Below are 144,179 nucleotides of genomic sequence, written 5' to 3'. Positions count from 1 at the left end.
AGTTGTATTTCTTATATTATATTAGTTGTATTTCTTATATTATTAGGTGTGGTGGTGTACCTTTACCCTCAACTACTTGGGAAGCTGAGGCAGAAGAATCATTTCAACCTGGGAGGTGGAGAGATTGTGCCATTAGAAGCCAGTCTGGGCAACAGAGCAAGACCCTGTCAACAACAACAACAACAACAAAAAAAAAAAAAAAAGAAAGAAAGAGAGAAAGGAACAAAGAAAAGAAGAAGGAAAGAAAGGAAGTAGGAAAGAAAGAAAGTAGGAAAGAAGGAAAGAAAGAAAGGAAGAAAGAAAGGAAGAAAGGAAGGAAAGAGGGAGGGAGGGAGGGAAGGAAGGGAGGGAAAGTGAAAGCAAGCAAGCAAGCAAGCAAGCAAGCAAGCATTCTTCGTATCAAAACTTCTGCGTACAAGTGTTCTCCTGAAATTCTATTTCCCAGGGAACCCTAAGATCAGGGTAGTGTAAATAACTCCATGGTAAATAAGTCTATGATTTTAAATAACTGTATGATTTTAAAATATGTTTTCTTTTTATATAATTTTTTTTTTTTTTTTTTTTTTAGGCGGAGTCTCACTCTGTTGCCCAGGCTGGAGTGCAGTGGCATGATCTCGGCTCACTGCAAGCTTCCCCTCCCGGGTTCATGCCATTCTCCTGCCTCAGCCTCCGGAGTAGCTGGGACTACAGGCACCTGCCATCGGGCCCGGCTAATTTTTTTTGTATTTTTAGTAGAGACGGGGTTTCACCGTGTTAGCCAGGATGGTCTCGATCTCCTGACCTCGTCATCCGCCCGCCTCAGCCTCCCAAAGTGCTGGGATTACAGGCTTGAGCCACCGCGCCCGACCTCTTTTTTTTTTTTTTTTTTTTTTTTGAAACGAAGTCTAGCTCTGTTGGCTCTGTTGCCCAGGCTGGAGTGCAGTGGTGCGATCTCGGCTCACTGCGAGCTCCGCCTCCTGGGTTCATGCCATTCTCCTGCCTCAGCCTCTCAAGTAGCTAGGACTATAGGGGCCTGCCACCACTCCCAGCTTATTTTTTGTATTTTTAATACAGATGGGGTTTCACCTTAGCCAGGATGATCTCGATATCCTAACCTCAGGTGATCCGCCCTCCTGGGCCTCCCAAAGTGCTGGGATTACAGACGTGAGCCACAGGGCCCAGCCATATTTTTATATAATTATTTATCTCAGCTTCGGCTGCCATTACAAAGTTTCACAGACCGGGCTGCTTGAACAAAATACATTTATTTTCCTTGAACCCTAATACCAGCCTAGTGTAAATAACTTTATGATTTTAAAATGCGTTTTCTTTTCATATAATTATTTATGCTCACAGTATTATTAGTCAGCTTGGGCTGCCATAACAAAGTCCCACAGACCGCACTCCTTGAACAACAGACATTTATTTTCTCACAGTCCTGGAGGCTGGAAGCCAAGACCAAGGTGTGGGCAAGGCTGGTTCCTTCTCAGGCCTCTCTCTTTGGCATGTAGAGACCATCTTCTTCCTGTGACTTTGTATGATCATCCATCTGTGTACGGTGTCTGTGTCCTAATCTTGTCTTTTTTTTTAATTTGTATTTTTTGATACAAGATCTCACTCTGTCCCCCAACCTGTAATGCAGTGACACGATCATGGCTGACTGTAGCCTTTGCCTCGTGAGCTCAGGTGATCCTCCGACATTAGCCACCCAAGTAGCTGGGACTATAGGTTTGCACCACCATGCCCAGCTAATTTTTTTTTGTTTGTTTTTTGTAGAGTCAGTTTTTACCATGTTGCCCAGGCTGGTTTCAAACTCCCGGACTCAAGCAATCCAGCCTCCTCAGCCTCACCAAAAGTTGAAATTACAGGCATGAGGTACCAGGCCTGACCAATCTTCTTTTCTTTTTTATTTATTTTATTTTATTTTATTTTATTTTTTTTGAGACGGAGTCTCGCTCTGTTGCCCAGGCTGGAGTGCAGTGGCGCGATCTTGGCTCACTGCGAGCTCGGCCTCCTGGGTTCACACCATTCTCCTGCCTCAGCCTCCCGAGTAGCTGGGACTACAGGCGCCCGCCACCAAGCCCGGCTAATTTTTTGTATTTTTAGTAGAGACGGGGTTTCACCGTGTTAGCCAGGATGGTCTTGATCTCCTGACCTCGTGATCTGCCTGCCTCGGCCTCCCAAAGTGCTGGGATTACAGGCATGAGCCACTGCGCCCGGCCGTCAATCTTCTTTTCTTATAAGGACAGCAGTTCTATTGGTTCAAGGCCCACCCTAGTGACCTTATTTTACCTTAATCCCCTTTCAAAGACCCTATTTACAAATATAGCCAACATAAGGAGGTCTTAGGGGTTAGGATTTCAAAATACACGTTATTCCTGGGAACACAATTCATTCCACAGCACCTAAGAATGACTAAAATGTCTTTTTGAATTTCCAGTTTTCCTACCATATTTTAAGACACTGCATCCTTTGTCTGAAAAAAAAAAAAAAGATTAAGAAGAGCATTGAAATGAGATTTCAAAGTAGGACTGTAAAGAAATAATGCAACTTATAATTTTACTATCAATTATTTTCTATATAATATATGTTTATATAATATTTTCACATATATATGTACACAGATTAGTGTACATGGACTACCTAATCATCCATTATCTACCATCTATCTATGTACCTATTGGTCTATTAATTATCTATCTATAATCTGTCTACACTATGTATGTATGTATGTATCTATCTATCCATCTATCACCTGTCTACCTATGTATCCCTCTACCTTATGTATCTACCTATCTTATCTATTTACATCTTTCAGCCTACCTATCTACCTCTCTAATCTATGTATCCATCTAATCTATGTACCCATCTACCCATTTATCTATCTGCTACCTATGCTGTTTATCTATCATCTATCTACCTGTCTAATCTATCTGTGTATGTATGTATGTATGTATGTATGTATGTATGTATGTACGTATGTATCTATCTCCTGTCTATCTATCTATATATCCCTCTACCTTATCTATCTATCTACCTATTTTATCTATTTACATTTGTCAGCCTACCTATCTACCTCTCTAATCTATATATCTATCTGGTCTATGTACCTACCTGCCCATTTATCTATCTGCTACCTATGCTGCTTATCTATCATCTATCTACCTGTCTAATCTAGCTGTGTATCTATGTATCTATGTATCTATCTATCGTCTATTAATCTATCATCTATCTAATCTATCTTTTTATCCACTAATCCATTTACTATCTATCATCTATCTTTCATCTATCAAACTATGTACTCATCCATCTATTTATATCTATCTATGTATCTATCAATCTACACTGGCATATTATTCAGCATTATAAAAAAGGCAATCTTCCCATTTGCCACAGCATGAATGGACCTGGAGGACCATATACTAAGGGAAATAAACAAGATGCAGAAAGAAAATATTGCATGATCTCACCCCTATGTGTAAGCTAAAACAAACAACCAATCAAACAAAAAATAGTCAAAGATACAGAAATAGGGTATAAAACTGTGAATATCAGAGGCAAGGCTCTAGAGGAAATTGTGGAGATGTAGCTCAAAGGATACAAGGAATCAGATATGTCGAATTAATAGAAAGGTAATGTATATCACGAAGTCTACTGTGAATAAAATTGCATTTTATTAGAGATTTTGTCAAACAAGTAGATTTTAGCTGATCCCGTCACTAAACTATAACTGTGTAAGATGATAGGTATGTTAGTTTGCTTCACTATGGTAACCAACTTATTATCTGTTGGTATCCCATAACCTCATTATGTTATCCTTAAATATACAAAATTAAATATATTTAAAATAAAATACTATTTTTAAAAAAACCACAAGGGCACTGGACATATAAGGATCCAAGAGGGTTAAAATGATACAGACAGAGACAAGAGGAGCAATAATGTTCTGTAGGTAGCTGTCGAACATGTGCGTTTCCTCTTTCCAGGATTGTATTTCACACATGCTTGGGGGATCTTTCTCTGTATGTACACTGCTACGATTTTCAAATATTTCCCCCTTAACAGTGCCCACACCTATTTTCTTTAGTGTAATGGATTGAAACAATATTTCCTGGACAGGCACACTGTGGTTCACACCTGTAATCCCAGCAGGAGGCTAAGAAGGGAGCATCACTTGAGGCCAGGAGTCCACTACTAACCTGGCCAACATAGCAAGATCCCATATCTGCAAAAAATAAAAAAGAAACAATGTTTCCTGTATTTTTCAACTGGGTAGACAGGAAAGACAACTAAGAGAATGGATATTGATGTTTAACCACATGCTGTGACATGAAGGGCATTAAGGTGGCATGAAATCCATCTTGCCTTCCAGAATTAATTTTTTTTGTAAATGTAGAGCACGTCCAGTATTACATAATTAGCCAAAAGAGGAACCAATGCTAAGTACCACATTTTCGGTATGCTATTAAGAAGAAAGTCAAATATATGTAACACGAATTATCCAATTTATCCTGATCCGGGTTAGAATTGATGAACTACAGACCACTTATATTATACTAGCTATATAAGGAAAAAAATAGATTTTTATTGAAGACTACTAAATATGCATAGTTCCTCTGATGAAGTTTAATTCCTATACCTGAAATTACTTTAATCAAAGAAAAATCATCTTGATATAGCAAATACAAGTGACTTATCTCCTAATTTCACACATCATCATCTCCCTGCTTGCTACTGATGCAGTTAATCAAACTGAGAAATCTGAAGAATTGATGTCCCTATAGATATTAACCATTAATTCTTCTTCAGAAATACATTTCATAAATATATCTTCATGTAGAAATATGTAAAGATATTTTCTTTTTGTTATGAATATCATCCATTTTTTATCTAGTGTACTTTATATATCTTGTATACCCAACAAATAGATAATTATTCATGAAAAAATATGGAGAACAATGTTTGGAGGATTAAAAAAGAACATAAACTTAACATGTAACCACATTTTGGATCCAAATTTCTAAATGTGCTTCAGTCTTAAATCTGCAAGCTTTACTGTACACCGTAAAAAGACATCTATATTTTTGTCTTATGAGTCAAATGTAGAATCAAAATAGCTGAACTGGGGAAATTTATCATTTTTACATTTAAAAAGTGTAATAACATCTTCTAATGAATTTTATGATGTATATCAGATGGATCAATGACATCTCTTTGAATCAGGCTAGGCACAGTGGCTCATACCTGTAATCCCAGCACTTTGGGAGGCCAAAGCAGGAAGATCATTTGAGACGAGGAGAGTGAGATCAGCCCGGGCAACATAGTGAGGCCCTATCTCTACAGAAAAAAAAAAAAAAGCAAAATTAGCTCTGTATGGTGGCCCATGCCTGTATTCTCAGCTACTTGAGAAGCCTTGGTTGGAGGATCACTTGACTGCAAGAGTGGGAGGCTGCAGTGAATGATGATTGTACCACTGCACTCTAGTCTGACAACAGTGAGGCTTTGCTCTCCCCCACTGCCAACCCCCTGCTGAAATAACTTATCACCTTGAATCAATTTTGTTTTCACCAATTTTCCCAATAATAATGAGGCATACTGAATTTTCTACTTCTTGGTCACTGAGAAACAATCTTAGAATGTTACTGAATATTTAATTTTGGTTTGTTGAAATAACTGGTTCCGAAGAACTTCTTAAGCCACAGAAAAAAAAATAAGTGCTCACAGATATTAGCCACATGTTCTTTTCAAGAAAGTACCTCCCAAGATTATTAAATGATATGCCATTAAAATACTTCCTAAAATTATTCAAATCATATCTAATGTGTGCATATCAATATCCAAGCAGAAAATTGCCACTTAGCAAATGGTAGAGTTCATTATCCAAGGGCAGTTAAGAGTTCTTCAAGGAAAATAGGAAGCCTGGCTTATGATGGTGTATTTTAAAAATATTTTAGTATTTTCTTGATCTATTTCAGATTTTTGGAAAATATTACTTTATAATCTTATATGTTTCTCAGCTTATCCATCAATTCAGGATCTACTTAAGACCTAAATTTGTTAATATGTCATTTATCCTCTCAGTCATTAATAGTCTTGACAAACTCTCAAATTTCAGTGTTTCTGTTTTCTAATCTGTTAGAACTCTCAACATGATGACAATGGCCATTCAGATGTTCTTAAATAGAAACTTTAAAACATTGCTCTCTTATTTAAAATCACCAATATGAAATCCCGTCTCTACTAAAAATACAAAAATTAGCTGGACACGGTGGCACGTGCCTTTTACTCATAGCTACTTGGGAGGCTGAGGCAGGAAAATTGCTTGAACTCGGGAGGCAGAGGTTGCAGTGAGCCAAGATCATGACACTGCACTCCAGCCTGGCAAAAGAGAGTGAGACCCCATCTAAAAAAAAAAAATAATAATCACCAATACATGAAACACTTATCATCAATTATCTTTGAGTGTGTCTAAATTGTGTGTCTGTGTTCATGAGTAAAAATGCCATTGTTAAATCTATATCTATAAATATCTGTGGAAGTCTTAATTTAGATGTCTTTTACTAACTCTGTAAATATTAATATCTGCGTCTATGAAATCCATAACGATCCAATCTATATATGCAGTGAGAAGAAAAACAAACTTATTATATGAAATGAGAGCTTTAGAATACAGAAATATTTTATTTTTTACTTTATGCTTGCCTGAGTTTCATCTTTTGTCAAAAACTACACATTACTTTATAATCATAAGAAAAGAAAGGAAAAATCAACTTAAAATGTCACATTAGTGCTATAAGAGAAATGATGCATAAATTGTGTAAAAATAATTTCTGCTACAATAGTCTGTAAATAAGACAGGGTCTATAGCTGTTTTGTAAATAGGATCCCTTAATTTTAAGTCAAGCATTGCAGTGAGAAATGACAACTTATAAATGGTGCTATTAGTGGGCGTTTATAACACAATGTTATGGTTTCATTTCCAGGAAATAAGCTAAATATATTTGCATTCAAAGACATGTCTTTTTTTTCTTGAACTAGTAAATACATGGAACAGTGTTTGTTTATATAATTACTTGATGGATAAATCAAGATTTTTAAACCCTACCATATGCAACTTCATTCTATTAGTGGATATGTATATGTTCCTTAATCACTATAATTTCTTTTTTATTTTTAAAATGATAGCGATACGGTCTTACTATGTGCCCAGGCTTTTCTGAAACTCCTGGGCTTGATCTGCCTGTCTCAGCCTCCCAAAGTGCTGAAATTGTGGGCCTAAGCCACTGCACCAGGCCAGATATTTTAAGGTACTTAAAATGATAAGAATGCATGTAAGAACAACCATATATTTAGAGATAAAGCATATGATTATGCAACATTTTTAAAAAATATCATTTGATCAGTATATGTTTTTCGAATGATTGTACATAACAGTAGCAAATTTTTAAAGATCATAATGAATATTTAGGTGATGGTAAAAAGAAAAAATACCTTAAATGATAATTTTTGTTTTCATAGTTTTAGTACATAAAACTATGAAAACTGATATATACAGTATAATTCTTCATTGTTTAGCAATAGAAAATCTTCACCCTTTGGAAAGAAATATATCTTATAAAATATTTCATATATAATATAATTAATTGCGTATATAATATATTTATACATACACACAGACATACAAATCCACAGCCATATATACTTCATTCTTTTAAATTTTTCAGTGTACTCATGACATGCAGAAATGTTGGAGGAAGTTATTCTAACGTTTTCTCAGTATTTTACTCAAATAAAGTAAGAAAAAAATAGAGACTATTTAAATAGAAGAGTAAGTATTCACTTGAGATACTTATATATATTTTAAGGTACTTAAAATGATAAGAATGCATGTAAGAACAACCATATATTTAGAGATAAAGCATATGATTATGCAACATTTTAAAAAAATATCATTTAATAAGGAAATATTCCAACATCATCTAAAAGCTACTTTCCCAGCACACTTCCTTTTTTACTCCAGGATGGTAGGTTTATTCACATCCTGATGTTTTAATGGAAATTATAACCTTTGAAAATGTGTAGCTCTTAGCTCAAAAACTGGCATGAATACTTATTAGATACCTGAAGTTGGCAGTTGACTAGCAATCTATGAATTTTATTTTTCTCACCTGTAAACTGAAGATCTCTATTGCCCAGATTTATTACAGAATAAAAGGAAATTTAATACTTAATTGGGAAGATAGTTTTTATTTTTAAGAAAGTCAAAATTGATATGAGACACCATTCTTTGGAGAGAGAGAGAGAGAGATCTATAAAAGCAGTGTATTAGTTTGGTTCAAAATAAGTTGAGGGTTTGCCATTGAAAGTAATAAGAGAAACTGAAAGTAATAGACATTTTCAACATATAAAGAAATTCCTTTTTATATCGAATCTTGAAAAACAATTATATTTTTGAATGACTCCAAAACCAAGGAGTCATTGAAAATTAGACTCTAGAATAAAAAGAAAAAAGCAAAATACTAACATTTTAAATATCAGGTATCTAGTTTTCTCTTTTTATTTGTGTTGAGTTTTTCTTTAATTGGACCTTAAAAGAGATAGTTCACTCTTGAGTTAGTAAATTACATAAAAAAAGAAAAGAAAAAAGAAGCCTTTTAGATTCTTTGATTCTAGACATCAAAGATCTCTGTCTTCTGTGTTGTTGCTAAAATGATTATAGAGTTGTGAGGTTTTTATTAATTTATCAGTTGCATTGGAGGTTGAATTGCATTCTCTAGAGGCCAAATACATAAATAACATGTAGCAGAAAGAGTTATTTATGTGGGACATGAACTTTGACAGAGTCTCGCTTGCTCTTTAATTGTAAAAGCAGTTAATGGATGGGAAAAACAAAAAGTATAGCTGAAAGGAAACGTGCTAATAGACAGTAGAACACTTTTAAATGCATTGTTTTGTAATTAAATGTCTGGTTTGTTGGAGTAGAGAGCTCATGTTTCTGGGAACTTGATCACATCATAGATCAGTTAGTCTTACCCCAGAAAATATTATTTGAAAGGTTAGGAAGACAAAAAATAAGAAATTCGTGAGATATGCAGAGATTACAGTTTAGAAAATTAGTGTCCAATACACAAACTGTTCACAGTTCATAAACTTGTGAACATAGTGTTGGGGATGCATTTACAGATAATTAATTACAGTGTTTTCTATTTCTACTGGTTTTTCGAAGGAGTGTCTGAACCACAAAGACATTGCTTTTGCTTAGTGTTTGACCCACATCCAAGGTCATTTCCTTTACAAAGTTTTTTCCCAAGACCTTGAGAAGCACAAATCATCTATAAACGTCTACAAAAGTACCTGTAAATTGTTTATTCTGTAGAATATCTTACCAGTAACCTGGAAAAATAAAATTTGTAAGTGCTGTAGTAGCCTGTCTAGAAAAACAAGGGGAAATGGAGAGATATTCATGAAAATAGGCAAAGTTTCAGTAATGCAGAATAATGAAGTGCTGAAGATCCAATCTATAGCATAGTGACTGTAGATAATAACATATACTTGAAATTTCCTAACCGAGAATATATTGTGTTCTCACAACCATTTTCTCACATACACAGACACACACACACACACACACACGTAATTATATGAGGTGGTAGCTACATTTTCCTTGATCATGGTAAGCATTTCACATTTCACAATGTATAGGTATATCAAAACATCACCTTGTCCACATTATATACCTACAATTTTTATGTGTGCATTATACTTCAATAGAAATGAAGGGGAAAAAGAAAAAAAATAAAGAAACACTATAATTTCTTTCAAAGACAATTTGGCGAGTTCTAATAAATAACTTAAATAAATGCCTGGGGTTTGCTGACTGCACAAAATAAATATTTAGTTGGAAAAATAAAGTTTTCATGACTTAAATGATAACTAGTCTGAGGTTTTTACCCAAATTAATATAACTATCTGAAGATGCAATTGTGATTTAAAAAACATAGATCTTTTCATTTCTAATATAAAATTATTGCCAAAATCATTTTTACATATTTTAGAATATTTTGGAAAAATGTTTATTTGAAAACAAGTTCTTTAAAATGTCTTAAAAAACGAAGTACTTAAAATAAATATTTTTTCAAAGATGGCTGAAAGAAAAGTTCCAATGGGCAACTCCCAGCACAATTAATGCAGAAGGCAGGTGATTTCTGCATTTCCAACTGAGGTATACAGCTCATCTCATTGGGACTGGTTAGATAGTGGATACAGCCCACAAAGGGTGAGGCAAAGCAGGGTCAGGCAATGCCTCACCCAGGAAGCACAATGGGTCAGGGAACTGCCTTTCTAGCCAAGGGAAGGCGTGAGGGACTGTGCCATGAGGAACAGTGCATTCTGGCCCAGATACTATGGTATTCCCACAGTCTTCACACCCCATGTACCAAGAGGTTCCCTCAGGTGCCTACACCAACAGGGACCTGGGTTTCAAGCACAAAACTGGGTGGCCATTTGGGCAGACACTGAGTTAGCTGCAGAAGCTTTTTTTTCCGTGCCTCAGTGGTACCTGGAACACTAATGAGATAGAACTGTTAACCCCCTGAAAAGTGGGCTGAAGCCAGGAAGCCAAGTGGTCTAGCTCAGTGTATCCCACTCCCATGAAGCCCAACAAGCTAAAATCCACTGGCTTTAAATTCTCGCTGCCAGCACAGCAGACTGAAGTCAACCTGGGACACTCAAGCATGGTGGGGGGAGGGGCGTCCACCATTACTGAGGCATAGGTAGGTGGTTTTCTGCTCACAGTGTAAACAAAGCTGCCTGGAATTTAGAACTAGGTGGAGTCCACTGCAGCTCAGAGAAGTTGCTTTAACAAGACTGCCTCTCTAGATTTCTTCTCTCTGGGCAGGGCATCTCTGGAAAAAATGCAGCAGCCTCAGTCAGGGGCTTATAGATAAAACTTCCATTTCCCTGAAACAGTGCAGCTGAGGGAAGGGGCAGCTATTGGCACAGCTTCAGCAGACTTAAATATTAATGTCTACTGGCTCTGAAGAGAGCAGCGGATCCCCCAGCACAGTGCTCGAGCTTCGCTAAGGGACAGACTGCCTCCTCAAGTGGGTCCCTGAACCCTGTACCTCTTAAAGGGAGACACTTCCCAGCAAGGGTAAACAGACATCTCATACAGGAAAGCTTTGGCTGGCATCGGACGGGTGTGCCTCTGGGACAAAGCTCCAAGATGAAGGAACAAGCAGCAATCTTTGTTGTTCTGCAGCCTCCACTGGTGATACCTGGGCAAGGAAGGTCTAGAGTGGACCTACAGCAAACTCCAGCAGACCTGCAGCACAGGAGCCTGAGAGTTAGCAGGAAAACTAACAAATAGAAAGGAATAGCATCGACATCAATAAAAAGGACCTCCACACAAAAACCCCATCTGAAGGTCACTAACATCAAAGGCCAAATGTAGATAAATTCAGGCAGATGAGGAAAAAACAGTGCAAAAAGGCTGAAAATTACAAAAACCAGAATGCCTCTTCTCCTCCAAAGGATCACAGCTCCTTGCTTAGCAAAGGAACAAAACTGGATGGAGAATGAGTTTGACAAATTGACAGAAGTGGTCTTCAGAAGGTGGGTAATAACAAAGTCCAAGCTAAAGGAGCATGTTCTAACGCAATGCAAGGAAGATAAGAACCTTGAAAAAAAGTTAGAGGAATTCCTAACTAGAATAATAAATTTAGAGAAGAATTTAAATGACCTGATGGAGCTGAAAAACACAAAAATGAGAACTTTGTGAAGCATTAGCAAGTATCAATAGCAAAGAAATCAAGTAGAAGAAAGGATATTAGGGATTGAAGATCAACTTAATGAAATAAAGCATGAAGACAAGATTAGAGAAAAAAAAATGGATGAAAAGGAATGAACAAAGCCTCTGAGAAATATGGGGCTATGTGAAAAGACCAAACATACATTTGCTTGGTGTACTGAAAGTGACAGGGAGAATGGAACCAAGTTGGAAAACACTCTTCACGATATTATCCTGGGGAACTTCCCCAGCCTAGCAAGACAGGCCAACATTCAAATTCAGAAAATACAGAGAATACCACAAAGATACTTCTTAAGAGGTGAAACCCCAAGACACATAATCATCAGATTCACCAAGGTTGAAATGAAGGAAATAATGTTAAGGGCTGCCAGAGAGAAAGGTCATATTACCCACAAAGGGAAGTCCATCAGACTAAGAGCAGATCTCTCTGCAGAAATCCTACAAGCTAGAAGAGAGTGGGGGCCAATATTCAACATTCTTAAAGAAGAATTTTCAACCCAGAATCTCATATCCAGCCAAACTAAGCTGCATAAGTGAAGCAAAAATAAAGTCTTTTATAGACAAGCAAATACTGAGGGATTTTGTCACCACCAGACCTGCCTTATAAGAGCTCCTGAAGGAAGTACTAAATATGGAAATGAAAAACTGTACCAGCCCCTGCAAAAATATACCAAATTGTAAAGACCATTGACACTTTGAAGAAACTGCATCAGCTAATGGGCAAAATACCCAGCTCGCATCATAATGACAGGATCAAATTCACACATAACAATATTAACCTTAAATGTAAATGAGCTTAATGCCCAAATGAAAGACACAGACTGTCAAATTAAATAGTCAAGACCTATCAGTGTGCTGTATTCAGGAGACCCATCTCATGTGCAAAGACACACATAGGCTCAACTCATTACTTTAGGAATGTATTTACTGTAAAAATGTAATGGTTGCATTACTTTTGAATTAAACTATTATGTATGTGTGTGTTCACACCTACATATATAGAAGTGATAAACAGTGAACTTTTAATAATTATGATAATCCAGGGAAAAAATTAACACTTGCTGATGTTAGAAGCTATGATTCTTACAATGAAAAAATATATCCAAATAAAAGAACCTATACATTAAGTCCTTATAGGAATAGCTTGGAAAGGAAAGTATGAGTGTGAGTTGATCATTTCTAAAATACACATCTGTAAGTGTATTTTCCAGTACATGTGCATATGTATACCTGTAGGTGTATGTATGTAAACCCACACATTTCCATATCAGTGCATAAATACATATAATTCCTAGATCACTTCACTGAAATATCCAAGAAGAAAAGACACCCATTAGCAGTGAGCACGCACTAGCATCCAGATCATTTGTCTCTTACTTGACTTCATTATAGATACAACCAACTCCAGTTTTGTAGCTGTGTAGTTATGAAAAAAGCCTGAAATATCTTCAAATATGTCAAAATGTGAGAAAGTGCTCAACAATATTATAAGGGCATGTCAGAGGGACATAGGAGCTAGGGTGAAGAACATCCCCTTTCTGTGATAATTTAAGTACCAAATAAAATAAGTACAATAATAAATTATAAACCTTTCAAAAAACAGAAATGCATCTTTCCAAATTGAATACAAATAGATATGTATTTGTATGTATCTATATATACATTCAAATATATATGCATATGTATATAAACTCATATACAATGTGTATATGCATACATTAATATACACAACATGTATATATGTATGTATGTCTGTGTGTGTATGAAAAAATAACTGTTTATAATAAAATGCCCAGTCCTAACAGCTAAATATGGCACAAATGCTGTTGTTCAGGGATTCCCCTGGCACCAGGACTCACACTGGCACGTCAGGAGGTGAGCAGTGGGTGAGCAAGCCAGCAAAGCTTCATCTGTATTTACAGCCAGTTCCCATCACTTGCATTACTGCCTGAGCTCAGCCTCCTGTCAGATAAGCAGCCGTATTTGATTCCCATAGGACCTTGAGCCTTATTGTGAACTGCGCACGGGAGGCATCTATGTTGCACACTTCTTATGAGAATCTAATGTTTGATGATCTGCCACTGTCTTCCATCACCCCCAGATGGGATTGTCTAGTTGCAGGAAAACAAGCTGAGGGCTCCCACTGATTCTGCATGATGGTGAGTTGTATAATCATTTCATTATATATTGCAATGTATCAATAATATAAATAAAGTGCAAAATAAATGTGATGTGCTTGAGTCATCCTGACATCCACCAGTCAAACCCCAGCTCATTTGTGGAAAAATTGTCTTCCATGAAACCGGTGCCTCCTATAAAAATGTTGGTGGACTGCTGATATAACTGGAAAAAATATGTACATAATTATATAACCACCATGGTATAGTTCGGCTATCAAATGTTCTTTTTTTTTTCAACTTTTATTTTAGGTTCAGTGGTATATGTGCAGGTTTGCTACATGGGTAAATTATGTCACAGAAGTTTGGTATACAGGTTATTTCCTCATCCATGTAATTAGCATAGTACCTGATAGGTAGTTTTTCAATCCTCTCACTCCACCTAGTCTCCACGCTTGAGTAGGCGCTAGTGTTTATTATTCTCTTCTTTGTGTCCATGTGTAACCAATATTTGGCTCCCACTTGTAAGTAAGAACATGCAAGGTTTGGTTTTCTGTTGTTGTGTTAGTTCACTTGGGATAACAGCTTTCAGTTCCATCCTTGTTGCTGCAAAGGACATGATCTCATTCTTTTTTAGGACTGTGTAGTATTCCATGGTATATATGTACTATATTATTTTTTATCTGGACTATCAAGTCTTACTAAATAGAGAGGGAAATTTTTTTCTTCAACTTTAAATTTCAGGGGTACATGTACAGGATGTTCAGTCTTGTTACATAGTAAATGTGTTCCATGGTGGTTTGCTGCACAGATCATCCCATCACCTAGGTATTAAGCCCAGCATCCATTAGCTATTCTTCCTTATGCTCTCCCTGTCCCCATCCTAACTCCAATCTGCCCCAGTGTGTGTTCCCCTGCATATGTCCATGTGTTCTTATCATTCAGCTCCCATTTACAAGTGAGAACATGCGGTACTTGGTTTTCTGTTTCTGCATTACTTTGATGAGGATAATGGCTTCCAAATCCATTCATGTCCCTGAAAAGACATGACCTTTTCCCTTTTTATTGCTGTATAGTATTCCATGGTGTATATGTACCACATTTTCTTTATCCAGTCTAGCACTAGTAGGCATTTAGGTTGATTTGATGTCTTTGCTATTGCGAATAGTGCTGCAGTGAACATACACATATATGTATCTTTAAAATAGAATGATTTATATTCCTTTGGGTATATATCCAATAATGGAATTGCTGGGTCAAATGGTATTTCTGTCTTTAGGTCTTTGAGAAATGACTACACTGTCTTCCACCACAGTTGCACTGATTTACATTCTCATCAATTGTGTAAAAGTTTTCCTTTTTCTCCACAACCTCAGAAGTATATGTTGTCATTTGACTCTTTGATAATAGTCATTCTGACTGGCATGACATGGTATCTCATTGTGGTTTTGATTTGCATTCTCTAATGATCAGTGAAAGGAGGTATTGGCATGGTGGTAAAGTACCTCCCTACTGAGATACTTTTGTTTCTGAGGAGGAAAATAATATTTATTCAAAGGAGACCTCCAGCAATGATCCAATGGAGTGATCCAAATTACCAGCAGGAAGAAGTGGCCAATGGCTACTTTGAGTAGGAGTCCATAGCACCGGTTCCATAAGCCACCTGAGAATGCATAGCCAGGATCTCATTACAGGGAAGCAAAAGAAACAAGCCAACAATAAACAAACAAGGGAGGAAAAAAGCACTATATTACTTACATTTGTACCAAAATAAATGATCTATTTGGAGATGTGTTTACACATGTAAGATCTACATCAGGGTACTTGTCCATGTCCTGTTAGAAACTGGGCAGCACAACAAGAAGTGAATGGTTGGTGAGTGGGCAAAGCTTCATCTGTATTTACAGCAGCTCTCCAATGCTCACGTTACTACCTGAGCTCCACCTCCTGTCAGATCAGCAGAGGCATTACATTCTCATAGGAGCATAAACCTTCTTGTGAACTGCACATGCAGTGGATCTCAATTGTGCACTCCTTATGAGAATGTAATGACTAATGATCAGTCCTGTCTCCTATCACCCCCAGATGGGGCCATCTAGTTGCAAGAAAACAAACTCCATGTTCCCACTGATTCTACATTATGATGAGTTGTATAACAATTTCATTGTATATTCCAATGTAATAATAATAATAATAGAAATCAAGTACACACTATATGTAATGCTCTTGAATCACCTCAAAACCATCCCTCTAACTCTAATCCATGGAAAAATTGTCTTCCACGAAACCAGTCACTGGGATCAAAAAGGTTGGGGACCACTGAGCTATGTTAAAAACTAGCAAACAAATAAACAACAAAACATTGATGAGAGTAATTAATAAATATATAAACTTTGCATTGTGCTGTATCACTAGCAAAGGAAAATAATCAGAAATAACTTACTTTCTGCCAAAAAATAACAACGTCAATAACAACAAAGTCAGGCAGTGATGTTCTTATCTTTCTTTACCCTTTCTCTATTTTTATTTTAGTCACCTGTAATTTCTTGTAATGCCTAAAGTTTTAGAATCAATAGGGCAGTTTTCTGTTCATTTTCATGCCTGGGTGTTTTCCTAGTTGCTAAGCCTTGTGGTAGGCTCAACTTTCCCAAGCACAGCTTCCATTGAAGTGCTAGGCAGATATCCAGCATCCAGTACTCATTATCTGTTCTCAAGGCTTTGATTTGTAGCAAGAGTCCTGGTAGGCAATACTTGTGCTCTCATGAGTTGCATTCTTTTGGGCATTGGGTGTAAAATATGCAAGAAAATAAGCAAATACATAAACAGGTGACTTCAGGAAGTGAAAAATTTGCAAAGCAAATAGAAGAGTAGATGTCAGAGGGATGAAATGATGTCTAATTATGATAGGGTAGCCTGGTGGGGAGTGATTTATGTTGAGTCTTGAATGATGAAAATAACATAACCCTTTGAAGATAGAAGAAGGAATGTTTGAAAAGTGTGCAACCAGCACATGCGCTCTGAGGAATGGTGGAGCTAAGCAGGTTCTAGCACAAGAAGGACAATGAGTGTGGCTGTAGCTGTGAGCTGCAGAGACAATGGAAATTGATGAATTAGGAGGTAAACAAGGAAGTAGATTGTGTAGGAAATTAAGGGCCATGGCTCAGCTTTCCACTTATCATAAAATAAATGAGAAGCAATTGCTTTATTTTCAGGGGAGACAGCAAGAATCTAATTTGCGTTTTTACCAACACATCAGAATTTTAGAAGCCATGTTTATTTTTCACTTGAGGTTAGTAGTGTTTGTTATACTAATACAGCAGTTCTCCCGTATCCACAGGGGATATTTAAAAAGAACAAACGCTCACCTCTCGCCACCAGTGGATGTCTGAAATCTCAGATAGTAATAAAATATTTTTATATGTACAGTTTTTTCCTATCCATATGTACTTATGGTAAAGTCTAATTTATAAATTAACAACAAATAATATTAAAATAGAACAATTATAAATATGCTCTAATAAAAGTTATGTGAATATGCATTCACTGGTGCATATCTTATGCACTTTACCATGAGTAACTGAAACTGCAGAAAGTGAAATCATAAATAAAGGGGAACTACTGTATAGTATAACACAACAATTCCATTTTTTTTTTTTATTGTTGTTGTTTGGAGACAGGGTCCTGTGCTGTTCCCCAGGCTGAAGTTCAGTGATGTTATCATGGCTACCTGAAGCCTCGGTCTCCCAGGCTCAAGATATCCTCCCACTTCAGCTTCTCAAAAATACTACACACACACACACACACACACACACACACACACCCATATATATGTGTGTGTGGATATGTGTGTGTGCGTGCGTGCATGTGTGTGTGTGTATGTGTGTGTGTGTGTGTATATATATATATATATATATATATTAGAGAAAGGGTCTCCCAGTATTGTCCAGTCTGGTCTTAAACTCCTGGGATGAAGTGATCCTCCTACCTCAGTAACCCAAAGTACTGGGATTGCAGGTGTGAACCACCACACCTGGCTGAGAATTTTATAATTTCATTACTATTATTAACATCTGTGAATTAGACTCCTCACATGTCATACAAGGTTTGGAATTTTTAAGGTATGACTTGAAGTAAATTTTTAATTTAAAACATGTTATGACAGTTCTTCAAAGAGATTCAAAGTTGATTAACGAAGTTAGTACGCAAATAAATATTATTGAAACCAGAATTCATCAATGATCATTTTAATAAATAACCCATATTTGAAATATTTAATTTAGAATTTATGTTTTATCATGCTCTCTACACTAATAATGATTGTTTTAATGTTTGGATATTTATGAGAAGATAATTGGTTTCAAATATTTGGATGATTTAAACTACTTTTGTACCATTTTCTTCTTAATCAAAAATAAATAAGAAATCAGCTTTGTTAACTTAGCTAGGCATGTTTATCTTAAAAGATGAGTAAAACATTACCCTATTTTATCTTATCTTGCAGATTTAAGATTATAAATACATGTTTATCAGCTCTTTCTTTTCATTTTCTTCCTGGAAATCCACATTTCCACTATGTTATTCATAAGGAAATCACTATAGATCAAGCAATTATTATATAGATGACACAAAAAGATGTGAATGAACAAACAGATTTGTCAGAAAAATGTATAATAATTAAATATTTGAATGCAAATGACTACAGAGAAATGTTTCGGAGGCATTCTTTGTGGAGTTCATAGGCAGTTTATTCCATGGATGTGAAGAAATCAAACTTGTATCAATTTTAATTTCTAAAGCAAATCAAGTACAATTTGGAAAAATAAGGAAAAATTATTATTGTGAAAAATATGTCTGATGGAAATCTTAGAATTTTCGTACCTTACTTAGAAACAGTAACATGTTATTTCAGCTTTTTATTTTTCTACTTTCTTTTTCATGAGATATAACCAAAACTATTTCTAAAAAACAAACATGTAAACACAACGACAACCACACAGACTTTCATCATCACCAAGTAACGTGACTTGCAAGAAAGACACTTGAAGTCCTCATAATTAAAATAGATAATAAGCCAACTGGAAGTTCTTATTACTTTCCACCAATTCATGTTCCTTGTGAAGTTAAGAAATATATTGGAAATGTGAAATCCAATCTATGTTCTTTTGAAAGACAAGTTATAACATTTGAAAGTCACATTTGTAAAAGTTAATGTGAAGTTTCACATGTAATAATAGGACAGAATCTGATCTGTAAATATAAGTGTGTTTACTCAGGGTAACTGCAGTATTAGTCTCCTGTAATTCCTGACTGTTTCACTGTCCATTCCTCTTTAAAATATATCTGAATTCCAGGGATAATTAAGATATCTTTACAATTTAAACTTTTTTTTTCCAACGGGCAAAATTTATTGACAAGCGGATATCTAACATATACATGCAAGTCCACAAGTTTGTTTCCATTTCTTCAATAAATGTTAAATATAGATGCACTATTGAACAGAGAATATACTAATTCCTTGTTATTTGATGATATGCCTATCTAACTAAGAGCCAGACAACCTGGTTAGCAGTGCTTAGCTAAAGTAAATTTGATCATTTATTTTATGCCTTACATATACATAAAATAATTTAAAGTCTTCAACTATCTGAGAATAGCATAAAATAAAAGAGTTTAGTTTCTTGGGGAATGTCATTTGTTCTACCCACAGGCATGCCCAAGAAGTTTATACAGAGCTTTGCAATTATTTTGTATGTAAGTCTTATGAATTTATGCTGCAGGGTGGGTTAAAAATAAACTAAAAATGAATGGAGAGGTAAAGAAAGTCCAATTGATGAAGAGAGTTCCAGAAAATGTAAGATTTGGAAATGAGAGGAAGTTCTTGGATAATTGAAAAGAGACAGAATTTGCACATATCGGGAGCACAGGAAGTAAAAGTTCTGTGTTGATGATAAATCTTGACAGAATGACGGAGGATAAGACTGCGCATCTTTTCAGGGTATGTGGAGAAAATTTAACTTTACATTTGATGGCATTGGCATACTAAAAATTTTACAAAGGAGAACACATGCCATAATAATTACAGCAATTATTGCTGCATTATAAAGAACAAGTAGGAGACTGGTAGCCCAGAAAGATACAGAAATACTATAGAACTAGTCCAGTGTCAAAACATGAGAGCTGATAGGAGCTTAGGCTTGAGACAGTTGCCTGGGAGATAAGAGGAGAGATTCAAAATGGACTGATCAAGAAAATTCAGAAGCATTTGAAGAGTGAATAGCTGTGGAATGTGAGGAAGACCATGAAGACATGATTCTACCATTTCAAAGTGTTCATTTGAGTATATGCAGGAATCATCTCCCCAAATGTACTTTGGTAAGATTAGGAGAAAGTTGAAAGGGAGTTAGTTTTTTTAGTCTTACTTATATTAAATTTAAGATTAATTTTGAGAACATCCAATGCAATTTGTTGTATTAGTCCACCTGCATGCTGCTAATAAAGACATACCTGACACTGGGAGGAAAAAAGAGGTTTACTGGAGTCAGTTCCATGTGGCTGGGGAAGCCTCACAATCATGGCAGAAGGCAAGGAGAAGCAAGTCACGTCTTATGTGGATGGTGGCAGGCAAAAAGAGAGCTTGCTTAGGGAAGCTCTCCCTTATAAAACTGTTAGAATCATCAAAGGCTGAAGAAAATGATAATGGAAATAAGTTATGTGGAGAATTGATAACTACTGAATGAGGTCTGTGGATTACAAATGTGGATTTCATGAGGCACATCAAGCAGAGCTGTTTCAGAGGCACAGTGTGTGAAAGGAAAATATATTGGGCACCCAAAATCACTAAACTAAAGGGAAAAGTCAAGCTGGGAACTCCTTAGGGCAAATCTGTCTCCCATTCTATTCAAAGTCACCCCTCTGCTCACTGAGATAAATGCATATCTGATTGCTTCCTGTGTTAGTCCATCTTCACCCTGCTGATAAAGACATACCCAAGACAGAAGAAAGAAATTTAATTGGACTTACAGTACCACGTGGCTAAGGAAGCCTCAGACACATAGCAGGAGGCAAAATACACTTCTTACATGGTAGCAACAAGAGAAAATGAGTAGGAAGCAAAAGCAGAAAGCCCTGATAAAACCATCAGATCTTGTGAGATTTCTTCACAACCAGGAGAATAGTATGGAGGCAACTGCCCCAATAATTCAGATTATCTCCTACTGGGTCCCTACCACAACAAGTGGGAATTCTAGGACATGAAATTCTAGTTGAGATTTGGGTGGGGACACAGTCAAACCATATCACCTCCTTTGGAGAGGCTAATCAGAAACTCAAAAGAACACAACTGTTTGTCTCTTATCTACCTATGAACTGGAAGCCACCTCCCCACTTTGAATTGTCCTGCCTTTCCAGATAGAATCAATGTTCTTCTTACATATGTTGATTGATGTCTCATATCTCCTTAAAATTTATAAAATCAAACTATGCTCTGGCCAACTTGGGAACATGTCATCAAGGGACCTCCTGTGGCTATATCATGGGCACGTGTCCTCAATCTTGGCAAAATAAACTTTTAAATTAATTGAGACATATCTCAGATTTTTGGGGTTCACAGGTGACAACTGACAGACTTCTCAGCATTTCCTGATACTGTAGCATCCATCATACTTGTTAATTTGCTGTCTTCTTCATCACACCAAAACTTACAAGGAGCAGAAGCACGGTTTTTATTCATCCAAAACAAAATTTAGGTCTTGTCAGAGTTTCTTCCTACCATGTCTGTTAAAAAGTGTTTAGGGAGTGTTGCACTATGAGGGGGAGTTTATGCATGTCTACCTACTTATTCCCTTAAATTCTTCTCTCACAATGAGGTCTTTCATTAGTGAGTGTATCCAGGGTTTTATTGATGGAGAGCATATGCTCAGTTTGAGTTCCCAATTTGGAAGTAGGGAGTTGGCTGAAAAGGATTCACAAGTGAACCACAGAGACTCCCAAAATTCCACGTCTGCATTTGCTGGCAAGTTGGTGTAACAGGTACCACAAGGAGACAAACTCTAAGATGAAAGAAACACGATGAAAAAAAATCAAACCCACATTATTTTGTCATAATTTTGGAGATAGTTTGCATTTATTTTTTCTTTTTTGAATTTGGATGTATCCATAAATGCTCATAATGGGGGTGCTAATTAATTTGTATCAATTGTTTGATAAATGGGAGACACTGATGTCTCAGTTGTTATGGTTTTTGGTGATGTTTTTGTACCCTGGGATTAAAATATAGCCTTGCTGTGAATTGTTGTGTTGTGTTACAAATGGCCTTTAAATCATTTAGCCTTTTCTTCTATTAAGTCTTGCTGTGAGTTGGTTTATTGTGTTACAAATGGCTCCAAAGACAAGATCTCTCGCTCTCTCTTTCTCTCTTCTTTTTCTCTCCTCTCTTTCTCTCTCTCTCTCTCTCTCTCTGTTTCTTTCCTTTCTCTGACTCATATCCTTGGCCTTTTCTTAAGTCTGTTGAGTCTTGCTGTGGACTGGTTCATTGTGTTACAAATGGTTCCAAAGACAAGCTTTCTCTCTCTCTCTCTCTTTCTCTCTCTCTTCCTCCACCCTTTCTTTGTCTTGATCTCTCTCCCTCTTCTTTCTCTCTCTGAATCATATCACTGGACTTTTCCATGTTTATTGCTTTAAAGTTCCACTTTCCATACCTCAGGACATTCATCTTAACAATTTGTCTTTAAATAATTGTGGGAGATACCAACCAAATATCCAAAGCATGCTGGCATGTGTTTGCTCATCTTCTTCACTTGGTCCTCCATCTCTATGTGCTCCGAGTTCTTTTCCTGATATCTTTTTATCCTTTGCTATCACTTCAGATTAGTCTTCAGCTTTGCAATCTGATTTTTTTTTAATCAAATAGAGTCAGCATGATTCTGGAGAGAGAATATCACCATGAAAATATATTGAGAAAATACAAATGCTATCACTTACCTAGTTTATAGTAAGTGCACTTATAGTTTGAATAATGCAGAAAAAACTTTACACAGATTCAAAAACAATGTATATGTATAGCCCAGTAGTTTTTCATGTTGATATATAAAAATACTATCTTTCATGTGATTCAGAATTTTAAACTGTCAAAATATTGGTCAAATTAGAATTTCATTAAAATATTTGAGTCTACAACAAAATAGGTATTGTGGATCAAACTACTCATTAAAAGATGACTCATGTTAAGTGTATTCTAGCTTTTAAAAATAAAATAAAAACAAATAAATACCTATTAGAAATTCAAATTTACTGATGCTGTTTAGTAGTAAATTATACCAAAATGATAAAAAAGCATGCCAAAATTAAATAATCATTGTAGTTTCATTGTTGTAGATAGAAGATCACTAAAACAATCAATTTATGTTAAAACATTACCTTGGGTTTAATACTTTGTTCTGTTTTGTGGGATGTGTCAAATGTGAATTTACAAGGAAGATAAATTAGATAAATAATAGCCACCTAGTTACCTAATGTCTATATAATTTTGTTAGCTAGCTATCTAGATAGATGGAAGATAGATAGATGGATAGGTGAGTTGATGAATGAATAAGTAGTGATCGATAGATGGATAGATAGTTAAGATAGGTGAGTGGATGAATGGAGACAGATAGATAGATAGATAGATAGATAGATAGGAAACGTGGATGGATGAATGGATAAGCAGAGAGTACGTGGATGGATGGATGAATGGATGGATGGATGGATAGATAGATAAGTAGATAGATAAATGGATAGGTAGATACATAGACACATAGGCTAGATGGATGGATGAATGAATAAGTAGATAGTAGGTAGATGGATGGTTGAAAGGATAGGTAGGTAGATAGATGGATAGATAGATAAATAGATGGATAGGTGGGTAGACAGACAGATACCTACATGCATACATCTGTACGTAGATGGGATAAATTAAATAAATGATATATACATGTGTATATATATATATATATACATGTGTATATATATATATACACACACAAAGACATGAAGATAGACACATAGATGATAATCATTATTTTAAAGTTCAAGGTAAGATAAAATAACACATTGATGTACCCATAGACAAGAGTTTAATTTGGTTTTTATTGTGTTTTTTTTTATGTTCCACACAATTTTTGCAAAGTTAGGTGCAAACTTGCTATAAAAGCTGCTCATACATTTTGTGATATTTATAAAAGTACAGATGTAGCATATAAATAGGTAAGAGAAACTCCCTAAAAACGTCAGCCATTCATCCATTTCTTTTCTAATTTGTATTGCTTCTCTTTATGCCCCTACAATGTCTTTTCATCTGCATTTAATTTTGTCTGTGGAGAATCACATGTGTTTCAGAGTGTGTTTCAGAGATATTTGGGAGATTCTAAAGCCTTTCTGCTCTTCTGCTATAACTAACTGTAACTACACTTGGAATAATAGTTTATTTATCGTCCATGTCACCCTCTTTAAGACAATCAAATAGTAATTGATACCAGTGATTATGTTCTCTATGCAGCAACCAACTTCTTTACAGTGAATTAGGGTCAAGGTATACAAACTTTCCGTTGTAAAATGTACAATTTCTGGGCATCTGAAGTACAGTATTGTAGTGATGGATTGGCATAATAATTTGATTGTAATAGCCATTAAAAAAATATATGTTCATTATAGTCATTACAACATTATATATATTATATTCCTTACACTACATACATAGAATAGTGATTATACTGTATATATAGTAGTCATTACACTACATATAATGGTCTTTACAATATATACAATAATCGTTACACTATTACATATGTAACAGTAATTACATTATATATATTTTATAGTCCTTTACAATATGTATATTATACTCATTACACTATATACTTATTATAGTTGTTACACTTTTATATATAGTATACATAGACATCCACTATTATATGCTATTAAATTACCTGCCTTTTCAATTTAAGTCAATACATTATTATATGTAATAGTGTAATGATAATACACTATATTATCAATATATAAAAAGCATTACACTATTTCGTGTATATGAAGTAGTCATTACACTATTCTCTCTATATAAAATAGTCTTTACACTATTATATATTATAGTCATTACACTATATTATACTTATTACACTATATATTATTGTCATTACACTATTTTATGTATTGTAGTTTTACACCATATGTGACAGTCTTTACACTATATATAAATATTTTATAGTTATTACACTATATATAATAGTGATTACACCATATTTTAATAATCTTACACTATAGGTAGTGTAATAGTCATATATAATAGTCAATAACTGTATAATAGTCATTACACTATATATAATAGCCATTAAACTACATATACATAATAGTCATTACACTATATATAAAGCAGTCAATACATTATATAATAGTAATTCTGCTATTATGCATATATTATAATCATTATACTATATATAATAGCCATTACGCTATGTATATATAATAGTCATTATACATATGTCATTACAGTCTATATATTATAGTTGTTTTACAATATAGGTAATAGTGATTACACTATATATTTGTAGTTATTACACTATACGAGTTCAGCTGACCCATTGCTTGTTTTTTTAAATAAAATTTTATTGGAACACAGCCTCTCCCATTTGCTGACATATTGTCCATGACTGCTTCCACATGTTATCTTAAGTTTAGCATAAAGCTGCTCCCTTACATGTTTTAAGTTCAACCTAAAGATTTTTCTGTAAGTGAACTGTAACAGAACTCATTGTGCAGACTCTAACCTACTTTTTTTTTTTTTTCTTTTAGTATGGAGGAGACAAGGTCTCACTCCATCTCCCAGGCTGGAGTGCAGTGGTGCAATCATGGCTCACCACAGGTACATGCCAGCATGCCCACTTAATGCTTTTTTGAAATACCTGTAGACATAGGTTCCAACTATGTTGCCCAGGCTGGTCTTGAACTCCTGGGCTCAAGCAATCCTCCCACTTTTGCCTCCAAAAGCGCTGAGATTATAGTTGTGGGCCACCATGCCCAGCCACCTACTTTTGTGCCAATCACAGAGTTTCAGCCAATCAAAGGCAGCCACATATTCGATTCATGATTAAATAAGGCAAAGCCGGAGTTGTAGCCAATCCAGCTCTTTGTAACTCACTTCTGTCATCTGTGAATTGCTTTCAATTTTCTGTCCATATATATTATGTGACCATAAGGCAGCCACAGAGTCACTCTGAATCTATTCTGGTCTGGGGGTCCGTTCATGAATCATTCTCTGCTCAGTGAAACTGTTAAATTCACGTTGTCTAAATTTTTTCTTTTAACCCACATTGCAATGGGAAAGTTGATCATCGTGATAGAGATGTGTAGCCCACAAAGTTAAAAATATTTACTATTTGGCTTTTTACAGAAAAAAAAAAAAGGAGGTAGAAAAGCCGGAAGAGAGATGAGGCGTTCCTAACCTTAATGTTTATGTTTTCAGTGTCCTTCCTTCCCTCTCCCCTTCTCTGTCATTCCTTCTAACTCCTGGGATAGAAATTGGTTGTAGAGTAGTTCATTTTTTAGCACTCTGATAACACAGTTCTTTCTATGTCCTTTCCAATGTCCCTGGCATTTTGTTATTAAAAGTTAGGAATTTGTCTGCAAATTCTGCTAACTTCTGATATAAAAGCAAACGTGTTCCATCGCTTTAAGTGGTAACCACTCTTTTCCTTTTATAGCACTTCTTCTTTTTTTTTTTTTAATGTATGTGGACATTCCTTGGTATTCAGGAAATGGACGGCAGGAAGGACCCCATGACAGCTGCTTCTCATGTTTGTCACACTGAAAATAAAAATAGCTTCTTAAATTGATATTAGTTCATCAATTCTACTCATGATATTCTTTAAGATTCCTATGCAGGTAAATATAACATAAAACATATGGCATGTGCACTTTTCTGAAGGGACAAGGACTGCAAGCATAGCTTGTAAGAAGAAAGCATTGTGTGAGATTTTCAGGAAGTAACACATCTCCAATCTGATGTGGCATTGCACAACACCTAAATAAATGGTCCTCTTGTATAATACATATTTTTGTACATTTTGAGTCACTGTTTTTCTATACTTATGTGAACTCCTAAAAATCCTATATAATTTTAAATGTCACTATAAAGCTCATGTTTTTAAAGGACACAAATGTTCATTACCATGCATAGAAAGTGTATTTTTTTCAAAAAAACTCATAAACTTTAAATACAGAATTTGCACTATGCAATTAAGTTTCCTGCCTGATGAACAAATTGCAATATTATAATGCTGACTTTTATTATTAGTTTTACCTGAAATTTGAGTTTCAATTAAAACACATATAACTTAAGTAGGTACAGTGCTAACTATTCTCAAAGTAGGTGCAGTGCTACATTTTTAATAAAACAGAACAAAGACATTAAAATTTTACTGGAAAATTAGTTTTTTTTGTCAGTGGCAATGTTATATTAATCTAATTTCTTTGCTAGTTTTTGTTTCCTGGCAGATAGAAATGGTAACATTTCTTTGGATGTTACTGATAGTCCCTACTATGAAGCCAGTTGCAGCCTCTTCCCCAAAGAAGGGTCATTAAAGGCATAATCTCACTGAAACTATCCTCAACCGTCCCTGTAGAAAGCATATTCCTATTTTTTGCTCAACAGCAGACATTAGCTCTTCAAACTACCTTTTGAAAAGGCCAGCAATAACCTGATTTTACCTCTTCTACATTTACCTATTGCCCTTCCTATAAAGTCTCTGCTGCTTTGTGTCTCTTTTCTCTTCATTTTTTTTTTGTTCATTCATTCAACATTTGAGCATTTGAGGAAATATTTTATATCACATCTTATATAGGCTATCTGCAATTCAGAGAGAAAAACACAAATTAATTCCCTTTCGGTACTCTCAAAGTTTGGTTCTCCTTACTAAAATAAATTCATGTTGTTTAATAATTAGATAAAAAGAAAAAAATCCCATATGCTAACCACCAGACACAAAAATTGCTACTCTCCTGGAAGAAATATTTCATTCCAGGATTTTTGCATATTTTGCAAAGTGAATATGGTAGATTAGTTGCACTAATAGCCCAAATTTGTGGCCTAGGACATTTGCATATGACTTTTCTTCACCACCTTCTCCCACCTCCATCAATAAGTGGAATCTATTTATCTATATTCTTTGAACATTCTTTGTAACATGCTTTAAGCCAGGGGTCCCCAACCCTCCAGTCTGTGGCCTCGTAGGAACTGGCCACACAACAGAAGGTGAGCAGCAGGACAGCCAGTGAAGCTTCATCTGTATTTACAGCCACTCCCCATTGCTACCATTATTACCTAAGCTCCGCCTCTTATCACATCAGTGGCAGCATTAGATTCCCATAAGTGGTGTGAACCCTGTTGCAAACTGCACTTATGAGAGAGGGATATAGATTGTATGCTCCTTATGAAAATGTAATGCCAGGTGATCTATCACTGTCTCCCACGACCCCCAGATAGGACTGTCTAGTTGCAGGAAAGAAAGCTCAGGGATCCCACTGATTCTAATTATGGTAAGTTGTACAATTATTTCTTTATATATTACAATATAACAATAGTAGAAATAAAGTGCACAATAAATGTAATGCCCTTGGATCATCCTGAAACCATTGCCTCTGCCCTGGTCCATGGAATAATAGTCTTCCATGACACTGGTCCCTTGTGCCAAAAAGGTTGAGGACTTCTGCTTTAAGCAATAGGACATCAGCAGGCAGATGATGTAAGCAGACCTATTAAAAAGCGCTTTTCTGTTTCCACATCTTCTCCGGGATGCTCCTACTACCAGTGCTAACCTACCGCAGGATGAGAGACCACAGGAAGGAGAGTTCACTTGTTGTAGTAGAGGCCGTATTTCACCAACTTGCCTATGGGCAACTCAATGCCTGACCACAAATAGATGGGATCAGATCTTGACCTGAAAAATATCAAAGATAGACAACAAGTAGGAAAAAAAATATTAAAATGCTGTAATTGGGACAAACCAAAGTATTTGTGAAATTATTGGCTCATATTATAATTTTCTAGAAAAGTATTATGATGATTCATTGTATGCATCTACTTGACTGGGCTAAGGGATATCCTGATTGCTAGTAAAACATCACTTCTGGGTGTGTCTGTGAGAGTGATTCCAGGAGAGAGGAACACTTGAGTTGGTAGACTGAGTAAAGCAGATCTTCCCTCACCCATGTGGATTGCTATCATCCAAACTCCTGAGGGCCACCATAGAATAAGAAGCATGAGAGCATCTTTGCAAAATAATGGCTGAGACAGTGAAAGACACCTAACCTAACTGACTCCATCTTTCTTCTAAACTTTAAGCACTCCTTGTTTCTTTTTGGCATAGATTGAACTAACTTTGGGAGGGACTTTGTTTATAGTTTCTAGTTTAAAACAAAGACGATAACATCCCTTTTCCAAAACAAACCCCCTTCTTACCTGGGAATTAGACTGCTTTTGTAAGACTAATGAACTAGCCACAAGATTCAAAATTATGGTTTAGATATTATGCAGCTGGAGGCTAGAAGATTCTGACATTTGCTAAACTGCTCCTATGAAGAGTGCCTGAGATATTTTGCACAGCCTGCACTTGATGGATCAGCTGCCACCACCTACATCAATAAACTGACTCATCCTATCTTGTGCCCCCCACCCAGGGACTGACTCAGCACAACAGGACAGCTTCAACTTTCCATGATTTGATCTCTGACCTAACAAATTAGCACTCTTGACGCACTGGCCTTCCCCCATCCAGCAGGTTTTCCTTAAAAACTCTGCTTCCCAAATGATTAATAATAAAACTCCAGTCTCCTGCACAACTGGATCTGCATGAATTACTCTTTCTCTATTGCAATTCCCCTGTCTTTATAAATTGGCTCTGTCTAGGCAGTGGGCAAGGCAGTGTCTAGGCAGTAGGCCATTGGGCAGTTAGAGGCAGAGGAAGCTACGTTTGATTTGTGACTTCTGCCTTCTTCTACCCTGAGATATCAGAGCCCCTGCTTCTCAGGCATTGCAGACTCCAGGGATTACAGCAGTGTCTTTCTAGGTACCTCGGGCTTTTGGACTCAGACTGAATGAGACTACTGGCTATCCTGGATGTCCACCTTGCGAGGGAGGATTACAGAAATTTGCCGATTCCATAATCTTAGGCTTAAGCAATCCTCCCACCTCAGCCTCCCAAAAGGCTGGGATTACAGGTATGAGACACCAAGCCGGGTCAGCCACACGGTTTTCATCTCAACCAGTCAACTGCTGTTGCAGTGAGAATGCCGCCAAAGAAATGACATTAAAAATGAGTGTGGCCATGTACAAATAAAAGTTTATATCACAAACAATTGGAAGGCTCATGCCCATAGTTTGACAGCTTTGGTTTTAGACATCCACAGCTATTATTATAGCATGTGTGTGACACTTCTTTGTAAGGAGAAACCTGAATATTGGTGCTTGGAACTTAATTGTCAGGATTCTATCTACCAGACATTACTATTTGCTCCAGGCAATGTTTACAAACAATTAAAGCTTGTTAACCAATGGGTAACTTCATAGCTAAATTCAGGCACTTTCTGCAAAATCTGTGTATTGTAGCATCAGATGATTTATTTGGAAAACCAGCCCACTTCTGAAGACAACTGATAACTTAGAGCAGCAAATTCTCATGTTTGTTAATTATTTATTCTTCAGGAGTCATTTCATAGTCTTCTGTTGCAAGCCAAGCCCAAGTTACCATACCCAACTTTGCCCACATTTAATCCAATATCCACAGCAAAAAACCAGTCTGAAAGCATGTGAACCTAGAACAGTGTTCAGCCAAAGACTTAAGGAAATCTCTTAGCAAAAATTGCATTTTGCTATTTCTTTTCCTTGCTGTTCTGCCTTGCAAAAGCTAGCTGCCCTGACCTCCTCAAGCTCCATGTTTTGTCTCTTGAACTCAAGGAGACTTCTGTGCTCTGGTTGTATCCTCATTTACTGAAGAACCCTGACCTAAATCTTTCTCTCCTAGGGCTCAGCTGTTTGTTTCTAATCTCTCAGAGACTGCCTTCCTGTGCCTAATGTCTTACCTGTTGGGGAAAAATGTTATTTAGTATACTTTTAATTTTTCTAATTTTTTAAGGTGCTCTTGTTCTGGTAAACCTTTCATATCCATAATAACTAAACTCTGACTTTTTTATGTTGCCAAATTCCTGTCTGAGGGGTTTCAGGAGTCACGTCCTAAGTCTATATATTATCATATCATCACTTACTTTCCAATCTGACTCTGGCATAGCATTATGAGACAAGGAAAAATTAGAATATTTTACCCCAAACATGTTTCTTTGACATATCTTGAAATGGCTATGCAAAGCTGTCCTTTGTGTGAGAAAATTTGCATCTGGAAAGAATCTCTGTTAACATAGCCAGATCTTTTTCTTCCAAACACCTGTAATGATTAAATAAGAGTCTAGTACCTTTTTAAAGATCTGAATAGGAAACATTTGTAATCTATTGTCTTTAAGGGCAGCCACTATAAGACTTCAAAAGAACATTGATCTTCACAATATGTTATCTTAACCTGAACATTTCCTTTCTATTAATCCCAGGTCTTTAGACAAACTGAACCAATCCTCAAGCAGAAGATGTTTAAATTTACCTATAGCCTGGAAGCATCCCCTCTCCCCTACCAGAGAGAGCTTTGAGATGTCTCTCCTTTCTGGAGCAAACCAATATATTTCTTAAATGAATTTGACTGATGTCTCATACCTTCCTAAAATGTATAAAACCAAGCTGCACCAAGACCACCTTGGGCACATGTTCTCAGGGCATCCTGAGGGCTGTGTCAAGAGCCGTGGTCACTCACACTAGGCTCAGAATAAATGTCTTCAAATATTCTACAAAGTTTGATTCTTCATTGACATGCAGAAAGATAATTTTGGATATTTAATTGAGAGTGTTAGGTTGAAATTTCATTCAACTTCAAGATTAAGGGTCAGATGTGAGTGGGGTTGGGATTTGTATTTGCTTAAATGTTCTGATTCCCATTTTTCATGTTCTTTCCACATGAGGCTTTACATGATGACTATTTTGGTCTAGGCACTATGTACACAGGGTGGATGACAAAGAATTTAACCAAACCATTTTCTGCCACTGTAGAAAAGTGAAATTTCTTCAGTTAGTGGTGTCATATGTTTGTGTAGGTGGGGGGAAAATGTATTTGGGGGTAACATTATGTATTCTTGATTTTTTTCTTCTGTGAAATGTTCTGAGTGTCTCTTCCTTTCCATTTGTTTTCACCACATTATCTCCAAAGATAGAATTTCATTTTTTTTGAACTGACTCCCCAAAACTTGTCAAGTTGTTACCAGAAAGCGCTGCTGATTCAGACTCCACAAGGGGGTTCTTGGATCTCACACACAAAAAAACTGGGGGTGAGTCCATAAATAAAGTGAAAGCAAGTTTGTTAAGAAAGTGAAGGAATAAAAGGATGGTTACTTCATAGGCAAAGCAGTTCTGAGGGCTCCTGTTTTCTCATTTTTATGTTTATTTGTTGATTCTATGCTAAACAAGGGGTGGAATATTCATGCCTCCCCTTTTTTAGACCATATAGGGTAACTTCTTGAGTCTGTCATGGAACTTGTTAACTTCCATAGTGGGAGTGTAGCAGTAAGGATGACCAGAGGTCACTCTGGTCACCATCTTGGTTTTGGTGGGTTTTGGCTTCTTTACTGCAACCTGTTTTATCAGCAAGGTCTTTATGAAATGTTTCTTGTATCAACTTGTTTTCTCATCTTGTGAGTTAGAATGCCTAACCTCCTAGTAATGCAGCCCAGTAGGTTTCAGCTTTATTTTACCCAGCCGCCATTCAAGATGGATTTGCTCTTGTTCGAACACCTCTGACAAAGTGACAAGCACCTTGAAACCTTCCAGTTTCATCTTAATAGTCAGTGATCTGATATTCAAGACACCTTTATGACTCTTTTTGAAGTTCATGTAGCTTTTCTATTTTTAGAAGTGTACTGGTTGAATCCTTAAACTGTTTTCCCAATTCTTGCCTTACTTTTTCTTTTGTTTTTGAGACAGGGTCTCTGCATGCTGGCCAGGCTGGAGTGCAGTAGTGGAATCATAGCTCACTGCAGCTCTAATTCCTGGGTTCAAGCAATCCTCCTGCCTCAGCCTTCTGAGTGGCTGGAAGTATAGGCATGCACCAGCACATTAGGCTGTTTTTTTTGTTTTGTTTTGTTTTTGGTTGGTTGGTGGAGAGATGTGGTTTCACTATGTTGCCCAGGCTGGTCTCAACATCCCGGGCTTAAATCCTCCCACGTTGGCTTCCCAAAGCACTGGGATTATACGTTTGAACCACCACATCTAGCTTTTACCCTTTTTGAATATTGCATAGAACCCCCTAGTTTCTGACAAAGATGTTTGCAGATACTGTGTGCAAGCTTAGGAGATGGCTCCTCTAGAATTGTTTAAAAAATTTTTTTCTTCTTACAAATTATTTGAAGTTTACAGATTTTTTAAATACACTATACTGAAAGCATAGGATTTGCTTTGTTTCATTTTATATATTAATTTTATCTGTTGGCGGGCACGGTGGCTCAAGCCTGTAATCCTAGTACTTTGGGAGGCCGAGGTGGGCGGATCACGAGTTCAGGAGTTTGAGACCATTCTGGCTAACACGGTGAAACCCCGTCTCTACTAAAAATACGAAAAATTAGCTGGGCATGGTGGCGGGCGCCTGTAGTCCCAGCTACTCCGGAGGCTGAGGCAGGAGAATGGCGTGAACCCGGGAGGCGGAGCTTGAGGTGAGCCGAGATGGCGCCACTGCACTCCAGCCTGGGTGACAGAACAAGACTCTGTCTCAAAAAAAAAAAAAAAAAAAAAAAAAAAAAAAAAATTATCTATTGACCTGTAACATTTTATTTTGGGAGGTTGTGTTAAAAGATACTGGTTAAAAGATTTGTGTTAAAAGATACTGCGGGGCCAGAGCCCAAAGTGTTCACCCAAGCTGCTGCACCTGCCTGTGTATGTAGAGCTTTGAGCTTACAGCAGTAGAACAGAGAGCCACACCCCTGTTGCACACACTGCAAGGGGAGCCCGTGAATTCTCTCATCTCATTACTATTGACATTTGGGGCCAGATGATTATTTGTTGTGGGGTACTTTCCTGTGCAATGTAGGATGTTGAGCAGCATCCCTGGTCTCCACCCACTAGATCTGAAGAGCAACTACACGCCACAAGTTAGGACAACCCCAAAAGTCACCAGATAATCGTCAAATGTCTGGGGGACAGGCAGAAATTGCCCCCATTTGAGAATGACTTCACAGAGAGACAGACAAATACAAACACACACACACACTCACTAACTTATCTTTTGTTATACAAAACTAACACAAAAATAGAGGAAAATTTATAATGAACTAATTTTACCCTTCAGTTATCAAAGCATGCTTTTCTACGTGTGTATCCACTAACCCGCATGCATATTATTCATTCATTCATTCATTCATTCATTCATTCATTTTAACAGGGCTGGGGACACAGGGTCTCTCACTCTTGCCCAGGCTGGAGTGCAGTGGTGCAATCATGGCTCACTGCAGCCTCAACCTCTCAGGTTCAAACCATCCTCCTGCCTCAGCCTCCTGAGACCCTAGGAACACAGGTGCATACCACAACACCTGGCAAATATTTAAGTTTTTGTAGAGATGGGGGTCTCATTTTGTTGCCCAGGCTGGTCTAATACTCCTGGTTTTAAATGATCCTCCCTCTTTGTCCTCCTAAATCACTGTGATTACAGGCGTGAGCCACTGCACTGGACACTACCCTATTTACTGATGCAATTTCTGCCTACCACAAAATATCATCTGTAAATATTTTGATATTAATCTCAAAAAGATGAGAACCCTTTTTACATAGAACCACAACACTATCATACTATTTTAAATGTTAACAAAAAATATGTACATATTAAATATTAAAAACAATTATTTAATATTTTCATAATCTAATAAGCATTTCAATTGCTATGATAGTATCAAATATATGTATACTACTAATTTGTTTCAGTTGCAAACCAATTAAACTCCATGTATTGCATGATTTGATATAGCTTTTAAGGTCTCTTTAAGTATTTAGAATCTCTTTATTTACTTTTTTGCAATGTAGTTGTTATTTATTTATTTATTTATTTATTGTTTGAGATGAAGTCTCACTCTGTCACCCAGGCTGGAGTGCAATGGTGTGATCTTGGTCACTGCAACCTTTGCCTTCCAGGTTCAAACAATTCCCCTGCCTCAGCCTCCTGAGTAGCTGGGATTACAGGCATATTCCACCACACCCAGATAATTTTTGTATTTTTAGTAGAGATGGGGTTTCACCATGTTGGTCAGGCTGGTCGCGAACTCTTGACCTTGAGATGTACCTGCTTCGGCCTCCCAAAATGCTGTGATTACAGGTATGAGCCACCATCTCCGGCCTGTATTTGTTTTTTACAAGACCATTTGTCCTATAGTTTTTATCCAGTATGAAATTTGTTTATTGCATATACAGAGAAACCTTGCCTTTTTTTTTCATTCTAAGTTACTAGTAGAGGCTTGAAGATTTAAAGTTTTATTTTTTTATTTTTTATAGAAAATAGTTTATAGGTATATACCATCACCAAAATTGCCTCTCTTTTGGTCAACAACCATGAATGATCACTACCTAGAAATGCCATTATCATATTATTTATTTTCACATTATGCTGTTTCACTATTTTGTAATTGGTTTCAAAATGGTGAATTGGTTTCAAAATGGTGAAATTTCAGTTTTTTTTGTCTTTCTTTTTCTATTAGCTGGATTATTTATATTAATTACCTCCCACCAGGTCTCTCCCATGACACATGGAGATTATGAGAGCTATAATTCAAGGTAAGGTATGGGTGGGGACACAGCCAAACTGTATCAGAGGACTTCACTGTATGCATTTTAGGAGAGACCCAAACATTGAGCCCATAGCAATGCTGTTGTTCAATAAGCCACCTCAACATCCAACGACTTCTAAAAAAGATACTGATTCCCACTCATGTCTTGTGTTTCTGCTAGAAATTGTTATGGAATTAGCTGTCCTGGACTTGGGGTTGATTCCAAGCTACAGATTACTTCCACAGTAAACCCACATATCTCTTACCTACTTGAAACAGTGGACTATGTCTTCTTCTTATAGCAATGGCAGAATTATAGGAGGGCATATTTTATTATGCAAGCTCCCTTTGAGCAAGCTTATTTGTGCCACATCCAGTTATACCTTGTCTACGTTAAATAACACGATTTAGAAAATATGATTAAGAATAGTCTATTAGAGCACAAATCTGGGATTTGCCACCCAGGAAACACTGACTCCAGAGAAACAGGGCCAGTGCTCTGAAGTTAAAATTAAGTTCTTGTTTCTATAGGTTTAAAAACAAAAGAAGGCTGGGTGCGGTGGCTCACGCCTGTAATCCCGGCACTTTGGGAGGCTGAGGCGGGTGGATCACGAGGTCAGGAGATCGAGACCATCCTGGCTAACATGGTGAAACCTAGTCTCTACTAAAAATACAAAAAATTAGCCAGGCGTGGTGGTGGGTGCCTCTAGTCCCAGCTACTCAGGAGGCTGAGGCAGGAGAATAGTGTGAACCCAGGAGGTGGAGCTTGCAGTGAGCCAAGATAGCGCCACTGCACTCCGGCCTGGGCAAAAGAGCAAGACTCCATCTCAAAAAAAAAAAAAAAAAAAGAAAAAAGAAAAAAAGAAGTTTAGTAGAATTACACAACATTCGAGACAAAGCTTGTTTATGAGTTACAACAATTTAACTAGCAATAGTTTTGTTTTTTCTGTAGAGCTTATTTTCTTTTCTCTACAACTTATTTTCATTTCCTTTCCAAATTAAAATAATATATTTAAATTTTCATCTCAATGTGATAGCCATGAAGCCTTTGTGTGAGGAAGGTAAGAGGAAAGTTAACCTAAAATAAAGATCTACAGTGAATAGGGAAGGAGGGTTCCCTGTAGCCCTTTAAATGTACAATAGCTTACAAAACAATACAGTTAAAGAGATAGCTTAATCTATAATCAAAGAAGAAAACACTACACTTGCCTAAGTTACACTGCCTATCACATGATTCAGTTCCTCTACTCACATGCCTTTAAGTCTCAAAATAAAATTTCAGGCTAGACACAATGCCTGTAATCTCAGCACTTTGGGAGACAAAGGCAGGCGGATCACATGAGGCCAGGAGTTCCATATCAGCCTGGCCACCATAGCAAAACCCTGTCTCTACTAAAAATGCAAAAAATTATCCAGGTGTGGTGGCAAGTGCCTGTAATCCCAGCTATTCAGGAGGCTGAGGCAGGAGAATTGCTGGAACCCACAAGGCCAAGGTTGTAGTGAGCAAAGATCATGTCACTGCACTCCAACCTGGGCGACCGAGCAAGACTCTGTCTCAAAACTAAAATAAAATAAAATAAAATTCCAATAGTTTAGATGTTTGAATTACATATTTGTCAATCCCATTGGATAAAGCAAGTTTATGGCTACACTAACATAAGTGCAGAGAAGAAGTTAGTATCTGCTACATAACATTTCTAAACTCTAATAATTCGTAGAACCCAACAAAAGGGAAGTATAAAGACTTTTTTGATCTTTTATTCCTTGAGGAGGGTAGGATAGGTGTACCATTATTAATCCTTTAAATCTGTTTTGATCCACTGCAGTCATTATTCTTCTTTCAAATTGTATTGCTCTTGGTCATCATCCCTAATGCTGAGAGTGGCCTTGAAACTTGTATTTCCAGTAGGATGTTAATGGACATGATGACAATAATCTTGCTTGAAGGCCAAAATTCAAACACTGCATGTTCTCACTCACAGGTGGGAACTGAACAATGAGAACAGATGGACACAGGAAGGGGAATATCACACATGGGGGCCTATTTTGGGTGGGGGGAGGGGGGAAGGATAACATTAGGAAATATACCTAATGCTAAATGACGAGTTAATGGGTGCAGAACACCAACACGGCACATGTACACATATGTAACAAACCTGCACGTTGTGCACATGTACCCTAAAACTTAAAGTATAATAAAAAAAAGAAAATAATCTTGCTTGAAGTATGGGCTCCTTCCTGTTGTCTGAGAAGTCCTTTACACAGACTCCAGTCATGTTTAAGAGCTTTGTTTCTTTTTGCTGTGATCCAGTGTACAGGTTCTTCCTGCAGATTTCTACATGCTATAACAATGGTCCACTGGAGTTTCTGCTTTCCTCAGCCAAGAAGAAAAAGAAAAAGCAGTAGGCTGGGTGCAGTGGCTCACTCCTGTAATCCCAGAACTCTGGGAGACTGAGGCGGGCAGATCACTAGGTCAGGAGATCGAGATCATTCTGGCTAACAGGGTGAAACTGCGCCTGTACTAAAAATACAAAAAAAAAAAAAAAAAAAAAAAGCCAGGCGTGGTGGCAGGCGGCTGTAGTCGCAGCTACTCGGAAGACTGAGGCAGGAGAATGATGTGAACCCGGGAGGTGGGGCTTGCAGTGAGCAGTGAGCCGAGATCGCGCCATGGCCCTCCAGCCTGGGTGACACAGCGAGACTCTGTCTCAGAAAAAAAAGAAAAAGAAAAAGAAAAAGTAATGGGCACAGGCAGGCAGATCACCTGAGGTTAGGAGTTTGAGACCGGCCTAGCCAACATGGCAAAACCCATCTCTACCAAAATAAAAATAAAAATTTAGCTGGGCATGATGGCACACATGTACCCGTAATCACAACTACTTGGGGGACTGAGGCGGGAGAATTGTTTAATTCCAGTAGGCAGAGTTTACAGTGAGCTGAGATTCTGTTACTGCACTCCAGCCTGGGCAACAGAACAAGACTCCATCTCAAAGAAATGAATAGATACATACATACATACATAAAAATTTAAAAAATTAAGAAGGAGAATAAGATAAGAAAATTAGAATAACACAGTAGGATTATAGAAGACTATGGTGAAATCATGGCATTTTGGGGGACTTTCTGTGTGTTTTGTGTTTGTTTTAAAAACTAGCTCTACTTGCAATTCTCAAGGAAACAACCCCTGCAAAAAAATTAAATAACAACCACCAAATATTTTCAAGTGCCTTGAGTATGAATCCCCTTAGCAAATAATGCTTAAAAAGGAATTTAACAATTTCAGCAAAAAGAAAACTGACTTAAACAATAAACGTAGTAGATTCATTTTAATATGGTCATATATTATTTTGCTTAAAAAATGCTTGCTTCAAAAAATAGAAAAGATTCCTAGCATTTATATTACTTTCTGCTGTAGTTTGGTTGTGTTAATGTCTGCCATCATCATATCAAAATTTGATTGCAATGTTGAAAGTGGAGCACAATGGGAGGTATTTGGGTCATGGGGGTGTGTCCCTCATGAACAGATTAATGTCTTTCCTGGGTGGGAGAGGAGTGAGTTCTTCTCTGTTCATTGCCACTAAAGTTGGTTGTTATAAAGAGCCTGACATTTTCCCCTCTTTCACTCATTTTTTCTCTTCCTGTGATCACATGCCAGCTCCCATTCCCTTTCCACCATGAGTGGAAGCTACCTAAGGCATCCTCAAAGCAGATGCTGATGAAATGGCAAAAGTTCCATTATTCCCCTAACAGGGCATCTGATGAGGGTGTGGCTAGGTTCTTTGGTGCCCTGCCGCTCAAACCCCATAAAGGCAGCATGCAGACAGGCAGGTTGTGGGGAGTCTGGGATCTAATCCCATGGCAGCATGTAGGGTTGAGAGTTTACAGCTCCTGAAGCCCCAGTGGGCACATGTTACAGTGTGCTCTTTCAGCTTTGCCATATGCAGGCAGTTTACGTAAATCAGCCCAATTAGACCCTCTGCATTATCATAAGGATAGAGGGCTTTCTGTATCCTGGGATTCTTACCCTAGTGTACTGGAAAAAAATCAGTTTACACATGGGCTTGGAGAATAAGTGCAAGGTTTTATTGAGTGGTGGAAGTAGCTCTCAGCAGATGTATGGGGACTTAGAAGGCGGATGGAATGGGAAGGTGGTCTTTCCCTGGAGTTTGGCTGTTCAGGAGCCAGCCTCTCCTCCAACCACCCTTGGCCAAATTTCCCTCACTGTCTCTGTTGTTCCACCATCAATGGTCTGCCAGCATCTGTTGATGTGTTCTTCTGCAGGTGTGTTCCTCTCAATGTCCAGCCACTTGTGTCTGTGCCCACTAGGGTCTCAGGGTTTTCATAGGCACAGGACTGGAGACATGGTGGGCCAGAGTGGTCTTGGGAAATGCAACATTTGGGCATAAAAACAGGAGTGCCTGTCGTTAGCTAGGTCTGTGGGCACAGGCCAGAGAGTGAAGCCCTCTCCAGGGACCCTGCCTCTTCTCTGTCCAACACTTCCCTGCTCCCCCTACTTGTATCATTGGCACCATGCTTCTTGTGCAGCCTGCACAATCATAATCCAAGTAAGTCTCTTTTCTTTATAAGTTACCCAGCTTCTGGCTGGGTGCAGTAGCTTACACCTATAATCCCAGCACTTTGGGAGGCCAAGATTGAAGGATCACATGAGGCCAAGGGGTCAAGAGCAGCCTGGCCAGCATGGTGACACTGCACCTCTACTAAAAATACAAAAATTATTACAGTTGGTGCACACCTGTAATCCCAGCTATGCAAGAGGTTGAGGCAGAGGAATCACTTGAACTCAGTAGGCAAGGAGGAGCTTGTAGTGAGCTGCAATTGTGCCACTGCACTCCAGCCTAACTCTAAAAAATTAAATAAAAATGCTCAGCCTCAAGTTTTCCTTCATAGCAATGAAAAATGCATGAAGACATCCTCATATGAGACAGGAGTGGGAAATGATTAAAAGCTTTAACTTCAGATTCTCACTAAAAGGCTTCAAAGAAGAACACACAAGACTATATATCCCCAGGCACTGGAAACTGGAAAGTGGAGTTAGTTGCCTATTTTACAAAAATTATACTAGGTACAGAAAAAAAAAAAAGTTTAAATATGAGGAAAACTAGGGCAATTCTCACAAAGTTTTTTTTTTTTTCAAAAACAAGGAAAAAAGGGACAAAAAAAGCAGATAAAGGTAATCTTGGGTTCCTCTTATTCCTAAGGTGCTAAAAAGCAAAAAGATGGGTAGGTCACTGTGTCAGAAAAAGATATTCCTGATGATATTAACACTGTTACACCTACGTAGACCAAGATATTTATTTTCTCTATTGACATTGGCCTCCAACTTCAGGTGACGGAGAAAAACTTACAAAATAGAATAAGTCTCCATTGCATGCTTGACTTAAAAGACAAGCATCAAAGCTCTCTTGCAGTCTACACTGACTGGTGGTACAGTGCCTTGTGAACTATAGAAACAAAGCTCTGATGTGGAAAGTATACAAGTAGCTACATCCACTGAACTCATCCTTTTTTATGGCTTCATAGTATTTTGTGGTGTATATTTACCCCATTTTCTTTATCCAGTCTGTCATTGATGGCCATTTGGGTTGGTTACAAGTCTTTGCTGTTGTTAACAGTGCCACAATAAACATATGTGTGTATGTGTCTTTATAGAAGAATGATTTATACTACTTTTGATATACACCCAGTAATGGGATTGCTGGGTCAAATGGTATTTCCGGTTCTAGATCCCTGAGGAATCACCACACTGTCTTCCACAATGGTTGAACTAATTTACACTCCCACCAACTGTGTAAAAGTGTTACTATTTCTCGACATCTTCTCCAGCATGTGTTATGTCCTGACTTTTTAATGATCTCCATTATACCTGGCATGAGATGGTATCTCATTGTGGTTATGATTTGCATTTCTCTAATGACCAGTGATGATGAGCTTTTTTTCACGTTTGTTGGCTGCATAAATGTCTTCTTTTGAGAAGTGTCTGTTCATATCCTTCACCCACTTTTTGATGTTTTTTTTCTTGTAAATTTGTTTAAGTACGTTGTAGATTCTGGATATTAGCCCTTTATCAGATGGATAGATTGCAAAAATTTTATCCCATCATGTAGGTTGCCTGTTCACTCTCATAACTGTTTCTATTGATGTGCAGAAGTTCTTTAGTTTAATTAAATCCCATTTGTCAATGGTGGATTTTGTTGCCATTGCTTTTGGTGTTTTAGACATGAAGTCTTTGCCCATGCCTATGTCCTGAATGATGTCTCCTAGGTTTTCTTCTAGGATTTTTATGGTTCTAGGTCTTACCTTTAAGTCTTTAATCCGTCTTGAGTTAATTTTTGTATAAGGTTTAAGGAAGGTGTCCAGTTTTAGTTTTCTGCCTAAGGCTAGACAGTTTTCCCAACACCATTTATTAAATAGGAAATCCCTTCCCCATTGCTTGTTTTTGTCAGATTTGTCAAAGATCAGATGGTTGTATATGTGTGGTGTGATTTCTGAGATCCCTGTTCTGTTCCATTGGTCTATATATCTGTTTTGGTACCAGTACCATGCTGTTTTGTTTACTGTAGCTTTGTAGTATAGTTCGAAGTCAGGTAGCATGATGCCTCTACCTTTGTTCTTTTAGCTTAGGTCTTTGCTAAGCAGGCTGTTTTTTGGTTCCATGTGAAATTTAAAGTCATTTTTTCTACTTCTGTGAAGAAAGTCAATGGTAACTTGATGGTGATAGCATTAAGTCTATAAATTAATTTGGGCAGCATGGCCATATTCATGATATTGATTCTTCCTATCCATGAGCATGGAATATTTTTCCATTTGCTTGTGCCCTCTCTTATTTCCTTGAGCAGTGGTTTGTAGGCACTTAAAGTATAATAAAAACAAAAATTAAAAAAAAAAAAGGTACTAGAACTTTGAAAGTCTGAGGAGTTGACTTGGAAAAATACAAAACTCTGCAATAAGAGGTAGAGATCTGAACATATAAATGCATAATTAAGAAATTATGTACATAATCCTGATTAAAATTCAGGAAAAATATAACTACATTAAAAGCAATATCTAATAGTATTTTGACTAGAAATATCAAAAGTTATATTATTTAGTTTGAAGAAAATAGGATTTAAGGATTCCCATGAAAATTGTGAAAAATGTCATGCATATATTTAAAATATATATATAAAAAAAAGAGAAGCAGAGTTAAAGTGCAACAAAGAGAAAAGTTTGAATAAAGTACAAACAAACAAATATACCCTACCATGTACTTTGCAGAAACAAGAAAAATATCTAAAATTTAAGGATATAAAAGGTTTATATAAAACAGATAGGTGAGCAATAAGTAACCAAATAAAAAGTAATATAACTACATTAATACGAGATGAATAACTTTTGGAGAAAAAGCTTCCTGTGTAATGATATAAAATGGTGTTGTTTGTGGGATCCCAAATTTACATGCAATTTTAATTTATTCTTAACCTAAGCCTTCGATTGAAACCTAGACATCTCCCTGTCTCCAGTTTATATGCATATAGCTGCAAAATACAGAGACAAAATGAAAATATTTATGGTGTCTCATTTATGGAAAGAGAAATTTGAAAATACTTTTTAAAGTGAACAGCAAAATTAACAAGCTTGATCTAATTGATAAACGTAAAACTACCGTCAGAATCCTTTACAAGCAGAGAGACAGAATTTTTAAAATTCAAGTAAATTAGGACACAAATCAAGTCTCAACAAACACCTGGATACAGGTATATTACAGATTATATTCTGAAACATAAAACATTGCATTAGATATAAATATAAATTTTAATGAATGAAAGATAATAACTAAATAAATATCTGTCTGGAATTTTAAACTATATGTTCAAAATAAAATGGGTTGCATAAGAAATAAAAATGAAAGTTTAACAATTAAAACTTGTTTCATGTACCTGGAGAAAATAAGTATGGTACTTATAAAACAGGTAATAAGTTCTAAAAAATAAATTATGCAACATACAACTTAAGAAGTGTATCTCTTAAAAAAAAAGAAGTTAAGGAAAGTTAAAGAGAAGAAACAAAAGAAAGAAAAATTAGTAACAAACCTAAGAGCCTGATTTAATTAAAGTGAAATAGAAATACATGGAAAATGTCAGCCATACCACACATTGATTCTGTGGTAAGAGGTATGCATCAAAAATGCCGTTTGTTCAGAAGAATTAGATATAAAGGAAGAAAAATGGACTGATGAAGCAAAAATGTACACATTAGAGGAGAAAAACAAGACATATTGTGAACTTTTAGAAAATTATATTGTAATAACTAATTTTATACTGATAAATATAAAAATAGATGAAATGGATACTCGGAGAGTACTGAAATTACTCAAGAAGAAATAGAAATCTTCAATAGACCTACAATCAGAAGAGAAATAAAATCAGTGACTAAATGTTATTTACGCCTATTGCTGAAAGAAATTTTAAAAGATGGATGTGCCTAGAGAGATAAGGTCACAATCTAACTCTCAAACCCTAAATGGCTTTCCTTCCTCAGAGTAGAAGTCAAGCACTTACCATCGCTAACACCCACGAGGTCTCACCCCTATTTTTTTCTCCAGCACCTTATATCAAATTTACTCCTGCCTACTCCCCTCAAGCCACATTGAACTTCTATATAATCCTGCCTCCAAACTTTATTCTTGTTGTCCTTAGTCTATGATGTACTTTTAAAATACTTGTTTTTTTTTATTGACACAGAAAGTGGTATATGTTTCCAGTGTGCACTGAGATGTTTTGATATAGGATCCATTTTCCAATGATTAAATCAAGCTGATTAATGTATACATCACTTCATATACTTGTTTTTTTATGGTTAGGATTTTGGAACTTGATGTTTTCTCTGCTTTGACTATGCCCTCCAGAGATGTATTTGTCTTCTTTCCTTACTTTCCGTGCTCAAATATCCCTTCAATTACCCATTTCCTTACATTCTAACACAATAATTCATCTCTGGCATGCAAAGTACTCTTCATCATGCTTTTTTTCTAAAGTAAAATTGTCAAGTTTGTAAGACAAAATCCAGTACAAGCTATGTATGTTTTTAGGTTAGAAAGAGATGTATTAAATCATTAAAAACATAATCCAAAAGGAGAATATACATCGATTTCAAAACATAAGGATTACAAAACTTTTTGCTCTAGAAGAATTCTTAAACAGAGAGAAGTTAAAAAAAACCTCTCATATTATATTGAATACATACCACTAAATTATCCTAGGTATCTAAATCCTAGGATGAAAAAAGTAAAAATCAATAAGAAAACTTAAGGGATCTCAAAAATGCTTACATATTATTAACAAATACATTATAAAGACTCCATACCAGGGAGCTGAATGAAGAGTCTTTTACTTTAATAATATTTGACTAAAATTGTCAATCAGTCAATGGACAAAATTCTCACTCTACAAGCTAACAGCTTATTAATATGTGAAAATATTTACCCATTTATGCTTGTGATTTATTATGCAAGACAACTTCTTCATAGAAAAATCCAACTGTTATATTTTTCCAGCTTGTGTCCTGCAATTAACTTTATATCTTTAATCCCTAAATAAAAGGATAAAACAGTCATTCTTCACCGTTAATCACTTTGGTCTCATGTAAAGGGGAAACTTTCTGTGCACCCTAAATAATGAAGAGTTCTTTGAAGTTTCTTTAATTTATTTTATTTTTTTGATAAGGAATCTTCCTCTGTCTCCCTGGCTGAAGTGCAATGGTGCAATCTCAGCTCACTGTAACCCCACCTCCAAGGTTCAAGTGCCATGCCTCAGCCTCCCAAGTAGCTGTGATTACAGGCTTGCACAACCACGCCTGGCCAATTTTTGTATTTTCAGTTGGGTTTCCCCATGTTGGCCAGGCTGGTCTTGAACTCCTGATCTCAAGTAATCCACCATCTGGGCCTCCCAAAGTGCTGAGATTACAGGAGTGAACCCCTTTGCCCAGCTAGTGAAGGGCTTTTTAAAGACATCTTTAAATATTTTAAGTAAGCATGTCTTGCCATTTTCTTCTTTAAATGAACAGAAATAGTCTGAATTTAGGCTTATGGGATCTATAGGAGGGATATCCTAGAAAATACCTGCTTAAGGAGGCTGTACACTGAATCCATGCTTTTCTGTGCTTTTTTTCCCTGTTGTTAGAGTGTTTGTTTAAAAGTTATTTTTAAAAATTCATTGTAAAGGTTAGCCTCTCCAAAGTTTATTTCGCAGGTGATACAGAATTGGATTTTAAAATACAAGTGGTTTGTAATGACCATGCAAAGGATATGATCAGAATTTCATTAATAAACTATTTGGAGTAGCAGATAATTCTTGGTGTTGAAGGTATCACCGTGTTCAATAGTTACTTATGGGAAATTACATTTATTTACTGTAGTGGTTTCGAAGCTAAAAAACCTAAACAAATGTTCCCAGATTAAAATAGAAAATTAATAAATAGTGAAATATAAGGAGTGACTTTGTGCAGAGCTTCAATCTTTGAGCATTTAAACATTTATTTGAGATTCAGTAGCTTACTATGGCAAAGAAAATCCTCAAATGTACTAATATGTGGAATAACAGATACTAAAAAAACACCTATTTTACTTTCGTATAATCTTACTGAGAAACTGTGATAGGCTTTGTATGTATGAACATATGTATGAACATAACATTATTTTGATACAATATGTTAAGCATGTTAACATTTATATATAAACAATTTACATATAGAATATATTATACCTTTTCATTATCTTATTAAATTCTCTATTATTGAATTGATTGCTAGTAAATTCCAGTCAATTTGGCAAGGAAAATATTCTATACATAGGTACAAAATATATATAGGTATTCTATACATAATATTCTGTATATAGATATACAATCTTCACAGATTTGGAAAAAGTTCAATAAATATTTGGAAAACTGTAGATTACAGATAAGCTTCCAGGATTAATAAAATACTGTATGGGCCGGACGCAGTTGCTCAAGCCCGTAATCCTAATACTTTGGGAGGCAGAGGCATGTAGATTGTGAAGTCAGGAGCTCGAGAACAGCCTGGCTAATATGGTGAAACCTTTTCTCTATTAAAAATACAAAAATTAGGCTGGGCGCAGTGGCTCACGCCTGTAATCCCAGCACTTTGGGAACCAAGGCAGGAGGATCACAAAGTCAGGAGATCGAGACCATTCTGTCTAAAACGGTGAAATCCGGTATCTACCAAATAATACAAAAGAATTAGTCAGGCGTGGTGGCGAGCGCCTGTAGTCTCAGCTACTCAGGAGGCTGAGGCAGGAGAATGACGTCAACCTGGGAGGCGGAGCTTGCAGTGGGCAGAGATTGTGCCACTGCCCTCCAGCCTGGGAGATAGAGCCAGACTCCGTCTCAAAAAAACAAAAACAAACAAACAAACAAACAAACAAATTAGCCAGGTGTGATGGCGCATACCTGTAATCCCAGCCATTCAGGAGTCTGAGGCAGGAGAATTGCTTGAACCTGGGAGGCAGAGGGTGCAGTGAGCCAAGATCACACCAAGGCCCCCCAGCCTGGGTGACGGAGCAAGTATCTGTCTAAAATGCAATACAATACAATACAATACTTTGGGTAATAAGTTCTGTTAGATCATATATTCCTCAATGGAAGGTTTTCAAATGAAGAGTCGATAATTTCCAATAGTTTTTAAGAGATATTTATTTGTATTAAAAAAAATTTAAGACAGAGATATGTTATGCGATCCATGCAAATGGAAATAAATTAGAAAACTGTAAAGTCATTTAAACTTAGTAGAAATCTATAGATTTCAAAGCAAGCGGAACACTTAGTTACAGCTGATGGTACCATATACCAGTAAATAAAGGGAGTACTTATAAATTGCACATTTTTAAAAAATTAAAGATGAAGGACCCAATTTTAGCATTTTGTCAGATAGTTCTGTGAACATTTCCCTTTTAGAACTTTATGAACTAGAGCTTTAAGTCAGCTTGATAAATCTGTGTTTACTGGGTATGGATGTATTCAACTGTCGCTTTACTGGCATATTTTTTTTCCTCCTTTGATTCCATACTTACCAAGTTATTGAGAGTCTAATACAGCAAGAGGAGATGGTATATATGTCACAACTTCCAGTACATCTCTGACATTTTCATCTATATCTCTAAGTTTGTCCTCTGGTTGGAAATATTTCAGACATTTAAGAGAAGAGATTGGTTAGAGTTAGCATTTGGGAGTTTAGTCATGCCTGGATCACAACTGGATTAAGTTTTAAACCTTACAGCTCTGGGTAGTAAAATTCCTAAACTGATGACATTTTGTTGTTTTTTCGGGTGACCATGGATGGTAGCTATTTTAGCAACCCCATGATTTTAATCTTAGTGGCCATCACTAATTATATAAGTAAAAGCAGGAGTGTAAGTGTGAGTTGACAACCACAAAAATTAGGCGTCTTCCACTCATAACTGTTAGAAATTACATGTTATATATTAGGTAAGAAATACTGTATAGCAGTTGACTAAATTGATGTTAGATAAAATGTGAGAGTGGAAAAAAAATAGACGATTGCATAATTTTGAAAGGTTTAACTCAACATGTTGCTGCCATTTTAAACACAAATAATGACATTAAAGAAAGACACTAAGTAATTTTAATCAAATTATGTTAAAGTTCTTAAAACTGATGGAGCAACTACCTAAAAATAGGGGATTATGTAATTACATATTTGTAATTACTGAATAACTTTCTTTGTCATTTTAGAACACATCGAGGTCTCTACTACCTTTTTCTCTCTCTCTTCCTCTTTCTCCCCCTCTCTTCTGTCCATTTCCCCCTTCCTCTTCCTCCCATTTCTGCCATCTTCTCTCTCTCGCACACACACTTTAATGATAGCTCAATTTCACAAGACCAATTAGCAAGACACTTTATATATTTTTCTCTTAAGTCTTCTCTATATGACCCATTCACAGCTTCGAAAAATAGGGGCATCTGTCTTCTTCCAAATTGCAGAAGGAGAGAAAAGTATATTTTGATCCATGCCCAGAGCAATGGTCTCAGTGCCACATGAAGTCCTCTGAACACTTGATCCGGACTGATTAATGGGTGTGAGTTAGTTACTATTCCAGGAAGCACAAACACCAATTTAGTATGTCTAAATACTAAGATCTGAATATAAATTCTGCATCAACGGAAGACTCTTCTCAAATTAACTCCCCCCAATTCTATGAACTTTCATGTTGCACCTGGCTCACCAAACTAAGCTTATTTTCTTTCCATAAGTTATTGTGTTTGGGATTCACTGTTCCCCTCCGCTAACTGCAGGACTTGATTGAAGACAACAACCTTCAAGTATTTTTGTCCTTGGTCTTCTAAAACTACATAAGCTTTCTTGCAAAGGTATTTCTTCCAACCTTATGGTCCTCTCAGGTTAAGGCAACCTAGACTACATCATAAGAAGCCCAGTTATTCTCATTTTTCTCTCTCCTATGCAATAGATATTCATCCCCTTTTCATTAGTATAACTAAGTGGAGTCATTCAACTATAAATAAGGACAACTTTCCATGTTAAATGATTTTGTCTTCTCTCCTATAGACAGGGAAGCAGCTGATAAAAAAAAATTAACCTTACTTCAACATGTACCTATTTCATATTTGCACCTGATTAAATGTATGTAATAGTGCAAACACAATAATGCTTTCTAGATCTTCATTCCATTTATCAAGGTAAATATCAGAGGCATTTGTTCCACACAGTGAGAAGAACTGAGACATGAGCATGGACAGCTGACTTTGTGATCACTGAAAATGTTATAGGCATTACTTACAAATTCAGAATATGATGAACCACTCAGAAAAGGGAGAATGATTCTCATAATGATAATGACCTCTAGTTTTGTTATATCTTACATCCAAAAGGATCATAAATTGCTTAACAACTCCACAACTACAAATGAATATGAGAATCATTTTGTATACAATTAAAATATGTCAGCTGTCTCATGGAGTACAGAAAAATTAATCAACAGTTTAGGGCCGGAATTGGAAAAAAAAAGTTAGAGCAAAAATGACTGAGATAGGCATGAGGTAATTATACAATCTGTGAGTAATCCATGCATCTAGGAGGGAGAGTGAAGTTTCCCCCATGTGCTAAGGAAACAGAATTTAATAACATACACACACACGCGCATGCACACACACACACATACACACATTTATTCCTTCAGAACTGAGGCTTGAAAATAAACTGAGAACATGAAAAAAAGTAAAGTCATCTTAAATGTATTGGATGGTCCCCATTTCAATCTGTAACTATATTTAGTTTCTCCACCTATTTAAAGACATTATATGTCTATCAGAAGGAAAACCAGGCTGGGCACAATGGCTCATGCCTGTTATTCCAGCATTTCAGGAGTCCAAGGCGGGCAGATCACTTGCGGCCAGGAGGTCAAGACCAGACTGGCCAACATGGCAAAACCCCTTCTGTACCAAAAATACAAAAAAAGGTATACAGACATGGTGGCATATGCCTGTAATCCCACATACTCAGGAGGCTAAGACAGGAAAATCTCTTGAATCTGGGAGGTGAAACAGAGCTGAGATTGTGCCACAGCACTCCAGCCTGGGCAACAGAGAGAAACTGTGTCTCAAAAGGAAGAAAGAAAGAAAAGAAAGAAAGGAAAGAAAGGGAAGAGAGAAAGAGAGAGAGGAAGGGAGGAAGGGAGGAAGGGAGAGAGAAAGAGAAAGAGAGAGAGGGAGGGAGGGAAGAGAGAGAAGGAAAGGGAGGAAGGAAGGAAGAAAAAGAAAAGAAAAAGAAAAAAGAGAAGACAAAACAAGAAAAGAAAAGAGAGAGGAGAGACTGAGGGAGGGAGGGAAGAATGGAGGGAGGGATTGAGGGACAGAGGAAGGAAGGAAAACTGTGCTGATTGGTAAATTAGAATAGAAAACAAATAGCCAGTACCAGCCACTATTTCTGCAACAACCAAGATGTAGACAGTTGATATCATAATCCCACTCAGTAAACCATTGTTATTTTGGAGGAGGAGAGATTAAATTATTTTGGTTTGGTAACATAATTTAGTTCACCTTCTCCACTCTTTGATCACAAAAACAAACAGAAAACCTAAATTATCATTTTGCTTGCCATGTAGGTCTACACACATGGATAGAGAATGCACTAGTTTTATATATCTCTTAATAACCTAGCTTCAGTGAGATATGTATGTTGTAAATTAATAATGTGATGTGCTAGTATTGTCAGTCTTGAATTTGGGTTGTTTTGCATCTCCTGCCTCTGAGCAACAAATCAACTCACCATGCATTCATAAGCTCAAGTTTCTGAATATTCATTTTTAAGATACAGAACCTGGAAGGTCACAAAATCATCTCTTAGGACATGTCTAATAAACAAGGAAAATGTTGACAAAGTATGTATATATTTGTTTGTGCAGTAAAAACAACCTACATGATACACTTAATAAGTATTATTATAGTGCTAGGCTCTCCAAGAATGAAGTCCACCTGCCCAAAATGAGATTGAAATTTGATAAGTGTTTAAACTGTGTTTAGGCTAGAAAATTCCCTACAATTTTTGATACAAGCATTACATTCCAAATTTTATGCACACACAAAAACTCAGAAAATGTGTAATTTTAAAATACGCCTAAGTAATTCAATGGGGAAAATAAAATGCATTGATTTATGTTGATGAGGATTTCTTAAGAAACATTTTTCTCTGTAGATATATACTGAACACTGCTAATTGTGTAATAAGGACAATTTCTTCACATATCATGAGGTACTTGTATGTAATTTCTTGTCCTAATCATTACAAAGTTGTGCACTAGCTGTGAAGTTCTCTAATTTCCCCACACCAAATAGCAATTGTTAGACTTATCTATCAAATACCTTTAACTACTGCCTTTATCTATTTTCTGTCATCAAACTATTGCTATTTCCCCATAATTATAGCTTTCTTTTTATTATTGCTTTTTAAAATCATTTGTTTTTTCATAGCCATTGCTTGGTGCCTTTGCAGAAAATAAACAGACCATACTTAGGTGGGTCGATATCTATACTTACTATGCAAATGTCATATTTTTATTGCTTACACTAGTTTATTGTGGTTGTTTTAGAGATGAGGTCTTGCTATGTTGCCCAGGTTAGACTCCAATTCCTGGATTCAAGTGATCCTCCTGCCTCAGCCTCCAGAGAACCTGGGACTACAGGCACATGCCACCAAGTGCAGCTCATTTACTCTAATATTAAAGTAAGTAATAAAATTAGGTAAAGTCCTCTAACTTCACTCTTTCAAAACTTGTCTTAGCTGTTCTAGATGCTCCGACCCCAAGGAAAGTCCTGCTTTAAAAAAAATCCTGACTTTCATTTGGATTAAGCTGAAGGTACAGATCAATTTTACAAAATTGGAAATTATTACACTACTGAGTCTTCCAGACTACAAACATGTGACTTATCTGTGTTTATTCAGGTTTTTTGATATCCTTCCATCAAGGATATATTTTTTTTGATATAGAGACTTGCATGTTTTCTTTAGATTTAGTCCCAAGAATTTTATGGATTATATAGTCCTGTAAACAATTCCATTTTTCATTTTGATTTTCTACTTGTGTATATGCATGCATAAAGGTAATCCACCAGAAGGTATGATTTTAAGTTCTTTTTTATTATAGTCTCTTTATCATATATAGGAGGATTACTTATTTTGCTAATGTGCTGAGAGCTTTTATCATGAAGATAGGAAGATTTTTGTCAAATGCTTTCTCTTTTACATCTGAGATGAGTGTACATTGTTTCTTCAGTTAATGAGGTATATGAGATGTACATTTATTCATTGAAAAATGTGAATGCTCAGTGATTTAACTAATTCACATTTATTGATATCTATATAGAATAATTTCTACCAAGAATTTTGTTTTCTAATTTAACTTTATTATAATTAACTAATTATAATTACTATAACTAATAATTAACTTTATTATAATTAACTATTATAATAGAAATATTAGTTAACTCCTGGGGGAATTTCTGTTACTTCTGTCAGCGTAACTTTGAAAACTAGAATAAAGTCTTTAAATACATATGGTTTTGAGAGGAGAGAAAGACCCTCTCGCATTGTTTTATATTGTTTCATATTCAGTAAAAACAACAAGGAAGTAAAACCAAAGACAGGCAGCCCAGTGACCGCCCGAAACCAGGCCTGGGCCCACCTGGCCTAAACCCAGTAGTTAAAAATCAACTTATAATTTAGAAGCTGGTGTTATTCATAAATTCCTTACACTGTGTAAAAGAACATTGTGAGACTCCCTGCCCTGTTCTCTTCCTCCCTGACCACGGGTGCATGCAGCCCCTGTCATGTACCCCTTGCTTGCTCAAATCAATCACGACCCTTTCATGTGAAATCTTTAGTGTTGTGAGCCCTTAAAATGGACAGAAATTGTGCACTCAGGGAGCTTGGATTTTAAGGCAGTAGCTTGCTGATGCTCACAGCTGATTAAAGCCCTCCCTTCTACAGCTCAGTGTCTGAGAGATTTTGTCTGCGGCTGGTCCAGCTACATTTCTTGCTTCCCTGACCAAGAGGGAAATAAGGTAATTGATGGACAGCCAAGGCAGCCCCTTAGGCAGCTTAGGCCTGCCCTGTGGAGCCTCCCTGCGGGGGACTCCGGCCAGCCTGAGTGACTCGATCCAAAAAGCTCTCCCAGGTAGGAAATTGCCCCAGTGGAATGCCTCACCAGAGCAGCGCGTAGCAGGCACCCACAGAGGATTAACACAGTGGCTCAACACCAGCAAGGAAGTGGCACTTGGAGTCTGGATATCTAAAACTTGGTAAGACTAGTTTTTTGAACTTGCCCCACTCCACCTGAGTGGAAGCATGGCCTGATCACCCATGGTGGGCCTGTATTGGCACCTTTGTTCTGGTTTTGACTTGACTTGAATTGCTGGATACTTTGGTTTCAGTTTTTGACCTGGCTTAGATTTCTAGATACTCTGATTTTAGTTTTGATTTTGGTTTGATGTAAACTGCAAAAGTGTGTGTGTGCCCCTTTTACCTGTTCTTGTTTTATGGTGTGTGTGTGGTGTGAGTGTGACGTTTTGTCTCAAAAAAAACAAAAACAAAAACAAAAACAACATAGGTCAGGCACAAAGTAAGCCCACCCCACTGGGAACTACGTTAAAAAAATTTCAAGGAGGATTTAATAAAGACTATGGAGTCACTATGACTCCAAGAAAACTTAAAACTTTGTGTGAAATAGACTGGCCAGCATTAGATGTAGGTTGGCTATCAGAAGGAAGCCCAGATAGGTCTTTAGTTTCTAAGGTATGGCACAAAGTAACTGGCAAGCCGGGACACCCAGATCAATTTCCATATATAGATTCCTGGTTACAGCTAGTATTAGATCTTCCACAGTGGTTAAGGGGACAGACAGGCAGCAGCAGTACTAGTAGCAAAAGGACAGATAGTTAAGGAAGGTTCTTACTCCACCGGCCAAAAGAAACCAGCACGTAAAATTCTGTTTGACCCAGAGTCCGAGGACTCAGGGCAGGAGATGGCACCAACAGTGTCCCACCCCCCTTATCAAGCCGGAAGCCCCCCTTCTCCTAGGCTCACAGCCCCTAGATCACCTAGAGTAGACAAGAAAGAAAGTGAAGCTGCAGGAAAAACTCCTCCCCTGGTGGCCTGCTTATGGCCCAAGACTGGAATTCAAATGCCTCTGAGAGAGCAGTGATATACTAGGATAGATGAGAACGGACACATGGTGGAAAGGTGTGCCTTTGTGTATCACCCTTTTACCTCTGCTGACCTTCTCAATTGGAAAAATAATACTCTATCTTACACTGAAAAGCCTCAAGCCCTAATTAACTTACTTCAAATAATTATCCAGACTCATAATCCTATTTGGGCTGATTGCCACCAGCTACTCATGTACCTCTTTAACACAGATGAAAGGCGAAGGGTAATGGCTAGAGGAGCACATCCCAGCCAATTACCAAAATCCCCAGGAATATATAAGAATTCAGCTGCCAGGAACGGACCTTCAATAGGATCCAAATGAAGGACTAGATATGGAGAGGCTAAGATGGTACTGAGAGACATTAATTGAAAGGTTGAAAAAAGGGGCTGAAAAGGTTGCCTATGTAAATAAAGTTTCTGAAGTCATCCAAGGAAAGGAGGAAAGCCTAGCCCAGTTCTATGAAAGACAGTATGAGGCCTATCTTATGTACACTCCTTTCGATCTGGAGAGTCCTGAAAATCAGAGTATGATGAATATGGCCTTAGTTAGTCACAGCATGGAATATATCCAGAGAAAATTGCAAAAACAGGTTAAGTTTTCAAGAATGAATACCTCGCAGTTACTGGAAATAGCTAATCAAGTATTTGTAAATAGAGATACAACAAGCCACCGAGAAAGCCTTAAGGAAGGCGAACGCCAGGCCAGGCAAAATGCTGGTTTGCTGCCGGCGGCATTTAGAGGAATTCTCCTGAAAAGGCAGAGAAAGAGGGGTTCCAGGAGGAATGCCCAGTCCAATCACTCACGTCTGCAGCATGACCAATATGCCTACTATAAAGAAATAGGACATTGGAAAGATAAATGTCCCCAACTAAAACACAGAGTGATGCAGAACAAAAGACCTCAAACCAAGATGAAAGAACTTTGTTCAATCTAGCTGAGGGGCTGCTAGAATGAAGGGGGCTGGGCTCAAATACCCCCAAGGAGCGCATAGTCAGGACAACAATAGGGGGCAAAGACATTAAGTTTTTGGTTGATACCAGAGCTGAACACTCAGTAGTAACCACTCCAGTTGGCCCCCTTATCTAAAAAGACCATTGATATAATTGGAGCAACAGGAGTCTTCACCAAGCAGGCTTTCTGCCTACTGCAGACCTGCTCGGTGGGAGGACACAAAGTGATTCATCAATTTCTGTATATGCCTGACTGCCCCTTGCCTTTGTTCGGAAAAGACTTGCTTAGCAAGCTGAAAGCCACCATTTCCTTTACTAAACAAGGCTCTTTACAGCTGGAGTTGCCAGAAACAGGAGACATTATGGCCCTTACAGTCCCCCAGGAAGAAAAGTAGAGACTTTTTCTAACTGAGTCAGGTCAGGAAATAAAACTGGCTGTAGCTAAGAGATGGCCTCGAGTATAGGCAGAGGACAATCCAGGGCTGGCTATCAATCAAGCCCCTGTACTCATAGAAGTTTAGCCTAAGACCCAGCCAATCAGACAAAAGCAATATCCTGTTCCCTGGGAAGCCCTTAAAGGAATACAAACTAATCTTAAATGCTTAAAAGCCTTTGGAATTATAGTTCCTTGCCAGTCTCCATGGAACACCCCTGTCCTACCTGTCCCTAAACCAGGGATGAAAGACTATCGATCCGTACAGGACTTACGCTTAGTAAACTAAGTCGCAGTGACTCTGCACCCAACAATTCCTAACCCTTACACATTGCTAGGATTGCTGCCAGCTGAGGATGGTGGTTTACTTGCCTGGACTTGAAAGCTGCTTTCTTTAGCATCAGGCTAGCTCCTGAGAGCCAAAAGCTGTTTATCTTTCAGTAGGAAGATGTGGAGTCAGGTGTCACCACTCAATACACTTGGACTCGGCTTCCCCAACGGTTCAAAAATTCCCCCACCATCTTCGGGGAGGCATTGGCTCGAAACCTCCAAAAGTTTCCTGCTAAAGACCTAGGCTGCATCTTACTCCAGTACATAGACAACCTTCTGCTAGGATACTCCACGGCAGTCGGGTGTGCAAGAAGGATGGATGCCTTGCTTCGACACCTGGAGGACTGTGGGTATAAGGTGTCCAAGAAGAAAGCTCAGATCTGCAGACAGCAGGTACACTACCTGAGATTCACTATTTGAAAAGGGAAGTGCAGCCTAAGGTCAGAAAGAAGGCTGGTCATCTGCAGCCTACCGGAACCTAAAACCAGGGGGCAAGTAATAGAATTTCTAAGAGCTGTGAGGTTTTACAGATGGTAGATTCCAAACTTGGCGGTGCTAGCCAAACCATTGTATAGGGTTACAAAGGAAGGTGACCGAGAGCCTTTTGAATGGAGGCCTCTACAACAGCAAGTCTTTAATAAGTTAAAAGAAAACCTTATGTCAGCCCCAGCTTTAAGATTACCAGATTTGACAAAGCTCTTCACACTCTGTGTGTCAGAAAGAGAAAACATGGCAGTAGGAGTTTTAACTCAAACTGTAGGTTCCTGGCCAAGACCAGTGGCCTGCCTCTCAAAACAGCTAGATGGGGTTTCTAAAGGCTGGCATCCGTGTCTGAGAGCCTTGGTGGCAACGGCCCTGTTAGCACAAGAAGCGGATAAGCTAACCCTTAGACAGAACCTAAATATAAAAGCCCCCCATGTGGTGGTAACTCTAATGAACTCCAAAGGACACCATTGGCTAACAAATGCTAGATTAACTAAATACCAAAGCTTGTTATGTGAGAACCCCGCATAACCATAGAAGTCTGTAACACTTTAAATCTCGCCACTTTGCTCCCAGTATTTGACAGCTCTGTTAAACATAACTGTGTAGAGGTGTTAGATTCTGTCTATTCTAGCAGACCAGATCTTTGAGACCAGCCATAGGCATTGGTATATTAGGAGTTATATGTGGACAGGAGCAGCTTCATCAACCCACAAGGAGAAAGGTGCACAGGATATGTGGTAGTAACCTTAGGTGATGTTGTTGAAGCTAAGCCATTGCCTCAGGGCACTTTGGCCTAAAAGGCAGAACTCATTGCTCTAACTCAGGCTCCAGAACTCAGTGAAGATAAGACTGTAAACATCTATACTGATTCTCGATATGCCTTTCTAACCCTTCAAGTACGTGGAGCATTGTATAAAGAAAAAGGCCTGTTAAATTCTGGAAGAAAAGACATAAAATATCAACAAGAATTTCTACAATTATTAGAAGCAGTGTAGAAACCCCAAAGTGTGGCAGTCATGCATTGTAAGGGACATCAGAGACTTTACACCTCGGTGAGCCAAGAAAACTCCCAAGCAGACACAGAGGCATGAAAAGCAGCATCTACTACTTACCGGGCATCAGTCACAGCCCTGCTCCTCCTTCAAATGCTTGATCTGGTGCCAACTTATTCTAAACAGGAACAAAATCTTTTTTCAGACAGAGGGAGAACAAACAATAAGAGAAAGATGGATAAAGTTATCAGATGGATGAATAGCTGTGCCACAGCTGCTAGGAGCTGCAGTTGTGCTTGCTGTACATAAAACTATCCATTTAGGCCAAGAATCACTTGAAAAACTGTTAGGCCAGTATTTCTACATCTCACACTTGCCAGCTCTTGCTAAAACAGTAGCACAGCAATGTGTTACCTGTCAACAACACCATGCAAAGCAAGGCCCCTCTGTTCCTCCCGGCATACAAGCCTATAGAGTGGCTTCTTTTGAAAATCTTCAAGTAGACTTCACAGAGATGCCTAAATGTGAAGGTAACACGTATGTACTGGTTCTAATGTGTACTTATTCTAGGTAAGTGGAGGCTTATCCTACACAAACTGAAAAAGCTCACGAAGTAACCCATGTGCTTCTTCAAGATCTCATCCCTAGGTTTAGACTGCCTCTATGAATTGGCTCAGATAATAGGTCAACATTTGTAGCTGACTTGGTACAGAAAACAGAAAAGGTATTAAGAATCTCAAAGAAGTTACATGCCACTTACCAACCACAGAGTTCTGGAAAGGTAGAGCAAAAGAATTGAACTATCAAACTTAGTTTAAGGAAAGTATGTCAGGAGACGGGATTCAAATAGATACAAGTCCTTCCTATAGTATTGTTTAAAATTAGGTGTACCTCCTCTAAGAGAACAGGATACTCCCCCTGTGAAATTCGGTATCATAGGCCTCCTCCCGTACCGTGAGGACTTCCAGGTACCCCCCAAGAGTTAGGTGAGATTGAATGACAGTAGCAGCTACAGGACTTAAGGAAAATTTCTCAGACTATCTCAACTTAAGTAAATGAGAGGTGCCTAGTCAGCTTATTCTCTCCCATTCACCCTTTTTCTCCATGTGACCATGTGTAGATCAACGACTAGAACGTGGCTCCACTGTGGCCTTGGTAGAAGGGACCCCAGATCATTATCCTGACCACTCCCACAGCTATAAAGGTAGAAGGAATCCCATCCTAGATTCACACAGCTGCATGAAGCCTGCAACCGCTAAGACCTAGGAGGCCAGACCAAGCCTGGACAATATCTGCAAAGTGACCTTGAAGACAACAACAAGCCCTGCTTCAGTCACACCTGGAAGTTGACTGGTCTATGCATGGCCGAAGCATGAGGAAAATCATCATGGGACTTATTTTCCTTATAACATGGACCTGTGTGGAAGAAGCTTCCACTGCTTCTTCCCACACAGAGAACTACCTTCAGTGCATACAACAGGTCACTGAGGTAAGACAAGTTAAGACAATCTTTTTATTTTACAGCCATTATGAATGCCTAGGAACTCCAAAAGGAACCTGTTTGTATAATAACACCCAGTACAAAGTATGTAATCCAGGAAGTTACCAGCCTGATGTGTGCTATGACCCCTCTGAACCCTCCATAATCACAGTCTTTGAAGTAAGACTAAGAACTGGTCATTCTCTAATTGACACAAGTAAAGTAATAGCTAGAATAGAAGAAAGAAAAGTCCCCAAAAATGTAAAATTTGGCACCTGTGCCACTATTAATAGTAAACAGCATAGGATAAGATGCAGTTCTCTAGATTAGGAAAAAATTACACAGAAGAAAATAAGTTTATCTGTCAAGAATAATATTTATGTAAGATGTGTCAATACTGGTCTTGTGTCATTTAGGCTACTTAGAAAAAAAGATTAAAAAGATCCTGTTTAGCTCCAAAAAAGAAAAGTTCAGCCCCTCCTGCATGAGTAGAAGCTGCAACCCTTTGGAATTGATAATCATAAGCCCCTCAGACCTGAAGTGAAATAAAAGAGAATATGTAACATTAGGCATTGATAGAAAAAGATTAGATCCTATTGGAAGTATCCTAATGAAAGGAGAGGTTCAAAAATGTTCTCCAGAACCAATATTTCAGACTTTCTATGATGAACTAAATTTGCCAGTACTTGAGATTCCAGAAAAAAGTAACAATTTGTTTTTGCAATTAGCTGAACATGTAGCCCAGTCTCTACAAGTCACTTCATGTTATGTTTCTAGAAGGACCATAACAGGAGATCAATGGCCATAGGAGGCTCTAGAATTGGTTCCTACAGACCCAGTTCCTGAATTCCTAGCCCAAAAGAACCACCCTGACAATTTTAAGTTCTAAAAGTCTCAATTATTAGACAGTGTTGCATAGCTAGAGAAGGAAAAAAATTTATTCATCCTGTAAGGCGGCTTAGTTGTCTTAGGCAAAAACTGTATACTAGTACCACAAAAACAGTTACATAGTAGAGTTCCAATTACACAGAAAGAAGTCCATTCAAAACATTTCCAAAGTTGCAGACTGTTTAGGCCCATCCAGAATTCCACCAAGACTGGACAGTCCACACCAGGTTATACTGAATATGTAGATACAAAGCTTATGCTAAGCTGCCTGGCCAGTAGGCAGGTAGCTGTGTAATTGGCACCATTAAGCCATCTTTCTTCTTACTGCCCATAAAAACAGGTGAACTTCTAGGCTTCCTAGTCTATGCTTCCCAGGAAAAACAAAGCATAGCTATAGGTGATTAGAAAGATGATGAATGTCCCCCTGAAAGAATCATACAATACTATGGACCCACCACTTAGGCACAAGATGGCTCATGAGCATATCAAACCTACATCTACATGCTCAACCAAATCATATGGTTACAAGCTGTTTTAGAAATTATTACTAATAAAACTGGTCAAGTCTTGACTGTTCTTGCCCGGCAAGAAACTCAAATGATAAATGCTATCTATCAAAATAGACTAGCTCTTGACTATTTGCTAGCAGCTAAAGGAAGAGTTTATAGAAAATTCAACCTTACTAATTGTTGTCTACACATAGATGATCAAGGACAAGTAGTTAAAGATATGATTAAAAATACAACAAAACTGGCCCATGTACCCATGCAAGTGTGGCACAGACTCAATCCAGGAGCCATGTTTAGAAATTAGTTCCTGGCCACAACAGTGGCTCAAGCCTGTAACCCCAGCACTTTGGGAGGCCAAGGTGGGCAGATCACGAGATCAGGAGATCAAGAGCATCCTGGCTAACACGGTGAAACCCCATCTCTACTAAAAATACAAAAAATTAGCCAGGAGTGGTGGTGGGCACCTGCAGTCCCAGTTACTCAGGAGGCTGAGGCAGGAGAATGTTGTGAACCTGGGAGGCAGAGCTTGCAGTGAGCCGAGATTGCACCACTGCACTTCAGCCTGGGCGACAGAGCAGGTCTCTGTCTCAAATAAATAAATAAATAAAAAATAATAAATAAATAAATAAAAATAAAAGAAATTAGTTCCCAGAAAATGAAGATTTAAAACTCCTTTAATAGGAGTAATAATAATAATAAGAACCTGCTTACTGCTCCCTTGTCTGATACCTGTATTTCTCCAAATAATAAAAAACTTCATCACTACCTTAGTTCACCAAAAGGCTTCAGCACAAGCATACTATATAAATCACTATCAGTTGATTACACAGGAAAACATAAATAATAAAAGTGAAAGCTCGCACTAATAAAAATAGTGAAAGTCTCAAAGAGGGGAAATGAGAAGAGAGAAAGATCCTCTTGCATTGTTTTATATTGTTTCACATTCAGTAAAAACAAAAAGGAAGTAAAACCAAAGACAGGCAGCCCAGTGACCGCCCGAAACCAGGCCTGGGCCCACCTGGCCTAAACCCAGTAGTTAAAAATCAACTTATGATTTAGAAGCTGAAGTTATTCATAAATTCCTTACATTGTGTAAAAGAACGTTGTGAAACTCCCTGCCCTGTTCTGATCCTCCTTGACCACCAGTGCATGCAGCCCCTGTCATGTACCCCTTGCTTGCTCAAATCAATCACAACCCTTTCATGTGAAATCTTTAGTGTTGTGAGTCCTTAAAAAGGACAGAAATTGTGCACTCAGGTAGCTTGGATTTTAAGGCAGTAGCTTGCTGATGCTCCCAGCTGAATAAAGCCCTTCCTTCTACAACTAGGTGTCTGAGAAGTTTTGTCTGCAGCTCATCCTGCTACAGTATATTTGAAAGGATTACAATAGCTCAACAATAAAAATAATTACCTCTATTCTATTCTAAAAGAAAAATCAGGGCTGGGCACAGTGGCTGATGACTGTAATCCTAGTATTTTGGGAGACTGATATAGGAGGATCACTTGAGCCTAGGATTTCCAGACCAGCCTGAGCAAATAACAGACGCCCCCATATCTACCAAAATATTAACAAATTAGCTGATGTGGTGGTGCATGTCTGTAGTCCTTGCTGCTCCAGAGGCTGAGGTGTGAAGATTGGTTGAGCTCAGCATTTCCAGGCTGCAGCGAACTCTGTTTGTCCCACTGCACCCAAGCCTGCATTACTGTAACTCTAAAAAGAAAGAAAGGAGGAAAGAAAGGAAAAATAGAAGGAAGAAGGGAAGGAAGCAAGGAAGGAAGGAATGAATGAGGGAGGGAGGTAGAGTAAAGAAGGAGAGAAAGGAAGGAAGGAAAGAAGGAAGGAAGGGAGGAAGGAAGGAAGAGAGGGAGTGAGGGAGGGGAAAGTGAGGGAAGGGAAGAAAGAAAGAGAAAGAAAGAAAGCGAGAAAGGAAGGAAGGAAGGGAGGGAGGGGGACGGAGGGAGGGAGGGAAGGAGGGGGGAGAAATTTTCTTATTGGACTAGAATTATGCAAATGATTTGCCAATTTTATATATATATAGTGATAGTGATAGGCTTTGTATTTATATATGAACATAGCATTATTTTAATACAATATGTTAAGCAGGTTAACATATTTTTATATAAACAACAGACATATAGAATATATTATACCTTTTCATTACCTTATTAAACTCTCTATTATTCAATTGATTGCCAGTAAATTCCAGTCAATTTGGCAAGGAAAATATTCTATACATAGATATCAAATATATACAGGTATTCTATACATAATATTCTGCATATAGATATAGAATCTTCACAGATTTGGAAAAAAGTTCAATAAATATTTGGAAAATGTAGATTTCTGATAAGGCTCTAGGATTAATAAAATACTGTACGGGCAGGGCATAGTGGCTTATACCTGTAATCCCAACACTTTGAGAGGCAGAGGCATGTGGATTATGAAGTCAGGAGCTGGAGACAGGCCTGTCCTGGTTGGGGAGGAGATAACGTCATAGGAAATTTAAGCTGTCCTCCGAGTCACTTCTGGGTGGGGCCATAGGAGCAGGGTTGGCGGTGGAGGTGCAGTCATGTGTGTCAGACATGCAAAAATCCTGGAAAGATATTTCAAAAGGCCATTCTTAAGTTGTACAATAGTGATGTTATTCACAGGCATAATGTTGCATATCTTATAAACTCTGGAATATTGTCTGACAATCATTTATGTCTGACAATCATTTATGTCTGTACCTTAGTAAAACTCCAGGGCTTCTCTCCTAACCCCAGCCTGGTGGCCTGCCATTAGCTTTACAAAAGCAGTTGAGTTTCAGGGCAAGACTGTTATCATTTAAGCTACACCTTTAATATCTTTCCAAGTTAGCTTGGCCCAACAGTCCAGGAATAATAAAGAAAAAGGCAAGATGGGGGGTGAGTCAGCTTAGTTTAGTGTTATAATTCTGTCTTCTGCTACAGTGTTTTGCATTTCATATGTTTTCATAATACTGTGGCCTAGGCATAGATATAGATATAGATAGATGATATAGATATAGATTAGATATAGATACAGATACCTGTACAGAATGACTGCTAGTTTGGATAAGCATGCTGTCCCACTAAAATTGAACTTTGATAGATGCTTTTCCTACTCTGATTTTTAATTAGGGATGATTAAGTATGTTTTTATTTGAAATCTGGCTTCTGAGAAAGGTTGTGAGAAAGAAAATAAATCCTGTGGTCCTAACTTCACTAAGCTAAAGGGAAAAGTCAAGCAAGGAATGGGGTCATGCAAACCTGCCTCCCCTTTTGGTTCCTAAGATGGCTACAACATGAAAAGCTATATACCTCTCCCATATTTTGCCCACAAGGAAATTTGTAGTGAGCTCCAAGATCTTTACCCTAAGATGTTTCTGTTAAAATTTCACCATGGTGATATAAATTGATAGTTGATCTTTACAGGCCCAGTCACCCTGCTGCCCACCAGACAAAAAATGCATATCTGATTGCTTCCATGCCCCATTTTGTCTACGTTATGCAGAGTGCAGATTCCCTGCATTTTTTGCTCTGTGCCATTTGTCTACATTATCTTATCTTTTAAAAAATGCAGATTCACTGAGCCAAAGACATAAATAACTATTTTTCCCTATCCCCCCTTACATGTAAATTGTGTACTTCTCAATATCATGCCATTTCCTCTTTAAATTTGGAGCCCTCAAAATCATCTTCAGAGAAAAGCATATAGAACTATCTCCTGGGCATACATTCTTAATTTTGGAAAATAAACCCCTAAAATGATTGAGATTTGTCTCATCATTTTTCTTGATTGATAGTAGTAATGGAGGTAGTAAACGTTTGTTAGAACCTCTAGCTGAAAAGACAGATCTGTTTCTTGTGACTGTGTCCCTGAAAATGCAAAATGAATCCTTTATTGATGTGGTGAAATTAAATTTAGTTTATACACAGTGACTTTTATAAAACTATGAAGGTTCTGAGTCACCTGCAATTGTTTCTTTTCATTTTCCAGTTCACCCTCTCAGTCCTGACAACACTGTTTACCATCAAAATAAAATGCTTCTGTTTGTAAATAAACTATACATTAGAAAAAGAAGAAATAAAATGATTGTTTTTTCCAGTTTCAGAAATCTACATTTGCTATTACTGCATCTTATTTATAATGTCTCTTTATCACTATCTTTGCTTTTGATTCTCTTTGAATTCCTGCATCTCACTCCTGCAAAAAAGTGGTATAATATAGAGAATATAAGGAAGTAAGAATGCTTTTTGGGATTAGGGAGGAATTTGATTAGATGAATTAATGTTGTTTGTCTTATTCATATGTCTTAAGACTTTTTAAAGAAAAATCTTTAAAATATCTGCTTAAAATTTATTTTTTGTGTAGATGAAGATTTTTCACAGTGGCTAGTCATTTTTTCCCCTTAAAAGTAGAGGGCTGACCAGGCATGGTAGCTCATACCTGTAGCCCCAGCAGTTTGGGAAGCCGTGGCAGGTGAATCATGAGTTCAGGAGATTGAGACCATCCAGGCCAACATTGTGAAGCTCCATCTCTACTAAAAATACAAAAATTAGCTGGGCACGGTGGGGTGCACCTGTAATCCCAGCAGCTCGTGAGGCTGAGGCAGGGGAATCCCTTCAACCTGGGAGGCTCAGGTTGCAATAAGCCAACATTGTGCCACTGCACTCCAAGCTGACAACACAGCAAGACTTGTATCAAAAAGAAGAAAAAAAAAGTAGAGAGCTATATTTGATGCAACTTGCTAAAAAGAAAATAAAAATGTGTTTTTAAAAAAAAATGAAAGATGACATTTGAATATGTGCCCTGCACAAAGAAAAGGGGAGCTTGCAACATAATTAATTATCAGGGAAATGCAAATCAAAACCACAATGTGATATTACCTAATGCCAGCAAGAATGACCATAATCAAAAAATCCAAAAATAATGGATGTTGGCATGGATGTGGTGAAAAGGGAACACTTTTCCACTGTTGGTAGGAATGTAAACTAGTACAACCTACTATGGAAAACAGCATGGAGTTTCCTTAAATCCCTAAAAGTGGATCTACTTAATCCAGCAGTCCCACTCCTGAGTATCTACCCAGAGGAAAAGAAGTCATTATGTAAAAAAGATACTTGCACATGCATGTTTATGGTAGCAAAATTTATAATTGCAAAAATGTGGAACCAGCCCAAATGCTCATCAATCAACAAATGGATTAAAAAAACATGATAGGTATATATGATGGAATACCACACAGCCATAAAAAGGAATGAAATAATGGCATTGGCAACAACCTGGATGGCACTGGATAATATTACTCTAAGTGAAGTAACTCAGAAATGGAAAATCAAACATTGTGTGTTCTCACTCATAATTGGCAGCTAAGCTATGAAGACACAAGGGTATAAGAATGAAACAATGGACTCTGGGGATTGCAGGGAAAGTGTGGGAGGTAGTGAGGGATAAAAGCATACACATCTGGCACAGTATACAGTGTTCATTTGGGTACACCAAAATCTCAGAAATCACCGTTAACAAACTTATTTATGTAACCAAACACCAACTTGTTCCCCAAAAATATGTTGAAATGAAAATAAAAGAAGAGAAGAGTTTGGATTGTATTTGGTTATTTACACTGGCAGAATAGAAAAGAAAGATTTGGAAGCAGAAGTTTCTCCAGAGAATCAATTTATTTTTATATTTTTTAAAAGGTGATTCTGTGATTTATATATATAGATATATACGTGCATAAATACATTCACATGGATCTATACATGAGCATACATTTATATAGGTCGACAGGCATGTGTGCATGTCTTTTTCCCCAAGTTGCCTATAAAAATATGATATAAAGGGAACTCTGAATTAAATTTTTGTGGTGGTAAATATAGCATGGGATAATATGAATGTTGTTGTCATGTTGACCACAAAAATAAAAGCACAGAAGATTTCTATGGAGGGATTATCTCCAAAGAATTAGAGTTACCAACTCTCAGAAGGCAAATTATGTTGAAATATTGCTTTTCTAATATTACTGCTAACTGGTTCATTTTCTTCTTACAGTTAAAAGCTTTTCTAAATGTGATATGCTGGTTGAAAATAATTGGTAATAATGCTAATTCAAACAATGGAATTCATAGGACTGGAAAAAATCCTTGACTTAAACTGAATTAAGACAAATAAGTAAACCAAGCTTCTTGCTTTGAAGATTTTCACAGCCTGTGATCATAGATCCATGCAACTAAAAGTCTCTAACTTCTACAATAGAAACCTCAATGTAGGGCAGATAAAGAGAGTAAAAGGAGCAATTAAGTTTACTTAATAGTGAGATGGGTTTCATGGAAGTACAGGAATTAAGGGCCATCATTTACAGTTTGTTTTAGATAGAGAATGCAGGTATTTGTTTTCTGAGCAGACTCTGGCTAGTCATGTTTGATATGTTGCAGACATAGGTAGATGTTTGAGATATTGAATAAGCTGTTTGAGCATCAGCCATGTACAGTTGCTTAAAAAGACAATGAAGCAATTATTTCTGGAGTCTACGATTCTCACTCTTCTCTCCCAATTTAGTCATGGCATAAGTAATAGAGACACATGGACTTCTGAAACATGGTCATTGTATGATTCACACCCTTGTGTCATTGTTCCTGTGCAATGACACTGATTTTTTTTTCATTATTTCAATAGTTTGGGGAAAACAGATGGTGTTTGGTTACATGGATAAGTTCTTGAGTAATGATTTCTGAGATGTTGGTGCACCCATAAACCAAACAATGTACCCTGAACCCAATGTGTAGTAGTTTCTTATCCATCACCCCCCTCCCTCCCTTCCCCCTGAATCACCAGAGTTCATTGTGTCATTTTTACACGTTTGCATCTTCATAGCTTAGCACCCACTTGTGAAAACATATGGTATTTGGCCACACACCATGGTAATGAAAATGTGAGATAGATAGATAGATAGATAGATAGATTAGATAGATAGGCAAATTTTCTTCCTATGATGGGTATTTGGGCTGGTTTTATATTTTTGCAATTGCGAACTGTGCTGCTTTAAACATGCATGTGCAAGTGTCTTTTTCATATAATTATTTCTTTTCCTCTGGGTAGATACTCAGTAGTGGGATTGCTGAATCAAATGGTAGTTCTCCTTATAGTTCTTTAAGGAATTTGCATACTGTTTTCCATAGTGATTGCATTAGTTTACATTTCCATCAGCAGTGTAAAAATGCACTGATATAATTATATATTAATGGTCTAAAGATGTCAGACATCTGAGTTAATCCCACATGATAGACAGTTAGAAGATTCCCCAACCTCCTCTATTAAATTGGAGCAGAAAACAAAAAAAGGTAAATCTTAATAGATGAGCTATTTTATAGGCATGCCAGGCCAGTAGGCAAAAATTGGGCATGTAAGAAGTTGAATTCTCTCATCTGTCTTCACTTTTCACTCTAGCAGCCCCATTCATTCTTTAGTTATGGGATCATACTCTCAAATTTGCATTTGTAAATGACAAGTGGCTTCCTTGTGACCTTACTGTAATTCAGAGCCTTCAAATTCCCAGTTCACAATATGTCACATAATAATGAAGGGATACCCTTAAATTATGCTTGTAGATGTTTTAAGATGGTATACATTCTAGTAACGATACTTCCTTTTTTTAGGTTGTTTTTTTAAATCTTCTGTCTAACTCTCATTTGTTTTCACTCTCTGACATTCTTTTCATCCTGGTCAGAGTTAAGTTCCTAAACACCAGACTGTTAACACATCTCCAATATCCACCAAGAACAGAAGCTTTAGTTGACATGTTTCCATGTGTTTTTGATAAAGATAACATTACTATATTCAAAAAAAAAATATTGCTCAAGCAGGAATCTTTGACTAGGCCCTGTAAGTAGGACAGTAGGATGGATTAAAAAAAAAAACTGGGTATGTAATTATTTTATTTTCTCTTTAAAAAAACTAAAATAATAATTGTATTACCTTAAATATCAGACAAAGGAATAATATATACTAAAGGCACAGAAAAATGAGCATACAATTAAAATAAAAAACCTTTGAATTTGGTTTGTTCTAAACAGCTATATTGGAAAGAAACATCACAAATAGAAATGTTTGGATAGTGAATTAAAGCACACAATTAAAAGGAACATGAGTTTACCAACATCACAGAGTGTTCAGTGGAATTTCTTCATATTTTTCATTTTCTCATCTTGTAGCAACTTTGCTAAACTGTGAAAACATTATATGTAGGAACTAACCATTTCTGTCTTTGAACCACCTTGAGACTCAATAAATTTCTCTCATTTCTGCATAGCGATACATCACAATTTTTACTTTGAAGAGTCATGATTGCTATAAACTGAAACAATGGAAAGAGACCTTTGCTCTGTTTATATTCTATATATGATTCTATGTATCTTTTATCTATATAATTATATATATTGATTCTATATATCTCAATTTAAAGAGTGTTATAATTCTTCGTGGAAAGATGAGATTAACATTGTCTAATTACATATACTTTACAAAGAGAAGAAACCCAATAACCAACTTAATCAAGTCATCAAGTTTAAAATTTTAGCAGTGAGGCACCCTGAGAAGGACAAAGTATGACTCCTGTGGTAATAGCACCAAAAATTTGTAATATCAAGGGGATCACTTACAACCTGACAATGGAAGTGAAAATTATTTAAAACTTGCATACCTCTACTGAAATTGAAAATGGTTAACACATACCATAACAGTCTGTAATTTTGGTTCTAGGCATGTAACCTAAAGACAATTTTACTTATGGTGTGCCAAGTGGATAAATAAGATAAGGTTCATTCATGACAACTGTGTTGATATATTATGAAAAGTAAATCAGTCAAGATTTTTACCCAGAGTGGAATGTGCAATGCAATGCAATAAAATCAAGCGGTTGAAATAATAGACATTAGCTATTATAATAACACTGATAGATGTAAAACACTTTGCATAAAAAGTAGGAAAAACAAACCCATACCCCTAGTATATAATTTATATAAAGTTTATAATGTCTGCATCCCTTGGGGATATACAATTTTAATATAAAACTGTAATACCTGAATGGGCAGAATCCACAACAAAGCTATGTTGTTGGTTGCTCTTTGTGAGGGTGTTAGATTGTAATGAGATGGAGAAGGCTTGGAAAGTAGAAAAGACAAGAAATTTATAATTGATATTCTGTTTATTTTTATTTTGTAAGACTGAAAAAGAATTACCTGCAGCATTTATCATTAATAGTTGTTCATGTGTTTACAGTGCTGATATAGACATACACACATATATTTATGCTAGAATCAGCTCATTGTCAATTGAAAATACTTTGAAAGTGCAAAGGAAAATTCAAGTGTTTGCACATCTACATGAAATATCACATGACCTGTTCAGAAAAATGAAGCAGCTACTGTGTAGATGTGTTTTTCCTTCATGCTAGGTGCTTTGTGACACACTTTGTATGCATGTTTCCCTTTAACTGCCATGATTAGTCTTGGAAGTGTGCGCTATTAACTGTATGTAGCCCAAGCCATATAGAGTTCACGTAAGTATAGGATTGTTAGAGAGGAGTCAGAATTTGGAGACAAGTACCTGTACTCTAGCTACACTACATTGACATCGTTCTTCAGAATTTTAAAGTCTTGCTTCTCAGTAGGTTGAGTTTGAAGGATTGTCACCGAGAGAAAACAAAAGCAAAAACTAGGAGCAGTATAGAAACAACAACTAACTGAATGTAACCCTTCTCAATGAAAAAGGAGTGGAATTAGCCTGGCTTGTATCATATTCCTACATGCGAAGACTGTTCAGATGCCACTGCTTGGCACAGAATCATAACAGCACTGATTTCATTGCCTCTCCTGTGTTAGGTATCACGACATAACAGAGGTATAAGAGGCTGAGCTTTAAATGCAAACATTAACAAAGATATGATGAAATGAAGTGGGCAGCAATTGTAAATAAACACACTCATAAAAACTGACAGCCTATGTATGTCCCTAAAACATTCACAAATAGAGTGGTCACTTATATTCTTCAACCCAATTTACCCCACCATAAAATTGGCTTTTTTTATTCCAAAGCTGCTTCTGAACAAAGACAAATTCCTTTATAATTTTTGTTCTGCCTCTTCTATTTTGCACACTACTCTTGTTGTTGCTGTTGCTTCTGGATTTGCTTTGTTTTTATGATAAGTTAATTACCCTCTTGTTTTAAGCATGATATACTTATTGCAAAGTATACTACAATAAGTATACTTTTATACTTACTATGATACTTATTTTTATACTTTTCATTCTTATGCTGAATAAAATTAGACTTTGATGAAAACACGTTTTCATTATCATTTATTTAGCCCTTTCATTTTTTAATTAAAAACTTGAAATTAAAGCTTAATTTTAATTTGAAAATTTACTTCAAAAAGTAATGTATTTTAGGACCAACTTTCCATGACCTGTTATTGTGAAGACCTTTTCTCTACTATAATTTTTTCCAAATTTATATGATAAGAAAATATACATATCATCTTATTCATTTTTTAGTGTACAGTTCAGTGATATTAAATACTTTCTTAATGTTGTAGAAGCGTAATGACCATTCATATTCAGAGTGTTTTCTTCTACCCAAACTAAAATTCTGTCCCCATTAAACATTCTTTCACTATTTCTCCCTTCCCCAGCCCAAGGTAATCAACATCCTGTGACAGGTTGGGTGTCACTAAAGCAGGTCTCCCTAACAACATTTTCAGCACTGATTGAATGGTGAAGTTACATATTAAAAGCTGAAACAACAAATGCTCTTATGCAAAGGCTGGAATGTAACAAAAGCCCACCAAGAGCTTTGCCCAGGCTTCTCCAGGGCCTTGAAGCATAACAAGGAATTCTTAACAGGTCCTGTTAAGGAATTCTTAACAGGACCCATTTAGGATGGAACAAGTTTTATTGGGGGTCAGAAGAAACTCCCCAGACCTCCACAAACAAGCGTTATTTGAAACTAAAGGAATTCCCCAAACTTCCACAATTTAGCAGGAGACAAGATAAAGGTAATTACCCTAGCACCTGGGCCCATTTAGATTAAGGAAATTTACTGATGCTGCAGAGGAAGGTCTTCAGGACTCAGACCTTATTTGTAGATTAGAAGTTAATCGCTTATGTCTTTAAGTGCACACACACTTACATGTAGAGATATAGCTTAGAAGGTACAGAAGCTCTGGAAGACTTTGTAATTTTGAATTGGCCTGGTGATAATTTCCAGGACTTCTCACTGTGACCAGATACAGAAATAAAAACTCTCTTCCTCCTCAGTGAATCTGCATCTTGTTTTTCGTCCACAGGAAGAAGCAGCCCCACCCTCAGTTTGGTTCGGGAACAATTCTACTTTCTGTCTCCATGAATTTGACTACATTTGTGACCTCACAAAAGTGGAATTATACAGTATTTATCATTTTGTTCCTGGCTTTTTTCACTGAGCATAAAGTCTTCAAGGTTCTTCCATGTTGTAGCCTGTGTTAGGATTTCCTCCCTTCTATGGCTGACTAATAACCCTTTGTATGAATATGCTATACTTTGTTTATCCATGCATCCACAATGGACACTTAGTTTGCTTCCACTGTTATGCCCAGACCGTTAGTTCCCCAAAGAAGACCACCAGAGTCCAGAGTCAAAGCCAAGGGGCAAGGATCTTTACTACAATTTCGAACCGGTCCCTCCATTCCACAGCATACAAGAGGGCCCTGAACAATGCGAGTGTTTGCTTTTTATAGCCTGAAAGTTACAGGGGAACAAAGGAATTCTTTTGGTTCCCGCTCTTTCAGTAAAACTTTGAATGGCTGTCCCCTTATCAGAGACTTTCCTGGTGGTGTTTGTACTGGGCTCAGGAAGTTTGAGAGATATATGGCGATATGTGGTGGGATGGGAGGATGGGAGGTGTTTGTACTGGGCTTGTTTGTTTTGAGCCCGGGGCTGAGGAATGTGCCCGGCTCCTTTCACCACCCTTTCACTACTCTGAATAATGATACTATGAACATGGGAACAAATATTTCTTAGAGACATTGCTTTCTATTCTTTTGGATATTTACACAGAAATGCAATTGCAGAATCATATGGTAGTTCTGTTATAAAGTTTTTTTAGGAAGTACCATACTGTTTTTCACAGCAGCCTTACCATTTTACAATCCCACCAACAGTGCACAAGTCTTTCAGTTTCCCCACATCCTGTCCAACACTTGTTATTTTCTGTTTTTTGAAATTATGCTTATCCCAATAAGTGTGTCAATACCTTTATTTCTAAAGATATATTTTACCCCAGGCATGGTAGCTCATGCCTGTAATCCCAGAACATTGGGAGGCGGAGGCAGGCAGATCACTGGAGGTCAGGAGTTTGATACCAGCATGGCCAATATGGCAAAATCCTGTCTCTACTATAAATAAGAAAAAAATGGCCAAATATGGTGGTATGCACCTGTAATTACAGCTACTCTGGAGGCTGAGGCATGATAATCACTTGAACCAGGGAGGTGGAAGTTGCCGTGATCTGAGATCTTGCCACTGTACTCTATCCAGCCTGGGCAACAGAGTGACACTCCATTTCATAAAATAAAATAAAATAAAATAAAATAAAATAAAATAAGATAAGATATATTTTAATTTTGTTGTAACCACTTTCATTCACATCTGTGTGAAGAGACCACCAAATAGACTCTGTGTGAGCAGTAAAGCTTTTTAATCACCTAGGTGCAGGTGGGCTGAGTCCAAGGGAGATAGAGGTGGGGCCGTTTTATGAGATTTGGGTGGGTAGTGGAAAATTACAGTTAAAGGGGATTTTTCTCTGGCAGGCAGGGGCAGGGGTCACAAGGTGCTTAGTGGGGGAACTTTTGAGCCAGGATGAGCCAGGAGAAGGAATTTCACAAGGTAATCTCATCAGTTAAGTCAGGAACCAGCCATTTTCACTCCTTTTGTGGTGGAATGTCATCAGCTAAGGCATGAACAGGCCATTTTCACTTCTTTTCTTATTCTTCAGTTACGTCAGGCTATCTGGATATATATGTGCAGGTCACAGGGAATATGATGGCTTAGCGTGGGCTCAGAGGCCTGACAACCACCTTCTGCCTTCCTCCCTGAAGTATGGACTCTGTGTGTGTGTGTGTGTGTGTGTATGTGTGTATGTGTGTGTATCTGCGTGTGTGTGGTATGTGTGTCCATGTATTTACAACTTGATGTCAGGCAGAATAAAAAGAGCAAGTTTTCATATATTTATCTTTTAATCCATGAAACTACCAACTAAGTTTACTTTCTCCAACTGTAGATATAGAAAGCACTAATGTTTTTTTTTTTTTTTTTGAGACAGAGTCTCGCTCTGTCGCCCAGGCTGGAGTGCAGTGGCATGATCTCGGCTCACTGCAAGCTCCGCCTCCTGGGTTCACGCCATTCTCCTGCCTCAGCCTCCCGAGTAGCTGGGACTACAGGCGCCCGCTACCACGCCCAGCTAATTTTTTGTATTTTTAGTAGAGACGGGGTTTCACCGTGTTAGCCAGGATGGTCTCGATCTCCTGACCTCGTGATCCGCCCGCCTCGGCCTCCCAAAGTGCTGGGATTACAGGCGTGAGCCACCGCGCCCGGCCAGAAAGCACTAATGTTTAACAATTTTAGGCTCATTTTCATGTAGCCTAAACCCATATTTAGGGAGAGAAGTCCAGAACGTACTAGAGATAACTGACATATTTTGTTGTTGGAATTGCTACCTATTCTTGCTGCAAAGTTGTTATAAAATTTTCTCGCCTAGAGTCTCCTTCATTCCAGCAATTCAGAGAAGCTGGATAAAATTGTATCTCATGAGGACAGATGTCATTAGAAACGCACAGGCTTTTGTCTAAATTTGGCTTTCATTCATTTTTTCATCAAATATTTATTGAGTCTATACTATATTCCAGTTGCTTGGCATAAGAGTAAAGTTGTGAAGCTGTGCAGCAGAATTGATGCCACCTTCTTCCTGCTCCCACAAAGGTGCACATCCTGCCTTTCATCCCTTCAAACCCAAGAGGGTTTGCACTACACAGTGCATGGCTCACCACACAATAGGCAATGTGGAGCACTGGTGTAAAGCTGACTGGAAGTAAGAGGCTTTGATGAGTGATCTAAGGGAGGATGTTTATTTCCTGCTTAATTGAAATACTGAGACCAAGCAACTCTGGCACACCTTGCAGAGGAAAAAACAAACAAAAAAAGAACATGAAGATGCTATGGTCTGGGTGGAGTACCTCAGGCCTGTTATCCCAGTGCTTTAGGAGGCTGAGAAGGGAGGATCACTTGAGCCCAAGAGTTCAGCACTAGCCTGGGTGGTAGCCTAGGGAGACTCTGTCTCTACAAAAACTAAATAATAATAACAATAATTACATGGGCATGGTGGCACATGTCTGTATTCCCAGCTACTTGAGAGGCTAAGGCAGGAGAAACACTTGAGCCCAGAAGCTGGAGGCTGTGGTGAGCCACTACTGCACTCCAGCCTGGGTGACACAGGCTGTCACTCAGACTCGTTCTCAAAAAAAGTGTACATATATACAATATATACATAATTTAAAAGGTGCTATAGCCAGCTCAAGACAATTAATTCCAGTACTCCTCTGTAAGTAAATGTGACTAAAACAATTTCTCAGATTCTCACCCATCTCCTCAGCAGCCAGTCCCTACAACAATTTAGGAAATAGCTGAGCAAAGGCCACATGCCTTAGGTGGTGGAAACAAAATTGAACAATTACACACAACCTCATGCCCTCAAGAGTTTGGGATCCCTTGCAGAGGAAACTCAACATTTGACATTTCAAATATCCACTCATCTTTCAGTCTTCCTAACAGGCATACAGCCTTCTTCTGGGAACTTTTTAAAAGAGTTCATACAAGTGATATTTGCATTTTATTGTAGATTTAACTTGTATGCCTTTTTTTTTTTTTTTTTGAGAAGAGGGGGTCTCAATCTGTGATCCAGACTGGATTGCAGTAGCATAATCTTGACTTACTGCAACCTCTGCCTCCCAGGTTCAAGTGATTCATCTGCCTCAGCCTTCTGAGTAGCTGGGATTATAGGCACACACAACCATGCCCAGATAATTTTTGTAATTCAGTAGATATGGTGTTTCACAATGTTGACCAGGCTGGTCTCAAACCCCTGAACTTGACTCATCTGCCCGCCTTAGCCTCCCAAAGTGTTAGGATTACAGGCAGGAACCACTGTACCTGGCCAGTTTGCATTCTTAAAAACTACTGATTTTAAGCCTTCCTTCCTTCCTGCCTTCCTGTCTTCCTGCCTTCCTCCCTCCCTTCCTCCCCTCCTTCCTCCTTCCCTCCATAACTCCCTCCCCTTCCTTCCCCTCCCCCTCCTTCCTTCCTTCCTTCATTCCTTTCTTCCTTCCATTCTCTCTCTTTCTTTCTTTCTCTTTCTCTCCTTCCTTCCTTCCTTCCTTCCTTCCTTCCTTCCTTCCTTCCTTCCTTCCTTCCTTTCCTCCATCCTTCCTGTTTGACAGTGTCTCTCTCTGTTGCCCAGGCTAGAGTGCAGTGGCATGATATTGGTGCACTGCAACTTCTGCCTCCTGGGGTTCAAGCAATTTTCCTGCATCAGCCAAGTGAGTAGTTGGGATAACAAATGCCCGCCAACATGCCTGGCTAATTTTTGTGTTTTTTTTAGAGACAGGGTTCTTGAACTCTTTACCTCAAGTGATCTGCATACCTTGGCATTGCAAATCACTGGGGTTACAAGTGTGAACCATAGCACCTTGATGATTTTAAGTATCTTTACATATCCATAGGCACAGGTGTTTCTCACAGCTTACAGAGTATCAGAGGAATATAAGTGTTTCACATACATACGTGACATTTATTTTCATGGTTGCCTCCTTGGGCAGATTTTTAAAAGTAAAACGATTCCTCATTAGATACTTAAAACATCTCTTTCTGCCATTCTTCTCCAAGAAGCAGTAATTATCTTCAATATGTACAGCCTAGCATTTTATAATTGTACTAAATGTGAGTATATCCATAAAACTTTAGTAGATTTTATGATATTAGAATCTATAAATAATGCAAAGACTTCAATTCATAGGTTGTTAAGAAATATTCACATTGTTTATGGTTCTGTTTATATGCTGAATTACATTTATTGATTTGCATATATTGAACCAGCCTTGCATCCCAGGGATGAGGCCCACTTGATCATAGTGGATAAGCTTTTTGATGTGCTGCTGGATTCGGTTTGCCAGTATTTTATTGAGGATTTTTCCATCAATGTTCATCAAGGATATTGGTCTAAAATTCTCTTTTTTGGTTGTGTCTCTGCCCGGCTTTGGTATCAGGATGATGCTGGCCTCATAAAATGAGTTAGGGAGGATTCCCTCTTTTTCTATTGATTGGAATAGTTTCAGAAGGAATGGTACCAGTTCCTCCTTGTACCTTTCATAGAATTTGGCTGTGAATCCATCTGGTCCTGGACTCTTTTTGGTTGGTAAGCTATTGATTATTGCCACAATTTCAGATCCTGTTATTGGTCTGTTCAGAGATTCAACTTCTTCCTGGTTTAGGTATGTGTTGAGGAATTTATCCATTTCTTCTAGATTTTCTAGTTTATTTGTCTAGAGGTGTTTGTAATAATCTCTGATGGTAGTTTGTATTTCTGTGAGATCGGTGGTGATATCCCCTTTATCATTTTTTATTGCATCTATTTGATTCTTCTCTCTTTTTTTCTTTACTAGTCTTGCTAGAGGTCTATCAAGTTTGTTGATCCTTTCAAAAAACCAGCTCCTGGATTCATTAATTTTTTGAAGGGTTTTTTGTGTCTCCATTTCCTTCAGTTCTGCTCTGATTTTAGTTATTTCTTGCCTTCTGCTAGCTTTTGAATGTGTTTGCTCTTGCTTTTCTAGTTCTTTTAACTGTGATGTTAGGGTGTCAACTTTGGATCTTTCCTGCTTCCTCTTATGGGCATTTGGTGCTATAAATTTCCCTCTACACACTGCTTTGAATGTGTCCCAGAGATTCTGGTATGTTGTGTCTTTGTTCTCGTTGGTTTCAAAGAACATCTTTATTTCTGCCTTCATTTCGTTATGTACCCAGTAGTCGTTCAGGAGCAGATTGTTTGGTTTCCAGGTAGTTGAGCAGTTTTGAGTGAGATTCTTAATCCTGAATTCTAGTTTGATTGCACTGTGGTCTGAGAGATTGTTTGTTATAATTTCTGTTCTTTTACATTTGCTGAGGAGAGGTTTACTTCCATGTATGTGGTCAATTTTGGAATAGGTGTGGTGTGATGCTGAAAAAAATGTTTATTCTGTTGATTTGAGCTGGAGAGTTCTGTAGATGTCTATTAGGTCCACTTGGTGCAGAGCTGAGTTCAATTCCTGGATGTCCTTGTTAACTTTCTGTCTCGTTGACCTGTCTAATGTTGACAGTGGGGTGTTAAAGTCTCCCATTATTAATGTGTGGGGATCTAAGTCTCTTTGTAGGTCACTCAGGACTTGCTTTATGAATCTGGGTGCTCCTGTTTTGGGTGCATATATATTTAGGATAGTTAGCTCTTCTTGTTGAATTGATCCCTTTACCATTAAGTAATGCCCTTCTTTGTCTCTTTTGATCTTTGTTGGTTTAAAGTCTGTTTTATCAGAGACTAGGATTGAAACCCCTGCCTTTTTTTGTTTTCCATTTGCTTGGTAGATCTTCCACCATCTTTTTAGTATGAGTGTATATTTGTCTCTGCACATTAGATGGGTTTCCTGAATACAGCACACTGATGGGTCTTGACTCTTTATCCAATTTGCCAGTCTGTGTCTTCTAATTGGAGCATTTAGTCCATTTACATTTAAAGTTAATATTGTTATGTGTGAATTTTATCCTGTCATTATGATGTTGGTTGGTTATTTTGCCCGTTACTTGATGCAGTTTCTTCCTAGTCTCAGTGGCCTTTACATTTTGGCATGATTTTGCAGCAGCTGGTACCGGTTGTTCCTTTCCATGTTTAGTGCTTCCTTCAGGAGCTCTTTAAGTCAGGCCTGGTGGTGACAAAATTTCTCAGCATTAGCTTGTCTGTAAAGTATTTTATTTCTCCTTCACTTATGAAGCTTAGTTTGGCTGGATATGAAATTCTGCGTTGAAAATTCTTTTCTTTAAGAATGCTGAATATCAGCCCCCACTCTCTTCTGGCTTGTAGAGTTTCTGCTGAGAGATCCACTGTTAGTCTGATGGGCTTCCCTTTGTGGGTAACCTGACCTTTCTCTCTGGCTGCCCTTAACATTTTTTCCTTCATTTCAACTTTGGTGAATCTGACAATTATGTGTCTTGGAGTTGCTCTTCTCGAGGATTATCTTTGTGGTGTTTTCCATATTTCCTGAATCTGAATGTTGGCCTGCCTTGTTAGATTGGGGAAGTTCTCCTGGATGATATCCTGCAGAGTGTTTTACAACTTGGTTCCGTTCTTCCTGTCACTTTCAGGTACACCAACCAGAAGTAGATTTGGTCTTTTCACATAGTCCCACATTTCATGGAGGCTTTGTTCATTTCCTTCCATTCTTTTTTCTCTAAATTTCCCTTCTCACTTCATTTCATTCATTTCATCTTCCATCACTGATACCCTTTCTTCTATTTGATCGCATCAGCTCCTGAGGCATCCGCATTCTTCACGTAGTTCTCGAGCCTTGGCTTTCAGCTCCATCAGCTCCTTTAAGCACTTCTCTGTATTGGTTATTCTAGTGATATATTTATCTAAATTTTTTTCAAAGTTTTTAACTTCTTTGCCTTTGGTGTGAATTTCCTCCTGTAGCTCGTAGTTTGATCGACTGAAGCCTTCTTCTCTCAACTCGTCAAAATCATTCTTTATTATCTCAATTGATGCAGAAAAGGCCTTTGGCAAAATTCAGCAAGTCTTCATGCTAAAAATTCTCAATAAGTTACATATTGATGGGACATATCTCAAAATAATAAGAGCTATCTATGACAAACCCACAGCCAATATCATACTGAATGGACAAAAACTGGAAGCATTCCCTTTCAAAACTGGCACAAGACAGGGATGCCCTCTCTCACCACTCCTATTCAACATATTGTTGGAAGTCCTGGCCAGGGCAGTTTGACAGGAGAAGGAAATAAAGGGTATTCAATTAGGAAAAGAAGAAGTCAAATTGTCCCTGTTTGCAGATGACATGATTGTATATCTGGAAAACCTCATTGTCTCAGCCCAAAATCTCCTTAAGCTGATAAGCAACTTCAGCAAAGTCTCAGGATATAAAATCAATGTACAAAAATCACAAGCATTCTTATACACCAATAACAGACAAACAGAGAGCCAAACCATGAGTGAACTCCCATTCACAATTGCTTCAAAGAGAATACAATATCTAGGAATCCACCTTACAAGGGACGTGAAAGACCTCTTCAAGGAGAACTACAAACCACTGCTCAATGAAATAAAAGAGGATATAAAGAAATGGAAGAACATTCCATGCTCATGCGTAGGAAGAATCAATATCATGAAAATGGCCATACTGCCCAAGGTAATTTGTAGATTCAATGCCATCCCCATCAAGCTAGCAATTGCTTTCTTCACATAATTGGAAAAAACTACCTTACAGTTCTTATGGAACCAAAAAAGAGCCTGCATCACCAAGTCAATCCTAAGCCAAAAGAACAAACCTGGAGGCATCACACTGCCTGACTTCAAACTATACTACAAGGCTACAGTAACCAAAACAGCACGGTACTGGTACCAAAACAGAGATATAGATCAATGGAACAGAACAGAGGCCTCAGAAATAATGCCATATATCTACAACTATCTGATCTTTGACAAACCTGACAAAATCAAGTAATGAGGAAAGTATTCCCTATTTAACAAATGGTGCTGGGAAAACTGGCTAGCCATATGTAGAAAGCTGAAACGGGATCACTTCCTTACACTTTATACAAAAATCAATTCAAGATGGATTAAAGACTTAAATGTTAGACCTAAAACCATAAAACCCCTAGAAGAAAACCTAGGCATTACCATTCAGTACATAGGCATGTGCAGGGACTTCATGTCTAAAACAACAAAAGCAATGGCAACAAAAGACAAAATTGACAAATGGGATCTAATTAAACTAAAGAGTTTCTGCACAGCAAAAAAAAACTACCATCAGAGTGATCAGACAACCCAAAATGGGAGAAAATTTTCACAACCTACTTATCTGACAAAGGGCTAATATCCAGAATCTACAATGAACTCAAACACATTTAAAAGGAAAAACAAACAACCCCATAAAAAAGTGGACAAAGGAAATGAATAGATACTTCTCAAAAGAAGACATTTATGCAGTCAAAAAACACATGAAAAAATGCTCACCATCACTGGCCATCAGAGAAATGCAATCAAAACCACAATGAGATATCATCTCACACCAGTTAGAATGGTGATCATTAAAAAGTCAGGAAACAACAGGTGCTGGAGAGGATGTGGAGAAATAGGAACACTTTTACACTGTTGGGGGTACTGTAAACTAGTTCAACCATTGTGGAAGTCAGTGTGGTGATTCCTCAGTGATCTAGAACTAGAAATACCATTTGACCCAGCCATCCCATTACTGGGTATATACCCAAAGGACTATAAATCATGCTGCTATAAAGACACATGCACAAGTATGTTTATTGCGGCACTATTCACAATAGCAAAGACGTGGAACCAACCCAAATGTCCAACAATGATAGACTGGATGAAGAAAATGTGGCACATATACACCATGGAATACTATACAGCTATAAAAAATGATGAGTTCATGTCCTTTGTAGGGACATGGATGAAATTGGAAATCATCATTCTCAGTAAACTATGGCAAGAACAAAAAACCAAACACTGGATGTTCTCACTCATAGGTGGGAATTGAACAATGAGAACACATGGACACAGGAAGGGGAACATCACACTCTGGGGCCTGTTGTGGGGTGGGGGGCAGGGAGAGATAGCTTTGGGAGATATACCTAATGCTAGAAAGCGGGTTAGTGGGTGCAGCGCACCAGCATGGCACATGTATACATATGTAACTAACCTGCACATTGTGCACGTGTACCCTAAAACTTAAAGTATAATAATAAATAAATAAATAAATAAATATGCCAAAAAAAAAAAGAAATATTCACATTGTTTCAGGTAAATACAGTTTATATTTTTTAAACATCCATTACTTATCTTATTATGAGAATATATCATGCAGCATAACCCTTTGACATTAATGGGCATTTGGAGTCGTGTGTGTGTGTGTGTGTGTGTGTGTGTGTGTTCATGTCTGTGTTATATTTTGGGTTTTATTTACTTTCTTCCATGAGATGTTACAATAAAAATCCTTGCTAAACCCTCCTCCAGGGCACATGCTAGACAGAAATAATAAATATATTAAAAGAAAAAATAGAGGAGGAGGGTTATTTTCATTTTCAACCTATTAAATAATGACATATTTTGTTTCGTTTTGTTTTGTTTTGGAGACAGGATCTCCCTCTTTCAGTCAGTCTAGAGTACAGTCATGCAATCATGACTCATTGCAGCCTTGACCTCCAGTATCCAAACCATCCTCCCACTTCAGGCTCCTGTCTAGCTTGGACTATGGGCATGTGCCTTCACACCTGGCTATTTTTAAAAATTTTTTGTAAAGATGATGTCTCCCTGGGCAACCAGCCTATGTTGCCCTGGCTGGTTGTGAACTGTTGCACTCAAACAATCCTCTTGCCTCAGCCTCCCACAGTGCTGGGATTACAGGCTTAGGTCATTGTGCCTGGTCCTCTTTTTATTTTTTCTTTTCTTTGATAGCATCTTCTCATGTAGCCAAGGCTGGTCTCAAACTCTGGGCTCAGGTTTTTCTTCCAGCTTAACCTCTTGAGTAACTAAGATTACAGGCCCTTGCCACAATTCTTGACTAATTTTTTAAATTTTTTGTAGAAATAGGGTCTCCCTGTGTTGCCCAGGCTGGTCTCAAACTCCTTGGTGTCGAGCAATCCTCCTTCTAAGACCTCCCAAGCCACTGCGCCCCGCCAAGTCGTTTATTGTTATTATTTTATTATTATTATTATTGTTGTTGTTGTCATTGTTGTTATTACAATAAAAATTCATACTTCCATCAAAAGTAAAAAGGGAGTGCCTACTCCCCGTAAGTTTACCAACTTCCAGGGTTTTGTGACATTAATACTTGGTAAGCCATGATGTATAATTGAAATTACTTTTATTATAATTCGTAACTTTCTAATTACAAATTTTATTTATTCACGACCATGTATTCCCCAGAAAAAAAAATTCATGTATTTTGCCTAATATTCTATGGAAACATCTGTATTTGCTATAAAAATCAGACATTTCTCTCTGTTTGTTTATTGTACCTGTATCATCTGTGTATTACATATGTTGAAAGTAGATGGTTGGAAGGTCAAAATTGCCATCTTATTATGTCTGCGTTGTCTTATTGAAAATAAGCTCCTAATCATTTATCAGCTCTTTTCTTTATTGTACATATAAATTTATATAAAATAAAAATTCCAGTGGGTAACTAGAAGAATTGAAGAATGAAGCCACCAGCAGTACTATCAAGTAAAAAATTATTCCCCATGCACAGATTGCCTGTTTCACATATCATCACAACTGCACTGTTTTTATTAATATTTCACTCATTTCTCATCAGCACCATAAAATATTTCCCATATTTTTGTTTTCATTTTAATTTTTTTGTCTTTGAAGAAAATACTTTTGAATTTTTAAATTGTTTTCTCGTTGAATTGAACACAATATTTCACTTCTTTGGGGTTTTTATTCAAAATTACAGGCTTGAGTCTCTATGCCTGGCCTGTAGGAGCTTTTGAAGGGACAAAAGTTGAGCCCATTCACACTTAGGGAGAAAAAACATGAATTGAGCAAGAGAACTCGTTTTTTGTTTGGGATACTAACATGTGCTGGAAATCATCACCAGTGAAAAAATGTAGGAGGAACAATATTATGGAATTTGGATAAATCATAACAGCCTTACTTACTGTGTTCTGTTTTCTTTGGTTCTTCTCAGTGTCCTAGAAAGTGGCTGAAATCAGCTCAGAGCTATAAACTAAGGACTGACCTCTAGGATGCTGATACCTCTTCACCTTTCCAGCATCCTCAGAGGATGTGATACCAACAAGTGTTCAATTAAGAGGTATGTACCTCTTGGCTTAGGAATGACTTGGGGATGCAGGCTCTTTTTTGATTCCATATGAACTTTAAAATAGTTTTTTCCAGTTCAGTGAAGAAAGTCATTGGTAGCTTGATGGGGATGGCATTGAATCTATAAATTACCTTGGGCAGTATGGCCATTTTCACGATATTGATTCTTCCTGCCCATGAGCATGGAATGTTCTTCCATTTGTTTGTATCCTCTTTTATTTCCTTGAGCAGTGGTTTGTAGTTCTCCTTGAAGAGGTCCTTCACATCCCTTGTAAGGTGGATTCCTAGGTATTTTGTTCTCTTTAAAGCAATTGTGAATGGGAGTTCACTCATGATTTGGCTCTCTGTTTGTCTGTTATTGGTGTATGAGAATGCTTGTGATTTTTGTCCATTGACTTTGTATCCTGAGACTTTGCTGAAGTTGCTTATCAGCTTAAGGAGATTTTGGGCTGAGACGATGGGGTTTTCCAGATATACAATCATGTCATCTGCAAACAGGGACAATTTGACTTCCTCTTTTCCTAGTTGAATACCCTTTATTTCCTTCTCCTGCCTAACTGCCCAGGCCAGAACTTCCAACATTACGTTGAATAGGAGTGGTGAGAGAGGTCATCCCTGTCTTATGCCCATTTTCAAAGGGAATGCTTCCAGTTTTTGCCCATTCAGTATGATATTGGCTGTGGGTTTGTCATAGATAGCTCTTATTATTTTGAGATACTTCCCATCAATACCTAATTTATTGAGAGTTTTTAGCATGAAGTGTTGTTATATTTTGTCAAAGGTCTTTTCTGCATCTATTGAGATAATCATGTGGTTTTTGCCTTTGGTTCTGTTTATATGCTGGATTACATTTATTGATTTGCGTATATTGAACCAGTCTTTTATCCCAGGGATGAAGCCCACTTGATCATGGTGGATAAGCTTTTTGATGTGCTGCTGGATTTTCTTTGCCAGTATTTTATTGAGGATTTTTGCATCAATGTTCATCAAGGATATTGGTCTAAAATTCTCTTTTTTGGTTTTATCTCTGCCCAGCTTTGGTATCAGGATGATGCTGGCCTCATAGCCAAAAGAACAAAGTTGGAGGCATAACACTACCCGACTTCAAGCTATACTACAAGGCCACAGTAACCAAAACAGCATGGTACTTGTACCAAAACTGAGATATAGACCAATGGAACAGGACAGAGCTCTCAGAAATAATGCCACATATCTAAAACTATCTGATCTTTGACAAACCCAACAAAAACAAGCAATGGGGAAAGGATTCCCTATTTAATAAATGGTGCTGGGAAAACTGGATAGCCATATGTAGAAAGCTGAAACTGGATCCCTTCCTTACACCTTATACAAAAATTAGTTCAAGATGGATTAAAGACTTAAATGTTAGACCTAAAACCATAAAATCCCTAGAAGAAAACCTAGGCAATACCATTCGGGACATAAGCATGGGCAAGGACTTCATGTCTAAAACACCAAAAGCAATGGCAACAAAAGACAAAATTGACAAATGTGATCTAATTAAAGAGCTTCTGCACAGCAAAAGAAACTACCATCAAAGTGAACAGGCAAGCTAGAGATTGGGAGAAAATTTTTGCAACTTACTCATCTGACAAAGGGCTAATATCCAGAATCTACAATGAATTCAAACAAATTAAAAAAAAAAAAAACAAATAACTCCATCAAATATGGGTGAAGTGCAAGAACAGATACTTCTCAAAAGAAGACATTTATGCAGCCAAAAAACACATGAAAAAATGCTCATCATCACTGGCCATCAGAGAAATTCAAATCAAAACCACAATGAGATACCATCTCACACCAGTTAGAATGGCAATCATTAAAACATCAGGAAACAACAGGTGCTGGAGAGGATGTGGAGAAATAGGAACACTTTTATGCTCTTGATGGGACTGTAAACTAGTTCAACTATTGTGGAGGACAGTGTGGCAATTCCTCAGAGATCTAGAACTAGAAATACCATTTGACCCAGTCATCCCATTACTAGGTATACACACAGAGGATTATAAATCATGCTGCTATAAAGACACATGCACACGTATGTTTATTGCTGCAATATTCACAATAGCAAAGACTTGGAACCCACCTAAATGTCCAACAACGATAGACTGGATGAAGAAAATGTGGCACATATACAGCATGGAATACTATGCAGCCATAAAAAATGATGAGTTCATGTCCTTTGTAGGGACATGGATGAAACTGGAAACCATCATTCTCAGTAAACTATCAGAAGGACAAGAAACCAAACACGGCATGTTCTCAATCATAAGTGGGAGTTGAACAATTAGTACACATGGACACAGGAAGCAGAACATCACACACTGGGGACAGTTGTGGGGTGGGGGGAGGGGGGAGGGGGGAGGGATAGCATTAGGAGATATACCTAATGCTAAATGATGAGTTAACGGGTGCAGTACACCAACATGGCACATGTATACATATGTAACTAACCTTCACGTTGTGTACCTGTACCCTAAAACTTAAAGTATAATAATAATAAAATTTAAAAAAAAGAAAAAAGAGGTATGTACCTCTTTATTTTATTCATTGTGTTTGTTCATTAGTACCTTTCAATTAAATTCAGACTACCTATCTCTTCCCCACCACGTCTAACTGAATTTTTCTCCAGCTACGTAGAATACTTTAAATACGTTCATACTTAAGTAGTCTCCTTCCAGGCTATTGCATTTTCCCTACTGCTGCTGTAAAAAATCAACACTAATTTAGTTGCCCAAAACGTGATCCATTTAGAATCTGGCAGTTCTCTAGATCAGAAGTCCAAAACAGTTTTCTCTGGGCAAAAATCAATGTCTTGGCAGACTGGGTTCTTTTTTGGAAGCATTTTCAAGGAATTTGTTTTCAGGTTAATTCAAGTTGTTGCCAAACTAACACCCAATTTCGTTGCTGGCTGTCAGTTAAGGGTTATACCCAGATTCTAGAGGCTGCCAACCTTTCTGGGAAAGAGGTCCCCTTCCTCCTCCTAAAAGCGATTAATGCTGCATTCATCCTTCTCAGGTCATGTAACTAGGACACCTCCTTAACTGCACATTTTCACCTTGAAAAACTCATGTGATGAGATATGGTTTATCTGGATGAATCACCCCACCTCAAAGTCCTTAATCACATTTACAAAGTCCCGTTTGCCAGGTAACGTCAAATGTTCACCGGTTTCAGGATAGCCACTTCTGGAGGGCCATTCTTGTGCTTACCACAGAAATTGTGTCTCTTAATTTGATAGAAAGCTTTGGATCATCACGCAAGACTTTGTGAGGGATGATGATGCTGGTGATGATGATAGTGATGGTGATGGTGATTGTGCTGAGGCTGATGGCAGTGCTGATGACGATGATGGGGATGATGACAATGAGAGGGTCATGGAGATGATGGGAATGATGATGATGATAATTGTAGGGATGATGGTGATGGTGATCATGATAGCGATGGTGATGATAATGGGAATGATGGCGATAACGATGATAGTGATGGTGATGATGATGGGAGTGATGATAATGATGAGGATGATGATGATAATGGTGATAATAGTGATGATGGTGATAATAATAATTGCGCTGATGATAATAATAATTGTGGTGATGATGATGATAATAATAATAATGGTGGTGATAAGAATGATGGTGATGGATGATGATGATGGTGATGATGATAATGATGGTGTTGAGGGTGATGATGGTGATGATAGTGAAGACAATGATAGTGATGATCATTGTAATATGGTAGTGATAGTAATTATAAGATTATAAAATCTCATTGCTGTACAGATTTAATCAGATAGAATGTTGTTGAAAAGCATGAGATAATAAAGAAATTGAGGTATTTTTTTCTTTCCTACTTATGTACAAATGTCATGTCCAACTTACAAACATATCCAGGACAAGACCACACTTTATGTTATACTTTTAAGGTCTTCCCTGTAGAATAAATTGAGCCTTTTATTATCAAGTTTTCTTACCTTTTCTTAACTCCCTTGGTTGACTGCTTTTCAGGTTTAGGTGATGTGTCCCCTGTTAAGGAGTTGAAGCTGGCTAACATAACTGCCCATGATGATTTTCCTAAAGTTCATTAACTATACGATCTAAGAACCCTATGGGCTTAGTGACCATACCCAGTCTGACTGTAGCTTTGTTGTTTAGAAAGCTAGGAGTAATTTTAGTTCGTACTAGAAAATGAGACATAGTGCCTTATGAAAGTAACACTTTGAGAAAGAATGGAAGGAAATCTACTCTAGCAAAGGAACCCACAGCTCAGTTCAAATGGATCAACAGTGCCATTTGTGATGTTTACATTTCTTTGATTTAAAAACACATTTATTTAAAAAATATATATTTAAAACCCATTTATATATATTAAATATGTATATACACACATGTTAAATACCCATTTATTAAAATACACATACACACACGTGCACATGCACACACACACCTATTCTTGGATTTTATTTGAGTAGAGATGAATCCAGCTGATATGGTTTGGTTATGTCCCCACCTAAATCTCATCTTGAATTGTAAATCCCCATGTGTCAAAGATGGGGCCAACTGAATCATGGGGGTGGATTCCACCATACTGTTCTCATGGTCGTGAATAAATCTCACAAGGTCTCACGGTTTTATAAGTGGGAGTTTCTCTGCACAAGCTCTCTTGGCTGCTGCCATGTAAGACACAACTTTGCTCCTCCTTGCCTTACACCCTGAGTGTAAGGCCTCCCAAACTTATGGAACTGTGAGTCCACTAACCTCTTTTGTTTATAAATTACCCTGTTTTGGGTATATATTTATTAGCAGCATGAGAACAGACAAATATGAAATCTCACTCTGTCACCCACGCTGGAGTGCAGTTGCTTGATTTCAGCTCACTGCAACCTCAGCCTCCCAGGTTCAAGTGATTCCTGTGCCTCAGTCCCCCAAGTAGCTGGGAACACAGGTATGCACTATCAGGCCTGGTGAATTTTTGTATTTTTAGTAGAGACAAGGTTTTACCACGTTGGCCAGGCTGGTCTTAAACATCTGACCTCCTGTTATCCACCTACATCTGCCTCCCAAAGTGCGGAGATTACAGATTGAGCCAATGTACCAGTACATTCTCAGGGAATTCCTAACAGCAAGGATCTGAGTGACTGACTGTAGTATAGCTTATAAAAGATCCCTTAAAGGAAACCAGAATGGGTGGCTCTGTTCTGCTTAGGTTGCACTCTTGTTCGGACAAGTTACTGATCTTCAGTTAAATACACTCCTACTCAATTTGAAAGGGATCCATGGGGTGGAGTTGGTGCTTATTAATTAATTACAGTTTGATTCATTAATGAAGAGTGATGAAGTAAGTGATTTGACCGACTTGGGGAATATTTTCTTTCAAGTTGTAACTTTGAAAACAACCCCATATATCTGATCTCTGCTTTGAAAGGGAAGAAGAGTAAAAGAACACCATGCCCTTTTAAGCAGTTTGTGTCTTGAAAAAAATAGGCAGAAATATACACTAGAATTATATTTTGGGTACCAATAGGTGCAAGCATTGGCCTGTTCCCTAAGGGAATATCATAGGCATAGATTCAGGGAGCTGGATGCCATGTCATGGAAGCTTCTGCAAAGTGCCAGAAGAAATCTGCTTTTATCTGTCTTTAATACCAAGTGTATTTATTGGAGAGTAAAACTTCAACATACTGAATAGTTGCTTGAGATATGCCTTAAAATTAAAGGTAAAGGTAAGATGTGTGTGTTTAGTCTTTATGAGAGCTTTCTAACCCTGTCTCACTCCCTCAACATGCCAACAAATCAAAAGTCTCAAAGTGGAAGGAAGATAATGATTCTCAATACAATTATATGCCCGTGAAAGGTTACAGGACCAAACTATAGGGTCCTTTGATCCAAACATTTGTCTTCAATAACCTCTACTCAGTCACTGCAAATAAATTACTAGACCAGAATTCTTTGCTAAGTTTTAGACTCTAATAAAACATATATTGAATATATTTATATTATATATTAGTTATATAATATAAATATAAAATATGTCCTTTTTTATTTTATTCAATACAAATGTATTAATATTAATATATTTATAAATATATTAAATATTAAACATAATTATATTAAATATCAACATATTAAATATTAAATATGAACATGTTGAATATGTTTAACATATTTAACATAGTAAATAAATATATTCATTAAATATAAACATATTATAAGTTTTTTTGAGATGGAGTCTCATTCTATTGCCCAGGTTGAAGTGCTGTGGTGTGATCTCTGCTTACCACAACTTATGCCTTCTAGGTTCAAGCTATTCTCCTTCCTTAGCCTCCAAAGTAGCTGGGCTTTCAGGTGCACACCACCACACTGGGCTAATTTTTGTGTTTTTAGTAGAGATGGGGTTTCACCATGTTGGCCAGGCTATCTCAAATTCTTCACCTCAGTTGATCCACCTGCCTTGGCCTCCCAAAGTACTGGGATAACAGGTGTGAGCCAAGATATTGGGATTACACCCAGCCAAGATATTAAAATATATTTAATAGACACAACTGTACCTCACACATATACATTTGAATATCACATAAATATCTTTAATATATTTATCCAAAATGAATCTAAGATTAGCTAAAGGATTCCAGATTTATAAGAGGAAGACTGTTATAATTTGTCCAAATTGAATAATATTCTTCCCCGTATATTTCTTATGGGATGATGATTTCCAACACATGTTAATATCCCAAACACAAAAATGAGGGCTCATGGTTCATTCATTGTTGTCTCCCTAATTATTATTGGGCTCAACCTTTATCCCTTCAAAAGCTCCTACAGGCCAGCCATAGTGGCTAAATCCTGTAATCCCAGCCCTTCTGGAAACTGAAGTGGGAGGATCATTTGAGCCCAGGAATTTGAGACCACTATGGGCAACATAGTGACACCCAGTCTCTACAAAAAAATCAAAAACTTAGCCAGGTGTGGTGGCATGTGCCTGTGGTATCAGCTACTTGGGAGGCTGAGGTAGGAAGACCTCTTGAGCCCAAGAGATAAAGGCTGAAGTGAACTGTGATCACTTCATTACATTCCACCCTGGATAACAGAGCAAGACCCTGTCTCAGAGGAAAAAAAAACATATATGGAATTCAAAAGACACCAGGATGCCTAAATAGTTGAAAAGAGATCATTTTGGTGATAATTGGTTTGCAAACTTGGAAGACTTCAAACTTGGAAAATTCTGGCGCTGACTGAAGACACCCTCTTTTTGAAGAGGAGAAGGATATGTTGGTTTTTATACTTCACAATGTCCATATTACATGATAGAATTCACATGTTCATCAGGGTTGGGAAGAAAGCTATTCATATTTATGAGAGGAGCCAAGTACATGCAGATTGGGTAAACATATGTGACATACATCCCATGTTCACTTTGATGTGAAATTTTAGCATTAAAATGGTGATGATGGTGGTGATGATGGTGATGGTAATGGTGATGGTAATAATGATGGTAATGGTGGTGCTGATGATGGTTATGACAATGATAAGGTGGAATTAGGCTCTTTTTGTCAAAAAGTGAACAATAGGACACAAAGACAAGTTCGTGTACAGCTACTGTAAGCTGCTGAAACTGATAGTTAGGTCTGCAGTTGCTTATTGGAAAAGAATGTTTGTGGGGCCAGTCCTCTGTCCAGTTAGAGTTATAGTGGTCTGGATTCAAAATCTGAGTTGGAAGGCATTGTATAATTTGCCTGATTGCTGCTATCATAGGGAGTTGGGCCATAGGAATTTAGAAATTTGCCTTCCCAACCAGAGACTGAATGCTTCGCCCATAGATAACTTTTGTTTCCTTAATTTTAGGATCCCTCTTTTTTTATGAAAGGGCATTTCTCTTCGATCTGTCAGATCATGTAAGACAGGTGAGTTAAATGACACATAATAAGCATTCATTGAAACAATGGCCAGTGCTTGGCAGTACTGAAACTTAAAAGACAATCAAAGTTGGGCATAACCTCAGCATTTTGGGAGGCTGAGGCGAGTGGATCATTAAAATCAGGATTTCAACATGGTGAAACCCCATCTCTATGAAAAATACACACCAAAAATTAGCTGGGCTTGGTGGTATGTGCCTGTAATCCCATATACTTGAGAGGCTGAGGCAGGAAAATTTCTTCACCTGGGAGTTGGAGGTTGCAGTGAGCCAAGATTGCACCACTACACTCCTAGGCAATGGAGTGAGACCTTGTCTCAAAAAAAAAAAAAAAAAAAGAAAAAAAGAAAAGAAAAGAAAAAAAAGGAAACCAATATAATTTCTTGCTGATTACATTTACCAATGAATTAATAATTTTATTAACTCTGAATGATAGGTTGAAGATATTTTGAGATGAATTTTATTTCTGGCTATTAAGTTGATGGCCTTATTTAGTAGAAACACAAGGTTATTATTATTTTCAGAGTCTTTTGCAACGGCACATTTGTTCTACTTAATGTGACCACCAGTTATTTTTGCTTACAAAATCCATGGATTATGGCATGTGTCTCAGATATTTATTACTTTTCTCTTCCAGCCACAAACATATCTCAGCATGTTAGATGGTCTGCCTAATTATATTTCAAAAGAAAAACCTTTATTTTGAATATTACACTGAATGATTATCAACATGGCATAGATTAAAAAGGATAGAGAATTAGGACTGTTTCCATAGCAACTCACTTGTAATATTAAACTTTAAAAATTCTGCAAAAACAGTTTGATACAGGTTATAAATCACACTTTTTTAAAACCAGAAATTTTCCACTGTGCATCCTATACTTATTCTAATGTAGTCTTATTTTCCCTTCAGAAGATAATTTAAATATTAATTCAGCTCAATTTTATTGCATTTATCTTTGCAGTAAGTCAGTCATTTTACAGTCTAAGTTGAGTTTTCAATAAACTATTTAGAATGACAGGAACATTGCCATTTTGATACAGGTATATTTCTGAATATTTCTGCATCTGGTATTTGGAATGTAGTTTTAAAAAGTAATTGTTTTGTCTTGAGAGTAAGTGTTTAGTGTCATACTATTCACTGCATTAGAGACTAAGTGAATAATAAAAATTGTATGTAGCTCATTCTAGAAGAATGTCAAGTCAACCCAGTGGCATTAGAGTTAACTATTCCTAAAATCTTTTGATTTTTTTCCTGAAGATATTCTGAAAATATGAACAGTTTACCTAAATGCTTTAGAGTAATTTTGAAAAATCAACAATTGTAACATTTATATTGGAGAGTGAAGCATATATACTAAGTTGGATTTTATCGAATGATTCTAAATCCTTATAAAAAGTTACCACCTAGAAACAACGATCTTATTTTAGTGTTGATGTTTTATCTTCAAAGAATGTGTGTCATAAATGTTTAATCAAATTCCAGCAGCATTGACGTTTTCTGGCTATTTTTTGGCTTTCTGTGTTTGTTTGCTTGTTTGTTTGTTTGTTTTTGAGACAGAATCTCATTCTGTCACTCATGCTGGAGTACAGTGACAGATCTTGGCTCACTGCAATCTCTACATCCCAGGTTCAAGCAGTTCCTCCGCCTCTGCCTCCCGAGTAGCTGGTACTATAGGTACCACCACCATGCCCAGGTTATTTACTTATTTATTTATTTATTCCCAGGCTCATGCCATTCTCCTGCCTCAGCCTCCCGAGTAGCTGGGACTACAGGCACCTGCCACCATACCTAGCTAATTTTTTGTATTTTTAATAGAGACAGGGTTTCACCATGTTAGCCAGGATGGTCTCAATCTCCTGACCTCGTGATCCACCCGCTTCGGCCTCCCAGAATGCTGAGATTACAAGTGTGAGCCACCACACCTGGCCAATTTTTTTTGTGTTGTTATTAGAGACAGGGTTTTGCATGTTGGCCAGATTGGTCTCCAACTGCTGACTTCAAGTGACCTGCCTGTGTCGCCCTCCCAAAATGCTGAGATTACACGCATGGACCATTACTCCTGGCCTCTCATTTTGAATTTCTATAATTGAGTTGGGAATTCGAGTACACATTTGACAAGTATTTATCTTGTGCCTACTTTGTGTGGCAAACCAGAAAATGCTGGGAATATAGCAACACACACTTACGGAGCTGGAAATCATGTAGGGAGAGAGGCAATAAACAAACTTATATGATATGGTATCAAGTCCTCATAGTTGCAGGCACTATAACAAAACAATTATAAATATAGCAAAGAGTGTCTGGAAACTACAGCCCACGGGCCAGGTGTTGCTCTCCGCCCATTTTTGTAAATAAAGTTTTATTGGAACACTGCCACACTCATTCACTTATATACAGCATATGAATGCTTTCCCACTAAACAGCAGAGTTAAGCATATGTGACTGAAACCACTGACCCACAAAGCCTAAAATATCTATTATCTGACCAATTGCAAAACAGCTGGAGACCCCTGGTATGGAGATTTTAGGATTGTTCCATTTTATTACAGGATGGAAAGAGGGTGTCTATGAGGATGTAAATTTTCAGCAGCATGATTTCTTTTGAGAGTGCCCCTACAAAAAAGAAAAAAAAAAACCCAGTCAAGTCACAACATAGAATATTGGATTTTAAAATGTGATGTGTGTTGGAGGTGAAGTGTCCATATTTTCTTTCTTTTTTTTTTTTTTATGATTTTTGTCTCTCTCTATCACCCAGGCTGGAGTGCAGTGGTGTGATCTGGGCTCAGTAAAACCTCCATCTCCAGGTTGAAGGTATTTCTTCTGCCTCAGCCTCCCGAGTAGCTGGGACTACAGGCACGTGTCACCAAACCCAGCTAATTGTTTTTATTTTTCACAGAGACAGGGTTCACCATGTTGGCCAGGCTGGTCTCAAACTCCTGATCTCATGTGATCTGCCTGCCTCAGCCTCCCAAAGTTCTGTAATTACACATATTTTATTTCGTAGTTACAAGTATCCTTGTGAGTTTAATCTTTTACTTTTTTTATTTTGAAATGGTCTCTGAGGAAGTTGCAAAAATAGCAGAGTCCCATATAATGCTTCACCCCATCCGTGTTCAATGATGACACCTTACATAACCGTAATATGTTATAAAAACCAGGAAATTGGCATTGGTAAAATCCTGGTAAGGAAACTACACAACTTATTCAGTTTTTACTACTTTTTATAGTTCCAAAATAATGTATTTTTGTCTTTGTGTGTATAATTCTATGCCATTTTATCCCATGTGTAGATTCACATAGCTACAAATCAAGATTAAAAAGTGTTCCACTGTAACAAAACATGCCCCTCCTGTTGCTTATGTTAGCACCTGCTGCACCCATGCAATTTTCCTGACAACCAGTTATCTCTCTCTATCTCTGTCATGTCGTCATTTTGAGTATATCTTGTAAATGCAATAATGCAATATATGACCTTTAGAGATGTACATTTTTCATTTTCATTTCACTTCAAAATGCCTTTACATCTACTTTGGTTGTTGAGTGCATCAATATTTAAATATATATTCTTTTCTTTTGTTTCCTTTTTTTTCCTTTTTTTGAGACAGTATCTCGCTCTGTCACCAGGCTGGAGTGCAGTGGCATGATCTCGGCTCATTGCAACCTCTGCGTCCTGGGTTCAAGTGATTCTTCTGCCTTATCGTCCCCAGTAGCTGGGATTACAGGTGCCCCACCACCATGCCCAGCTAATTTTTTTTTTTAATTGTTTTTAGTAGAGGAGGGCTTTTACTATGTTGGCCAAGATGGCCTCCATCTCCTAATCTTGTGATCCACCTGCCTTGGCCTCCCACAGTGCTGGGATTACAGGCTTCAGCCACTGCACCTTGTCAATTATTTATTATTTTCTATTGTTCACTCATATTCCATGGTATGGTAATATGGCAGCTTATTCAACCATTCACACTTTGAGTGACATTTTATTTCTTCCAAAGTTTTTAATCTTTTAAATTTATTTTTATTTTTTAAGGCAGTGTCTCACTCTGTCAACCAGGCTGGAGTGTGCAAACACAGTTCACTGAAGCCTTGACCTCTCAGGTTCAAAGGATCCTCCCACCTCAGCCTCCCAAGTAGCTGGGACCACAGCACATACCACCAAGCCATGCAATTTTTTTTTCTATTTTTGAAGAGACAGGGTTTCACCATGTTGCCCAAGCTGGTCTCAAAGTCTTGGGCTCATGTGATCCTTCTGCCTTTGCTTCCCAAAGTGCTGGATTACAGGTATTGAGCCATTGTACCTGGCTAGATTTTTCTCTTCCAAATAAAGCTGCCATGAACATTCGTGTGCAGGTTTTATCTGAACGTTGTTTTTATCTCTCTGGCTTAATTTCCAATGAATACAATTATGAGTTATATGTGTCCACATACATTACAGTGGTTTCTTTCTTGATATTATTCTTAATCAACTTTTTATATTTTACATGCATTGTTGGCAATAAGATGGACAGGTTGTTAACCTAAATTATTTAGGAAAACCTACACAAACCCACATTAAAATTTTAATTTTTTAACATTTTTCTTTGCATACCAAATGTAGATTTTCCAGAACTTTTTAGGTATCTCATTTGGTAGAAATGATTGCTTCTTTTATGTGACTACCTTGAGAAATCAAAATGAATTGACTTATAATATTACACTTTTTATTTAAATTTTTAAAGTCATTTTGGAAATTATAAAACTGTGTGTTCTAATCACTAAAAGAGTCAGGAGAGCATATAGCACAGCTCCTGATTGTGCCATATGTGGAAATGGGGAAATGTGAAATTAAATTAACAGGAGGATTTGGGAGCACAAATAAAAAAGGCAAAGCAGCTTATTGGGTAAATCAAATTACTGATAAATGTTAAGCCTCCAGAACCTGTACATTTAAAATGGTTTACAGGTAAGCCAATTTGGATAGAACAATGGCCACTAAGTAAAGAGAAACTGGAGGCTTTAGAGAAATTAGTTGCTGAAAAACTAGAAAATGGGAACATAGCTCCAACATTTTCTCCTTGGAATTCTCCAGTTTTAGTAATTAAGAAAAAATCAGGAAAACAGAGAATGTTAACTGACTTAAGAGCCATCAATTCAGTTATACAACCTATGGGAGCATTACAGCCAGGATTACCTTCTTCTGCTTTAATTCCAAAAAATTGGCCTTTAATTGTCATAGATTTAAAAGATTGTTTCTTTATTATCCCATTAGCTGAACAAGACTGTGAACCGTTTGCATTTACAATTCCTGCAGTAAACAACCTGCAGCCTGCTAAGCATTATCACTGGGAAGTGTTGCCACAAGACATGTTAAACAGTGCAACAATTTGCCAGACATATGTGGGGCAAGCAATTGAACCTACTCTTAAAAAATTTTCAGTATTACATTATTCATTATACAGATGATATAATTTGTGCTGCCCCCACTCGAGAAATACTACTCCAATGTTATGATCACTTACAAAATTCAATTTCTTGTGCTGGTTTAATTATAGATCCTGACAAAATTCAGACTCGTACTCCTTAATCCTACTTGGGGACATTAGTAAATGACACTACCATTGTGCCACAGAAAGTAACCATATATAGGGCTATATTAAAAACATTAAATGACTTTCAGAAATTACTAGGGGATATTAATTGGATAAGACCTGCTCTAAGCATTCCTACCTATGCCATAAGTAATCTGTTTTCTATCCTTAGAAGAAATCCTAGTCTCACTAGCCCTCTGCAATTAACAAAAGAGGCTGAGGCAGAGTTACAACTGATTGAGAAGCAAATCCATAAAGCTCAGATAAATAGAATAGATCCAGAGAAGACTCTGGATTTGTTAATCTTTTCAACTCAGCATTCACCTACTGGTGTTATTGTCCAAGAACAGGACTTAGAAGAGTGTTTTTTCTTCCCCATCCTAATTCATGGACTCTAACTCCTTATTTAGATCAAATCACTACTATGATATGGAGTGGGAGAACTCGAATTGTTAAATTACATGTATATGATCCTGGAAAAATTATTGTCCCTCTCATGAAGGCACAAATACAGTAAGCTTTTATAAATAGTCTTACATGGCAAACCCATTTAGCTGACTTTGTGGATATTCTCGATAATCATTTTCCTAAAATGAAGCTGTTTCAGTTGTTGAAATTAACTAATGGGATTCTCCCTAAAATAACTAAATTTAAACCAATTGAAGGTGCTGAGAATGTTTTTACAGTTGGGTCTAGTAATGGTAAAGCTTCCTATTTTGGCTCAAAAAGTAAAGTTTTCCAGACATCCTGTACTTCAGCTCAAAAAGCAGAGCTGGCAGCGGTAATTGAGGTATTGACTGCTTTTGATATGCCTGTTAGTATGATTTCTGATTCTTCATACGTGATTCATTCCACACAGTTAATTGGAAATGCTCAGTTAGGATTTCATACAGATAAACATCTGATGGCTTTATTTACCCAATTGCAAACAGCAGTTAGGAGTAGAATGGACTCTTTTTACATCACTCACATTAGGGTTCACACACCTCTTCCAGGACCTTTGACTGAAAGGAATCAAATGACTGATTGCCTAGTTGCTACTGCAATATCTAATACCAGACACTTTCACAATTTAACCAATGATAATGGCTCTGGTCTCAAACCAGATACAGCATTACCTGGAAAGAAGCTAAAGCTATTATCCAGTGATGCCCGACTTGCCAAATGGTACATTCCTCATCTTTTACAGGAGGAGTTAATCCTCAAGGATTGGAACCTAAGTCTAATTGGCAAATGGATGTCACACATGTTCCCTCGTCTGGGAGATTAGCTTATTTATGTACGTGTATGTGCAGACAGCTTTTCTCATGTTGTTTGGGCTATGTGACAAACAGGAGAGTCTTCTGCCAGTGTTAAACTCATCTTTTGCTATGTTTTGTGGTGATGGGCATTCCAGCTTCTATTACAACGGATAATGCCCCAGGCTATACTAGCCAAGCTCTAGCTACCTTCTCTATGTGGAATATTAAACACATTACTGGTACCCCATACAATTCTCAGGGACAAGCCATAGTGGAAAGAATGAATCTCTCCCTAAAACAGCAGTTGCAAAAGCAAAAAGGGAGAAACAATGTTGGAACATGACAGATGCAACCGAACCTAGCATTATTAACTTTAAATTTTTTAAGCCTGCCCAAAGGCCAGATATTATCAGCAGCTGAACAACATCTACAGAAACCAGCTGCAAAGACAGAAACAGAACAACTGATTTGGTGGAGAGATCCAATAACAAAAAGTTGGGAAATAGGTAAAATAATAACTTGGGGTAGAGGTTATGCTTATATTTATCCAGGCCAAAATCAACAGCTGCTTTAGATACCATCAAGACACCTGAAACCTTATCATGAGCCAGATGATGAAGAAGTGACTCCAGAGGACCCCCAAGTTGCAGCCATGTCAAGACTAATGCTGAGGTGGACCCCAACTGTCGTGAGCAACACCCATCAAACACAGCCACCCCCCTTGGGACAGACCAAGAAGCTGCCATAGATGGCAGAAGAAAACCTGAGGGAAGCAGGACAACCAGTCACAATGAATAATTTAATAGTAGCTATGATAGCAGTTATCACCACTGCTGTGAGTATTCCTTCAATAAGGGCTGGTGATAATGTCTGGATGCAATCACTCTCACACAGTTACACATGCTTTCTGATCTCAGTATTTACCATAATAAATCTGCTCCTATAATTGGGGCATACCACCCTCGAAAACCTATTTGTAAACAGGATTGGACCCAGTTTGGAAAAAATGAAAGCACTTGTTTAAGAAGACTGCTTTACAGAACAGGCAGAGGTGTTGCACAACAATTCCTATGGAATCATTATTAATTGGTCCCCTAAGGGGATGTTTAGCTTAAATTGCACATCTCAGTCTGTGTGCCATGGTCACACTATGTTCAAATGATCTTAACAAAATGGTCAGATGGTAGAACTGATAAGAAGTGTGGCAAAAGTTCCTATTATCTGGAACCATGGCGGTATAGTGGCACCTCAACCTCAAATGACATGGCCTGCTCTAGGAGCTAAACATAAGGATTTGTGGAAATTATTAAATACTCTTAATAAGATCAAAACTTGGGCAAAAATAAAAAAGCATCTAAAAGGACACTCAACAAACCTGCTTTTGGATATAACAAAATTAAAAGAACAAATATTTAAAGCATCCCAGGCACACATGACCTTAATGCCAGGAATTAAAATACTTAAAGGAGCTGCAGACACATTAGCAACTAGTAAGCCATTTAAATGGATAAAAACACTTGGAAGCTCTGTGATTTCAATGATGATGGTGCTTTTTATCTATGTTGCTTGTATAGTCTGCAGATGCAGATCCCGATTCCTGCGAGAAGTAGCTCACCATGACAAAGCTGCCCTTGCTTTTACCTTTCTGCAAATCAGAGAAGGGAGAAATGTTGGGAGCAAGCCCCCCAAAATCTGGCCATAAACTGGCCCCAAGACTGGCCATAAACAAAATATCTGCAGCACTGTAACATGTTCATAATGGCCCTAATGACCAATCTGGAAGGTTGTGGGTTTATGGGAATGAGGGCAAGGAACACCTGGCCTGCCAGGGTGGAAAAACACTTAAAGGCATTCTTAAGCCACAAACAAAAGCATGAGCTATTCATGCCTTAAGGGCATGTTCCTGTTGCAGTTAACTAGCCCAACCTATTCCTTTAATTCAGCTCATCCCTTCATTTCCCATAAGGGATACTTTTAGTTAATTTAATATTTATAGAAGCAATGCTAATGACTGGTTTGCTGTTAGTAAATACGTGGGTAAATCTCTGTTTGAGGCTCCCAGCTCTGAAGGCTGTGAGACCCCTGATTTCCCACTTCACACCTCTATATTTCTGTGTGTGTGTCTTTAACTCCTCTAGCACCACTGGGTTAGGGTCTCCCCTACCTAGCTGGTCTCAGCAATTCTGAGCCATACATGAGTGACAGAGTCAAGAGTTCCTGAGAACATCTGCCCAAGGTGGTTGGGTTGCAGTTTAGTTTTATACGTTTTAGGTAGACAGAAGTTATACACAAAGTCGTAATTCAATAAATGTAATGTATACATTTGTTCAGCCTGGAAATATGAGTCATCTCCAAGCAGGGTTTTCCAGATCATAGGCCAATTCAAATATTTCCTGATTGACAATTGGTTGAAAGAGTTAAGCTTTTTCTAAAGAGTTGAAATCAGCGGAGAGAAATGCTTGAGTTAAGGGGGTTACAGAAGCCAAGGTTCTTGTTACATAGATGAAATCCGTAAGTAACATGGTTCAGAGAGAATAGGTGGTAAATGTCTCACTTTTCAGGGCTTAAATGTCACACAGTTAAATCTCTCAGGATCAGGGAAAGAAAGGGAAAGAAATTTCCTAAAAAATGAACATTTGTTCCATGAGCAATGGCTTTGCACAGCCATTTCAAAATACGTCAAAGAAAATCTATTTTGGAGTAAAGTACTTTAATTTTATTTAGGGTCTGCAATCTGTCATGTGATGCTATGCCAGAATCACAGTGGAATTTGGCATCTTATTGCCACAAACTGTCCATTTTGTCAGTCTTATGAGCTCTGTTTTAGCCCTAGGTCAATTGTATCTAAGCTCCAAAGGGAATGGGTATAACAAGGCCTGTCTGACACCTTCCAATCATGTCCTGAACTTGTTTTTCAGATTTTTTTTGAGGGGTATCCCCTTGGGTAAGAGAAGATGGGGTCTATTCAGTTGATTGAGGATTTAGAATTTCATTTCTGTTTTACAGTAGCAATAGAACCTTAACGAATACTCCATAGTCTGCAAAGTTACAACTCTAATTTGGATGTATCTGGATTCATGTAAGTACTTCCCAAATGAAAAAGGTCACTAGGAGAATAGCAGAGGGAATTAGAGGTTGCCTTTGATAACAAAGGATGCAGATAGAAATTAGGCAATCTTAGAATATCACAGAATGTCACTGTTTTTTTCAGTAGCTAACCCAATATTTGGCACATACAATGCATGAAATAAATATTTATAAGTTGACATTTAGAAGACTAAATGCTTAACATATTATGCTAATTTTCATAAATCAGAGAAAAATCAAATTGTTATACAAATAAGAACTGCTAAATAAACTGTTTCAAAAATTCTGTATTTTTAACTATCACAATTTTTCTTCAGCACAACAATAATTTTATGATAAAAGACACTCCATTTATTGATTAGAAAAGTCACAGATTTTTCTTTTTCTGTGTAGCTGTTAATAAGATAAAATAATTTAGCTATTATAATTAACCAAAAAATCTAAGACTGCCACAAACTCTGGACTTATCTGAAGATTATTAATAGGATGCTTATTAATACTGGATAAATAGCATCTCTGAATTTACAGATTAGACCTTCAATGTGTGCATTTTCCAAGTTTATTAACTTATGTTGTAAATTTTGTGTTGAAACAATTCAAAGTTAGTGATTATTGCCCCAATGAATGCCTATTTTTGAATATTTTAATGATTTGTAATAGAAAATAAATTTGGAATTATTAACAAATGTAGGATAAACATGTCTCAATTATAAGATTTTGATTATAGCTATGAGTCTATATGATGTTCAGATAATCTCTTTAACTCTTTGGTTCAGTTGGACACAGTGGATTGAACCCCTAATCCTAGCACTTTCGGGGGCCAAGCGGGTGAATTGCTTGGACCCAGGATTTCAAGAGCAGCCTGGACAACAGAGTGAGACCCCATCTCTAAAAACTGATGTTTCTCATGGGTGTTTCTCATGACTGAATATTGACGTAGCAACAAATTGCCAAAAAGTAGATCATTACCAATATTCCCTTCAAGCTCACCAAGTCTCTATTTTCTTCCAGTGACAGTTACAGATAGATACAGAGATACATAAAATGTAAAGAATCAAAAGTTACAATATAAAATGATTTTTATAGATGACTATTAACATTGTTGCTTGCGGACAGGCATGGTGGCTCATGCCTATAATCCCAGTACCCTGGGAGGCTGAGGCAGGTACATAGCTTGAGGCCAGCAGTTTAAGACCAGCCTGCCCCACATGGTAAAACCTCCTCTCTACTGAAAGTACAAAAATTAGTTGGGTGTGGTGGCATCTGTAGTCCCAGCTACTTGGAGGCTGAGATGGGAGGATCCCTTGAACCCAAGAGGCAGAAGTTGCAGTGAGCTCAGATCATGTCACTGCATTCCAGCCTGGGCAACAGAGCAAGATCCTCTCCTCAAAAAAATTGCTGCTTGCAAAAATGACACTAATTAACAGTATTAGAAAAGTTTTATATTACAACGGTGTCGTGTGTATATATATTATTTATAGTTTATATATTCTTTATGTTACTTTCCTACACACAGACACAATCAGTCCCATTTGTCTTGTGCGTTCAAGCGGGAAACCTCAGAGCATGTATTAAGAATTAATGATAAAGTCTGTATTAAAAAGCATTAGTCTTCAATCAATTGAATTTAAACTTGGGGTTCACTGGTCGCATTCTAGGAATAACTTATGTAACTAATTGTAAACTTCCAGTGGAAGGGAGGAAAGACAAAAAGACATAAGTTGCTTTATCCTACACATTCAATTAATGTTTGGACACATTTAAAGATCTGAAAAGCAGTATCTTTATTTTGTTTAGAGCTGTATCTTCAGTAGCAACAACCATGGTTGGCATTTAGTAGTCCATATATATTTGTTGAAAAGTTGACTAGTTTGAGGTATTAAACTCATGAGTTGAGTCACTGGCGTAATCTCAGTGTGATGATACATTTTTATCCTCAGTCAGGTGATACCAGAAAGACATAGTGGCATTTATTATCTTACCCATGTTGTTAACTAATTATATGAGTGAAACCTCTCTAGCAGTAATTCATGCTACATTAATAACTGTTGTCATTAATCAAATTGTATTGATTACAAGCATGTTTAGTAAACCTTAGAAGCTAGTTGCTTCCCCACTCCACCATGTTACACAGAGCAGCTGTGTGGTTTCTCTTAGGAAGGTTGAAGAAGTTCAGGTGCAGTGGCTCATGCCTGCAATCCCAACATTTTGAGAGGCCCAGATGGGAAGATTGATTGAGGCTAGGAGTTTGAGATCAGCCTGGACAACATGGAAAAACCCGATCTCTATAAATAAATTAAGAAATTAGCTGGATATGGTTGCACAGACCTGTAGTCCTAGCTACCTGGGAGGCTGAGGTAGGGGGACCTCTTGAGCCCAGGACCTTGAGGCTACAACGAATCATGATTCTGCCACTGCACTCAAGCCTGGCAACAGAGTGAGGCTGAGAGAAAGAGAAGGAGAGATAGAAAGAGGAGAGAGAGGAGAGGGAGAGAGGAGAGAGGAGAGAGAGAGAGGGACAGAGGGAGGGAGGGAGGGAAAAGAGAGAAAAAGAAAGAAAAAAAGAAGGAAAGGAAGAAAGAAACAAAGAAAGAAAGCAAGAAAGAAAGAAGAGAGAGAAAGAAAAATAAAGAAAGAAAGAAGGAAAGAAAGAAAGAAAGAAAAAGGGAAAAAAGGAGAAGGAAGGAAGGAAGGAAGGAAGGAAGGAAGGAAGGAAGGAAGGAAACGGAATAAAAGACACAAACCACCAAATAGTAAACACATTTGTTCAAGGTGTTACAGAACTGAAATGTAGAATCTACATTTACAAGTATACACTTTCAAGTATACAACTGCTTTCCCATGGAGATTTGTTCCTTTACTAAATATGTTGGATTCTGGTGCTAAATGTCAAAGCAATGGTTGTTTTTGTGTTTAATAGCCTTGGTTGAAGGGTAATGTAGTGAGGGAATCCTTTCCAACACAAAAATATACATAGTTGGTTGACTGCCAACTTCAAAATACATCTTTTCAATCTTGCTCCTTTGTAGGATTTGTTTAGGTTCCATTTGTACCAGCTGGGGAAGGAAAAAATATTATTTATTTATTTATTTTTTATTTTTTATTTTTGGTAGAAACTGATTAGAAATTCCATATTCTCTGAGGAATATGTGAAATTTCTGTCAAGCAGAGCTATTTCATTCAATCTGTTATCCCTGTGAATTTCTCAGAGAAAAGGGTTAGTTCTTTACCATGTAGAACAGCAGGATTCACAGAAGCATTTTACATGAAAAGTGACATGTTTCATCAAAAAACCACACTGAGACAAGAGCATTCCCTTGACCCCTTCAGCAGGATGAACTTGGAACAGGGGTGTGGCTCCTTTACTCCTGTTTGTAGGAGGAGGAGCACACAGGTGAGCAAGCACAGGAGCCGGGGAGGGTGTTTTTGGCTCCAGCCACACGGCTAAATGTTAGCCAGCTCAGCAGAGAGTCAGGATTACAGACTTTTACACCCTGCCCTCTTGGTACCTGGGTCCTTTTCATGTGTCCAGGAAGAATCAGGTCAAACGGACTTGAAAAATGGTGAATGTAGAGGTTTTATTAAACAGTGGAGGTGGCTCTCAGCAGAAGGGGAGCTGGAAAGGGGTGGTTGTGGAAAGGAGGTGAACTTTCCCTGAAGCCTGGACATCTTTGGGCAAGCTCCTCTCCGAAGTTGTGCCATCTGAAGTTAAGCCATGTCTATCTGTATTCTCTGTCACTCAGTTGCTTCTTCTCCTCTCAACGTTAAGCCACTTGTGTTTCTGCCAGCTGTGGTCTGGAGTTTATACAGGCACAGGACAGGGAGGCAGAGTGGGCCAAAAAAATAACATTTGGGCAGAAAATCAGGAATAACTGTTCTCATGTCAGATTATGGTTTCCAGGCTTGAGAATAAGGCCTTTGTCAGGGAACTCACTTCTTCTATCCAGTATTTCCCTGCCTCCTATCTGTATCACCATGACTAGCATCATATTGCAGTTATTTCCAGGAATCTCACAAGGAAGTAATAATCCATAGTTTAAAAAGACATTGTGAGGCCAGATGTGGTGGCTCATGCCTGTAATCCCAGCACTTTGGGAGGCTGAAGCAGGTAGATCACTTGAGGCCAGGAGTTTGAGACCAGCCTGGCCAACATGGTGAATCCCTGTCTCTACTAAAAACATAAAAATTAGCCAGGCATGTTGGTGGGCACCTGTAAGCTACTCAGAAAGCTGAGACAGGAGAATCACTTGAACCCAGGCAGTGAGTGGAGATCATACCACTGCACTCCAGCTTGGGCAATAGAGCAAGGCACTGTCTCACACACACATTCACAAACCTTATTGAGTCTGGGCACCATGGGTCACACTTGTAATCCCAGCACTTTTGGAGGTCAAGGCAGGTGGATCACCTAGCTTAGGAGTTCAAGACCAGCCTGGGAAACACAGTGAGACCTATTAAAAATTTTATTTAAATAAAGAGTAAATAAGAATACTCATTTGTAAATATGTAAGTAGGCTGTAATTACCATTACTACCAAGTACTTCTTTAGACAAAATCAACAGTTGGTCCTGAATTCTCACTTCTATAAGGAAAATGTTTAAAGAAAAGAGTTGTTGAAAGTGTATCTTAAAAATTAAAATATCATTAAGTTAGTCAGGGTAGATAAAAATGAGAACACTTGTTTTGCTTTGGTTTTATGTTTAGTGTACACCAAGAACATTTGTCTTTTTTTTTTTAACTTCTTGTTTATTCCCAGTGATATTTTAAACCTGCTTGGATACCATGAGAAGAAAATCTAATTAAATAAAATTGAAAATTATTTTTTAAATATATAGTGTTGTTTTTAGTGTGATTTGGGCATTAAGTTTCTTGTTTTTGCTTCTTTTTTTGTTTTGCTTTAATCTGAAAAGCATGTTAACTCCTCAAAATCAGAGGTCATTTGGAAGGAATTAAAAAAGGCAGGCCAGTTCAATAGCCCACGCTTGTAATCCCAGCATTTTGAGAGGCTGTAATGGGCAGATTGCTAGATCCCAGGAGTCCAAGACAAGCCTAGACAACTTAGTTGGACACTGTATCTAAAAAAAAAAAATATATATATATATATATATATGAAAATTAGCTGGGTATGGTGGTACACACTTGTAGTCCTAGCTACTTTGTAGGCTGAGGTGGGAGGATCACTTGAGCCTGGGTGGTTCAGGCTGCAGTGAGCTGAGACTGTGCCACTGCACTCCAGCCTGGGTGACATAGTGAGACCTTGACTCAAAAATATAAAAGAAAAAATATAAATATTATGAATAAAAATATAATGTTCAAAAAGAAGAGCAAATGGCTGTGGCTTTCAACTCCAGTGGCTACGGGCTATGAATGGAGAAAACTATGAAAGAGCAGGGAAATTTTATTTGGCTTTGTATCCACACAAAGTTTGAATCCTTTAAATATATTTAGAGAGGAAAAACATCTACTATAAAACAGTCATTCAAAATGTAGTAACTTCTTTTCTATTTTTATAAAGCCTCTTTCATGTGTATTTATTTTCTATAGCTTACAAAATATTGCTTGAGATTTGAAAAATAAAATATATGTTTCTAAACTTTAGGTATAATTTTAATGCAATTCATATACATTAAAGTCATTTTTTTACTCATTCATATCTTTCCCTCTCTTTGCCTCATACCATATATCTAAAAGTTAACTGCTTATAGAGGCATCTTCACTCTTCTATACCCTAAGTTATTTTTCCAAGAGCTGCACTGTCCAACACAACTATTTGAAATTATTCAAATGTTCTATTTTTGGCTGTCTAATATGGTAGCCCCACTAGCCATGTATGGCTACAGAACACTTGAAATATAGCAATTATAACTCAGATACTGAATGGTTAGTTGTTATTCATTTTAATTAACTTAAATTTAAAATGTAACATATGTCTAATGACCAGTGTAAACCAAAAATAAAATTCTAAGGGCACAAACCATCTGAAGGGACTTCCTCCTCAGCTAGAGCACCATTAATCTGAAAGATTTGTTCAGGCTCTGATGGAAAGTGGGGGTCAAATATGCCTCATTATACCTCTCTGGCATTAACATCAACAGACCTTAAGTCTGATAAGAATAATTTACAGTCTATTCTTTATGAAGCCTGCTACTTGGAGGCTTCCTCTACATCATAAACCTTTGGACTCCAGAAGTTCTTATCACAATGCAGACATTTCCTTTCTATTGATCCCAAGTCTTCACATAAGCTCAACCAATTGTCTACCAGAAAAATTTAAATCAGCCTATAACCAGGAAGCACCCCCCTACTGGCCTTGCTTTGAGTTGTCCTGCCTTTCTGGACTGAACCGTTGTCTTTCTTAAATCTATGTGATTGATGTCTAATGTCTCACTAAAATATATAAAACCAAGCTGCAACCCTACCACCTTGGACACATGTTCTCAGGACTTCTCTGGAGGGCTGTGTCACAGGCCATGGTCACTCATATTTTGTTCCGAATAAATGTTTTCGAATATTTTATAAAGTTGTACTCTTTTCATCAAATCAGCATATTGGGCCCCCAAGTCTGGCCAAGACCCTCCTCCATTTCTTTACTCAATGTTTTGTTTTTATCAGGAATGGCACTGTTACAGTCTCACCAATGCTCCACAATGTATCAGTCTCTTATTGTGAGTTATCACTCAGAGTTCTTTGTCTCATGACTAAGATAATTAAGGATTGTGCACACAAAGAATGAGGTTGAAGTGAAACTTCAGTAAGCAAAAGAGGAAAGCTCTCTGCTGCAGAGAGGAGGCCCACAGGAGTGTTGTCATTTTAACAATTGAATGCAAAGTCTTTTATAGAAAACTAATGAGGGCTGGGCATCTCATTTGCATAGGGCACAAATTTCTGGTAGCTCTATCCCATCCTCTTAATGCACACGTGGGGACTTAGCTCGAGTTACTCCATATTGTTTTGTACCATTTACTAGGCATGTATCAGGGATGGAATTTCCACTGGATGCATATCTAGGCAAGTCTCCTGTGTAGCCTTTCTTATCTGTGTGGCTGTGAGCATGTCTTTGGCAAGCCCCTGTGCAACTTTTCTTATCTGTGCCTGCAGGCAGTTCTTTCATTTCAAAGAATTCAACTGAGGACCAAACTTAATTGCCTGCCTGACTGTTTTTTCCTTTCTCCTCTTGCACCCCCTTTCATTACTTCACCTACCCAAATAGAGCTTATCTTTAAATATTCCATAGTGTATGTTACCTGCTCCCTATTTATTTTTCTCCTTTGTAGCCCCAAACATTGTCCCTCTCCAGCATACACAATTTTTATTTACATTTGTTTTCTCCCTTACATGTATCTTACATCATCTTTTCCCTTCTATACATTAGTTTAGGAAAGGAAGTTTTTGGTACAAATGATAATACTTGTGTCTTTGTAGTGAGTTAGAAAAACATATAATTACATTTTAATGACTAAGGCATGAGATCCTTGGTGACCCTGCTTGGATTGAGATATCAGAAAAACCACTTACTAATTATATAGCTGTAAAACGGGTTCACCTTGCCCCCTGACTAGACAGAGCCCATTTATAAAGACAGGGGAATTGCAGTGGAGAAGGAGTAATTTATGCAGACCTGGCTATGCAGGAGACCGGAAGTTTCTTTTTACTGATATCGGTCTTCCTGAGCATTAAGGGATCAGGGTTTTGTTTTGTTTTGTTTTGTTTTTTGCTTTTTTGTTTCATTTTGTTTTTTGTTTGCTTGTATGTTTTGAGATGAAGTCTTGCTTTGTCATCCCTGATGGAGTGCAGTGGCACAATCTAGACTTACTGTACCCTCTGCCTCCCAGGTTTAAGGGATTCTTGCACCTCAGCCTCCCAGGTAAGTGGGATTACAGGCATCCACTACATTGCTTTTTTTTCCCCTTTGTATTTTAAGTAGAGACAGACTTTCAGCATGTTGGCCTGGCTGGTCTCAAGCTCCTGGCCTCAAGTGGTCAGCACGCCTTGACCTCCCAAAGTGTTGGGATTATAGATGTGAGCCACTGCATCCAGCCAGGATCAGAGCTTTTAAGGATAATTTGGCAGGTAGGGGCTCCAGAAGTGAGGAGTGCTAATTGGTCAAGTTGGAGATGGAATCATGCAGGGTTTCAGTGTGATTTTCTTGCTGTCTTGTGTTCCTGGGTGGGATGGCAGAACTGGTGGAGCCAGATTAACTGTCTGAGTGGTGACAGCTGATCCATCTAGTGGAGGGTCTGCAAAATATCTCAAGCACTGATCTTAGGTTTTACAATAGTGATTTACCACAATGAGCAACTTGGGTAAGTTCAGGCTTTTGGAGCCAGAGGATATATGGCCTCCAAACTGTATTTTCTTTCTTTTTTTTTTATTATTATACTTTAAGTTTTAGGGTACATGTGCACAATGTGCAGGTTAGTTACATATGTATACATGTGCCATGCTGGTGTGCTGCACCCACTAACTCGTTATCTAGCATTAGGTATATCACCTAATGCTATCCCTCCCCACTCCCCCCACCCCACAACAGTCCCCAGAGTGTGATGTTCCCCTTCCTGTGTCCATGTGATCTCATCGTTCAGTTCCCAGCTATGAGTGAGAATATGCAGTGTTTGGTTTTTTGTTCTTGCGATAGTTTACTGAGAATGATGATTTCCAATTTCATCCATGTCCCTACAAAGGACATGAACTCATCATTTTTTATGGCTGCATAGTATTCCATGGTGGATATGTGCCATGTTTTCTTAATCCAGTCTATCATTGTTGGACATTTGGGTTGGTTCCAAGTCTTTGCTATTGTGAATAATGCCGCAATAAACATACATGTGCGTGTGTCTTTATAGCAGCATGATTTATAGTCCTTTGGGTATATACCCAGTAATGTGATGGCTGGGTCAAATGGTATTTCTAGTTCTAGATCCCTGAGGAATGGCCACACTGACTTCCACAATGCTTGAACTAGTTTACAGTCCCACCAACAGTGTAAAAGTGTTCCTATTTTCCACATCCTCTCCAGCACCTGTTGTTTCCTGACTTTTTAATGATCACCATTCTAACTGGTGTGAGATGGTATCTCAGTGTGTTTTTGATTTGCGTTTCTCTGATGGCCAGTGATGGTGAGCATTTTTTCATGTGTTTTTTGGCTGCATACATGTCTTCTAATCTTGTAGCTAATTTGTTAATCCTAAAAAGGCAGAATGGTCCCAGGCAAGAAGCATTCTTTGTTCATGAAAGTGCTATTACCAATTTTGTTTCAGGGTCAAACCATAAACTGAATTCCTTCCCAAGACTAGGTCAACCTACACCCAAAAATGAACAAGGACACCTTAAAGATGAGAAGCAAGATGGAGCTGGTTAGGTCCGATCTCTTTCACTGTCTTAATTTCCTCAGTTATAACTTTTGCAAAGGCAGCTTCAGTGAGATGAAAATTTAATGTTGTAAGACTCGATTTTCTCATTCATGAGTTGAAGTAACACCAGTGCCACAGAGGTTGATAGGTAGTTGTTAAGTGAACAGAGTGAGTACTTATTGATTGTTTCAGTTAGTCACTGTATAAAAAGTAAACAAATAGGAGCCAAGCTAAGCATTGATTGTGATACTATTTCTAATGGAGCAAACTGTAGTAGTAGCAGGATTTACTTGAATCCATTAAAATGCATAATTATAAAATATGCTACAATGATTTGGCCATAATAGTATGCCAGAGGTCCCATTTAAAATGTTATATTAGCTTAGGGAGAATATCTATCTTTGCATTTGATTTTAAGAACTAAGCCTCTTCATTTTTTGCATAACTGACAAAAAATCCTAATGTTTTGAATGTCAGTATGTATATGTGGCAGTAGGAAAAGTAAAACACATAGTCAACCATGCAGTTCTGTCTCAAACTATATAGATTTTGTAATAAACACATTACACATGTTGTGGAGAAATAAAAGCGTTCACTTAAGTTGACCTTAAAATTTGCCCCTTCTTCTTGCAATAGTTTAATTTATTGAGTTTCTACAATACTCTATGATGACTCTGTAATTAAACCTATTGTACAAAAAATGGATAATATTGCTGCATTTCAAAAATTGTCAGGGAACAGGGCTGTATCTATTCCCTTGTTGGCTAGAATAAGTTTCATTTTAACTTCCAGGATACTTCTTACAGAATTGAGCAATCATTACAGAAACGTTCTTAAAATTAAAAGGATGTAGCATTGTTACTGAGTTATATTGTGTAGGCAAATAGCTTTTCAGAATCATATTTGTTGGTTGTACCTTTGAGCTACTATTTCATTATGTAGCTAGATAGCTTTTTGGTCATTATATTTCAGTTTTCTTTTATCTTTGGATTGAAAATATAATAAAGAGGCAAATATGCAATGGGAACTTCCAGATTACAATTATATGATTATGTGTATTATATATAAAAGGATCAAGTGTGCTTTTATTATAATATGAAAGAATGCATGATTAACAAGTAGAAATTTTATCTTTCTTTTTAGGTTGTTCAAAGTCAATGTCTGAATTTATCAGAAATAGGGATGCATAATACTTTATAGCTTAGAGTCAATACATGTAATTTTGGCCCGGAATGAAGAGGTAGGAAGAACAAACCAAATGAACCAGAGGAGATAATTTATGCAGGCCAAAGGCAATTACCTGAGTGCATGTTTCCCTTTTGGTAGAATGGCACAATGTCTTTAAAATGCTTTGCCTTTGATAGAATGGCACTTTCATTCCCTTTGGTAGTATGGAACAATGCCTTTATTAAAGACAACAAGAAAAAAAGTTAGCTTAAAAAACTTAATGAATAAAGATAATTTAATAAATAAAATTAGATATTCCCAAAACCAAATCCCAAAGCCAAATATGTGTCTACAGAAAGAGGAATTCTAATCTGAATGCTTCACTTCTCAGGATCTACAAGAACCACATTATTTTCTAATAGAATCAATGTTAGAACTGAGAGGCACTTCGTGGTGTTTAAGCAAAGTAAATACAGCCTGAGAAGGACTCTTCATTTCTGTATTTGAGTCCTTGTGGATGAACTGCAACCTAACTTAATAGGTAGACAAGATTGAAAACCGAACATAGAAGTACGCACCTGTAACAATAGCTCAGTGTTGGCCAATCCCAGTGGAGATCCTTCAGCCACTTATAGACTGCTGAATGTTCAAACTACTTTCACATAAGGCAAATGCCAACCTGTAACCAATCCAGTTGTTCTGTACCTCATTTCCAATTTCTGTGGGTCACTTCAATTTTTTGTTTTTGTTTTTGATCAATAAATTTGTTCTGACCATAAGGCACCCATGGAGTATCTCTGAATCTTCTGTGATTCTGTGGGCTGCCTGATTTGCAAATCCTTCATTTCTCAGTTAAACGCTTGTATATTTAATTTGGCTGAAGTTTTTCTTTCTTTTTTTAAATTATATTTTAAGTTCTAGGGTACATGTATACATATGCCATGTTGGTGTGCTGAATTCATTAACTCGTCATTTACATTAGGTATATCTCCTAATGCTATCCCTCCTCCCTCCTCCCACCCCACAACAGGCCCTGGTGTGTGATGCTCCCTTTCCTGTGTCCAAGTCTTCTCATTGTTCATTTCCCACTTATGAGTGAAAATATGCATTGTTAGGTTTTTTGTCCCTGTGATAGTCAGCTGAGAATGATGGTTTCCAGCTTTATCCAAGATTTTCTTTTAACAGTGGATTGGCTAGTTGAGGGTTCCTTGTCTTTGTTTGAGACAGACATAATATTCAGACTGGGCAAAGCTGTGATCATCTCACTGAAAAAAAATCATACATGCATATATGGATCATTAAAAGGTCCCTTTAAAGATAATTCGTGGAATGGCATCCAAACGATAAAGTCAATCTATCAATTGATTTTGGAATTCAGCAATCCAAATGCCAGGAAAATGAGCTGTGTACAAACTGACAGTCAGTCAGTGACAATGCCAGAGACTGATCTGCTTTACTGTAACAAAGTCTTTCTATGATGCAATATTACCTCCTTTCATTATAATGTTTTAAATAATAATTTTGAAAATATTCTCATTGTAACATGTAGAAGCTGTAAAAGAGCTCTCTTCTTTTTTCTCTTCTCTCTTCCCCACATCTGGCCAGTTCATGCATCTTTGCCTCTTAGCAAGAGAGAATGGATCTCTGGAATTTGGAAGATTCTTTTTTCTTTTTAATGGTTACACTTATCTTGAAGAGTGGGCATATTCTATCATAGATTTATCTTGAGAATGGGGTGTCCCGAAGATGCCTTAGTCCTTTTTGCTGTTCCGTGTTGTTTTTGGAGGAACTATTGGGAGATGTACTGACAACTTTCTCCCATTGGTAAGTAGTGAATTTGTAGTTGTTGCTTCTTTGATGGTGTTATTAGAAAAAACGTGCCTTAATTGCTAAGCTTTCAACTTTACATTTTATTTGGATGCTGTTTTATTTGTATTTACTAGTGGGGAGAGGCTTTGCCTTGGAAGCTAAGTATTGATTTTTATTCAAGTTTCACTGGTATTTTAAAGAGTAGATTTGTTTATTGAGGCTTATTATTGGAGGTTAAACACTAGCTTTGTTTCATTTATTGCTTTTTAAAAGTAATATTCAATTTATTCAAACATATCTAGCATTTATTGAGAAAATAAATATTTAAGTTAACTCTTGGAGAATCTATCTATCCATCTTTCAAGTATCTATCATCAATCAATTAATCAATAACTCTATCATCTATCTTTCCTATCTATCATCTATCAATCATCTATCTCTTTTGTCCATCTGTATCATCTATCTTCATATGTAACACCTATTTATTAATCTATCTATGTAAATAATCAATCATTTTTCTGAAGCATTTCAAAATAAGTTGTAGAAATAATGCTTTTTATCCCTAAGGACATCCATAGATGTCTTTCTCATTTTATACAAATACATGATGATTTATGGTGTATATACACACTTTTTAGTAAACATAATCTCCTATAGTCAGTTATTTATAAAACTTTCTATATTTTGCAATTACAGACAATGTAGGACTATGTAACTTTGTAAATATGTATATTTGAATTTATGAGGGTATGTTTTCAATGGTAATTTCCCAGAAGTGAGACTGTTGGTGAGGGGTAAAACTACATGTAGCCCTCAAAAAAATTGTTAAATCCTCTTCTATAAACATTGCCCATTTTTAATTAGTACTCTCTGTATATGTGCAAGATATGTTCCACTAGCCTCAAGAATGTGTCAAGCTTTTTAATTTTTCTCATTTAATAATTGAGAAATTGTATCTATTATCTATCTATCTACCTATCTGTCTACCTATCTATCCATCTATACATCCATCCATTCAGCTATCTATCATCTAATTGCATTGGGACTTTGCATCATTTTTAAAAGATTCCTACATATCCAGGTTTTAGAAATATTTTTCATTTTTATTTATAAAATTATACATTTTCAAATTTTTCCACATGACTTATCATTCATTTGGATTTTGTTTTTGTGCATCATGTGGGGTAGGGAATCTATTTGATTCCAGTTTCCCAAAAGTATAATGAACTCTCTATTGTTTGGCAATGTCATCATTTTGTTTGTTAAATTTCCATGTGTGGTTGGATGTATTTCTGGACTTTTTATTATTTTGAACTCATTTGTCACTGCATATTTGTAACACTATAATATTTTACTTAAAGATGGTTGTCTGCTGGGCACAGTGGCTCATGCCTGTAATCCCAGCAATTTGGGAGGCCGAAGCAAACTGATCATCTGAGGTCGGGAGTTCTAGACCAGCCTGACCAACCGGAGAAAAACTGTCTCTACTAAAAATACAAAATTAGCCAGGCATGGTGGTGCATGCCTGTAATTCCAGCTATTTAGGAAGGCTGAGGCAGGAGAATCATTTGAACCTGGGAGGCAGAGGTTACAGTGAGCCAAGATTGCACCATTGCACTCAAACCTGGGCAACAATAGTGAAATTCAGTCTCGAAAAAAAAAAAAAAATAGTGGGTTGTCAATAAGTTTCAATATGTGGTAGGGCTAGTATCCTTACATAGAACTGCTTGTCAGGTCCTCCATGGTTCTGTTTAGCACATGAAACTCTACAGGCACTGGTAAGCATTCCTTTTTTCTTTACTGCCAAGGTTAGTTAAAATTTAATCTTGCTAGTGCAAATGCAAGGGTGCAAATTGCCCAGAGGTTTGAAGAAGTGCAACATTCTATGTTGGAGAATTATCTCCTAGGGCCCATACCTAGGCCAGTTACCCATTTGTTACTGACTCAAGCCCTTGGCTAGAACACTGTGTTTTCTCAGTAGCATTTATGTGGCTCTTTCCTTTGTTTTTTTTTCTGTTAGCATTAGACAATTTCTTGAAAAAGGCATAAAGTTCCAATGTTGGAATTTTGGATGTTCCAAATATTGAATTCCAATGAAGGAATTCAAGGCAAGTCCATTACTTTAGCTAACTTGGCTCAACTTAATCCACAAAATGATTTTCTATTGAATTATATTGCATCATTTATATGTGTACAAAGAGCCGTCTTATGGGAAATTGACATCAATCAATGTGGCATGGCTCTTTCTATCATTTTTGACACCAAAGTGTATATATTCATGAGGTACAATATGATGTCTTTATATATGTATGTATTGTGGAATAATAATATTGAGGTAGTTATCATATCTATTACTTCACAGTCTTATTATACTTTTGTGTTGAGAACAGCAAACATCTACTCTCTTAACAATTTTGAAGTGATACAAAACATAGTTATTAATTCTAATTATCATATTGTAACGTATATCTTTTGACAGTATTCCCTTAGTCTAATTGAAATTTTCTATCCTTTAGTCAATATTTCCCCAATTCTCTAACCCCAATCCCATCACACCTGGTAATTACCATTCTGTTTTATTTTATTTTTTTCTAATTTCAGTTCTCATTTTCCCTTTTTAGTTCCATCAAGAACACAGTCATAGCAATACACCAAATTCAGGCTCCACATAATACGAAAATTCACATATACTTGGCATAGTCCTTATACATTCATATTTGTGTATCCTTACATGATTGGTAACCAACAGCCTGACTTAGAAATTTAAAGAAAAATAAAAACTCTAAGGCATCTCTAATGTAAAGCATTTCTTGCTTTGGTGGAAAGATGGCAAAAATGTAATCAGGTTAAAAATAACAGATCACATTAATAATAGCTCATAGAAAATTGCAGGCCTTTGTTTTGCTTTGTAGGCCGTCCTCTCTAAAGTCTGTGTTCAAATCATTAGCTGTCAGTTCAGCACAGCTGATCCTTTGCTGACTCATCTCCAGTGCTGACCTTCACTAACAAAGCATGGCGTCATTGCATCTTTGCCGCCATACTAACTTCAGCTAAGCTGAGGCACATAATTGACAGTTATCTTCTGAAAGGAAAGCAATGGCCTGACTTCCGTGTGTGTGTATATATATGCATATATATATATACACACACACATATATATGTATTTTTTTTTTTTTTTTTGAGATGGAGTCTCTCTCTGTCACCCAGGCTGGAGTGCGGTGGCATGATCTCAGCTCACTGCAAGCTCCACTGCCTGGGTTCATGTCATGCTCCTGCCTCAGCCTCCCTGTAGCTAGGACTACAGGTGCCCACCACAACACCTGGCTAATTTTTTGTATTTTTAATAGAGATGAGGTTTCACAGTATTACCCAGTATGGTCTCGATCTCCTGACCTTGCGATCAGCTCGCCTTGGCCTCTCAGAATGCTGGGATTACAGGCATGAGTATTTTTTCAAAGATTATAATATGAGTATTTTTTCAAAGATTATAATAAGATATTCAATCACATTTTTATGAAGGAATGGATCTAATAAAAGCCTTTCATATGAAATTTGGGAGTGCTCTTTTTCTGAACACCTTCTATACCTAACTAAAAATAGTTGTGCTGAGCCTTATTTGATTCCTTCAGTCTTCTTGTTACCTGAAAAGTGTCCGAATCCAGAACCCCAAGAGTGGGTTCGTAGATCTTGCACAAGAAATTCAAGGCAAGTCCATAGAGTAAAGTGAAAGCAAGTTTATTAAGAAAGTAGAGAAATAAAAGGATGACTACTCCATACACAGAGCAGCTGTGAGAGCTACTAGTTGCCTACTTTTATGGTGATTTCTTGATCATATGCTAAACAAGGGGTGGATTATTTATGCCTCTCCTTTTTAGACCATATAAGGTAACTTCCTGATGTTCCCATTGTATTTGTAACATGTCATGGTGCACATGGTAGTGTAGCAGTGAGGATGGACCTCCATAGGTCACTGTTTGTCACCATCTTGATTTTAGTGGGTTTTGGCCAGCTTCTTTACTGCATTCTGATTTATAAGCCAGCTTTTCATGAGTTTTATCTTGTGCTTACCTCCTGTCTCATCCTGTGACTTAGAATACTTAACCATCTGGGAATGTAGCCTAATTGGTCTCAGCCTTATTTTACCCAGCCCCTATTCAAGATGGAGTTGCTCTGGTTCACATGCATCTGACACTCCAAAGTGTTTCTAGTTGAGAAACAAGCAAACAAACAAAAACTACTTCTCTACACAGAAAATTAAAGGTTATTTTAATTTTCTTTAAAATTAAAGTAAGTATTAGCTCAGAGCATCATGTGTACTTTTTCTATCACCTTATTAATAGTGCTAAAATTCTCATTATAGTCATATTATTTTAATGTCATCACTATTAAAAATAGAGTGTAAGTCCATTGACTCTTCTCATTATTCTATTCAGCCAAATAAATTGAATGGGGTATCATATCATCTGAAAATATTTGTTTAGAGCAAGAATTTGCTAATTTTTCTGAAAACTTCTTTTTCTGGAAAGAGATAGATGTTAAATCTTTTGGGCTTTGAGTACCTTGTCAATGATGACCCATGGAACAAAAGCAGCCACCAACAATATGTCAATGAATGGATATGACTGTGTTTCAGTAATTTCTTTGTCTCTGTCTTTCTTTTTTCTGTTGAGATGGGGTCTTCTTATGTTGCCCAGGCTGGTCTCAAATTCCTAGCCTTAAGTTATCCTCCTGCCTTGTCCTCCCAAACTGTTGGCCTCCATGCCCAGGCCTTATAAAATTTTATTTAAAGACACTGAAATTTGAATCTCAGATAATTTTGCATGCCATGAAATACAGTTATTTTGAATTTTTCTTTTCAAACATTTGAAAATGTAAGAGAAAGAGAACACTTTTACACTGTTGGTGGTAATGTATACTAGTACAACCACTATGCAAAACAGTATGGAGATTCCTTAAAAAACTAAAAGTAGATATGCTATTTGATCCAGCAGTCCCATTTCTAGCTATCTACCCAGAAGAAAATAAGTTGTTATATGAAAAAGATACTTAAACTCACATGCTTATAGCAGCATAATTTGCAATTACAAAAATTTGGAACCAGCTCAAATGCCCATTAATCAATAAGTGGATAAAGAAAATGTGGTATATATTGTGAACTCTGAATATCTGAGACAGGCCTCAGTCAATTTAAAGAAGTTTATTATGACAAAGTTAAGGACACAAGCCCATAACACAGCCTTAGGTGGTCCTGATGACATGTGCCCAAGGTGGTCTGAACAAAGTTTGGTTTTATACATGAGACATGAGACGTCAATCAATAATGTACAGTGAACATTTGTTTGGTCTGGAAAGGTGAGACAACTCAAAGAAAAGGTAGGGCAACTCAAAGTGTAGATGGGCATTCCAGGTGATAGGTAGATAAGAGACAAATGGTTGCATTCTATTGAGTTAATTTCTGATTAGCCTTTCCAAAGGAAGCAATCAGATATGCATTTATCTCAGTGAGCAATGGGATGAGTTTGAATAGACTTGGAAGCAGCTTTGCAATAAGCAGTTCTTAGCTTGAGTTTTCCCTTTTGCTTAGTGATTTGGGTTTATTAAGATTTATTTTCCTTTCAAATATATATGATGGAATACTACTCAGCCATAAAAAGAAATTAATGGCATTTGCAGCAACCTGGATGGGACTGGAGATCATTAATCTAAAGGGAAGTAACTCAGAAAGGGAAAATCAAACATTGTACATTCTCACTCATAAATGAGAGCTAAGCTGTGATGACACAGGACATAAGACTGATAAAAATGACTTTGGGGACCTGGTGAAAAAGGGTGGAAGGCAGGTAAGGGATAAAAGACTACAAATTGGGTATAGTGTATACTGCTCAGATGATGGGTGCACCAAAATCTCAGAAATCACCACTAAAGAACTTATTAAAGTAACCAAACTCCACCTATTCCCCCCAAAACTTACTACAATAAAAAATGATTACCAAAAAAAAAAAAAAAAAGTAAAAGAAAAATTATAGTCTTCTAGGTGATCAGAAACCAACACCCTAAAATATGGCACTTTGACATGCAGCACTGAAGAAGCCTCAAGGTCTGTCTGATCTTCCTCCCCACCCTTCACCATATCTCTTAAAGAAGCTGAAGATCCAGGCCCCACAAGGAGAGCAAGTCTTTTCTCTCTTCCTTTTTACCTCATTGTCTATTGCAGAAAAAAAGACCAAGATGTAACCACAGTTGAGCAGATCTTTTTACCTTTATAATGAGTGTCTATAAGGGCCATTTACTTTCCAACAAAAAACTACTTACAAGTTAATCAAGTAGTTCCCTGATCCAATCATTCTCCCTAGCAATCATTTATTGTTCCTCACTGGAATTCCTCTTCTCCCCATTCCATTACCTGTTTTACTGGGATCCAACACTCCATTCTTTCTGTAACCTCAGGAAGGTATATAAGCTTTGAACTTTATTGGGAGGTTGGGTCTTCATTCTGAAGGCTCCTGTGTCTTCACATTAAACCAATTATTATGCCTTTTCTTGCTCTTAAAAGAAAAACTTCAGCTGAATTAATTTCAAAGGAGTTTAACTGAGCAATGAATGATTCAAGAATCTGACAGCCTCTAGAATCACAGCAGATTCAGAGACTCCAGGGATACCAATCGGTGGGATATGCTAAGGTTTCTCTTCAAATGGCCTGATTAGTCCTTTATTCTGAAATCCACAGTACCCCTCCACCTCCATTTTATTCTCTTTTCGTTTCTTTCTGCCTTTGCTACATGACCAGGCATGCCACAGCATCCGGAGCTTATCAGTACTAGCTCACATTCGTTTCCATATTTGGGAAGTAAAGTAGCTCCCTAGCTCATCAGAGATGACCTCTTCCCCGCCTCCGTTCTCTCCCTTATGTGCCCAACTTATCTAAGAAAAAATTCAAATGTTTAGCCATTCGGGTCTAGCTTAGATTTTGTGGTTCGAACTCAGCCAATGGGGAAAGGGCACCGGGGCACTGTTTGCATCAAGGATAAAAACTTTCATTCTTCTTTGTTCTATGTGCTCTCGTGGTGACTGGCCAAAAAGAAGCACCTCTCTATGCAGAAGTAAACTTGCTTTGCTGAGAAATTCTTTTTCTGACTGCTCGTTTCCTTAAGACTCCAAACTGTATTTCCAATACAAGTGATCAGAACAAATTTATATAGAAAAAAAGTGGGGGAATGTGATGTACAGAAATCAGCATGAGGTACAGAAACAGCTGGATTAATTACAGGTTGTATTGGCTTTATTCGAACACAGTGAACACTTTGGAGCCTATGAGAGGTTGAAGTATGGCCACTGGGATTGGTCAAGACTCAGCTATTGTTACAGGTGCATCTTTCCATGTTAAATATTCCATCTTGTCTGCCTATTATGCTAGGTTACAATTCATCCACAAGGACTCAAATACAGAAGTGTGGAGTCATTCTCAAGACATTTTAGTTTGCTTTATCATTGTATTAATCAATACACGGGAGAATGCATGGCTCATTGTAAAATTAAATTGAAGGAAAGTAATAAGTAACAAGTAAAGATCTGGATGCTGTCCACCCAGGGAGAATGTGCATCTGAGTGCATGAATGTGATGAGCAGATTTAGTTTCCTTCAGTGCAAAACAATTTGATGCATAAAACATGATTTTAGTCTTTGTTTTCTTTTGAAGGTTGTAACCTACAATTATTAACGCAGATGATGTGAATAAATTAAGTGCATACAAAGGGGAAAACAGTGGTACAATATCCATATTTTTCAGTCCTATATACACATATCCATATACCCATGTGTATATACAGATATGTAAATGCATATACGTATATAAGAATGAATGTTTTTCCCTCCCTCCTTCCCATTTCCCTCCCTCCCTTCCTCCCTCCCTCCCTTCCTTCCTACCTTTCTTTCTTTTTTCTTCTTTCTATTTTACTTTCTTTCTTCTTATTTATAACAAAAACTTATAATAAAGGAACCATCCCCATCAAGCTACCAATGACTTTCTTCACAGAATTGGAAAAAACTACTTTAAAGTTCATATGGAACCAAAAAAGAACCCGCACTGCCAAGTCAATCCTAAGCCAAAAGAACAAAGCTGGAGGCATCATGCTACCTGACTTCAAACTATGCTACAAGGCTGCAGTAACCAAAACAGCATGGTACTGGTACCAAAACAGAGATATAGATAAATAGTACAGAACAGAGCCCTCAGAAATAATGCCACATATCTACAACTATCTGATCTTTGACAAACCTGAGAAAAACAAGCAATGGGGAAAAGATTCCCTATTTAATAAATGGTGCTGGGAAAACTGGCTAGCCATATGTAAAAAGCTGAAACTGGATCCCTTCCTTACACTTTATACAAAAATTAATTCAAGACGGATTAAACACTTAAACATTAGATCTAAAACCATAAAAACCCTAGAAGAAAACCTAGGCATTACCATTCAGGACATAGGTATGGACAAGGACTTCATGTCTAAAACACCAAAAGCAACAGCAACAAAAGACAAAATTGACAAATGGGATCTAATTAAACTAAAGAGCTTCTGCACAGCAACACAAACTACCATCAGAATGAACAGGCAACCTACAAAATGGGAGAAAATTTTCACAACCTACTCATCTGACAAAGGGCTAATATCCAGAATCCACAATGAATTTAAACAAATTTACAAGAAAAAAACTAACAACCCTATCAAAAAGTGGGCAAAGGACATGAGCAGACACTTCTCGAAAGAAGACATTTATGCAGCCAAAAAACACATGAAAAAATGGTCACCATCACTGGCCATCAGAGAAATGCAAATCAAAACCACTATAAGATACCATCTCACACCAGTTAGAATGGCAAACATTAAAAAGTCAGAAAACAACAGGTGCTGGAGAGGATGTGGAGAAATAGGAACACTTTTACACTGTTGGTGGCACTGTAAACTAATTCAACCCTTGTGGGAGTCAGTGCGGTGGTGATTCCTCAGGGATCTAGAACTAGAAATACCATTTGACCCAGCCAACCCACTAATGGGTATATACCCAAATGACTATAAATCATGCTGCTATAAAGACACATGCACACATATGTTTATTGCGGCGGTATTCACAATAACAAAGACTTAGAACCAATCCAAATGTCCAACAATGATAGACTGGATTAAGAAAATGTGGCACATGGTGGGGAGGAGCCAAGATGGCCAAATAGGAACAGCTCCGATCGACAGCTTTCTGCATTTCCATCAGAGGTATTGGGTTCATCTCACTAGGGAGTTCCAGACAGTGGGCGCATGTCAGTGGGTGCACGCACTGTGCATGAACTGAAGCAGGGTGAGGCATTGCCTCACTCGGGAAGTGCAAGGGGTCAGGGAGTTCCCTTTCCTAGTCAAGGAAAGGGGTGACACAAGGCATTTGGAAAATCGGGTCACTCCCACCCAAAGACTGCACTTTTCCAAAGGGCTTAAAAACCGGTGCACCAGGAGATTATATCCTGCACCTGGCTCAGAGGGTCCTGTGCCCATGGAGTCTCCCTGATTGCTAGCACAGCAGTCTGAGATCAAACTGCAAGTCAGCAGCGAGGCTGGGGGAGGGGTGCCCACCATTGCTCAGGCTTGCTTAGGTAAACAAAGCAGCCAGGAAGCTCGAACTGGGTGGAGCCCACCACAGCTCAAGGATGCCTGCCTGCCTCTGTAGGCTCCACCTCTGGGGACAGGGCACAGACAAACAAAAAGACAGCAGTATCCTCTGCAGACTTAAATGTCCCTGTCTGACAGCTTTGAAGAGAGCAGTGGTTCCCCCAGCACACAGCCAGAGATCTGAGAATGGGCAGACTGCCTCCTCAACTGGGTCCCTGACCCCGGACCCCCAAACAGCCTAACTGGGAGGCACCCTCCAGCAGGGGCACACTGACACCTCACACAGCAGGGTATTCCAACAGACCTGCAGCTGAGGGTCCTGTCTGTTAGAAGGAAAACTAACAAACAGAAAGGACATCCACACCGAAAACCCATCTGTACATCACCATCATCAAAGACCAAAAGTAGATACAACCACAAAGATGGGGAAAAAACAGAACAGAAAAACTGGAAACCCTAAAATGCAGAGCATCTCTCCTCCTCCAAAGGAATGCAGTTCCTCACCAGCAACGGAACAAAGCTGGATGGAGAATGACTTTGACGAGCTGAGAGAAGAAGGCTTCAGACGATCAAATTACTCTGAGCTACAGGAGGACATTCAAACCAAAGGCAAAGAAGTTGAAAACTTTGAAAAAAATTTAGAAGAATGTATAACTAGAATAACCAATACAGAGAAGTGCTTAAAGGAGCTGATGGAGCTGAAAACCAAGGCTCGAAAACTACGTGAAGAATGCAGAAGCCTCAGGAGCTGATGCGATCAACTGGAAGAAAGGGTACAGTGATGGAAGACGAAATGAATGAAATGAAGTGAGAAGGGAAGTTTAGAGAAAAAAGAATAAAAATAAATGAGCAAAGCCTCCAAGAAATATGGGACTATGTGAAAAGACCAAATCTACGTCTGATTGGTGTACCTGAAAGTGATGGGGAGAATGGAACCAAGTTGGAAAACACGCTGCAGGATATTATCCAGGAGAACTTCCCCAATCTAGCAAGGCAGGCCAACGTTCAGATTCAGGAAATACAGAGAACGCCACAAAGATACTCCTCGAGAAGAGCTACTCCAAGACACATAATTGCCAGATGCACCAAAGTTGAAATGAAGGAAAAATGTTAAGGGCGGCCAGAGAGAAAGGTCGGGTTACCCTCAAAGGGAAACCCATCAGACTAACAGTGGATCTCTCGGCAGAAACCCTACAAGCCAGAAGAGAGTGGGGGCCAATATTCAACATTCTTAAAGAAAAAAATTTTGAACCCAGAATTTCATATCCAGCCAAACTAACCTTCATAAGTGAAGGAGAAATAAAATACTTTACAGACAAGCAAATGCTGAGAGATTTTGTCACCACCAGGCCTGCCCTAAAAGAGCTCCTGAAGGAAGCACTAAACATGGAAAGGAACAACCGGTACCAGCCGCTGCAAAATCAAGACAAAATGTAAAGACCATCGAGACTAGGAAGAAACTGCATCAACTAACGAGCAAAATCACCAGCTAACATCATAATGACAGGATCAAATTCACACATAAAAATATTAACTTTAAATGTAAATGGACTAAATTCTCCAATTAAAAGACACAGACTGGCAAATTGGATAAAGAGTCAAGACCCATCAGTGTGCTGTATTCAGGAAACCCATCTCACATGCAGAGACACACATAGGCTCAAAATAAAAGGATGGAGGAAGATCTACCAAGCAAATGGAAAAGACAAAAAGGCAGGGGTTGCAATCCTAGTCTCTGATAAAACAGACTTTAAACCAACAAAGATCAAAAGAGACAAAGAAGGCCATTACATAATGGTAAAGGGATCAATTCAACAAGAAGAGCTAACTATCCTAAATATATATGCACCCAATACAGGAGCACCCAGATTCATCAAGCAAGTCCTGAGTGACCTACAAAGAGACTTAGACTCCCACACATTAATAATGGGAGACTTTAACACCCCACTGTCAACATTAGACAGATCAACGGGACAGAAAGTCAACAAGGATACCCAGGAATTGAACTCAGCTCTGCACCAAGCAGACCTAATAGACATCTACAGAACTCTCCACCCCAATTCAAGAGAATATACATTTTTTTCAGCACCACACCACACCTATTCCAAAATTGACACCCTAACATCACAATTAAAAGAACTAGAAAAGCAAGAGCAAACACATTCAAAAGCTAGCAGAAGGCAAGAAATAACTAAAATCAGAGCAAAACTGAAGGAAATAGAGACACAAAAAACCCTTCAAAAAATGAATCCAGGAGCTGGTTTTTTGAAAGGATCAACAAAATTGATAGACCGCTAGCAAGACTAATAAAGAAAAAAAGAGACAAGAATCAAATAGACACAATAAAAAATGATAAAGGGGATATCACCACTGATCCCACAGAAATACAAACTACCATCAGAGAATACTACAAACACCTCTACACAAATAAACTAGAACATCTAGAAGAAATGGATAAATTCCTCGACACATACATTCTCCCAAGACTAAACCAGGAAGAAGTTGAATCTCTGAATAGACCAATAACACGAGCTGAAATTGTGGCAATAATCAATAATTTACCAACCAAAAAGAGTCCAGGACCAGATGGATTCACAGCCAAATTCTACCAGAGGTACAAGGAGGAACTGTTACCATTCCTTCTGAAACTATTCCAATCAATAGGAAAAGAGGGAATCCTCCCTAACTCATTTTATGAGGCCACCATCATTCTGATACCAAAGCCGGGCAGAGACACAACAAAAAAAGAGAATTTTAGACCAATATCCTTGATGAACATTGATACAAAAATCCTCAATAAAATACTGGCAAACTGAATCCAGAAGCACATCAAAAAGCTTATCCACGATGATCAAGTGGGCTTCATCCCTGGGATGCAAGGCTGGTTCAATATATTCAAATCAATAAATGTAATCCAGCATATAAACAGAGCCAAAGACAAAAACCACATGATTATATCAATAGATGCAGAAAAAGCCTTTGACAAAATTCAACAACCCTTCATGCTAAAAACTCTCAATAAATTAGGTATTGTTGGGACGTATTTCAAAACAATAAGAGCTATCTATGACAAACCCACAGCCAATATCATACTGAATGGGCAAAAACTGGAAGCATTCCCTTTGAAAACTGGCACAAAACAGGGGTGCCCTCTCTCACCACTCCTATTCAACATATTGTTGGAAGTTCTGGCCAGGGAAATTAGCCAGGAGAAGGAAATAAAGGGTATTCAATTAGGAAAAGAGGAATTCAAATTGTCCCCGTTTGCAGATGACATGATTGGATATCTAGAAAACCCCATTGTCTCAGCCCAAAATCTCCTTAAGCTGATAAGCAACTTCAGCAAAGTCTCAGGATACAAAATCAATGTACAAAAATCACAAGCATTCTTATACACCAACAACAGACAAACAGAGAGCCAAATCATGAGTGAACTCCCATTCACAATTGCTTCAAAGAGAATAAAATACCTAGGAATCCAACTTACAAGGTATGTGAAGGACTTCTTCAAGGAGAACTACAAACCACTGCTCACAATAGCAAAGACTTGGAACCAACCCAAATGTCCAACAATGATAGACTGGATTAAGAAAATGTGGCACATATACACCATGGAGTACTATGCAGCCATAAAAAATGATGAGTTCATATCCTTTGTAGGGACATGGATGAAATTGGAAACCATCATTCTCAGTAAACTATCGCAAGAACAAAAAACCAAACACCGCATATTCTCACTCATAGGTGGGAATTGAACAATGAGATCACATGGACACAGGAAGGGGAATATCATACTCTGGGGACTGTGGTGGGGAGGGGGGAGGGGGGAGGGATAGCATTGGGAGATATACCTAATGCTAGATGACGAGTTGGTGGGTGCAGCGCACCAGCATGGCACATGTATACATATGTAACTAACCTGCACAATGTGCACATGTACCCTAAAACTTAAAGTATAATAAAAAATAAAAAATAAAAAAAAACAAAAAAATAAAAAAAAAAAAAAAAAAAAGAAAGTACAATCTTTAAATAAATCTTAAAGGTACTGCCAGTATTTTTGCAATGATAAAATCTATTATTTTCTTGTGGGTTAAAACTAAAGCCACATTATTAGTACTAGCTGTGCTATGTGAGGTAAAAATAAAACTGTTATTATAAATAAAAAAAAAGAAATTAAAGAGGATACAAACAAATGGAAGAACATTCCATGCTCATGGGTAGGAAGAATCAATATCGTGAAAATGGCCATACTGCCCAAGGTAATTTACAGATTCAATGCCATCCCCATCAAGCTACCAATGACTTTCTTCACAGAATTGGAAAAAACTATTTTAAAGTTCATATGCAACCAAAAAAGAGCCCGCATTGCCAAGTCAATCCTAAGCCAAAAGAGCAAAGCTGGAGGCATCACGCTACCTGACTTCAAACTATACTACAAGGCTACAGGAACCAGAACAGCATGGTACTGGTACCAAAACAGAGATATAGATCAATGGAACAGAACAGAGCCCTCAGAAATAATGCCGCATACCTACAACTATCTGATCTTTGACAAACCTGAGAAAAACAAGCAATGGGGAAAGGATTCCCTATTTAATAAATGGTGCTGGGAAAACTGGATAGCCATATGTAGGAAGCTGAAACTGGATCCCTTCCTTACACCTTATACAAAAATCAATTCAAGATGGATTAAAGATTTAAATGTTAGACCTAAAACCATAAAAACCCTAGAAGAAAACCTAGGCATTACCATTCAGGACATACGCATGGGCAACGACTTCATGTCCAAAACGCCAAAAGCAATGGCAACAAAAGCCAAAATTGACAAATGGGATCTAATTAAACTAAAGAGCTTCCGCACAGCAAAACAAACTACCATCAGAGTGAACAGGCAACCTACAAAATGGGAGAAAATTTTTGCAACCTACTCATCTGACAAGAGGCTAATATCCAGAATCTACAATGAACTCAAACAAATTTACAAGAAAAAAACAAACAACCCCATCAAAAAGTGGGCAAAGGACATGAGCAGACACTTCTCGAAAGAAGACATTTATGCAGCGAAAAAACACATGAAAAAATGCTCATCATCACTGGCCATCAGAGAAATGCAAATCAAAACCACTATGAGATACCATCTCACACCAGTTAGAATGGCAATCATTAAAAAGTCAGGAAACAACAGGTGCTGGAGAGGATGTGGAGAAATAGGAACACTTTTACACTGTTGGTGGGACTGTAAACTAGTTCAACCATTGTGGAAGTCAGTGTGGCGATTCCTCAGGGATCTAGAACTGGAAATACCATTTGACCCAGCCATCCCACTACTGGGTATATACCCAAATGACTATAAATCATGCTGCTCTAAAGACACATGCACACGTATGTTTATTGTGGCATTATTCACAATAGCAAAGACTTGGAACCAACCCAAATGTCCAACAATGATAGACTGGATTAAGAAAATGTGGCACTATACACCATGGAATACTATGCATCCATAAAAATGATGAGTTCATGTCCTTTGTAGGGACGTGGATGAAACTGGAAATCATCATTCTCAGTAAACTATGGCAAGAACAAAAACCAAACACCGCATATTCTCACCGATAGGTGGGAATTGAACAATGAGATCACACGGACACAGGAAGGGGAATATCACACTCTGGGGACTGTTGTGGGGTGGGGGGAGTGGAGAGGGATAGCATTGGGAGATATACCTAATGCTAGATGACGAGTTAGTGGGTGCAGTGCACCAGCATGGCACATGTATACATATGTATCTAACCTGCACAATGTTCACATGTACCCTAAAACTTAAAGTATAATTTAAAAAAAAAGATTGCTGGGTCAAATGGTAATTCTGTTTCTACATCCTTGAGGAGTCTCCACACTGTCTTCCACAATGGCTGAACAAATTTACAACCCCTCCAAAAGTGTAAAAGCATTCCTATTTCTCTGCATCCTTGCCAGCATCTGTTTTTTTTTCTAGTTTTGTTTCTAGTTCTGTGAGAATGTCAATTGTGGCTTGATGGGGATAGCAGTGAATCTATAAATTACTTTGAGTGGTATGGCCATTTTCTGACTTTTTAATAATTGCCTTCTAATTGTCATGAGATGGCATCATATTATGGTTTTTATTTTCATTTCTCTAATGAACAGTGATGATTATCTTCTTTTCATATATTTGTTGACTGCATAAATGTCTTCTTTCAAGATGTGTCTGTTCATATCCTTCATCCACTTTTGATAGATTGCTTGTTTTCGTCTTTAAGTTCTTGTAGATTCTGGATATTAGGCCTTTTGACAGATGGATAGATTGAAAAAACTTTCTCCCATTCTATAGGTTGCCTGTTCACTTTGATGATAGATTCCTTTGCTGTGCAGAGGTTCTTTAGTATAATTAGATCCCATTTGTCAATTTTGGTTTTTGTTGCAATTGCAATTGCTTTTGGTGTTTTAGTCATGAAGTTTTTGCTAATGCCCATGTCATGAATGGTATTGCCTAGGTTTTCTTCTAGGGTTTTTATGGTTTTAGGTCTTACATTTAAGTCTTTAATCCACCTTGGGTTAATTTTTGTATAATGTGTAAGGAAGGGGTCCAGTTTCAGTTTTCTGTATATGGCTAGCCAGTTTTCCCAGCACCATTTATTAAATAGAAAATCCTTTCCCTATTGCTTGTTTTTGTCAGGTTTGTCAAACATCAGATAGCTGTAGATGTCTGATGTTACTTCTGAAGCCCCTGTTCTGTTCTGTTGGTCTATATATCTTTTTTGGTAACAGTACCATGTTGTTTTGGTTACCGTAGCCTTGTAGTGTAGTTTGAAGTCAGGTGGCATGATGCATCCGGCTTTGTTCTTTTTGCTTAGGATTGTCCTGGCTACACATGATATTTGATGCCATATGATAGTTGAACTAGTTTTTTTTCTAGTTCTGTGAGAATGTCAATTGTGGTTTGATGGGGATAGAAGTGAATCTATAAATTACTTTGGGTGGTATGGCCATTTTCATGATATTGATACTTCCTATCCATGAGCATGGAATATTTTTCCATTTGTTATGTTCTCTTTTACTTCTTTGAACAGTGGTTTGTAGTTCTCCTTTAAGAGGTCCTTCGTGTCCCTTGTAATTTGTATTCCTAGATGTTTTATTCTCTTGGTAGCAATTGTGAATGAGAGTTCACTCATGAATTGGCTCTCTGTTTTTCTCTTATTAGTGTATAGGAACCCCTGTGATTTTTTTGCACATTGATTTTGTATCCTGAGACTAGAGTTGCTTATCAGCTGAAGCGGTTTTTGGGTGAGATGATGGGGTTTTCTAAATATACAATTTTGTCATATGCAAACAAAGAAAAGTTGACTTCCTCTCTTCCTATTTGAATATACTTTATTTATTTTCTTCCATGATTTCCCTGACCAGAACTTCCAGTACTATATTAATGTCCTCTCTCACCGCTCCTATACCACTCACAGTTTCTACCAATGTTTTCTCCTCTTTTGTTTTGTATCATCTAGTTACAAACAGGCAGAGTCAGAAATGAGTTAAAAGATAGGAGATCTTACATCAAGAATTAGAAATAAGCATCATTTTCCTTCTCAGTGCATCTGATAATTCTCAAAACATCCAAAAATTGTCATTATCAGAAAGCTGCCTTCCTTCATGCTAAAAGTCAGCTTTTCTCTAAACAGAGACTTCTAAGTGGTTGTCTGTTCCACCACAGACATTTGACCATTGAAAGTATAAAGCTCAGAGGTTCACAGTGGCCTATTTCATAAAAGTTTCAAGAGGTTGCTTTTGGTGTAGTTATATAGTGGATTAATTTCTTACTACATTTAACATGACACCTTCAAAAATACCCAAAATATTAATACTATACCTACACATCATATTTATCCTTGAAGAAAGTTCAAACATTGTTTTAATTTGTAAAGACATAATTCAATTAACAAATGATTTCATTAAAAGTTTCTATAATTACTAATACATGAATTAGTTGTGGACTAAGTATTGCAGAAGAATTCTATGTTACATGAGTAACATAGAATTTTAAATACATGAGTGTTTTTAATACATGAGTGTTTTTTCTTGTTTGTTTGTTTTTAATGAGACTGGCTTGATTTCTCTTGGCACTTGAGCAATGAATACAGGTGTAGATATAAAGTGTGAGGCCCAAAATTTGGGTTAACTATTACATTCTGTTCTAATCAATATTGCTCGATTTCATAAAATTAATGTGTATTTAGTTTTTTTCTCTTGAATATCAAGCATCCCAGCATTTTCAAAAAAAAAAATCTGCCTTCAACATTTTTTTCATTCATTTGCCATATAGCCAATGAGAAAACTGGCTACCTTGAGCCACCTTCCATACTACATTGAGGAACCCTACAATGAAAAAGCCTTGATGTCTATTAAAAAAAAAAAGGAAATGGAATTAAAACGTGCATATCATGGAACCAACTCGTGTGCCCAACATTAGTAGACTAGGTAAATAAAATATGGTACATTTAAATTTCAGAATACTATGCAGCCATAAAAAAGAATCAAATCATGTACTTTGCAGCCACATGGATGCATGTGGAGACCACTATTCTAAGCAAATCAAAGCAGGAACAGAACACCAAATACCACATGTTCTCACCTATAAGTGGGCCCTGGACACAAAGAAAGAAACAACAAACAGTGGAGACCCCAAAAGTGGGAAGGGACAGAGGGAGATCAGTGTTCAAAACCTTCCTGCATTAGTCCATTTTCACACTGCTGGTAAAGGCATACCCAAGACTGGACAATTTAGAAAAGAAAGAGCTTCCACATTGCTGAGGTGGTCTCACAGTCATGGTGGTAGGTAAAAGGCAAGTTCCACATGGCAGCAGACAAGAGAAGAGAGCTTCCATATTATTTTTTAAATAATCAGATCTCATGAGATTTATTCACTATCACCACGAGAACAGCATGGGAAAGATCTGCCCCCATGATCCAATTATCCAATATGTTGTGGGTCCCCTCCACAACATATGAGAATTCAAGATTAGATTTGTGTGAGGCACAGCCAAACCACATAACTTCCCATTGGGTACTATACCCACAACATTCATGATGGGATCATTAGAAGTCCAACCTTCAGCATTGTGCAATGTACCCACGTAACAAATGTGCACATGTACTCCCTGAATCTAAAATTAAAATTAAATATTTTTTTTAAAAAACAAAAAGACAACATATTCAAATGAGGGAAACCATCCCCCATTCATGTTCAAAGACGGAAATCAGCTTTGAAGTAGCCACAGGAAGTTTTTGTGTGTATTGGTTCCGTATGACAACTATAAAGAATTACCTCAAATTTCGTGTCTTGAAACAACAGACATTAATTACCTTATAGTTCTGTAGATCAAAAATGAATTGACTTCTCACAGGGCTCAGTCAAGTTGTTGTCAGACCCATGTTTCTTCTGCATGATCTAGCATAGAAAATTTTCCCTTCCTTTTACAGCTTTTAGAGACCACCCACATTCATTGCTTCATGGACCCTTCAACAAAAATGACCCATAAATCCTCTCATCCCATCCCTTTGACTCTAAGCCTCTTTCTACTTACAGCTTCTAGTTTTTTAAAAAATTAATTTTAATTTGAAGTTCCAGGGTACATGTGCAAGATGTTCAAGTTTGTTACATAGATAAACATGTGTCATGGTAGTTTGCTGCACCTATCAACCCACCTCCTAGGTATTAAACATAGCATGCATTGGCTACTTTTCCCAATGCTCTCCCTCACCTCACCCCATCTCCCTCACACACAGGCCCCAGTGTGTGTCATTCCTCTCCCTGTGTCTCTGTGTTCTCATTGTCCAGGTCCCATTTCTCAGTGAGAACATGCATGTTTGGTTTTCTGTTCCTGTATCAGTTTGCTGAAAATAATGGCTTCCATCTCTACCCATGTCCCTGCAAAAGACATGACCTTATTCCTTTTAATGGCTGCATAGTGTTCCAGGGTATATATGTACATTTTCTTTATCTAGTCTATCATTGAGGGGCATTTGGGTTGATTCTATGTCTTTACTATTGTGAATAGCATATCTTCTACTTTTAAGGAACTTTATAATTATAGTAAACTTCCCCAGGTAATCCAGGATTAGTGCCTCATCTCAAACTCACCTGATAAGCAACGTTAATTCTATCTGCAAGTTGAATTATCTTCTTGTCACCTAACTTAGTCTATTCACAAGTTCTAGGGAATAGCATGAGGATATTTTTGGGAGACTCTTATTTTGAATCCCAGAGAAAATTTTAACAGGTTCTAATTTAAGACCTCAGAAAAAAACCTAAGGCAAGAGAGCAGGGAAGCATAAAACCATTTAACAGGTTTGAAAATAATTCAAGTATTCTGTTATAAATTAGACCAGTGGATTTGGTTCAGGATGAAGGGAGGGAGGGTATGCCTCAAAATATACACTGCTTATGTGAACTAGTTAGGAAATATTGTACTACACCCTAAAGGCAAAAAAAAAAAAAAAAAGTCTGAACTCCACTCATTTTACAATGGTAACATGTAGAAAGTGTTAGAGAAAGACAAAGAAATGATATACAATGTTTTCCACAAATACAATAGAGACAGACCTAAATGGGTTCAAAGTTACTTCATGGAATCTACATAGCTAAAGGTAGTAGAAATACCCGCAGATGATGATCTGTTTGAACCCCATGCACTTACAAAGCCTATACTGTGTCACTGATCAAGCATATATCTTCAGAGTTGTATAAGCATCCTAAAAAATTGTCTACAATTTGTTGACTTGAAATCTTTTTTGATTTCTCCCAACATAAAGTGGTCAGCAGTACTGCTTAAAGATCTGACATTATAGTGAAATCTACATTCTAGTGAGTTATTTAAAGCTTGTTATTGGAATTATTTTAAGTTCTATTCACACTACTGGCCTGTGCTTTGGCATAAAGGACAATGTGCAATTATACATCTGCTATTCTCTTTATGCAACTTAGTAGAGCAAAACCCTCAAATCAAAATGATGTATTCATTAACGATGAGATCTGTACTCCTACACAAACCAGTATGTGTTGGACATATAATTGTAGGAAAACATAACCCACCTACATCAGGTAGTAGATGAATAGCATCTACCTTTGTTTACTCTGATGCTTTAAAATATAGCTGATTATCAGCTTTAAAGAGGCATCATGCATTATGATATACAAGTTGAAAATTCTTAATCTGAAATTTGAAATCTGGAATGCTTGGAAATCCAAAATATTTTGAGCACCAATATGCCATTCAAAGGAAATGCACATTGGAGCATTTCAGATTTTGGAGTTTCAGATTACAGATACTCAAAAGTAAGTATATTGTAAATATTACAAAGTTCTCTGAAATCCAAAATCCAAATCACTTCTGCGCCCAAGCATTTTTGATAATGGGGACTCAATGTGTATTTATTTTCGGCTTTTAAAATGAACATTTATGGCCTGGTGCAGTGGTTCACACCTGTAAATCCAGCACTTTTGGAGTTTGAGGCGGGCAGATCACCTGAGATCAGGAGTTCAAGATTAGCATGGCCGACATGGTGAAACCCCGCCTCTACTAAAAATACAAAAATTAGCCAGGCATGATGGCGGGTGCCTGTAATACCAGCTACTCAAGAGGCTGAGATGGAAGAATCACCTGAACCCAGAAGATGATGATTGCAGTGAGCCAAGATTGTGCCTCTGTACTCCAGCCTGGGCAGTTGAGTGAGATTCTGTCTCAAAAAAATAAAATAAAATAATTAAATAAACATTTATGTACATCATGATACTATATTGGTGTTTTTAAAAATATTTTTAAAATCTTTAGATTTGGGTATCCACAGGAACAAGTCTAGGAAGATACATAAATGATTCAATAGCAGTTATTGCTACCTAACAGATTTATACAAACATTTGAATTTTATTCTGTATCTTTTTCTACCTTCATGAAAATTTTCACAATGAGCTCCCGTTTGACATTCAGGAAATACACTTTTAAATAGTCTGCATATTGTATTTCCTTGAAATCTTGTGTTTGGAGATGACTAACAATGTAAAACTATTTAAGTAAAAAATGTGTGTATGCTAGTTTTAATGAATCATCCCTTTCAATTTGCTAAACTCATTACTCCTTTTTGATTAGGTTTTTAATTTCCCTCCAATATGTTTTCGATCACTTGAGAATCAAAAATGTTGTAGAATTAACAATGTTGTAATATAAAACTGGGTTAAAATGCTGCAATGATTGGCACAGTTTTCCCAGTGGAACAAAATGGCCTTCCTCCATACTAGTTTTTTTCCGGCATTAATTAAGAGGAGTTAAGCTATTATACATAGTGGAGTGTAGAAGCCTTATTTTTTGGCAGTAGGGATTACATGGGGGCTCAGCACAACAAAATTCTGTAATTGGAGAAAAGCAACTGCTCAAAGGTTTTTTGTTTTGTTTTGTTTTTTGTTTTTAATTTGAGATGGATCTCGCTCTGTCACTCAGGCTGGAGTGCAGTGGCGCGGTCTCTGCTCACTGCAAGCTCCGACTCCCAGGGTTCACGCCATTCTCCTGCCTCAGCCTCCTGAGTAGCTGGGACTACAGGAGCCCGCCACCACGCCCGGCTAATTTTTTTTGTATTTTTAGTGGACACGGGATTTCACCATGTTAGCCAGGATGGTCTCGATATCCTGACCTGTGATTCGCCCGCCTTGACCACCCAAAGTGCTGGGATTACAGGCGTGAGCCACCGCGCCAGGCCTCAAAGGGATTTTTTCTAGTTAATGGCTTTCGATCTGTGGTTGGATATGTCTCTTAACAATTTCTTCACCTTTTCAATTTCCTCTTCACTCTCACTGCCTGAGGAGTGTCCACTTAAAGTACACATTCTCTGCATCTCCACCGAGCGGAATCTGTGAATTACATCTTTGATTGAAAAGTCTCCATCTTTATCAAATCAATATCTTCTTACCCTGTGCCAGCAATGTTTAGCCCAGGGTCTGACAGATGGACACATAGCTAATATACAAATACGTTTTTGAACTAACAAACAAAACAAAACAAAACACAAAAACACAAAAAAACCTCTTGATCCTATATCTAAATTGATTTTGGCAAAGAGCTGAAGGTCAATGCAGATCTTACGGTAAATGTCCAAGGATAAAGAATTGCTATTCTCATTCTCTAATTTTGTGTGTAAAAAGGTAAAACCATTTGACTATGAAGCACCAAGTCTGACTCCCATTACCATGTGTGTTATTATCATGGTAGGGTAGTGAGAATAAAGATGTGAGGCACAATGACCCTATTGTAAGGCACCCTTCCAATTCAAGCTGGTCTTTCAGTCAGCTGTTAAAAGCCCCTGAAAATTTAAAGGATGAAAACTCCCTTGTGGTTTAAAACAAAGTCCCATGGTGAAGGGACAAAGTAATACAAATATATTATTATGTATGTTTATATAAATATATATAATATAAACATGTTATAATTGTTTATATTATATATACCATATATCTCTTATTTTATATTTATTTTATGTAGTTTTATATTTGATTTATCTGTTTATATATTTATATATTATATATTATAATTGTATATATATTCTCTCTATATAAATCTATGTAGTTTCTATATAAAAATATATATAGAATCTATATATTTCCATATAAAATATTTAATATTTATATAATATAAATATTTCTATAATAAATAACAAATATATGTTATATAAATGTATATTTTATATAAATATATATTTTATATTTAATCTACATACTTATATATAAACTAATACATAGAATATAGAGATTCATATTTATAGAGAGAGTCTGTATATGCACACACACACATAAATTCATTCGGGTCACTTATTGAGTCTTTCCATAATGTGTAAGATATGTTTTCATTTCATGAAGTCACAATTTTATCCAGGTTGGTTCCTTTCAAAGACACAAAGATTTTCTTTTCAATAGTAAATCTCTAATCCATTTAGACTTAATTTTTTCTCTTTTTTTGCTTCTTATGGTGAAGAAAATGAAAGTACTTCACCGCAATATGTGGCTCCCTTAGTTTAATAAGTATTTCACATTAAATACCCTTGGAGACCAACAAGCACTGGAAGAAACTTTTCTCCTATCAATATAAAGAGAGGACTGACCTACCAAGGAGAACAATTGTTCTTATTCCTCTTGTTTTATCTCATTATCTATTACCAAAAGTGTAATTACACCACAACAGACCCTTTTACAAGATAATCACTGTCTCCAAGGATCATTAAATCTTTTAAAAAAACCCTATATACAAGTTAATCTCTGTCCCCAGATCCAATCATTTTCCCTACTAATCATTTATTGCCCCTCAATAGAATTCCTCCTCTCCTCCTCCCATCGCCTGTATTCCCAGGACCCAGAGCCCATCCCTCCTGCAATCTCACAATGGTATTTTAGCTTCTGGTTCTCATTGGGAAGTTGTGTCTTCATTCTGATAGCTCCTGTGTATATGCATTACATACATTTGTAAGCCTTATTTTCTGTTAATCAGTCTGCCACATGCCAGTGATTTTTTTGTCAATCTTTAGCTGGTTCTATGAACCAGAGCTTTTGGCTCCTACAGTGAATAGCTCCATGTCCAGCTCTGCAGAAACATTCCACTCTCTTACACTGAATTTTGATACCTACTCTGTTAATGCCATACTTAATGCCATTCAATGAACTCTTTGCTGGGCTCTCTCAGTTCAAAGTTGAGTTAGTGGTCTATCCCTACATAAGCACCACATCATTTCAACTAATATTACTCTTGAATAAAATTTTACTTGTTCAAAATTTCTGCTTCTTCACATTTTTCATGGTTCAAGTTGCTCCTTACAATTTCAAATGCTTTTAAGTATCTTGTATTTATTTTTATTTTTCAAAACCCTTCTTAGAACATGGTTGATTTGAATTAACTTTATAGGCTATTTTGGAAAGAATTTCCATCTTTATTGTGCCTTTTCATCTATGAATATTTAGTACATTTCCATTTACTCAAATCCAGTTTTACATCATTTTAAGTATATAATTTTAATATTTTTTGATAAGAGATTTGGATACGTTAGATCTATATCTAAATACCCCACAAATTGTGGGGTCTATTGTAAATGTATTGCTTTCTTCTTTCTTTTTTTTTTTTTGTTTTTATTATTTATTTATTTTATTTTATGATTTTTTTATTTTTTTTATTTTTTATTTATTTATTTATTTTTTATTTTTATTTTTTATTATTATTATTTTTATTATACTTTAAGTTTTAGGGTACATGTGCACATTGTGCAGGTTAGTTACATATGTATACATGTGCCATGCTGGTGCGCTGCACCCACTAACTCGTCATCTAGCATTAGGTATATCTCCCAATGCTATCCCTCCCCCCTTCCCCCTCCCCACCACAGTCCCCAGAGTATGATATTCCCCTTCCTGTGTCCATGTGATCTCATTGTTCAATTCCCACCTATGAGTGAGAATATGCGGTGTTTGGTTTTTTGTTCTTGCGATAGTTTACTGAGAATGATGGTTTCCAATTTCATCCATGTCCCGACAAAGGATATGAACTCATCATTTTTTATGGCTGCATAGTATTCCATGGTGTATATGTGCCACATTTTCTTAATCCAGTCTATCATTGTTGGACATTTGGGTTGGTTCCAAGTCTTTGCTATTGTGAATAATGCCGCAATAAACATACGTGTGCATGTGTCTTTATAACAGCATGATTTATAGTCATTTGGGTATATACCCAGTAATGGGATGGCTGGGTCAAATGGTATTTCTAGTTCTAGATCCCTGAGGAATCGTCACACTGACTTCCACAATGGTTGAACTAGTTTACAGTCCCACCAACAGTGTAAAAGTGTTCCTATTTCTCCACATCCTCTCCAGCACCTGTTGTTTCCTGACTTTTGAATGATTGCCGTTCTAACTGGTGTGAGATGATATCTCATAGTGGTTTTGATTTGCATTTCTCTGATGGCCAGTGATGATGAGCATTTTTTCATGTGTTTTTTGACTGCATAAATGTCTTCTTTTGAGAAGTGCCGCTTACCTACAACTATCTGATCTTTGACAAACCTGAGAAAAACAAGCAATGGGGAAAGGATTCCCTATTTAATAAATGGTGCAGGGAAAACTGGCTAGCCATATGTAGAAAGCTGAAACTGGATCCCTTCCTTACACCTTATACAAAAATCAATTCAAGATGGATTAAAGATTTAAACATTAGACCTAAAACCATAAAAACCCTAGAAGAAAACCTAGGCATTACCATTCAGGACATAGGCGTGGGCAAGGACTTCATGTCCAAAACACCAAAAGCAATGGCAACAAAAGCCAAAATTGACAAATGGGATCTAATTAAACTAAAGAGCTTCTGCACAGCTAAAGAAACTACCATCAGAGTGAATAGGCAACCTACAACATGGGAGAAAATTTTCGCAACCTACTCATCTGACAAAGGGCTAATATCCAGAATCTACAGTGAACTCAAACAAATTTACAGGAAAAAAACAAACAACCCCATCAAAAAGTGGGCGAAGGACATGAACAGGCACTTCTCAAAAGAAGACATTTATGCTTTCTTCTTTCATACTATATTGTCAAAAAGTAATGAGAACAGTTACGTGTTTATTCTTATTTAATACATTTATTCCAAGACACAGGCAGGAAAGGGAACAGTGTCAACTCTGGAGAAATAATAAAGGCTTACGTGAGAAATCACATCCAAATGGATTTGTTACAGATATCTGAGTTAGTCAGAATCCCATGTGTGAGGATTGCTGGCAAGATGGCCGAATAGGAGCAGCTCCTAGATCAAGGCAGAAGGCAGCTTATTTCTGCATTTCCAGCTGAGGTACTTGGTTCATCTCACTGGGACTGGTTGGACAGTGGGTGCAGCCAACAGAGCGTGAGCCAAGTAGTGTGGGGCATCACCTCACCTAAGGAGCACAAGAGGTCGGGGAATTTTCTCGCCTATCCAAGGGAAACCATGAAGGACTGAGCAGGACACTCCAGCCAAGTTACTGAGCTTGTCCCATAGTGTTCGCAGTCCTCAGACCAGAAGAATCTCTCTGGTGCCTAGCCCACCAGGACCCTGGGTTTCAAGCACAAAGCTGGGCAGCCATTTGGGCAGGCACCAAACTAGCTGCAGGAAGTGTTTGTTTGTTTTTTTTCCCGGTGGCACCTGGAAGCCAGTGAGACAGAATGGTTCACTACCCTGGAACCGGGTGCTGAAGCCAGGGAGCCAAGTGGTCTGGATCGGCAGGTCCCAACCCAAGGGAGGCCAGCAAACTATGATCCACTGGCTAAGCCAGCTCAGCAGCCATCTGAGATTGACCTGGGACATTCATGCTTGGTGGGGGAGGGGTTACCGCCATTGCTGAGGCTTGAATAGGCGGTTTAATCCCCACAGTGTATACAGAGCCGCCGGGAAGTTTGAACGGGGTGGAGCCCACCGAAGCTCAGCAAGGCTGCCGTGGCCAGACTGACAAATTTCTCCTCTCTGGGCAGGGAATCTCTGAAAAAAAGGCAGCAGCCCCAGTCAGGGACTTATAGATAAAAACCCCATCTCCCTGTGACAGAGCACCTGAGGGAATGGGCAGCTGTAGGTGCAGCTTCAGGAGACTTAAATGTCCCTGACTGAGGGTGCTGAAGAGAGCAGTGGACCTCACAACACAGCATTAGAGCACTGCTAAAGCTCAGACTGCCCCCTCAAGCGGGTTCCTGACACCTGTGCATCCTGACTGGGAGACAACTCTCAGTAGGGGACGAGAGACATGTCATATAGGAGAGCTCTGGCTGGCATCTGGCAGGTGCCCCTCTGGGAAGAACCTTCCAGAGGAAAGAACAGGAAGCAATCTTTGCTGTTTTGCAGCCTCTGCTTGTTACATCAAGGCAAATGGGGTCAAGAGTAGACCTGCAGCAAATGCCGGCAGATCTGCAGCAGAGGGGCCCAACTATTAGAAAGAAAACTAACAAACAGAAGAGAATAGCATATCTATGCAAAGACCCCATCAGAAAGTCACCAACATCAAAAACCGTGGGTAGATAAATCCACAAAGATGGGGAGAAACCAGCACAAAAAGGCTGAAAATTCCAAAAACCAGAACGCCTCTTCTCCAAAGGATCACAACTCATCTCCAGCAAGGGAAAAAAAACTGGATGGAGAGTGAGTTTAATGAATTACAGAAGTAGGCTTTAGAAGATGATTAATAACAAACTCCTGCAAGCTAAAGGAGCATGTTCTAACCCAATGCAAGGAAGTTAAGAACCTTGAAAAAAGGCTAGATGAATTGCTAACTAGAATAACGAGTTTAGAAAAGAATAAATGACCTGATAGAGCTGAAAAACACAGCATAAGAACCTCATGAAGCATAGACAAGTATCAATAACCAAATGATCAAGTGGAAGAAAGGATATCAGTGACTGAAGATCAACTTAATGAAATAAAGTTAGAAGACAAGATTAGAGAAAAAAGAGTGAAAATAAACCAACAAAGCCTCCAAGAAATATGGGATTATGTGAAAAGACCAAATCTACGTTTGATTGGTCTAACTGAAAGAGATGGGGAGAATGGAACAAAGTTGGAAAACACTCTTCAAGATATTACCCAGGAGAACTTCCCCAAATTAGCAAGGCAGGCCAAAATTCAAATTGAGGGAATAGAGAGAACACCACAAAGATACTCCTCGGGAAGAGCACCCATAGACACATAATCATCAGATTTACCAAGGTTAAAATGAGGGAAAAAAATGTTAAGGGCAGCCAGAGAGGAAGGTCAGGTTACCCGCAAAGGGAAACCCATCAGGCTAACAGTGGATCTGTCTGCAGAAACCCTACAAGCCAGAAGAGAGTGGGGGCCAATATTCAACATTCTTAAAGAAAAGAATCATCAACCCAGAATTTCATATCCAGCCAAACTAAACTTCATAAGCAAAGGATAAATACAATCCTTTACAGATAAGCAAATGCTAAGAAATTTTTTCACCTACAAGCCTGCCTTACAAGAGCTCCTGAAGGAAACACTGCACATGGGAAAGGTTCAACTGGTACTAGCCAGTGCAAAAACATACCCAATTGTAAAGACATCAACACTGTGAAGGGACTGCATCAACTAACGGGCAAAACAACAAGCTAGCATCATGATTACAGGATCAAATTCACACATAACAATATTAATCTTAAATGTCAATGGGCTAAATGCCCCAATTAAAAGACACAGACTGGCAATTGGATAAACAGTCAAGAGCCATCGGTTTGCTGCATTCAGGAGACCCCTCTCACATGCAGAGACACAAATGGGCTCAAAAAGAAGGGTTGGAGGAATATTTACCAAGTAAAAGGAAAGCAAAAAAAAAAAAAAAAAAAAAAAAGAAAGAAAGCAGGAGTTGCAACCCTAACTTCTGATAAAACAGAAAACAGACTTTAATCCAACAAAGATCGAAAGAGACAAGGAAGTGCATTACATAACAGTAAAGGGATAGATGCAACAAGAAGAGCTAACTATCCTAAATATATATGCACCCAATACAGGAGCACCCAGATTCATAAAGCAAGTTCTTAGAGACCTACAAAGAGACTTACACTTGCACACAATAATAGTGGGAGATGGCCAGGCACAGTGGTTCATCCCTATAATCCCAGCACTTTGGGAGGCTGAGGCAGTTAGATCATGAGGTCAGGAGATTTAGACTATTCTGGCTAACATGGTGAAACTCCATCGTTAACAAAAATACGAAAAAGTAGCTGGGTGTGGTGGCAGGTACCTGTAGTCCCAGCTACTTGGGAGGCTGAGGCAGGAGAATGGCATGAACCCAGGAGGCGGAGTTTGCAGTGAGCCGAGATCATGTCACTGCACTCCAGCCTGGGTGACAGAGTGAGAGTCCATCTCAAAAAAAAAATAAATAAATAGTGGGAGATTTTAACATCCCACTGTCAGTATTAGACAGATCAATGAGACATAAAATTAACAAGGAGGTTCACAACTTGATTCAGAACAGAGAATTAACAAGGAGCTCTGGAACAAGCAGACCTAATAGACATCTGCAGAACTCCCCATCCCAAATCAATAGAGTATGCATTCTTCTCAGCACCACATCACACTTATTCTAAAATTGACCACATAATTAGAAGTAAAACTCTCCTCAGCAACGGCGAAACGAAAAAAATCATAGCAAATATTTTTCAGACCACAGGGCAACTAATTTAGAACTCAGGATTAAGAAACTCACTGAAAACCACACAACTCCATGGAAACTGAACAGCCTGCTCCTGAGTGACTACTGAGTAAATAACAAAATGAAGGGAGAAATAAAGATGTTCTTTGAAACCAATGAGAATGAGGACACAATGTACTGGATTTACTGGGACACATTTAAAGCAGTGTGTATAGGAAAATTTAGAGCACTAATTGCCCATAAGAGAAAGCTTTAAGGAAAGATTTTAAATTGACAGCCTAACATCAAAATTAAAAGAACTAGAGAAGCAACAGCAAACCGACTCAAAAGCTAGCAGAAAACAATAA

This window comes from Pan troglodytes, chromosome Y (genome assembly GCF_028858775.2).
Source record: "Pan troglodytes isolate AG18354 chromosome Y, NHGRI_mPanTro3-v2.0_pri, whole genome shotgun sequence".
Taxonomy (NCBI): Eukaryota; Metazoa; Chordata; class Mammalia; order Primates; family Hominidae; genus Pan; species Pan troglodytes.
Note: the sequence above shows the minus strand (reverse complement) of the source record.